The sequence below is a fragment of the Micropterus salmoides genome, unplaced genomic scaffold (assembly GCF_014851395.1).
Source record: "Micropterus salmoides isolate LMB-PRFRI ecotype aquatic unplaced genomic scaffold, ASM1485139v1 Ms_hic_scaffold_8, whole genome shotgun sequence".
Taxonomy (NCBI): domain Eukaryota; kingdom Metazoa; phylum Chordata; class Actinopteri; order Centrarchiformes; family Centrarchidae; genus Micropterus; species Micropterus salmoides.
In genome coordinates this window covers 23,716,529-23,860,707 of record NW_024044570.1, presented here as the reverse complement: position 1 = coordinate 23,860,707, position 144,179 = coordinate 23,716,529, and the positions used below count along the sequence as shown (strand labels likewise).

At 39.7% G+C, this 144,179-nt stretch overlaps 1 protein-coding gene across 1 annotated transcript; it reads left to right on the top strand.

Moving 5' to 3' along the window:
* The first annotated feature begins 47,725 nt into the window (after window positions 1–47,725).
* Window positions 47,726–102,798, top strand: lrrc4ca (leucine rich repeat containing 4C, genome duplicate a). The gene is made up of 3 exons (XM_038705021.1): window positions 47,726–49,314; window positions 81,103–81,176; window positions 98,969–102,798. The coding sequence occupies exon 3, from the start codon at window positions 99,020–99,022 to the stop codon at window positions 100,964–100,966; it is 1,947 nt and encodes a 648-aa protein (XP_038560949.1). The 5' UTR covers window positions 47,726–49,314; window positions 81,103–81,176; window positions 98,969–99,019; the 3' UTR covers window positions 100,967–102,798.
* The last annotated feature ends 41,381 nt before the right edge of the window (window positions 102,799–144,179 follow it).

Below are 144,179 nucleotides of genomic sequence, written 5' to 3'. Positions count from 1 at the left end.
TTTGTTTAGACATTCTCAGTTCAGTGCAATGAATAATACGAAGTTCAATAACACGTAACATTAACGTTAGCCTATAAAAGCGTTCTTATAGTCCGTGTGCAAGCTTCCTCTGCAAAAACCTCATTGATAAAACAATACTAAAACAATAGATGAAACAATCCTCGTGATATTGTTCATTTACTTTCGTGAAGTCGAAAGTCCTCCTTCACCATTTTCCCTAACAAAGTGTGTGTATTTGTTTTCATTGTTAGAAAAACTCATTGAAAAGGACCAATAACAACAATTTGAGTATTTTTTTTATCAGCTCGCCATGTTCTCTTCTCCAAAAATTAAAGTGAAAGCAAAAGGCTGTATAAAAACATGTTTGCATTAAAATATACTTTTAAAGAGTCAATCCTAACTCTTACATTAGGGGTCCAAGCCCGAGAAGGGCAAGGGAATCCATCAATATTAGGGGTCCAAGACGATAAGTGCTACAAATGTGAAACTCATAGAGTAGGTCCAGGTTACCGCAGTGACTGCAGGTGCAAAAATTCGCACACTTCTACCTCTAGGGGGCGCTACAACAAATGTTTTTGTCGCTTGGCATTGGAAATCGCATACGAGGGCGTTTATCAAAAACCTTATATACACCTTATATATATATGGTATAGGCCATCCCTATTTCCACTTTTTGTTCGCTACATCGTGATAACTGAAAAAACTATTTTGATTAACTCCTCTGAAGCTGCAAGTCAAATCGGCACCAAACTTGGCACAGACCATCTCTGGATGAACATGATACAGGCTTGTGCTCTCCAGATTGAAACATGAAAAACTGTTGGAATTATAAGCTAACAAATGTTTGCGCAAATCGCTAAAAAAAGGAAGAGATGTCATATCTTAGGTTTGGAATGGCCGATCAACACCAAACTTGGGGACCTTATGTGGCTCGACTTTCAGAAGGGCTGTATGGAAGTTTGTGTCAATCCGCCTCTAGATGGCGCTATTAATCAAAAAACACTCCCATAGAAATACATTAATTTTATATCTCCATAAACACAAGTCTGATTGATACCAATATTGGGTCAGTTGTTCCCGATTGGCCCCTGATCACACCTGCAAAATTTGGTGCACTTCAGCCAAAAGATGGCGCTATAATCCATGCCCAAATGCAGTGGGAAAATTCCATTCATTATAATGGGAATTGGAAACACACATTTTGCCTCGTAACTACACACCACTACATCGCACATTCATAATCCTTATATCTACGTGTTTGGGGAACGCTACCTTTATCGCCTCTGTGCGATAACGGTTTCATTTTGCAAAATTGCGACAACTGAAAAACCTATTTTAATTAACTCCTCCGAAGCGGCAAGTCTTATTGGCACCAAACTTGGCACGGACCACCTCTGGACCAAGCTGATACAGGTTTGTGCTCCCCAGAACGATACGTCAAAAACTGTTCTAATTATAAGCTAACAAATCCTTGCAAGAAATGGTAAAAACACAATGTGATCTTAGATTTACAATGGCCGATCAACACCAAACTTGACAACCTTATGTGGTATGCCCTCCTGATGAGCTGTGCAAAATTTGGTGTCAATTGGCCTCTAGATGGGGCTATTAATTGTATATATAATATAATGCTCCCATAGACATCCATTAATTTTATATCTCGGTAACTCTGGCTCCGGGGGGTCCGCGGCGGGGCGCCCGTTTCAACTCGCGTGGCCTCCACGGGGCAAGGGGGAACGGCTGTCGCCGGTGGGCTTGGACCCCGCTTACAACTGCTTCCAGTTCTAGTTCTGTTTTGTTTTTATTGTTTTGTAACAATCAAATCAAATTAATCCTGCACGTCCTCACCTAAAAAATAGCCAGATAGGTCCATTGTACAACAGCTTATTACAATTAAATATTAAAGTTGACTTGTGTTACATGACTTACGTATTGTATTTATTTTAACCCAAACCACAATGTTTTTTTCCGAAACCTATCCAAGTAGTTTTGTTGCCTATACTACAACCGTTTTCCAACATTAACTACAGTACATGTTTAACGTCATGTGATTTACACCACGTGACTTATATAACGTACAAAGGCCAGGTTTGCCTGTTGCTGGACTGGTACTTTCCAATGGACATAGATGTTGTTTTGGGGAACGGTCGTATATATAATTTGAGACAATTGTCAATTGACCTGTTCTATCGTTTAGGAATGAGTTCGTGTTGAAATAATTCTTTTAGCCCTTTTTTCAAGCCAGCCTCCATGGAGTTGGATGACTTCACAAGAACACAGTTTGAAGTCGTTTCTTTTTCCTTTAAAACAAATGGATATTATTAGTTTACAGAGATTTGGGAACATTCCATACTTGTGATAATTCCAACTTGTTGAGTTATTCCGATAATTTCCTCGGAGATGCTTCAAGATGTCCCTCTGTGAAAATCATAGTTCTGACTGAATGTTTTCTGCAGGGTTTTACTGAAAAAGCAATGAAAGCAATGAGATGGATTGCAGGCTTTCTGTGCTGTGTATTTAATTTTCTTTAAAGTGGGACACAAATGAAAAGATGAGATCCTCTTTTATTATGAGAGGTTTTAATGGGTTCAAACCACAAGTAGTTGTGTACAAGTGGGAGTCACTTGTATGACATAGAGCAGGTTTGTATATTTATAACAGTATATTGCTCATAGAGAGTCTATTAATTTAAAGCTGTTTAAGTACATAAACAGCCTTAAAAGCCATGACTTATTGAGCCATATTTGCCTTAGAAACTCCGGGGGTTGATTTGCTTTATGTAGGAAATAAGGAACAGTGAATGCTCTTTTAATATTACATTTCAGTCTAGACTTAAGTGTTAGAAGCAGTATTGCCATTACTATCATCACTCTCACATACTGAGGAGAGCTGGTGTTACATGGAGGTTTATAACTACTTTTATATGTAAATAAATATTTGTTTATAATCTTTTTAAACTTGCTTTTTTATTTCCAAGTTATATTGTGCAGCCAAATGTGCATAGAGAAATGTTCTTACTAACAATGACATATCAGAAATGTGAGAACTAAATTAAAGTAGGCAGCAAAATGTGTCATCTCTACCTGATTCAATTTGCACTTTGATTTGAATTGTTTTGCTTCAGATGTTGTTGTTTTTTTACCATTTAACCAACAATACCAAACACAGCTTCTTCTCCAATTTATGTCTACAGAAATCCAGTAAAATAATCCCATTTGTCATTTTTACTATTCATCCTTTTGTCTAAAGACCACAACGTTTGAAAACCTGCATAAATATATTGAGCATCATTGTGCTGCTGCTCCATCTTGTGTGATTTATACTCTCATGTCAGCTTTAGATCACCCAGGCCTTGGGGGAATCTGATTGAGGTCAGATTGGTTCTTATATGAGCATGAAAAGCTTAAATTCTTCTACATTCTTATCCTATGTCATATCCTAAGTCATTGCACAATGAAGCAGACATCAGTGTTAAACATGAGCCGTATACAATGCCATGCCATACATAACATGGTTTAGCTGGCTAATTTTGTCCTCCAGTGTATTAGTATATTTGTCACATTCAGAATCAGCTTTATTACCAAGTAGTGTTTTACACATACAAGGAATTTGCTTTGATGATAAGGTACTACACGCAGACAAACATACAATTGACATAAATAGATGCAGAAATATATAAATATGGAATAAACAAATGCAGGTTGTATAAGAATAATAGAAGAATAGAGAAAAATAATACAACTATTAGCAGAGAAAGAACAACATGGCAGATATTTACATGTGCATTACTCTAGTTTGTGTTGCGCAGACATATTGCAACAGAAGAGGATGTTGTGTGCATAAATATATAAACTGACAAAATATAAACATAAAAATAACAATAAAACAATTGACAATTAACAAAAAATATGTGCAATGTGCCAGGTTCGTGCATGATATGAAATGAAGTGATATTTACATGTGCAGAGATGATTGCATTATTTGAAAGGAGGGAGTGTCAGTAGGGGACCCGGGCCTTGTTAATGAGGCTAGCTGCAGCCTGGTAGAAGCTGTTTTTGTGGCGAGAGGTTTTGGTCCTGATGGGCCGCAGCCTCTTGCCAGAGGGGAGAGTCTGAAACAGTTTGTGACTGGGATGGGAGGGGTCAGCTACAATCTTTCCTGCTCGCCCCAGAGTCCTGGAGGCGTACAGGTCCTGAAGAAAAGGAATATTGCAGCCAATCTCCTTCTCTGCAGAGCAAATGATGCGCTGCAGCCTGCCCTTGTCCCTGGCAGTGTCAGCAGCGCACTAGATGGTGATGGAGGAAGTGAGGATGGACTCAATGATGGCAGTGTAGAAGTGCACCATCATTGTCGTTGGCAGGCTGAACTTGGTCAGCTGCCGCAGGAAGTACATCCTCTGCTGGGCCTTCTTGGTGACAGAGGTGATGTTCAGCTCCCACTTGAGGTCCTGGGAGATGATGGTGCCCAGGAAGTGGAAGGAGTCCACTGTGGCGAAGGGGGAGGGTGGGGCTGGGCTCTTCCTGAAGTCCACGACCATCTCCACTGTCTTCAGAGCGTTGAACTCCAGACTGTTCTGGCTGCACCAGTTTACCAGATGGTCGATGTTATCATCTTACAATTCTACTAATAAATAACTGTAAACAGAGTAAAAGCTTCTTTTACATACTAACATGGTAGTGTTGAGTTTTTCAGTGCGATACCATTTATCTGAATTTTGAGAGACCAGATTGTGCATATGAGAGCAGTGTTAGTGATGTTGGTGATGTCGAGGGAGGAATTGCTTTCCTTGGACCCCCGCTGTACTTCAAGGGTCTCGCTTAGGGCTTATGTGATATCTGTTTTGAGAGGATTGCCTTCTGTTTGCCTGGAATTCGAGGAAATCTTTCAGTTTTGTAAGAGAATTGTACTTTATGTTGTGTATTTACTAAAAACCAAAAATGTGCTGAGAGCCCTTACTATTGCCTAATGTAGGTCATATGATAAACGCAGCAATGCTGCTTTTGTGGTTATTGTAGTTTATTTTTCAGAGGTTAGCTAACAAGATCAATTTTATAAAATGACCCAAGTAAAGATATGGACCTTATCTTTGGCACCACTACTACACAAGTCTGAATCTCATTAATCCTTATGCAGCAGCTTTAACTTGTTAAGGATGATGATCATGTGGATAGCTCATGTGTTGTGTTTCTGCTGCCTCCAGGACTGAGGACAAATCATTGTGAGGAAAAGCCTGCCTTTCTATTGTGACCCACCACTTGAATGTAAATGGATAACTTGCCTTCTCTTCAAGTAGTCAACTGATTTTACAAAATGTGCCATGATAGCAATTCTGTAAACAGTTATTTAATTTTTTTTTTCTGTTAGCCTCTCTGTCTCTCTCTCCTACACTTTCCATTTAGAACGTGCAATACTTTGCCTGGTCATTTTGATGCAAATCCATAATTCTGATGAAAAAGAATGGCTCTCTGGAGCCTAGATCAAAGGCTCAGCTGTTCTCAGCAGAGCCCAGGCATTTAGAAGGCACTGCGAAGGCAGGTAGAAGACCCATCTCTTTTTCCCATTAAAAAAAGAGCAATTATAAAAGCCCATTCCTAGCTTATCATAGGATGAAACGGTGATCTTTGTTGTGGTTAAACAAATAAATAACGCAGTGCTGATGTTGAACAAGAAAGACCGTTTATCAGGATTCTTATAGGTAACTGTGTGCCTTGTTTCGTCAGCCAGCCTTCTATGAGTTGCCCTTTGCAGAACTGTTTGCATTTCAAAAAGCTGTCGGAATAGCTATTTCTGAGAGTACTCATTTTGGTGATGTACTTTAATGCATTACCTACACACATACATGCATGAGAAAATTGCTTCATGATGTATTCTTCATGTACTCCCATCTCCATGTCTGCGACCAGTTTTTTAATGCCAAATAAAAACACCCCCACCACCACCCCCCATTCATGTTGCTGTAATAGAATTCAAGGTTTATAGGGCCAACATGTCCCCAACTACTTAAGCTAACTCTGAAACTCCCCTGAGTATGAGCTGTAAATCCTAGAGATTTAAGATTTGGTGTTATAATACTACAGATCTCTACATAGTTATGGATTGGGCTGGTTTTGTGCCAGGGACATTTAAGCTATATTTAAGTTTCTTGTGACCAAGGTTAATTGTCTTTCTAAATCAGCAGATGAGGTATTGTTATGATATTAGATTTACTGAATGGAATATACTTAGTATAACTGATCTCCAATGTTATTTTAAAGTCAGAATCTCAGCAGTAGACACCTCAATGTGGGAAATGTACTAATCTCTAATGTCATCAGTTGCTGTCTGAAATATTCTTTTCTCAGAGGATATGGATTAAAATTCACACAGTGGTTATCCAGCTTAATTTTCTGAGCAGTACCAGGAGGGTTTAAATTGTTTTAAATCCATCTAATATGTGTATGATCCAAGCTCTTCTATCCTACGACTAATATCTAAAAATACAATTCAGTAAATACATCTCTTCAAATAATCCAGAAAATATGCATTTGGTTAAACAGTAACCACTGAATTAACATGGTTAAGTTACATCTTTGGTCAAATTGCTTGTTTGCTCAAATTACCTGCTGTAGTCTCATATGTCTGCTTATATCTACTGGAACTGCACACGATAACAGGTTTCAACTCCAGTTTACAGATTCAATACTAAACATGAAAAAAAAGGAATACACGAAAAAGGAAAACAGGCAGCACATTATAATCTTGTCTTTGATGTAAGTCATTGAAGGTTTTTTTTTGTTGTTGATTACACATTGTTTCTATTCACTGTGTGCACAATTATTAGGCAAGTGAGTGACCATCATTTCTATGCATACTTTCCAACTTCAAGCTATATAAAGCTTATTGGATTTAAGTATGCCAGGTGATGTGTATTTGTGTAATGAGGGAATCCGTGGCCTAAGGAGATTAACATCCTATTTTTAAGGTGTGCATAATTATTAGGCAGCTTCATTAGCTCAGGTAAAATGGGCTAATAAAGAGATTTAACTGTCACTGAAAATCCAGAAATTGTAAAATGCCTTTCAGACGGATGCAACACTCTTGCGATGGCTAAACTTTTTGTTGCTAATAGTCAGCTGGGCCACAAAATACGCATGTAGAAGAAGATCTTGTCACTAATCGGTGACATTCATCCACTTTCCTTGCTCATCTTGTATCTAGAACAATATATATTGGAATAATGTGTAGACGTCATTCGTTTACCTTCAATATAAAAGGTGAATGTCACCTTATTCTGTGTTTTGTACCATGTGAGACGTTGCTACTGTTAGCGTTCACTGTATTTGGGGCGTCACTGTAACTGGAAGGCAGCAACACAACATTCATGCCATGTTAATGCTTTGTCATATTGCATGAAATATCCTTACTGCAGGCGTTGCACTTTGCTGTGTCATCATCTTTTAGTGAAGCTAAGCCAAATCTGTGAGCATTTGCTGTGGTCTGCCATGGTCCCAGAATTTAAATAGGAGTACTCTCTTTTCGCATGCTTTGATGTCGTAATGTGTAAGTGCAACTTTTATGGACTGTAAAAACGCTCACTGCATTTCAATGGAGAGCGCGACTGAAATATGCAGTAAGTTAGAATAAGCGGAATCAAAATGCTTATCGAATCCACTGTTCTTGGAAATTTGGTACCAATTGCAATTTGGAACCGGTTTTCAATACCCAACCTTAGTATTAATATAGTCTGGGCTGTCTGTAAAATAAGACAAACTTGTACCAAGAGTAAGAGTCAAGATTTCCCATAGCTTTTATCATCTAAATCAGTTTCAATTTCATAACAGGCATACTCAAGCATTAACTTTTCAAAGCCCAGCTGAAATTAGACCTACACATAGGGGTCGGTGCTGTATATTAGATATCTTGCCTTTTTTGAAGAAGAAAATCACTGCCCATAAGGGATACATTTTTAGTTTTTTTTTTCTTATTATGGTGCCTTGTGTCTGTCCATATACCAGCGACATTCCATCTGTCATGCTTCTTCTTCTTTCCAAATAGCTTATCAAAACATCTCATTTTCAACTGCATTCGCTTAAAGCAGTTACTGTCAATGAAATGGCTTGTGTGTATGTTTTTTCATTACCATTAAATTAACCGTTGACAGTAGAATGCAATCCAATGCAACAGGAGGCTGTGGCTCAGGAGTTAGAGTGGGTTGCTGCACTAATCAGAAGATTGGCGGTTCAGGATCTATGTCGAAGTGTCCTTGGGACTGAACCCCGAAATGACCCGGATGGTTGTTACATTCGTGTATAAATTTGTGTGAATAGTAATTCAGTGTGTGAATGCGGTGTACAATGCTTTAAGTGGTCGGAAGACTAGAAAGGTGTTATACAGAGCATTTAACAGCCACGCAACATATCCTACATTTAGGAAGCTTAAAATACGGTTAATGGAGTATCAGCAATTTGCTGTTTCAACTGGTTATTTTTGAGGCAATAAACATAGACTGTGGTACTCTGGATTTCAGTACAGTGCAGTACAGCAGTACAAGGTGGTTATGTTATTGTGTCCACACCTTTTGTATCATAATATCTTTAACAAGCATATAAACAGCTGTTTTTGATTGGATAGGACAGAAAGGTTAAGCAACTGACTCTTCTTCAGAGAACAAATAAGAGGTTAAAACCTGGGCATAAATTCATTCATTACAAACTGTTGGAGCAAGAATCCTTAAGAAGTCAGTGTAAACTAAAGGTGGCTTAATTGTATATTTACACTGCACTATTTCTCAGATCAAAGGAGTAAGAAATTACAATGTCATAGTGCTGAGCTGTTTATATAGAAGAGATGGAAGCTTAGTGAAAAGTTCAAGATGTATTGTCAATTAACATATTTATAGTCTCTAGAACACACACAGAAACTTCACAGAAAAAAGCCATGGAGTATGATTTTGTGTAAAAGTAAAGCCTCATGGTGCTCTTTTACAAGGTGTCCACTTTATTTAACAGTTTTAAGGGACATAAAATCTGGTCTATAGCTTTTCAATTATCATTATTGAGTCTAATTTAATTTATCCAAATCTCCATCATCTTTCCCAAATTATACTTCACCTCATTCAAGCTTATTGCATTAATAGATCTGAGCGTAGCCTATTCAGGGGCTGAAATGGCTTTTGGTCTTGCTGAGATGAAGTGATGAAATGTAACAACATTCCCTTTACTTTTCCCTTCACTTACCAGTCTCTTGTGTCCTCATCCTTGAAGTCAAATATTAATAATTCTCCCCTCCTGTGACGCAAAGAGCTTGAATGCAGATCACATCTGGCACATTACAACAGGCCCTCACTTTTCCACTTATCATGGGACATTTGTTGTGATGACTAATCCTAATGCAATGAAAACAGTAATTGTTTCCTCTACAGCAGCTTAAATCAGTTATGTCAGGCTTTCATTAAGTCGCATTTCGGGGTTCTTGGGCTATTTTCCTCTTAGAAAACCCCTTTTGAAAGATACTTCATCGTCTTGCATCAAAAGCAGCAGAAGGGTAAACATTTTAATGAACCAAGAGAAAAGGCCTCAGTGGAGCTACAGTTTAGATTTTTGTAATTACTCATTTGACAATGATTAGAGTAAATGTTTGTATGGTTAACTTTGACATTGGTCATTTACGCAACTGATTACAGCTTTGTCATGAAAAACCAAAAGCAATGCAAAACAGACATCTAGCTTTTAAAACATAAATGTCTCTATAAATGTGCACGGTGGATTACCAATTCACTTGTATGACTTTCCAGTCTGAATCAATTCATATTCATTTACCATTCACTTGTATGACTTTCCAGTCTGAATCAATTCATATTCATTTACCACTTAAGACATGCAATTTTCTCAGTTTCACTGTTCATCTCAGGCCAGAATGATACTTTTCACCCCTTTTCTATGTTAGGTTCTTCAAAGGTACTTTGTATGGGCCCCTGCTCACTGAAACCCAAATCCAGACAGACAGAAGAAGAAATCAACACTCAATCTGCCAATCACACACAATTAAACCAAAATGTCTTCTGTTCCCGGGTGATCCCCCATCCATTGCTGAAAGATCAACAAGGCAAAGAGAAAAACAGAACGAGGAATTGTTTGGAATTCAAATATAGGCCTTGGATGGTGCTGGATAACAAGTTGGCTGTCCATTTTTTAGCTCTCATGCCATTCCTCTATTCTGCACCTCTGTGAACTTGTGTTGTTTCATGACAGGGCTTGAGGCCTAATAAATATTTATGCCCCAAAGTAGCTAATGTGATATGAAAAGATAAGGGCTTTCAGCAATTTTCTGTCTGAAAGCAATGAGCTAGACGCAGTTTTCTGCTCCACGATACATTTAACTGTTGAGAGAAGCAGAATAGAACAGTCCCACTCAAGTCTTAATTCTGTAGACTTTGTATGTATTCAGAATCATTATACAAGAATTGTGTTCACTTAATCTACTTCAGATGAACTTGGTGAAACGCTGTACTTGACTAGATTTAAAAATTCAAATTTGTACTGTATGTAAAGTGTATGTGCAAGTACATATTGTGAAAATGTTGAAAAATTTAAGAGCAACCTAAAAGAAGAGGGCCCTGGAAGATGTTTTACTGAAGGACATGGTTGAAATCTCATAAAGTTAAATAAATTGTAACAAGCATTTTCTGCTTATTTTTGGAGGCACATGTAGTTTACAAGTTTTATACTTGCAACTATCCAGTTTGAACTTCCTTGCAAAGTTCAGATTCCTTTCAATAGAAAGTAAATCATTAGCAATGTGGAGGAACATCTTCTTCTTCTTCTACTAACCCAAAATCATCGTTCACTTGCTGCATCAGTTCACCATATCACCATAATTCATCGAAACAGGTTGCTTTTATTACAAGGTATGAACAATAACACCATCAGCAATTTATTTATTTTTGTGTAGTTAAAAGTCGAAGCCAGCCTGTCTCTTTGTTCTGCCAAGTTACCACCTTGAGCAAGAACCAGGAAAGACCAGGAGTGCAAAATTAAAATGCTTTTAAGTGGAATCAACACTCATTAAGTGATTGTACTGATGGCAAAGTGCTCAGTAGGGACAATGAAGAATAATGCACACAGGCCATGGCTCTGCTGCCACTCACACAGGGAGTAATTATCCATGAAATGCTTCTGGTTACGTTATTCCTGGAAGAGGTTCACAGCATCATCATGCATCCTCCAGGTGTACATAACAAAACAATACACTTCAGCCAAATAAGCAGATTTTGTTTTTTTAAAAATGTGCTGAGAAATTGCTCTTTGTTCTAGCAGATGTAAATTATCCAACAAAAACAGCTCTAGCTCATATAGTTTAAATACCATGAGATTCTTGTGTTTGTCAGTCGCTGCCCTATTCAGGTTCTTATAGTCCTGCTTTTTGTTATGGTAAAGCCCCAAGGTTTTGGTGAAATCAGAGGAGCTTCACACAGGCCAGTATAAGCTTTTGGCCACAATGGGATTCAGAGAGGCCCCACTGTGGTGTGTAGATTCTTGCTGTGAGCAGCTGTACATGACTTTAACACAGGAGAAATGGAAGCTGAGGTAGGCCAGTTGTTCTGGCCATGGCAAGCACTTCTCCACAAATACTATCATTTTGTGAAATCTCAACTGCCACACAGTCACTTATATAGACTGATAATCGCATGCTGGATTTTACTGCTTGACAGGGAAAAAAAGTGCAGCACTGACATATTTGTATATGACGCTGGCACTGCCCGATTACATCTGTTCAGACACTGAAATTGGGACAGTTTTTTTTTTTGCATTCCTGTGCCATATTTAAATGAAACTTGTCATGCTCCAAATAAGGTGGCGTGGCTGTCAAAACACCAGAGTGAACCAGCAATGGCTTGTCAAGCAAATAAATAAATAATAACTTAGCAGGTTGTGGTCAGCAAAAGTCCCTGTTACCACTCATTCTACTCCTTCCTCCAGCCTCCAAAAAAATTTAATACTTGCATAGACTCAGCAGTGCCAGGCTTAAGTTTTAGGATTAGGTTGTCAGTGACATTTTTTCCTTCCAGGGATAGTCACGCAAGAAGGTAACCCATGGAGCCAGCATGTAGCTTTATACAGGTGTGAAAAGAGTGTTATGCGATTAGAGCTGTGATGAGCCACTGGTGAACATCCTCTGGCTCTGGACAGCTTCAAAGTTAGTGCAGTGCTAATTTCCCCTTGGGAGCAAGGATTGGTATCAGAACTGGCAGAGACTCAGGTCTGAAATAAGGGAACAGAAAGCACAGAAGACAACAAAGCATGTCTTCTCTCCCTTTAGTGAAGGCATTACATTAAAATCTATTAGTTGTGTTATCCATTTTAATATTTATTATAAAAGCTGCCTGGAATTATAATAATTATATTATTATAATAAAGCACTCATTTCTAAATAATAGTACTTGGGATCATTTCTACTTAATTCATTTTCAATGTCACATTTTAAATGTTTGAATATGAATTAAACATATTTTTCGACTTCCACCCTGGCTGGCACAATTCATCTTGCTGCCTGAGCTACCAGATGCACAGATTTAATGCAACTTAACAATTCATGGTACTTCTCCTGTCGTCTGACACAGGATGCACTGACTGACACATCATTTGAAGGGAAAAGCAAGAGGCACTTCCATAAAACAACTTAAAGATAAACTTTTCTAATTAACACAAACCCTTCTCCAAACATTTTATCGCGTGCCATCCATGGAGGGTAGAGATATAAAAGTCATGAACACAAAGTACACAAACCACCGAAGAGTAGATCAGAGCCATCAAAATTATGCAATTAGGGCGGAAGCGACATCTCTCAGCCTCCCTTGACGAATTTACTTTTTATCGTAGACAAGCTAAAAGGCTGGAGATTTTCAGACTTTCAAGAAAAGCAATGATAGGCGGATGGTATGCTACAGCTACATGCTATCAAAGGATCTCTCATGAATTCAGTTTCTGAATTTAGTCGTCTTGTTCTTCTTGATGGAAAACATTTGATGCATACAGTGATCTCCCATGCATTATTTTCTTTTCAGCTTCTTGCTTTTTCTTGAGTCTCAGACAATACTCCAGCTCCTACAGGATTAAAGGGTCTATTATAGCCCGCAGCCAGATACAATTGTGCCCATAAAAATAATCTCTAGAATATGTAAAATCACTTTCTGAGCTTAAAAAACACTGCAGCAGGGAGGTTGAAATGAAAAGGAGGTTATGTAATCACATCTCCAAGTTCTGGTAAAACTATTGTTGCAGCAGAAAATAGAAAAAGGCCAGCCCAAACAAGAGAGAGCAATCTAAAAAAGCTTAAGTAAAAGTATATTGTACATAGATTGGGTCCCCCATTTTCATATGGAAGTATGAAACAGCTTTTAGAGCTATAATTAGCTCCAGAAAGTATTAAAGAAAATATTATCTGCTGTCTGGTTTGTGTAGGCCAGGCATTTTTAAGTTGCAGATCCTTTTCTGATCTAGGTGTCTTTTCAACAGCAATAGAAAGGTGTAACTTGTGTAACAATAATATATACTGTAATGTGTTTTACTATAATCCGATTAAAGGGAAAGGCCACTGCAGTGCACTGCAAGGGATTAGATGATAATGGAGACTTTCACAGTATTATTTAGAAAGTTCTGCTGGTGAATTGGGACATAAACAATTTAAGTACTCTGTTGGTCCCTCCCATGTTTTGAGGCAAAATATTGTATTGATTGCCTCACAGGATTGAAATAATTAAATTATTGTCCAGCAGTTACTTATCTTTAGATAAGACACTGGGATCAGGGCTGCCTGCAGGACTGTCTTAGAAACTGTAGGTTTTCTCTAAAATATTGTGCGAGGTCATAAAGGGTGTTAGCGTTTTGAGACAACCTTTCTCTAAAACTGTGATAGGAAAGGGGATTAGGAGGCAGGCCTGTAGCTACTCATACAGATAAAGGATCTAGTAATAAATACTAGATTTATAGAAAGAAAAAGGGAATTGGGCCAGTGTCCAAAAAAGCTAATGATGAACATGATGTTGATGAAAGGCACTAATTAATTATGTTACATCATCATCATAGATACACACACACACACACACACACACACACACACACACACACACACACACACACACACACACACACACACACACACACACACACACACACACACACACACACACACACACACACACTAGTTGCTCTGATGCTGTTGAAAGTATTAGAGCTGTATTTGGGAATAAAAATTCCCAGATGTTTGGAACAATCTTTTTTTTTCAATCTTTTTTTATCTACACAGCAATTCATTGCTTTTTATTAAAGTGAATCCAATTTTGAGAATGCTGCAGTAAAACTAAAACAGAACAATCTTATTCATTGCATTCTGTCTAAACCCTTTGTATTTTACACTACCAGTGTTGAGATTAGTCAAAATCAAGGAAATGGAAATCTATATGTGTATATGTATAATAAATACAATATAATGTATTTACGCCGATAGGCCCATTTTGGACTAAATGCCCTTTCTTACCTTTGGTTGTTTATTTCCACAAGTTAGCTCTGCTACAGAGAGAAAAAAGCCACTCCTCTTTTCACCTTCATAGTTGGGGGCATAGATGGTTATGTGATTTGTTTTTTCTCCTGCAGTTAGCACTAGTGTTTATACTTTGGCCCGCTAGCACCAAAGCTTCTAACTATCTGACATTTACCTGAGAGAGCCTGAGGTTTGTGGCTGTTGTTGTGGCTGTGGTGAGACAGAATGATTCAGAATCAACTACAAGGGCTTTGCAAGGCCACTTTCCCACTGGCAGGTCCTGGGGCATAAAGTCACATCACTTCTCTCCGGAGGCCGTGGGGTCTGGAGAAGAAACAAAAAAAAAGGGAACAGTTGCTTTTTGGATCATGGATGTGTGTGTGATATGTTTAGGGTTGTGCTGTCTGCGTGATACTGCATGTCAGTCTTAGTTGCAAAATGCTGCTGAATTGAAAACTTGAACCCTGATGGCTTTATCATATCAGGATCTGGTTCATTTTACAGCTTCAGTTCAAGTTTGCAGAAATGTTTGTGGTGGCACAAATCATTCATCTTCATAGACTACAGCCTCTGGCCTGAGGGAATTCTCTCAAATATGGTGTAACTGAGGTAAGAATGATAGATCATAATCAGCTCTGATTTAGAGGCATGAGAAAACACTCTGCAGCCAATCACCTTCCCTGTGGACCAGGTAATCGTATGCGGTCCGCACTCAGTGGTAGCTGTGTATAACTGCACTATTATTTTCTGCAGCAGTTTCACTGACATAGGAAGTATCGATTGTTCTTAATTACGGAGCTGATGGGGAAACTATAACAGCACACAGACAAAGGATAGCTATGGAGCTAAAGAAACTGTTGATTGCTTTCAGTTACCAAGTGCACAATTCGGATGTGTTTATCCATCCATCCATTTTCAAACCATAAATCCTATAGCCACATACAGCTCCTCCTAATGGGGAATCCAGAGGCATAAGCCAGTCTGGCTCTGTTGGAATGCCTCCACTATGAGGTGCCTGGAAGGCATCCTAACCATTGCCTGATTCACCCCTACTGGCTCTTTTCAATGCAAATTCTCTGAGCTATTGCAGGGTGCTGATATCCTCACACTACTTCTAAGCATACACTTAGGAAGTAAACTAACTTCAGGAGCTATTGTCCATGTTCTTCACCTTTTGGTCTCTACAGGGACAAGCTTGTTTGGTAAGGGTAAGGACATATTGCAGATTATGTGGGAATCATGTGAGCTTTGTCTTTATGCTGAGCTCTTTCTTACTTCACTGATTTGCCTGTAGTTGTGCTATATCTTAACCTTAATTGTGATGCCTGGAGTTAATTGTACATCTTCACTATGGGCTACAATAAACTCCCCACTGGAAAGAAAGAATCCACCTTTACACAATGGGCAAATTTGGCCTTAAACTCAAAAGTTTCTTCCCCTTATAGCAGCTGCTTTTCACATAGCTACAAATTTCCCCATTGTGCACTCACAGCCAGCAGAACTATGTAATCTGTAAAAAGCAGCAATCCTGCAAATGCAGAACTGGAACTCTCTAATGATGCTTGCCTGTCACAAAGAGAACAGGTGACAAATCACAGCCTTAGCAGAGTCCAACTGCCACTGAGCATAGGCATGACCTACAGATGGGTGACAAATTAAAGGAAAAACCAACATGAAGTGTCTTAGTATGGAGTCAGGCAACCACAACCATTCAGAACAGTTTCAGTGCCCTTTGCCAAGTCTGTGGAACTCTATTAGCAATACAAGATATTAACTCATTTATATAAACAACCTTTATTTAATCAGGTAATCTCATTGAGATCACAGTCTCTTTTGAAAGAGAGACCTGTGTACAGCAGATAGAATGAAAAACAAACATAGTGAGCCCTGGTGTATGGAAGCATCTACGTTTAATTTGTTTCTCCACTCTTTTATTTAGGTTTTTCCTTTCATTTGTCCCCTGTCTATATGCCAGTCTCAGTCACAGCAAACACTCCACCATTGTAGCTACTTGTCACTGCAAGAAACACCAACTTAACCTGCTGTAAAGAATGCAATGAATTTGAAATAGGGACAGTGATTAGAGCAGACAGCTGTCTTCCCATTTTGACACATCAGTCAAGGCACATGCCGTGCCATTTAACTGCCAGGTAGACAAAATGGCACCACATCCTCCTAAAAAAAAATTAAAGAGCACGCTCAAACACACATACAAAAACAAAGGCCAAACGCAACATTTCAGGCACATACCATGCTGAGTTAAAGAAAAACTTTTTTTTTTCTATGTCTCATGTTAAGATTCTAAAAAAATTGTGATCTTTGGTACTATTATTGATGCTTTGTTTTTTTAAAGCTGTTGGATGCAAGCTAAAATGTGTTTTCTCTTTTTGATATTCTCTGATTTCACATTACTTACAGAATACTGTTATACAGTAGCAGTGCTTGTTTCCACCCACCCTCTTACACTGAAACACATACAGTACACAAACATGCTCCAGTCGTATGGCAATAGTGATTATTATGAATGTGGCTACAGTAGAGACTCAACCTTTATATTTGATGGAGAGTAATGCTACTTATTGATTTTCTCTTGTTACAAAAGCCCTGTAAAATGTGAAAGCAACATATCAGTGATTACTGATTAGGCAGACTCAGATATGGAGCTCTCTGATACTGAGAGGCTGTCAGTTTACCTTTCCCGCTCCATCCTTTTATTCCTGCCTGTCGGCCAGCAGACTGGACAGAAGGTCAGAGAGTTGATCTGTGCCAAAACTCTGAGGATTCCACCCCCACCCCCCCTTTCTCTCGTTTTCCCTTTCAGATATGCAGATTCTGGACCTCCTAATGAGAATATGTTACTCCCAGATACCATCTGTTCTGCTTGCACTCTGTATGAGAAAATAAAGAACATGTGACATCATTCCAGTGAGACTGATTAATCAAAGTCGGGGTAGTTGCCCTTTGGAGTAGTGTGTCACAGTTTGTCTTCAATACGTTTCCTGTGTTCAGCCAAAAACACATACGGCTATGGATCATGACTATTAAAAATGGAATTTGTGTTTAGTAATAAACAAGCTTGACATTGTCAAGCTAGGTTGTCCAGACTCTGACAAGCTGTCTTTAGACATGTCTAAAAACACACTGTAGAGGTGCTCAAGTGACCACAACATTCCACAGACTTAAAAGAGATGAGAAAAAGGAGAAATGCAAAATAATGCCTTTATCCTTAAATAGAAGATGAAAAGTGTTTGAATAATTAAAGACATTTCTCAAGGGATCAGACTAATAACATAGGCAAGGTTATGTTGCTGGCCTCTGTCTTTTAAACCTGGTCATGCTATAAATATGTAAAACACTTTCATTTGTTTTTTCTTTATCTACTGATCTCACACATACTCCATCCCCCACCCCCATCCCATGATCCATAATATTATTTATGGGCATATTCTCTTCTACAAATTTAAGAAAAAATCAGTGGAAGCTGATTTCTCCATGTGGCTGGCTTCTGTTTCAGCTGCATCTTGGTAAGCATTCTGCAGTCACCATCAGGATGGACATTTCTTCCTACTCCGTGCAGACCAGTGTTATTCCAATCAAATCTAGTCCTATCTGTGGGCATGAACATCCTCTCTTCCCTAAATAAGAAATGTTAGCTGAGAGTGCTGCTCTGGTAGGCCAATCAAAGAACAGCTCCAGGATGTTTTACAGTGATTACCACGACAGCCTATGCTGGACCAGAATCAGGCCAGGAGCAACAGAAAGAGAAAGGTAACTTAATAAAGAGCCAGCAGTCATACCTCTTAGTGCACAGCAGACACAATTGGGAAACCAATTACAGAGTTACAGTTAAGTTGCTACACCCATGGCTGGTAACTGAGAAACCTCTAAAAAATTGTTACATAGAAAATACATGAGGTAATGTTTATGCCAAGGGGTACAGCAGTGGTTAAATAAAGATTCTGAGAAATTGTCACTTTGCCCAGCGTCTGGTGAGAGGACAGATAAGAACTTAAAGTGATAGTAAGTCATTTTAATCCGATACAGTTTTTGTTAAATTCAGCTAATATTTCCTCACAGTTTGCTATGTCTCCACTTTATGTGCGCTCTGAAAAGAAATCAGGGTCTCTGTAATGAAAAACAAAGAAAGTGTTCCAGCCAATCAGCAGTTAGTTGGTGGGAGTGATGGGGGGAGGGGGCAGCGGGAGAGAGAGTTCTATACACTGGTACATGCTAGAATCCAGGCACTGTGATGAAGGAGAGATAGACAATAATAATAAACAGCCAACGAGGAAAAGGTCTAAAGAGTGTAAACGGAGAAGAAAGTTACATGTCAAGACAAGGGCAAAGGTGTTTCAATGCTGGAGAAACCTCAGAGATTTGAAATTTTTAGAGGCGGAGCTTCTGAGGGGGCACTGAAAGGAGGGATTTGTTTGGCAGTGAAGTTTAAATATCAACAATTCTACTGCAGAATCACATACTCTCCCTTTAAAGCCCCCCTCCAGCCAGTTTTAACTGCCGTTTTTGGTTAACGTTCTTTCTCAAACAGAGAATGGGGGTGTGGTTAATAGTTGGACGTAATACATTACCATGACAACCAAAAACTGACCGGCTGGAGTGTTCACTAACGATAAGCTGTGTTAACATCACTACACTGTAAAATTTAGTACACTTTACTGTCTGGCAGGAGTAGCTATTACTTACCTATGATAGAAACTAATGTGCGCGTATCAGCTGTTATCAATCATACAGTCGATGGTCCTGTCACGCACTGCACACGATAACTCCCACTGCGGTGGGTGCCTCCGCCAATGCATTGGTAAAACGCCCGTCAGTAAAATGCATGCTGCAGACTGTTTATAAGACGGTGGCAGGTGAAAGTGTGACGCGTTTTCTGTCATCTGTCTTCCAACACCGCACGCACAAATGCCATAATGAAAATGAACTGCAAACTAAACCAAGAGGAGGAAACTAAAAAACAAAATGAAGACCCTCTGTTAGCTAACTTTCTGCAATAACTATGCTAGCTAACTACACCTGGCTAACTATAACTAAGTTAACTTTAAGCTAACTAAAGTAGAAAGACAAACCAACAGTCAGACAGAGAGACATACCTACTGTAAGTTCAAAGTAAATTACATGATAAATTGGTTAGCTAGCTCACAACAATGTTTATCGGTTTGATGCTCTGACTTAACGAGGCGTGACAGCGTGACAGTTAACTAGGCATGACAGTGCGCCTGTGCAAGCTTGGAGAATGACGTATGACTTATGGAACTACTATAGTCATACTTCACCACCCTGTTTTAACAACTATGCAACTTTTGCAACTTTGAGCACAAAATTAAGCCGTTTGTCAAAAAATATTTGGCGAACTATGTGGGTAATCAACATTGTAAGGAAATATCATAGACATGTCAAAATACACTGGAAGGGGGCTTTAAAGGTGAAAAAAAAACCTTCTTTGAACTACAAAATTGAACAACGCTCGCTTGTTGCAGTAACTTCACAGCATTTCTGAAGCCCTGTCCTCACAGTAAAGCTTACATGCTTAAACAAAATAGCTGACTCGCTGACTTTCCAGCTTACAAGATGCAACATGTAATTAAAATACGTCTACTCATTTAAGCCAAGATCTGTCTACTGATTGAACAGAAAGTGAATTGATGTTGATCGTCTCATCTAAGCCAGCAATTAAGTGTATTTCACAAATTATGACAGTGTGTGCTTAAAAGACAAATTGAGAGCGACCAAAAAGATCTTCTTATGTGTGCACATACTTGGCCAAAAAGCTGATTCTCATAAGAGACAGTGGCACTTCATTTATTGTGATCTTTATAAATGTAAACAACCTTTTGTAACGTATACGTTTGCTTATACGTTTGACAGTTAAATGGTGGACCACTGAAACATCTGTGAGCTGCACTTTATTGGAGGTGGTGAAGTTAACAACAGCTCTATACCTGATCAGAAGTGTTTTCAGTTTTTGGTTCTCCACCTCAGATGAAGAGCAGCGCACTTGTCTCATCCAGTACAAATGGGTTTCTTTGTCTATCAGATGTTTCTGACAGCAGACCAACAACATAGCCTAATGCACTGTAGAGTATTGGCCAGGTAGATGTAACACAATTTGACATTACAACCCCCATACCCCCTGCTTAATGTGTTCCCTCCAATGTTGAAATGAAACCTACACCCCTGGGTGGGTCATTGCTTTCCTGTCCCTGTTGCTAACCAAAGGTACCTGAAGTACTGTCCACATCATTTAAAAAGGTTAAAGTGACTTTAATATGGTGTCAAATGTCAAGAGCAAGTGCTTTAAAGGCCCCTGAAACTCATGCCATTCATTTGTACGGTCTCATTTGAATTGCCATTTGGACCTGGACTCCATTCCACAGTGCAGTAAACATACAACAGTTCCAAACCAGCGAGCCAGTGTTGACACTTGGAAATGTGTGTAGTGTACTGGAGAAGAAAAAACTGTAGAAATATAGACATTCAAAAATGGGCCCCAACACAACATTGCTGCTTCACAACACTGACTGCTGACAATTTGTTTGCTTGACTAAGTCTTTGGATCTCCTGTTTGTGGTTTTGGCAACATGTCATGACGTTTCACAAATATGAATTGATCTTGAGTATAGTGACATAATGCTTGTCGTAAGATCCCTTCCCCATAACAAAGGCATTTTTATTCAGACAAAAATACACCCTCTGGCAAGTTTTGTTCAGTTATTGTTCATTTCAGTGTTCATGTCAGTCTTTCACAGTTGGTCTGCTTGAAAAACATTTCTGTTTTTATCTGATGGACATAAACACTTTGAAATTTAACTAGATCTTAGTTATTGATTCTAAGATGTCTCCAATTTTTCCAATTTTTCAACTTATTTTTTTCCGTTGGTGTAGGCCTGCGGTTACTATACTTCACCCTCATCAGACTTTCAAGCCTTTTCCCAATCCTCCCTTTAAGCACCATAGCAGTGAATACCAAGTACCACCATTATTCTTGAGGAATCAAATTAAAGAAAAAAAATTCTAATAAGTTGGTAACCTTTGAGAGTGGCTCAGTAAGAGGGTCTTGGGTTAGAAACCACCTGACCTAACCAGATGAGGTCTTGTACATGGGCAAATTGCCACTGTTTTTTGTTTTCTTTTTGTCTTTGCGCAAGTTTAACCATCTTCACTGCAGTGGTTGTGTATTTTCAAACTGTTTGTCAAAGCATTTGCTGTCCCAGTACAGGAGGAAATATAAGCATCAGTTTTAACGTGAAATATGTGTCAATCCTCTGCAGGAGTAAAGTGATTTGCTTTTTTTTTTCTACTGCAAAATGCAGGTGATGACAAGGAAAATCCTCCAAAATGTCCACGAATATTATGGAAGTTTTACATGATGGACATATTTTTGTTACAAGCTTGTGTCCTTCACAACTAAATTCACTTAAACAAGACTCACAGCTGTCGTTGTTCATCTACCATTTTATCTCAGTCACATTAGCAGTACTACCACAACACTGTCATTGGTATTTTTGAATGTGCAATGCATGAAACAAATAAAAAAGTGAATCCATAGTGGTGTTTGTGGCTTTGTTAAATGCTAAAAAAAGGCATTCCCATGTGTAGTCACAAAACAAAAGCAAACAGTGTGCCGGCCTATCTACTGCCAACTTTAGCATCACAGGAACAAAAGTGTCAACTAAATACTTACATTTATTCATTATTAGCTGACTCTTTTATCCAAAGCGACTTACAATTGCTATACATCAGAGGTCGCACACCTCTGAAACAATTACGGGTTAAGTTTCTTGCTCAGGGACACAATGGTGGATGGTCACAGTGGGGGATTAAACACGGGTCTCTCACACCAAAGGCATGTGTCTGATCCATTGCGCCATCACTACTTAAAATGTAATCAGCACTTCAAATCAGTCAATCAAATCAATTCTAAAAATAGTGGAACTTTCTTTTACCTTTCACTTATACAGTGAATATTGGCATTGCTCACCGTCATGTCATATTGTATATTATTTGTGTATATTACAGGTTTGGAAGGCAAAGGTGTGGAAGTGCCTTACAGTCAATAATGACACAAATTTGCCTCATATTCAAACACATGCAAAACTTTATTATTTATATATAATTAAGCTTCTAAACATTTTTCTCTTCCTCTGACTTCAGTGTCAAACTCTAAAGACACCTGATCATGTTGTACCAAGAGTCTGATTATGTCTTCGGGCTCTGAATTGTGTTGGTGTGTACTTGTGCTTATTCACCTAATGTACACAGGGTCGCTGCCAAGGGGCGGCCACAGCCCCCCTGACATAATTGCTGCCCCCCTTAGTCACATTTGCATAATATGCTTGTATATGCTGTTTTGCATTAGGTACTATTCATTTAAATTAATGTATTTTTCATCATAGTTAATGTGAAAGAAAATAACAAATGATTACCAGCCATTTTAGATGTAACCACGTCACACACCGACCACAAATTAGATGACGAGAATAAAATGCTTGCACTTCAAGAATAGTACATATTTTCACACATTATGTCGAAGTCTTGTGAAGAGTTGCAGCATCTGTTGAGGGGCTCAGACACTGATGTTCCTCCGTAAAATATTTATCTGATATCAATATCTTTTCTGTTGTCAACTTTGAAAACTATATAACAGAATACACTCCTTAAATTATTGAGATGTTGCGATCCAGAAGCAATTTTTAAAGTGAAAAATAAAAAAAGGAACTTACTCGTGCTTGTTTAAGAAGTAGTTACGCTGATCCATTAATCAGTCCATTGATATCTGCTATGTAGTTAAAAACTAGTAAAAAAGTAAAAAAAAGTAAAATTCAAGTGTTTAAATCTTAGTAGTTTTACCAGCATCAAGTATTTTTTTTAGGAATTAGCAGTAAAGTTAAAATGAAACATCATGTTGTTAAGAGTTTTATTATAAATATCCTATTCATGGCTCAGAGTCAAGTGCATCATATTAAAACATTGCTGTGCACTTGGGGTTTAGTTTCTTTCAGCTATTGTTAAAAGATATAAAGTGGATACAAGATACATATAAATACTGTGGGTGGGAAAGGGTGTTTTTCCACTGGATTATATTGTATGGTATTGTTACACTAGTAAGAACAGGTTCACTGTTACGACCCGTGAGGTCTGTGTGCTGTGGTTGTGTTGCTACGGGTGTGTCTGTCTCTCCCCTGCAGGTGTGTACCTGTACCCTGAGTGTGACGCTGGGTGGACCTTGCAGCTGTGGCTGATCAGCGGCAGTTAGTGGGCTGTATAAGCAGAGCCAGTGGAGTGTTCTCGGTGACACTCATTCACTCACTCACCCTTTCTTGGTTACTCGCATTAGACTGTTCGGCTTACTTTGTGACTTACTGTGTGGTTTACTGTGTGGACGTGACCGGCGGGGTGCCGTTCGCAACTTCTCCTCGCGCCGTGAGGTCGGTGACTTCGTGGAGGCGGTCGTCCGTTCGGCATTCCCGATCAGTGGAAGCCGGTGTGGTGAGCGGCGGGTGACCTCCATGTGTGCTTCCGCAGCGCGGTGGGAGCAGTGGAGACTGTGTGGCCTATTGTGTTGCATCCTATGTTATTTATTTACTTTGTATAATTCGCATCGGCTCTTGTGTGGACAGAGATCGTTTTTCGTTGATTAAACGCCTTTTTGTTAATTTGATTAAGAATAAATAGGCCTACATTAAGTTGACGCATGTTTTGAGTCCTCCTTGGTTTTTCCACCCGGTTATTTATCTTTTTGTTCGTCCTACACCCCTAGACCAGCCGGGGACGTAACATTCACTAAAAATAATCTATTGCCACTCTAACAAGAAAAGAGGAATCTAATCAGAATCCAGCCTACTTCAGAACAAAAAAATTGTGTATTTTTTAAGAGCTATTAAAGATAAAATTCATGATAATATTGGGGAATTATTTATGATAATAGCAGGATTAGGATTAGGATTTTTGGAGTCCTATAATATGCAGGAGGGCATTCTGGAAAGCTTTCTGTATCCCTTTGGATTAGGAACATATACATAGTTCCCATCAAGCTCAGTCTCTTTATTAGATGTCATGTTTAAGAAATATGTAGCCTTCTTTAATTTAACAAACCAGTGCTACACATGACCCAAAGATTGCAAATACAATCCTCACTGTCTTTAAAATATTTCCAGTTCAAAATTAAATCAGATACAATACTGTGTCCTAGATCTCTAGAAACTTGAAATTCTGCATTGGCCTCCACTGTCAACTATGACAGCTATTTGGTTTATACACAGACTCCTATTCTTTCAACCCACACTCATACGCGAGTTCATCTCACACACAACTTGAATTTTAAAGTCATCACTGAAACAGATGGCACTACTTGGATGGAAGGAGAATGGCAAGAAATAGCTACATACTGAGTTTTAACAGATGCAGACAGGGACCTGATCATTGAGCTGTGCTTTTTTTTGTTTGTTTGTTTATTGTAATGATTTGCATGGTCAAATCACACAGCCACAATCCATCCCATTACCTCAGCTAACACCTGGAAATAATATCCATCCCTAGGACATGTGCTGCATCAGATAGGTCAGGTTGAGCATGTGACCCACTACAGTTTGCAGTTGATCGTGTGCACTTCAGCATTTTCACACAATATGTTTGCGTTATCTTTTTTCAATTTCAAAACTCTATTGATGTAAGACATTTGTATTCTTTCCTTAATTGCTAGTATATTGTTCTTTTCCATGATGTTACATAATTAATTTCTAGCAGTAAATGAGTTTCTAATGAAATACATTTTTGTAATACCAACATCCTGTATGCAACCTGATTCATTCTCTTACTTATGTCTGCATCTCCTTGCACAATATAATTTCCCTTGACTTGTCATTTTTTGACGCTATATGGTTTATGATTAAAGGATAAAGGGGCATTTTTGTAGCATACTATTCTCCCTTTGTTTGCTTTTACTGTATTCTTGAGATATCAAGATGACTTGTGTTCTCTGCAAAAATCAGGGAGTGTCCTCTGTGAATGAGAATAGCGGTAATAATGAAAGAGAGAAATATCCATGCATTAGTTGGAAACCTGCTTGTCGCATTTGAAACATGAAGGTTATTTACTCGAAAGGGCAATATTGTAATAGGAGATGAAAGTGTTATGAATGCAAGCCCAGCTTTCTCCTGTTCTTGGTAAAGAGAGATTGATATCCTTCCTCTGAAGCTACCAAGAGAGTCATATTTGGCTTTCCAAGTATAAAAATATTTTTTATTCACATTGTGTGATGTCTGTCTGTCCATCCGTATACGTATGTACAGTCTATGATTCAAGAGATGCACAAATAGATTTTTCCAGCTAGTACACATTATGCCATCTAACAATTTTGCTAAGCTCTCTCAGCAAATAATGGAACGAAAAAATATAGCTTAATGCTGAGGTGATAAAGAGTGATAGTACCACCACAAAATGTACTGACGTAGCCATGGTGACCAAGACCACTAACCAACACTGCACTCTGCAGAGCTAATCAATAGACTGACTCATGCACCGTTTTACCTATTACAGGCCAAATCTGCAGCTTCTTTAGATGACTAATGCATTGCTTAAACCAGTGGTTCTCAAAATGGGATCTGGGGACCCCCAAGGGTCCTTTAGGGGGTACCAGGGGGTTCCCAGCGAAAAGGGGAATTATTTAGTTTCACTATAATATTATATTATAAGTAACACAATCCTTACATATGCTTTCTGTAATAAACCATCTAAAAGGGGGACCCTGGGGCAAAATCTTCTCAAATGGGGGTCAGTCTAATTTGTGTCAGTTTAAGGGTCCTTGATGTGAAACAGTTTATACCATCTAGAAAAAGGATTCTATACAATCTAATTTCTTATTAGAGCTTAGTGGTGGTACTTTTTTGTCCCATATAGCAAAGACATTTCAAATTCCACGATATACAGTAAACATTCATTATCACATTCTTTTTTTTTATTTGTTTGTTTTTGATTTATAAACTGTTACATTACTTTGGTTAGTTGTAGGGTTGCAAATTTCTCCTCACTGTGCTCAACTGTGAGGAGTCTTGGTGTTGTATTGGATAGTGTGTTTATTTGATAAACAGATATCCGCCACTGTTAGATCCTGCTTTTTCTAGTAGAGAACTATAGCCAAGGTCTATCTCCCTCCTAAAGATATAGAGAGGGTGATTAATGCCTTTATAACTTCCCGCCTTGACTATTGCAACTCCTTATACGTGGGCTTAGGCAAGTCATCCATTCAGTGCCTGCAGTTAGTCCAAAATGCTGCTGCAAGCCTCCTGACAGGAAAGAAGAAGAGGGACCATATTACACCTGTGTTGCGCTCCCTCCACTGGCTTTCTGTTCATTACAGGATTGATTTTAAAATCTTACTTTTAACTTTTAAATGCCTTAATGGATTGGCTCCATTGTACTTAACAGAGCCTCTTCATGTTCATTCTCCAGCTAGAGTGCTGAGATCCGCCAATCTCCTCCTCCTGGGTGTACCCAGAAGCAGGTAATCAAGCCTTTAGTGTAGCTGCCCCTAACCTGTGGAACAACCTGCCAGTCGATATCAGAACTGCCTCAACTCTCGAACATTTTAAATCACTGTTAAAAACACATCTCTTTTCTTTGGCATTTCCTTCAAGTTAAGTCTGTTATTATTCCTGGCAATTTTAATATCACTATATATCGTATACTGTATATTATAATGTTTTATTGCTCTTCTTTTACTGTGTAAGTAGTGTCTTGTTGTTGTATTTTAACCTGTGAAGCACCTTGGTCAAGCTTGGTTGTTTTAAGTGTGCTATATAAATAAAATTGATTGATATATTGATACTGATAAGCGCAAACAATTTAAACTCAACCAGCTAGCCTCCACAACCTGGTGAAAGTTTTCAGCAGTTTGTCTACTGTGTGTCTGACTGGTATGGCCTCGGATAGCAGGAAAGCTGGCGATGTTGATGTAGTAGCATGTAACTGTGATGTAATGTTAAATCTCTGCAGTTAACACAATCCAACAGTCCATTGTTACAGCCACCTTGTCGGCCTTTAGCTTGTCTTTCTTTTTTTTGTACCGCTTCTCAATGCTGCTAGCAATGCGGTAGCCTCGTTCAGTGTTGTTCAGAAGCTTGGGAAATCCCTCATTGTCCACCACGTTTACAGGCATCATATCCTTTTCCACCATAAAGCACATCTTTTGAGTTATTGCCTTTGCACATGCATCACTAAAGCCTCTTCTACCTAACACCGACATGATGTTCCACTTTCTATTTGCACTGCAAGCGTTGGATGCTGACTTTTCAGGCAGTTTAACATTGACGTGCACTGGATCTCTATCATAAAATGGTGTTGCAATATTTACATTGAGTATTGTTCTCTTTCACAGTATAATGCTTTTTCACTGAACTGTGTTTTGCTCCATTTTTCTTGCTTCACCATGTCCTGCTAACCACTTCTTCATTTGGTGCGGCAGAAGTTTTTCTGAACTGCAAAGGTGAAGTTTGGCCACTCGGTTAAATTCTTAATAGCAATTAATCGATAAATGATTAATCATTAACACCCCTTGTTTTTTTTTTTTTTTTTGATGTATGCCAAGTTGCACAAATTCTTTTCACCATTCACAAAAGGCTGGCAGAAACAGAACAACTCATTTTCATTATTTATCATATCATCATTATTTATTTGAAATAATGAAACCAGCAACAGATTGGTGAAAGCTGCTCTATTGTTTATGGCCTAAAAAATAATATATACAGTAATAACCTAGAAGAAAAATTTTGGCTGGAATGCAAATACAGCAAGTCCCTATGATGGTTGGATGAAGCACCACATAGATACAACATAAATAGTGTGGTAGAACAGCCTTGTTTCCAGATGAATGTGCCTTTGTTTCATTTTAGTCAAAGCTGTTTAGTGAATAGTTTTTCATTTTTATCTAGCGATGTGGGAATCTCACACATGACTTGCTCTGATCCAAAGGTGGCAGGAAATGTGCTTACAGTGTTGACAACTGTTTACCATGGAGAGTTGCTATTGAAAACCTGAAAAAACCAGATGACATTATAACATATAAATGTGAATTTACATACCAGAGCATTTTCTACAGTCTATGCTCTCAGTGGAGGGACTTCTACACAGTGTATGAAAAGCACTGTGATCATCAGAAGCCCAAGCCCAAATGCACATTCATCAGAGCTCTTCACATTTTTTTTTTTCAATCTGGAGTTATGAAGATGCCAGGGTCTGAACAGGTGCTAAATCTAGTGGCACATTTGAGAATTAGTAGCATCCAGAAGAAGTCATCAATTACTAATCAACGAGAATTAAAAGAGAGGGGATTATTAGAGAACATTGTCTAACAGCAACCCTCACTGAAGGGAAAAGTAAAATGAAGCAGCAGTAGAAGAGAGAGACAGAGCTGGTTCCTGCTGTCAAACACATGAATTACCCAGAACACCAGGTGTTCCATTTTGTTGCCATGTCAATATTTGAACAGATAGCGCTTCCCTGTAGTTTTTAAGGTCACATGCTGACATACATGGTGGCATTGGATGGATGGTTGGTTGGACAATCACATAATAGCAATGTACAGGTGAGACATCTGATCCCTCCATGACTCACCCTCCCTTCTTCCTCCATTGTTTCACTTTCACCAGTAATTCATCCGTCCTCCATTGCACTATGAAAATAAATGACCAAAGATGTCAAACTTTCTGCTATTGGGTCCTAAAAGATAACCGGAAAAACCTTTTAGTGGGGGAGATCATTTCACCTGTTTTCAAGAAAATCAACTTGTTTCGAGGATTTTCTATGGCATCAAGTATCATTTCCTTGATGGATGGATGGAGCAATCTGCATCATTTTCTTCATTCTCTTCATTTCCTTCTTCAGGGGTGGTGATGGTGCAATGGATAAGACTATGCTTTTGCTGTGAGAGACCTAGGTTCAAGCCCCCACTGTGACCCATTCACCAATGTGGATGAATAAATGTAATGTCCATCTTGTTTTGAAGATAAATTAGAGTAATGTCTACATGATACCTGAAAACAAAGGAAACTACAATGTGACTGGCCAGATTTGATCTCTTTGTTTTAAGAAATAATTGTGTCAAAGCCTAAATTTTAGACAGAGTGGTTTGTTCAAACCACAATTGTTAATACCACTCTGCATTTTTGGCAACGGGCTCATTTAGATATATGCTCTGTCAGCAGATTGGCACATTCTCACCACCACATCTTTTGTCAGATTAGACAGGCCTGCAGTGAGTGGAAAGAATAGAAGAGAAAGTGACATAAGAGGAACAGTTAGCAAGGGAGAGGGAGATACATTAATCATTGCAAAAGGTAAGGTCTTTGGTCCGTACCAGGTCATTAAAGGGCAGCAACTACATGGAAGGCTAAACATATCTGGAATTTTTTCACAGTTTCTGCTGCAGACAGAGAAGCAGGCAGACTGGCTATACATCAAAGCAAAACAATCTGAAAAACTGAATTCAAAATAGTGCTGCTTTGTATTTATCATAATACTGCCATACTTTCTAACCATAGACACAACTTTGCTTCCACCGCAAATGTACTTCAAATCAAACAAAGAACAGTGATTACATTTTTGGGGGGGGGTGTAACTTTGCCTCTACTTTTATTATTTTGTTTTTTTGTGTCTATTTTATGTGACAGTTTCCAGAGGTCAGTGGCAGGAAAAGCAGAAAAAACACAGATGTGTTGACATGCAGTCTGAGCCTCCATTATGCCCTGAGATTCTTAATCACTTTACGCAGATAAAAGCGGAGAGTGAAATAGATTAAAACATTCATTAGCATTCCTTGCTGCATCTCTGCTATTTGCCATCTTTTATCTGCTTTGTTTAGGTATACCTTGGATCTTCTCCAATTGCCAGTCAATCCACAGTAGCTTTGCCAGTCGATAGGAAGGGAGTGAGTGTTGGTGAAACATGGCAAGAGGCAGGATGAAAACACTTGTTTAATGTTCATCTATCTGGGCGAGTACTGCTCTCTCCTTCTCCCCGTGTCTCTGTCTAATTACATGAGATCTGCAAGCTGCCATTTGGTGGTATCGATTTGTACTACCTGTTACCCACAAGGCTCTGGCCCCTCAGGATGATATCGCTGGAGTGTTTGCCCACACCATGTAGTGATTAGCGGCTCGCCGACATTGTTGTTATGGATATGAATTGTCTTCACTACAGGTAAGCCATTATCATCCATGATGTGTCTCTCTTGAGGTTTGGTGTGTGAGCGAAAGAGCAGCAGAGAGAAAAAAAGAGAAGGTAAGGAGCAGTGAAGCACATTAATTCTACATCAGGATATTTTCAAAAGGTTTATGTGTTAGGGAGAGACAGAAGCACATGAAGAGGCAACGGGAGAAATTAAGAAGTAATGTAGCAAGTAATTCAGCCATATGTTGATGTTCACCTTGGGTGAGAGGCAATATCAAAGGAACATGTGTATTTAGATTCTGAAACTGTAGCTGATGTCTCAAAGGACTGTTTCTAGCTTCCTTGCTGTCACATGGGTCAGACTCTGTGTGATGTGACTGTGTAAACAGCTCTATAGAGATGTTTAATCTCTTATTTTTGTTTGTTTGTTTGTTGTTAAACCCAGTATTTTAATCAATCAAAAAATCAAGTTCAATCAGGAGAGACTTCATTTGAGCAAACAATAATAATTTATTGACATGTGTGCAATGAAAATGAGAAATGTGAAAGGTAGGAGGAGTTTAGACCCCATCATGATGTGGTAGCATGGTAACACTGTATAGAAGAAAGAGACAGAGAGAGAGTTGTGAATGAATGAAACATGAAGTCTTCCTGGTTGAATTTAGGCTGGGCTTAATTTCAGTCTCACTGGCCTCTCTGGGGTGCAATATCTGTGGATTCTGCGTTGCATGCCTCCCCCAATTCCACACCCCTCAACCTCCAAAAATATATTTTCAATTAAAAAGAGAAAAATTAGACTGATTAACAAATGCTGCAGCCACTGCAATGTGTGAAGAGTCTTTGCGAGTATTGAGGAAAATTTTCACTGACCACTGTTAAACTGATGTGCCATTGATTGCACGTAAAACACAGCTGGTCCTGAGCAGGTTCTGCACAGACATGTTGCCCAAAGACACACCCTCAGGAAGGAGATGTGGTTAGGGAGCTGCAGCAGCCCCCCAACCTCAGCTGGGCTGTATATTATGTGTATTGATCACTTCACACCTCACTTCTGCCGGTCTCGCGATATCTTTTGTGTGAATTATTGTGAACAATGCAATATTTTGCATGGTCACCCGTAGTAATTTGTCTGTAGGCCTGTTGATCTGATTGGGAGAAAGGTTTGGTACGGATTCAGCCTCTTTATCATGAACAAAGTAAGGTATAGATGCAGTTTGCTGTCAGTGAAGTTATGCTGATAACATAAGAAGACTACATTCCTTAACTCTGCTGTTTTCATACTGTCATGTTGTTTGCTGACTAAACATCATTATGATACTTCACACTGTTGCGAGTAGGGATGAAACGATTAACGGTTTAATGGTAAACCATGGCAAAATTCCCGATGGTTATTATCATCGTACACATTTTAATTACCATGATAACCGGGTACGGTTAACCGCGCTGTTATAATCTCACGGCAAATACATTTCCCAGAAGTAGGCGCGCATGCGCAGAATGCAATGTTGTTTTTTGGGTCAATGACAACACGGCGGAAGACAATAACTAAAGACTTATTTGTTTTCATGTAATTGTCCAGGGGATCATTGTATTACCTATATAATATAAAATATAAAATCTTGATAATGCAAGCTTAGATGATTTTCATTTGTTTATAAGACAGTATATTTGTTTACATAAGGTATTTGCTGTTATTTTATTTTTTATGCAAACAAAATGGCAATTATTTGTAGTTTTCAATATAAAACTTGTTGAAATGGTTTCAGTGTGTGTGTATCAGTACATTTTTACAATCCCGTGATAATACTGATAACCGTGATAATTTTGGTCATTATAATTGTGATATGAAATTTTCATAACGTTTCATCCCTAGTTGCGAGGATATTATGAAAGTCTTTTGCACAAAATTGTTATTAAGTCTAACTTTAATGCTGTGGTTTTTATTGGCCAAATTACAAATGTATTGCATTTATAAATTAAGAAAATCACATTGCATTGAAAAAATACTGTGAATCTCTCTGTGATTATGATGCAACAGTCTTGCACATATTACAGTATATATAAAATGAAATATATAAAATAAAATCAGAAATCAGATGCCCAACCTCTGGTAAGAGGACTGATCTCACTGCTCTCATTTTTAAGAGCTAGATAAAAAGCTCTGACAAACTTGCTGTACATTACCTGCTCAACACCAAGCAGCAGACAGACAATGTTAACAACTAGCTAGTGAACGTAGTGGAGCATTTGCAGCTAAAGAGACAGATATTTCTTTTATGAGTCGATGGAAACCAAAACAGAGCTAAAAAGAGAGTGAATATTTTATTGTATACTTCAAATGAATGCTAATGTTTCTCCCTGTCCAGTGGATGTGTAAATAGGAAACTGTTTGCTAACGTGTGTGCCTATTAGTAGATAATACGTCGGTGTTGTTTACAACTTGTTGTGTGGCAGCAAGGGAAGGCAGGCTATAGCATATGAATGCTAAGACAGGAATCAACTGAGCTGTCAGCGGCTGGCTTTAAGATGGCTGTGGTCAGCTGATGTGCTGGGATTGTCAGCTGATCTTGACTTTGTTGCTGGCCTGAACTGACGCTGTGCATAATTTGTAGTGTCTTGGAATTTAGTGCAGAGTAAGTTTGCGGGAAAACAACTTTAAGAAAACAATTGATCTCGTCCATCAGCCACCTCTTCCCCAAAGGTGTTCAATATTTAATTAACAATTATGAAATAAAAAATCATGCAGTAATGGCAAAAATTTTACAAGTCTGACTGGTTGGCCCAGAAGAATTTTCAGACCCACAAACCGGTGAAAACTGAGAAACCCCATGTGAAAATAAATGAACCCGCTCATTAAGTTATCTACTGTAATGGGGTGGCTGTGGCTCAGGAGTTACAGGTTGCCCACTAATCGGAAGATTGGCTGTTCAAACCTCCATGTCGAAGCGTCCTTGAGTAAGATACTGAACCCCGAATTGCCCCGATGGCTGTTCCATTGGTGCATGGATGTGTGTGAATAATTTCCGTTTGAGCACTTAGGCTCAGTGTATGAATGGTTGAATGCGATGGAGTGTAACAGCCTTTGAGTGGTCGGAAGACTAGAAAGCCGCTATACAAATACAGTGCATTTGTAATGTAAGAATCTAACTTTATTACATCAACTACAGCACACCCACTGAACTAAAAGCAGAACATTGCCCATGCACATTTGAAATGACTGAGGCTCTGTTGTTATTGCAGGCGGCTGGATTCTGGTAAGGGAAGGGCCACAGGGCTTCTGCTGCAAAGTGATTCAGCTTGTGACTTGGCAAATCTGAGTTTACCACTTTGCTTTATATAAAAGCCCTGCATGGCTGCTGCTGTGAATGTGCGATGACAGTTAGTATTAAACAAATCTGCTTTCTTAAGTATACAATGCTTATTGAAGCATGTGTGTGTGTGTGTGTGTGTGTGTGTGTGTGTGTGTGTGTGTGAGAGAGTCAGTGAGAGAGAGAGAGAGAGAGAGAGAGAAAGAGTAAGATAAAGCGAAAGGAAGAGGTTTGACTAACCTACTGTCGGACTACAAGACTGTCTATGTTTATTGATGTGCCCCTTTCATGCATTTCTGGTTTACCTTTGAGCCTGGGAATGATGGTGAAAACACCGTATGACTTTTGCTGTATGTTGGATATAGATGGTTGTTAGAAAATGCACTATGGCATAACACTGCGGGATTATTACTGTTGCACTATTGTAAATAGTGTTACTATTAGAATATTTATATTATAACCATTGTTAAATGTGTTTAAATGAGGAAATATGGTATTTTTCTTAATTAGTGCAAAACGCTCATTAGTAAAGTGTAGTGTTACAGTTCTACATTAAGTTGGTCAGCAATGTCAAGTGCAAAACACAATAGAAAAACAGTAGGTCATGTCTCCTACTTAGTCCTGTCCAGCCACATCAACATTATAGAGAGAGAGGAAGAGAATACATGATGCAGAAAATACAAAAATATATTGTTAGTTGATCCACTATACACTCCTCAAAGGACAACTATGTATGACTTTGAATTGTAACACTTATTTGGTTGATAAACTGTTACACCTAAAGTCCAATGAATCCACCAGCGGCGTGTTATGGCTGCGCCATATGCCTGTTGCCAGAGCTAATCACGTCCACCAGATGCAGCAATGGCGCGTCAAGCAGCACAGAGCAGATCGTACCGGGCAGGAAGTCGGCATAAAACAGACACAAAACGATATCATTTAACTACGTAGCCTACTTAATCATAGTAGAAGCGCAAAAAGCAAGCACTAATTATCAAATCAACAAAATCTGAACATGTTAGCAAAATCATGGCACAGCCATAACGTGCCATAGCCAGAAGACTGTACATTAAATGGCACCGGCAGTACTTTTAGTTTAGCAAAAAAACTGCTTATAACAATGACTTATATTGTTTTTACTTGGGTTTTGTTCGTCATAAATGCTATCCATGATGTTGATCCTAATGCCTGCCCCAGGGTAAACACAGGCACTCCCTTAGGAATATGCTAGTAATGTCAGCATATTCCCATGGGCAGATGACCACGCATCACCAATACCAATCACCATACTACCTAAGCAGCATCATCCTACCCACCTGTGTGTACCTTTACATAACCTCTGTGCTATCATTACAGACTGCTTAGTCTTGAAAAATCCCCCTCAAGAGACAATGCCAGTGTATTAAAGAGAGAGCCTTTCTTTGAATTTAAAGTGATTAAAGTGTATGAAGACTTTTTTTTAGTTCCTAGTTACCCTTGCTTTTTACTATTTCTCCTAATAAGTCTCCTGTGTTATATTCTAATTGATTATTTATCTGATTGTGTGTACATGTGTGTTCTATATCGCACGTGGTCAAATGTGTGTACACTCTTCCATTGGTGATTAATTAGAGTTATATACAGTAATTGTAATATTTTCGGCAGACTTCGGCATATTGTAGCTAGTTTATTCAAGCTGTGTGTGTCTATGATGTGTTCTCTGTCTCATGGGCCACAGAGATGAGTGGTGGGCCATACATCTAGGCTTGTACCAAAACATAAGAGATGAGTGCAAAGTATTACATTTATTATTTTCAGCCAACGCTCCACACAGACTGTCTAAGATTTCGGGTGGCACTTGGGCTAGGGACACTGACTCACTGTTTTCTTTTTTTTTGTTTGTTTGCAGATATTTTTTAGATTTTGAAAAACAACTAAACTTGAGTTTCTTCTATGGTTATTGGCTCTACATGGACAAAGTCTGAAATTGATGAAAGTGTAAGTCTTCGACAGAGACCAGCTGATATGAACTGGATAACAGCCTCTGCTCTAAAGTAGAGTGTGTGATGATGTCAGTATGGTTCCTAATCGGTTGGTCACTGGACACGGTTGTGGCTTTTTTAATGATTCATTTTATGCTTCAATCAGTGGTGTCACCAGGCTATCAATCTGCAAAATGGGGACAAAAAAAAGACATCACGCTGCACCACCATTTCACTGAAAAACAATATATTTAGCCATCTGGGCATTCCGCCACTTACCACTTCGCCTTGTTGTGTGAGGTATCTGTCTTAGCCAGAAATTTGCTGAACTGGAACGAAGAATATCCATAGAACCATTAATTCCATTATCCACCTCCTTTGGTGTTGCTTTATTAGCTTTATTATTATTCCGTTTGGTTGTGGGTGAGCCAGGCGGTGAAGAATTTTGGTTCCAAAGCAGTCTTTGATGTTCTGACTGTGCAGAGGAAATTATCGCTCCATCCTTAGCAGCTGGGCACTAACTGGCTTTGTTGTTCTTCGTACTTGCAGTTAGCTGACAGACTTTGTGCCATAGCTGCAGGTGCTAACTAAGCTTGGCTGTAGGATTCTCAGGCAGGCTTTCGGTGTTTCGCTTGTGAGCAGCCTACATGACAGAGAAGACCTCTGTCCCTAGGTCCAAGAGGTGAGCCAGAACAAAAAGTCAACTGCACTTTTGTTACTTGGTCGGTTATAGTCCAGGGGATACCCAGTTGCAGGAAGTGACTGGAGGAGAGGCGTAACTGTAAACGCAGTGGCTTACGTTTATATATAAAGGTTCAGTTTAAATCACACAATGCATGCTAGAAATGTGATTATAAGTTGCAAATGTCATGCAGCTGAAACTCTTAAGGGCTAGCCTATAGCTTATAAGCTATAACCTATTGCTAATTTACTTTGAATTGCAGTATTTAAGACACTCAGAGGCTCAACTACTTCCACTCAAACATCCTTCAGTGATATCTAAAAAAAGGTCAGAATCAAGCAAAGAAAGATGAAAACCGTGTCCCTCTGTTGTGTTTGGTAAAAGAAAATTAGGTTGCATTGTGGTTCAGAATATTTCTGTTAGCAAGACCCTGTTTGCTGATGATACTGATATTGACTGACTGAGAGATCTCCACCCATTACCATTACTGACAAGAGTAAAACCCATACTGCTTCATGTCAAAATATCACCCAGGGATCCTAGTCATAATGCTGTAAGCTCTAAATCAGAGAAACAATAACCACAACAACAACAGAGCTGAATTACGCACAAGTCTGTCATAGTAAACCGTGAGACGCATAAACCTTGATCTTAAACATCGATTCTTTTGGTGTTTTCAGTCTGTGTGTGCACCACCTCTATCTCCACTTCAGCTCTGGGGGTAAATGGTAAAGATGTGTTTCTATACACAAGTAGCAGCATATCTGTTTGTCTTTACTGAAAGTGGAAGAAAGTAAAGTCACTGATGTCAAAAGTCAATAAAAAGAAAACACTAATCCCCCTGACTTTCCTAAGTGTATTTTGTGGCCTTGGTAAGGTGTTGTTTCTGTGGGCATATTATTTGGAGTGTTAAATCAGTCATAATACAAGCCATGCATACTCAGATCAAGTGGAAAATGGGTTACTGCAAACCATGAAATGCTTGAAATTATTCAGATAATTGTATCTGGTTGATTACAGTAATCAGGATAATGTACAACAAACAACAAAGTAATTAATGCATGGGTGCAGATATAAAGTATGTAAATAAAATTCAAGTTATCAGTATGGCTGTGATGATTCTTTTAAAAAGTGGCATACAGATCAGAAACCTTGCATTTATAATGTCTGACCTTAAATAGGTGAAGTCCCACTCATACACTGCATGTTTTTTTCTTGTTGTGGAACGGGCCTCACTTGGGAGTGGGGAGAGTGGGGACCATATATTGTATGAAGGAAGTTGACGTAGGCACCGTGACATCACCCGTTGGTTTCTGGACTGCCGTTTTGAAGACTCAAGTTTGGCATTATGGCCACCACCATGTTGATTTTTTGCAACCAGGCAGCGGACGTTATGATATTTGGCGAGACGTGCGCTAGCAAGCTTAGTTAGCTAGGTGCATCTGTAATTCACGCTAACTGTGATTTCGACTGGGATGATCATTTTGCCTAGATAAAAACAGGCTTTAAACAAAACGTAGCACAGCGAATACAAGTCACTCTAACCTGATTGATAGATTGCCTTAGTAGTGACATGTCAGTCACAAGGTAGTCCCGACCTAAAGCATACACTGCTTTGTTGTCTATTTTCCCCTAAATAGGACCAAATATACATCATGTTGTATTGAAGAAGACTTGAAACAACGATTGAGACCATAAATTCATTAGGAAAGCTGAGAAGTAGGGTCATTTTACCATTATTTCCAAAGAAGTTGCCCCCCTGCTGGCCATTATACAGAATGCAGGTTTTAGTTACCTCCTCGTGGCTTCACTTTTCAGACCCCAAGGTTCCCGCTTGGTGGGGACACACACCTCATGTTATGTCTAGGTTGTCCCAAGTTGGGGACGTAACTATACTGTACATTGAAAGAGAAAATTAGTCATTGAAATAGTTCCTCCTTTCCCACATAAAGGAGAGGAAGGAGAAACCTCAAAAGGACAAATTAGTATGAGCACACAATCCTCACGTCAGGCAAAATGTTATAGCCTGGGTTTGTGTCCATGGTGCTACAGAGTAGATAAGCGATTTTGCTTGTTAGTGGTCTGTAGTATTTCAGTGATTTCCATGATGAGACTGTAAGGATTTATGTCAAAAGACAATTAAGATATATTATAGAACAGCAATATTACAGGACTTACATTTATTTGCTTGGTATTTGGCATCTAGAACATTATCAGCAGGGGACAGTTTGGGAACTTGAGTTAGGGTAGATACTCTTCTGCATGTCAGCCAGTAGTGAGTCTGGGAGGGATTATGGCAAAGGGCAAGGCTTAAATTGCTTGCAGAGAGTTTGGAGAAAAAGCTTATCACTGTTGTCTGTGGGCTTTTGCACAATGCTATCCACACAGGGTCAGTCTGAGCTCCTCCACTTAGATTAAATATAGAGCAGAAACTAACCTCCAGTATGTAGTTTTGTTGTTTATTATAGAATGCCAAGCCATAGTAGCCTTAAGCAAAACCCAAACCATAAAGAACAAGATCATTTGTTTGTCTGTGATTTTTATTGGTTGTTACTGTCTGTATCTGTATTTTCTTTTGTTGCTTTATATTCTCTTTCTTCTTTTTCTGTCTTTCTGTGCCTTGTTCAAACAGAAAGAACACCAAAATTCACTAACTTGACACAGCAATCCAATACACCAGCCCTGTAATATATTCTTTAGTAATGAAACTTGAGGAGCTGATCTGTTGAGGTACAGTTTGAGTACAATTGTTGAGCACTAAATAACAGTGATACCTTTGTGTAATTCAAATGCTTGTGATACTTTTTTAAATAGTTCTTAACTCATAGTGGCGGCAAACTTTGATGCAAAGACTGTAGGACAGTAGACTGCAATTTAGACTGATAGAAACTGTTGGTCTGTCCTTACTTCCCACTTGTGAATAATTTTTTTTTTTGGCACGGGAATCTGTTTACCCAACCCACTTTCTTCCTCTTCCAAACAGAAGTACAGTATTTTAATATTGTTTTTCATTTATCCTGCAAGTGGCAGAGATCAAGTGTTTTTTTGTTTTTTGCCAGCAGCTTTTTCTGGTGCAGTGGAGCGGCTGGTGAGCTGAAGCTAACAGAGAAATGCCTGAAAGCAATCTTTACATTTCATAAAGAACTCTAAAGAAAATGGCCACCACATTCCTCGCAGCCCTTAAGTATTGACTCCAGTTCATCATATTGATTGTCCATTTGCAGAAGTAATGTATACTCAAAATGAAAGGCACACTCCTCTGAAATACTGGATCGCAGGTGTGTTTAGATTAAGTGTGGACATCTATTGCAGGATGCTTTGAATATATTGGACTGTGGAAAGGATATCACTAAAATATATTTTCCTCGTAACCGTCTAGCCTGAGATGAAAAATAGTTTTGATGACAGAACAATAACGGATCAGTGCAATTTAATTTTATTGTAGTGTACGGAGAAGATTGATTGTACACAGGTTGTTGTTTTTATATGTGCACGTGTGTGTGTGTGTGTGTGTATGTGTGTGTGTGTGTGTGTGTGTGTGTGTGTGAATACCAGACACCAAGTAAAATGCTTTAAGTTTTGCTCAAAGTGAAAAGCTAATATTGCAACAAAACCCTTTTTCTTTGGATTGGATTCCTTGGAAGCATTAATGCTGGTTACACATTAACTGTCACTCATGCTGTAGCATATAAATAATACTAAAATGCAAATTAAAGGAGGTAATCAAGTATATTTAGTCAATATCATGGAGGGATAGTCATACTGTAGAAAAACAGAATTATTATTATTAACAGATTTTCTACATATCCTGTGCAATGACCATCAGAACCCTCCTATATCTTCACAGAAACTGAAGAACTTCTAATGAAATTGGCCCATTCTCTTGACTATCACATATTTTTCAGATAGTTGAACTGTGAAAGGGTTTCATTAAAGTACTGTGCACACAACCTACAATGCACCCCGTACCATGACAACATTAAACATTAAAACCACCAAAACTTGATGATTTTTGACATGATTCTTATGTGAAAAGTGCCATCTGTTGTGCTAGTTCCAAACCACATATATTACTGACGCAGATTGACTACAATTACTCAGTAGGCATCATCCGATATGTCAGATTTATTTGAATGGTTAAAAAGTAATCATGAAGTGACCATTTAGTAACTACGACAATAGGTGTTGAATCACTTTCCAGTCATCCACTGTGTTTAATGATCACAGTTTGTCATGCCATGTCACATCTGGCTCCATATTCTGTTCCTCATCTTGCTAATCTCTTTAAAATAGTGTTAGCCTGCCCATTAGACATTACCACAAGCAGCTCTTATGAATGTCATCATTTGCCAGTCATTGGTTCTTACTGTCCGTAGCTGACCACACTGTAAAATGACCTTTCTTGGGGAAAGATGATTAAGGTAATCAGGAGTGAACTTCATGGTGTTCAATTATTTCCAACCTTTCAAGGTGATACCTTTCAGTGGCCAAATAAAGCTCTGACTGGATTCTTTATCCTCCCTTAAAGTTGCATTTAGCTTCTCCAAAAATATTTCTGGGGTTTGGAATTTTAGCTGTTCTTCCTGATAGCCATTGAAATTTTGGCATCACTTTTAAAGTTCCCCTTTTTCACATTTATAGGTAGTGCATAAACAATTACAATTGGTTATGCAGATGTAAGTGTTTATTACTGTATTTGTCAACAACTATAACTCCTCCTGAGGGCGTTCATAAATGGAGGTTGGTGTGTAGACAGATAATGAATAACTGTAACAAACAACAAAAGTTGTAATGATTGATGATGAGAAGTTATAACTGTTCACAGATACATTAATAAGCACTTAAAATGTCTCTATATCTGAAGATAACTACATTATAATGTTAACCATTAAACCATTTAATGGACGTGTATACTGCTAATAAATGCTAAATAGGGGGAAATAATGTTGTGTGTTACTGATATTTTTCATAAAGACCTGATGTCATTTCAAGACAAACAGCATGATCAGGGGTGATTTGGTATCTCAAGGAGTGCATAAATGAACCGCATCCTGTGATGTGAAACGACTGCAAAAAATCACATGTTTGTTTCTATCCACAACTTAAGCTCCCACACATTTTACTGTTTTTGTCATCCCAGCTTGAAGAGACACTTCATTTAAGACCAAATGCAAACACAGCCAATGAAATGTGTAGCTCCTTATAATGTTTCTTATCGATTATGTGACCATTTACTTGGTTTTCCTCTGTCTATCTGCACTTTGGCAGGCAGGATGTGAATGGACGGCCCACTCGATCCCCTATGTGTCTGAGCAGAAAGACAACCACACGGAGGATTAGAGAGAGAGAGAGGGGGGATCGGCCTTCACATCCAGATGGTGCAAATCTGCTCCCTGCCTTATATGTGAAAAGGTATGCCATTGTCTGGAGCCCTGCTTGTTTTGCATGAACAGAGACACAGCCGTGGAGATAAACAAGATCAAACTGATGTTACACCAAGACTAAATCTGCTATGATACAGGATTACAAGGTTTATGTCATGCTTAAAGTTTTATCCTCTGATTGTCAGTCATGATTTTCTCAGAAGCAAACTTAGTAAGCCTTTAATGGTTGTGCATTGATAGACATTTCTAGCAGGAATATAGGAGTTGTTAAAAGATGTAAAGCATGTTGATGCTGAACACATCCTAAACTGTATGTGGCTGCGTGACTTTGGCTCAGAAAGGGCTCAATGTGGGAAATTTCATGTAAGCAGTGCATGTTGTATTTTGTGGCTTGCTCATATACTATCATAATTACAAATTTCATAATGCTTAGAAAACATAACAATAAATACTCACACATTTCAAAATCCTCACATCAAGATCAGCCCCTATGTATCCTTGGTGGTTTGTTATGCATAGTATAATTATATGTTTTTGTCTTTTGTTCACCTACAGAAGAAACAGTCAGTCATGCTTGACTTTTGACTTTATTGTGGCAAAGAATTTCTATAGAGAATACATTATTGAGGTTAGATTGTTTCTAATAGTCTATCACTATGATAAAAGGGAGATATTCATTAGTAAACTTGACGTGTTTAAGGCATTGACTTTCTTGTCCGTTATCCATTTCTACAACTATGTGGATGTGATATTTTACACTGTAATAGATCCTAACAGATAGGATGAACAGCAAATAAAAAAAACGATATATGAATGTGCAGAAAGGGATCTACATTTTGAGATGAGGGCATTAAAAATATTCATTGGGGATATAAAATGTGTAATGAATGATTGAGGAAACCGCTAATGACTAGTAAATTGAAGCTTAATTTTTGGAATAAAAGCGTTGGGGATATAGCTCCGGCTTCAGCATGATAATGTCTCAAGTGCTCAATACTTCATTACGTTTTTCATTTACAGTAAATAGCATGGGAGGATGTTTCTATGCAATATGCATTTCATCATGGTGAGGAATGTAGAGCTTCTGGCAGATGTTCACATCTTTCATCTTCAGGTTTGTGGCCAAAGGAATGAACTATTTTCTGTGTGATGACTGATCTTCCTCTTCCCTGAAATGATCTGTACTCCAGAGATCCAAAGTCCTACAATCAGATTTAGTGGATCGGCTTAATGTGTCTCCTACTAAGCCAACAAAGAATACACCAGATGTATGTTAAAATGAGGAAATCTTGGCAAATTCATTCTGAACTGTACCCTACTTTTAATTTCTGCTTTGATCATTTTCCCATTAACATTTTTTTCAACATATTTTAGGTCTTGCACACACCTTTCTGCAAATGGACATATATGACATGGGATTTTATTCTAGTTATTTGAATAAGAAACTCTTTGGACCACAGTGCACAAGTAAAGTGAGAAAAAACTACGAAGTTTGCTAAAGAAACCGACTTTTAGATAAATATTTTGGATGGACCCTTAATTGTACTAAACCAGATTTCATCATGCCCAGTAGCACCAATATTTTTCCCCCTATCGCCTCCCTCTCTATCAAATTTTACACAGCATATTTCAACTGCCTACATCATCTTTGCATCACAAAAATTTGATATTTGCACTTAGTCATGACCCACAAAAGAAGTTGAGCAGCCTGAAAGGAATACATAATTTCTTATTGCCCACACACTTCAGCAAACAAACCTCACTTAAATGTGTGCAAACGGCTGAAAGTTTGTCAGACCAACACGTTCTTGGGCTGCATTTTACCATATGGCCAAACAGTGGCAAACTTTCAAATGGCAGTTCGTCTGGCAACATTTCATCTGTAGTCACAGAGCTTCCACTGAAATGTTCTCTCTTTGAGAAATGGGGCTCTTTCAAAATCATTAATCAAACTTTGCTGTCATGGGCTTGGAGCCTTCTTAAGGTCAAATTGCTTTATGTCTTTCTTTCTTTGTTTTTGAGTATTTAGAGAACATGTGGAGCGACATAGTCAAAACAGCAAATTGTATCCATTGAAATGATTTATAATATCTAATATCCACCAGATCTATCATTACAATTGATTCTAGTGAAAATTAATGACTTAGAACAGTAAATTCCTTCAAATTAAAACAAGAGGAAGTTTCAATTTTCTTTTGCCAATATAAAATGTAATTTTACAAAGAGTTTGACTTTAATCATTTACAGCTTCACTCGCAAATCTCCTTCCAAAGATTTTTATATCCAGAGATATACAAGCCATTAGAATAACTTCAAATAGGGAAAGAGAGACATCCACTTGGATAGTATAATGTTTGTGTCCACAAATTAAGAATGCCCATGTGTGTCTAATGCTAATTTGAGTTTACATGTTCAAGGACACCACTGACAGATGATGATACTCCATGATGTGATAAGTAATATATTGATTATTTAATGATTATCAACTGATTCATCCTGCAGTGAGTGGAGGCCTTCTCATCTCTTGATACTGCTATGAGCTGCAGCCAATATCCAATATCTAAACCAGTCATCCAGTCTCCTTCACCAATATATTATGCAGTTGAAGTGGCTTAGAGAGTGTTATTAGGGTGAAGCATGCTTTGAATTATTTTAATTTAGCCCAGATACAGGGGTGCACCGAGAACCTGAGCCAATAGTGACCTAGAATGGAAACTAAGAATTAATTCTCCAATCATGAGCCCTATGGGCCACAGGAAGCCTTGGATAACAAGTACAGATAGAGCTTAGTGTGGATCAGAGTGCAGATTAAATAGGATGGTAAACACATTGATGCACCTAATTAACAAGTCCGTGAAATTTGATGGATTGCTTTGAATCTCAGAGACGTCGTCACTGAGGTGTTTATGGAATTTCTCTCACTGACTCTGTGTGCTAAACTAATTCTGTGGTTGAAATATGTGAATACAGCGAGTGCAGTGGAAACAGGGGAAAGCAAAGAGGGATATTCAGCATTAGACAGTGAAAGACAAGCTCCCTAAACTACTCAACCTGAGGTGGAACTAAGAGTAGAGTAGAATGGAAACGAGCGACGCGTGACACATTCGCAGGCCCACAGACTTTCCTCTCCATCTTACCTCTCACAAAACACCTGACTACATTATTTCATTGCCTCTGAGCCTTGCAGGATATCAGTAGTGATGTCTCATACCCTCCAAAACAACATCATGAATAATGAATGCCAGATCTCAAAATGAACAACACACATTATTAATGTATTCAGAGCCTCCTTTAAAAGGGGCAGCTGTAGGTGCCACAGTACGTCCTCTTCAGTCAGCTAGATTTAACTATTTTTGAGAAGAACATCAGACAGAGGGAGGGGTATAATAATGTGTTGTTTTAAAAAAAATAAAAATAACAATGAAATTCTATGAATAACAAACCCAACTGCTGAGATACAAATTTTAAAGTATGAGAAGTATTTCTCATCATGGACATTTGTAGCTTAGAGCGAGTGGCTGAGATTGTATATTTTGTACACATCCCATGTAACATGGCATCACTGTCATCACTATAATAAAACGTGCATCACATGGAGCTTTTGCGCTTATGTTCTTAACTCCTGATGTTTGGATAAACCTATGCTCTGTGTATATATGTTCCTTTTGATCACTGGATGAGACCTAAATGGCATACCCAACATGATTATTACATTATCTAATTGCATCCTAACACATGTATTATTCAGGCCCTGACAACATAATACTCTCAGGGAAAAGAAGAGATCTATGCTCCTTAAGCCGTCTCTGAATAGCACTTTGCTGCTTTTTTCTCTCTTCTGTTAGAACACCACCTTTTTCACGGAGGTCTCTGTAAAGTGATGATGAAGAACATGGCGTGGTAAAAATAATCACTTTGAAGCCTGCACCACCACTGCTTCTGTAATACACACTGTTAATGTCAAGAGATTTTTACAAGGATGCTGAAAGCATAACCAATAATCTATAGTGGAGTTTTCCCATAAGTAAGGTTTTTTACTCGCCCTTGCCTCTCCAGGAATAACTGGCACTGTGAGTCTTGTATGTGTCTTGCCCTTTCAGGGAACAAGGTCACATTGTTTACAATGGCAGCACAATGCCTCTTTAACGTTCTCCAAGGACAGAGTGATCTTTACTATGATGGTTCAGTGGTGTACAGGACCTGTGCACACATCTGTAAAACATAAATTATTGTGTCACGTTAGCTGAGAAGATGTTGAATAATGCATTGTACAATTAACATGTGAATATAGTGTTTATGGTGATGGATTCTGGCAACAATATCTGAATATCCCAAAGCTTCACTTTGAAGATACAAGTGTTTCTGCCAGCAAAGATGCAGTGGTCTCAAAAGCTACATAAATCAAGATAAAGGGTATAGCCTCCAGTGATGGTTCCCACACTGCAAATAAGACATAAAGTAGTAAAGGAGTGGTCACCAGAGATCCACAGAGTCCATGCTGGTGGAAAAGTAAAAGCTTTAAATCAAAACCATTAGGCAAGGCTGTCATACAGCAACGTGACACAAATTGTGGTAGACAGCACTCAAAAGTGACCTCGGCAGTAACATGCTGTAGATCCAAAGGGTATTACACAAAAACACTTCTCCGTTATCTTAAAGAGCAAAGTGGGTTTGCAAGTCAATAGCTTTCATTCACTCGCTTGGCCAGAGCCGAGGAAAATGTGAGGGGAGAAGAATGGAGTGAAAGAATGTAGTTATTTAATGATGTCTCCTTCGACTGGAAAGCAAGAGGGCGGTGCTCTTTACTGCCATATGCCAGACACACAGACAGGCAGGTCGACAGTTATGAAGACTGATGAATGATGCAACGCCTTCAGCACACAGGGAAATTAGATCAGATGTTGACAGCTAGATGGACAGATCCCTGGTCTGGCATTCAAATGCTTTCTCACATCTACTATCACATGGTCTGTGGATGTATATACTCTTCCCAGATGGAACATGTTCTCAGTTTACTATATGCAAATTCATCCTTTTTTTAAAGCTCCATTTATGCACATTGTATAATATGACTGAGTTTAGCACAATATATGCCATACAGCAGGTTGCCCAAGATAAGTGAAGTCTCCTGTGTCAGCCACCATGCTTAAAAAATATGCAACTTCCATAATTCATAACACAGAGCCAGCGTTCATAACTGGGGTCTAAAGTGCCGAAGCCTGAGAGAGATTATTACACATAGTAATCTGTTTCCTGGATTGCCAAACTTGTCACAGTATTCCCCTCATGTGCTTTAATTCCATTCTATGACTGCATGCATGTTGTTCTCTTCACCATAAACAATTATGTAGGTCTCATATTGTACCCTACAGCGTTTTAAAATAAATAGTTGTAGTATATACTGTGTAACCCTATACAAACAAAACGTAGTCTGTCATGGGAGAGTAACCCAATGCGACAACCAGCCTGAGGCCACTATCACGCCATCACAGTCAGGCGAGTGGAGTCGGTAGGTGGCAGTCCTGTCCCATTTGCAAAAGACACATGGGATGAATCTCTCTCTGTCTCTCTCTCTCTCCCTGGTGCACATACACACACGTGGGTCCGCGCACAATCAATAATTTGCATTTGCTTGCCCTTATTAAAACTGACCAATGAATGAGAAGGCCAAAGGTCAACAATCAGTTAATTACTGCCAGTCTTCTGGGTGAGATTCACCTCTCCTGCAGTGAAGATATTTTTAGAGCGCTAGACGTTCAAACAGAGAAATGTGAAAACTGAAAGTGGGGGGAAACAATATTTCCTGCCCTTACTGCTACAGTCCTGCGGCTGACGGCAGCCGATCCACCAGCAGTGACTGGCGGAACACTCTCACTTGGAGAGATCAGCCTGTTAGTGGGAGGTAACCTCAGTGTCTGTCCATGCTGCGCCGTGCGTTTTATTTGGACACGTAAATGCCGAGCGCACTGAGGTACTGTAAAGCGCACCGATGGATGCTGCCTGCTTGCGCGTATTGGAACGGGCTAATTTGTGATAGCAGCTTAAAACACTACAGTCGACAGGAGAGAAGAAGACAGAGCTTGGACGACCAGAACTCTGTGGATAATAACCCTTAACGAATTTCTTACCCCTCATGTGTCACATCAATGCATAGGCGAGATGCATACGGAACGAGGGCGCAGAAGTGATGACTGCTGCCTTTGGTGAAGTAAAACTCACGTTCAGATAGGGTGAATCAAGGCTCGGCGCGGAGAACATGTAAAAATTTTAGGTCGTTGGTTTTTTTTTTTTTTGTTTGTTTTTTTTACAACGAAGGCTAATCACACTTAAAGCCGCTGCCTGAATTCTGAATTTCTGATGGGGTTTTAAAGGCTTCTTGAGGATATCTGCTGTATGTTTTTTCTTTTCGATGTTGCATCCAAGATTAACGCATTTTTCCTCTCGAAAATGGAGAACGGATCAGCCTAAAGAGAAGAGGGAGATATCGTTTTATCTCGACAACTTTATAAATTCTCCAATGTATGGGATACCTTTTCAACCACTAAACTGCGGGACTTCTTTCGTCGATATAACCAGGAGGGGAAAAAAGAAATAAGCATCTTGAAATCCGCACTGGGTTGTGAGGTGAAATCTAATCAGATTCAGCAGGGTTGACGACTAAGAAGTAACAGGGACTTGAAGAAAAGTTACATTTGAGAAAGACAGCGAGCGGGACGTTAAAATAACCCTACCTCTGCCCCTCAATGAATGGATGATGGTCTGCCATACAGACTAATGAGGGGCTTTTCAGGATGTATCTACGTGGAAATTGACCACATGGTTTCCCGTGCTCTACATGTTGTGGAGAGGTTACATTTTGAAACATTTAATTGAGATCTGAGAGCAAGTAAAAACAGTGCTACTCCACATTAACCTGACATCTGGAGAAAATGTGGGACCACAATGGGTATTGCTTTGCAGCGGGAGAGTAGTTTCAACAATGGCACTTGTGGGTGCCTCCGTGTTGTGTGAGTCCTGAAAAAGAAGAGGAGATATCGGGTGCATTATTATCACAGTGAGAGTTAATAGCATGTCATCCAGACTGATATGTGGATTATATACCACGTTGTTTTGAATGTGGGAACACAATGTGTCTGAAAAGAAATATCACCACGGATTCTGCAAAAATCGCCTGAGAATTGCGGATGTTTTTTCGATGCAGTTTTTGGGGAGGGAGCGGAAGAGGGACCGTTCTCCGTCTAAAGCAGAGATCCTGCAGCCCCCGCTCTCTTCTGGAACAAGTAAGTTAGTGTTTGTGGTGTAAAAAAATGTGTTGATTGCCTCCTTCGTCCTATAACATAACTAGGCTACCTTTTCAGCCTGTTATTCTTGTTGGATGTCCAGTGTTGTAGTTTGTCTTCTTTTCATGACTGCAATACTATTAATTAAATCAGGGCAAAGCATTCCCAAGGCTTTACCTTCACTGATACTGCTGTCTCTAACTAAAAGATCGCTAATCATGCGCTGATTTGGAAGAAAAGGAAAAGAAATGCGCGCGTTCGCGTGGGTCTGCTTGCGTTTCACTGCGCGTCCTTGAGTTGAATACACGAGCATCAAGCTTTGATGTCATGAACACTAAAAAAAAGAAAGAGTATAGCTTTTATACAGAACAGAGCAAGGCAAATATTTGTGAAAGCAGGTGTAAATATATGCGGGTACTTTTACTTTTCTCATTGTAAGATGCTCACAAGGAAATTGCAGTCAAACCATCCACCCATTCTCCCATTCATCCATCCAATACCTGCATGCTCTCAGCCTACATCTGAAAATCTGCCATATTTAGCACGCTATCTGCTACAGTAACCCTTGAGAAAAAATTATTACATAAATGAAATATTTAGTATTGGAATTTAAAATTCAAGGATTGCATCTTTGCATCAGGCATATTTGACTTTTGTCTATATCATCAGACACTGGTCTGTTTTTTTTTTTCTTCTTGTTCTTCTTTACATGGTACACAGAAGGCGCTTGTTCACTGCCTGTGTGGGAGCTGTCCTTCTTACATGGTGCTGAAATTTCTCAACTGAAGAAGACATAGATGTTGTAGTCCATGGCTTGAAATATGAGGCATGTAGTCATTTCCTAGTATGCAACGAAGCAACAGATGACACATTTGAGGGTTTATGTCTAAAGAAGTTAAACAAATAAGTTGTAGTTTACAGAGTTGTACTGCAAAAACCTCATTTTATAAGTTCAATAAATACATACATACTGTATTGGCTGAATAATATATTATAATGCCCCATTAGATCCATGAATTTTATCTATCTATTTATATTTATCCCCTCATCTGCCTCTCTGAATAAAGTATCAAGAATATTTTAGGATTAGCTTTCCCCTGAACAATGGTTAGTATAAGCATTTGTGTTACATTTTTAATATCAGTACTTTTCAACTCAGCAGCAGGTGAGCTTTAAAATAGATGTCTGTCATGTTGGATAAACCAGTGTTGGTGGTAAAAGCATAAATAGATGTGGCTGTCACTTTTCAGAGAAAGAATGAATTGTATCTCTCACCAGTGAAAGTGAGAAACATGGCGCACATTATTCAACTACTGAAAGAAAAGCCCTCCATATGATGGAGTGACATCACCTTGGGGAGACAAATTAGACTGCTGATTTTATGTTTTTGCCCTGTCAGAGGCTTAAGCGTGATAAATCCTCCCTACATATTCCCAAGATTGCAGTTGTTTGTTGGCAACTGGTGCAGAGTGATTCATACTAACAAGTAGAGAGACTACTCCTACTCCCCATTTAATACTCTTCAAACCTTCTTATCCCTGTGGAGATTTTCTTGGAGATGCTTGTGAGCTGTAGGTTTGGGATGTCATAGGCTGTTTAAATATCCATCCAACATAAGGAGCAACATATTTTAAAACTGACTGTTTCGCTGGGAAACTCTAGATCAGTGTTTGTTTATTTCACTAATGCTAGAGTGACAACAGCTGTATCCCCAGTGTGTCCCTATTAGTCCTTCTAAACAGTGGGAAACAGCCTTAGAGCAGGTGCAGCAGAAGGACCAAGAGGGACTTCCTGCTGCTCACACAAAGTCTTTGGCTTATTATGTTGCTACCATAGACATCTGTTTTATGTTAAATTTTTCAAGCCATTGTTGTCTGACTTATCTATTGAAAATCATTCCATGCAGCCGTGTCAGAAAATTAATGAACTTGTCAGCTGGAAAAGGGCACCACTGCAATAAGGTGCCAGGATCTTGCAAAGTGACAGACTGTATACCCATGTTCCCTTCCCACACTCCCTTTGTCATTTTTTTCCTCCTCAGCCTGTGACTCAGTTCAGATCAGGGCCAGCACTTCGTGCCATATAATAAAATGTTCATTTCTCAAATCGGATTAATCTCTGTAAAGCCCAGCTTAGGACACCATTAGCATTCATTCCTTTCACTGCCAGGGACTTGTATCAATAATGAAGCTACTCCTACATTTTTCATCTTCTCTGGGTATAAAATCTCTCAGGGGGTTTCATTCAACAAGAAAGCGAACAGTTACAGTGATCTGTTATCTACTCCCTTGCCTTTTGCATTGGGGGCTAGCAGTGCGATGCAGGGGGTCTGAAGTGGTAAGCCGGAAGCCCTAATGCAGGAGGTGAACAAAGACTTTATGTGAAAATGCGGATGAGGGCATCTGCATTATGGATTACAGATATTGAATTCAGAGCGCAAACCATATATTGGCATAAATTATGCTAAATATTGTTTGTTCATGATTCCACATTCAAATTTCTGTTGCATTTGACTTCCTACAATAGACTGTAGAGCATTCTACTGGAATTGGTAAAGGTTAATGTACACATGGATGTGTCCTTAAATTTGCAATGACAGCCAAGTTTAAGCACTGTGGCATGTTGTAAATCTAGTTTACTGACAAAGTTCATATATATATTGCAAAACAAACAAACGACAAAACAATTCATGTGCTTTCAAATATTATCTATCTTGCACCCAGCTTGTGACAATCCACGTAATTACTGAAAGTTAGCCCTTGTCAGCTCTCAGTGGAGAACATTTGGAAGTGTGTGGATTTTGAGGGGAAGCAGCAGTGATGTAAGTTGAAGCCTTTGCAAAGAGCATCACGGCTGATGATTGCTGCTTTTAAACATGGGGTCGGTCTGGTCGTGATTAATGATGCATAGTTGCAGAGGTAGGCAAGACGAGAGTCACCTCAAAGGAATTGATGTTTGGAAGATGCTTTCGCAAGCCAGCAGTGAGTAAGCTGTGACCTGATGGTCACTGACAGTGTTGCAAGTCTGCATCACAGGCAGCTATTGTTAATGTGATAAAAACCCACCTCTGTTTCTTTTAAACTGTGCTGCTGGTAGATGACATGCACAATGCTTTGAAGACAGTGTTGTGGTCAGATTTGTTGGCTGTAAAAATTTAGCAATTTTTCACCATTGTGTCACCGCAAACTCACTCAATAGCATCCCACATTGTCTTTTTTTGTAAAAAAAAACAACACAAAAAAAGATGTTGCCACTGCAGATGATCATCTGAACCCGAGACTGTTTGTTGTGCATGCTTGTATAATTTAATCTACTCTATCAACCAGACACAAGCAAGCATCTTGGACACAGCACATATACACGAACAGACATGAACGGTATCTGCAGTAGCCTCGCTCATTAGTCATCCTCTCCAGCATGTCTGGCTGAGTGCTCTGTCCGGGGAAAGAACAGCTGAGCGGGGGGACAGCCGCAGCACATTCCGCCAGTCGATGGATTAATCAATTGGTGTTCCAACTCAGCCCATCCATCTCAGGGAATAATCTGGGAGACATCATAAAAGTGCCATTCTGTCATTCTAGAGGCCAGAGAGCATTGCTCCTTTTTTTCCTGACTGTCTCTACACCAGCACTCTAATCGTGGGAGCAGGAGTGGATAAACTGGAATATAGATAAGTGTTTTCAGCATGGCAGCATTGAGAGGTGTTTGCTTGTGTTTTTGCTATTTTGAAAGGATACAGAAATATTTTTGCTGCTGTGACTCAGGGCTAAAAAGGATTTCGTCCAACTCCATCACTATCTCCTGTTTCTTCACTCCTTTCGTAACATTCAGCTAAGAGCACTGACCTGAATTCAGGGTGCATCATTACTCACCACTTGCCTTACATCACCCACCTTGCCAGTCGTGATGAAGGTGTCTTTTTGACTTAGTAATCCTCACCTTCCTCTTCGCTGTCAGTCTCTCTTTTCTTGACCTCACTAATGTCACATGGTGCTAAAATGAGAGTGACAGCACCCGAGGTAGGACTGATGTGACGCCTCTGTTAATAACTGCTTGCATGTAAACAGACAAAACACAATCTTCCTCACACCCACATTAACAGGAATATATATATGCACCACAGAGGAGTCATTCTCCCTGCCTTCGGGGCACCTGGGCAGTGTCTGTTTAAAGTGATACTGGCTGTGGCCACTACATTAATTCCTGCTGCTAAATTAAAAGGTTAAATGGGGCTGGGAAAGGGTAGCGGGCTATCTCTAGCCTCCCTTTATTTGTCCAGACTGTGCCTTATGGAGGTAAGATAAGTCCTCTTTAGAAAAAAATCAAAGGACAATAAAAAGAAAATTGAAGTTAAGGTAGGGAAGGAGACCTTCCTCTCAAGCGCTGTCTTCTCAATCTTTTGTTGTTGACAGTGGAATTTAGAGTGAGCTGAGCGTGCTCGGTGCTCTAAACACTCAAAGTTAAAAACATTTGAACTGGAGAGATGCCCTTCAAACTGGTTTTTAGTGGTCGCATAGCAACAGAGCCATGCCTAGCGCATCCCCAAGCAGCTTATGAGCTGCTAGCTGAAGAAGAGCTTGTCACTGGACACCAGCCTTCAGTGACAAAACCAGTAAGAATTTGGATTTAATACTGTAGGCTATTTCAAAATGCATAAACCATTAGTCTGCTGGAAATGATGGTTATTACCTAGGTTCATTAATGTGAATGTTCTTCACATGCAGCCTGTATCCTGTCAACCAAATCGCTCAAATTGGTCAGTCTGAGAGGGATTATGGAAGACAAAGAAAAGCTGTGTTTTAGTAGACACAAGCGTGTGTGTGTGCGCGCAAGAGGATGTACTGCTTACCTTTTAACTTGTGTTGTTTTTGAGATGAAAAGAAATTGCCCTGTAGCTGTAATGGATACTTGACCTGTTAGAGCTGATGTGCTTCTCCCAGTGGAGAAGAAGCATTTCTTTCAGTGTTTTGTCCATAACAAATTGCAAGATTTATCTGCAGGGGTAGTTGCAAAGATTTTGTACTTTTCACTAGGGTCCACTTAATGTTCAGTACAATTTACGCATATGAAATCATACAGGAAACCTAGAAGTAGGTTGTACTGAAGGGCAAAAAATTAGGGCTGTACGATTAATTGCATTTGCGATATTAGTCGCTGTACCTTGACTTGTTGTTGTGCAATGGCCTTAAGCTTGACAGAAGCTGACACTACAGAAACTTTAGTGTCACACAGGGAATGATAGTAGAACTTTTAGTAGCGGGTAACTTTTAGTAGGTAACTTGGTGGTGGTGGAATCGTCAGGCCATCCGCCGCTTTGAGGGACAGGAAAAATGCACAACAGAAAGACACGTGTAGTAAGGTAAGCGTATTTTGGCGATCGGCCACGTGATCTGTCACACACACAGCAACCAGTCAGCTCAGAAAATATCTGTGACGGCCTTTCAAACAAACTCAGAAGTCCGAAAGAGGCCCAGTCTGTCCCAAATTACAGCCTGGTTACAGCCAGTGTGCTGCTTACTAACATCAGAGGCTGCAGGGGTGGGGGAACTCTGGTGTTGTCGGAGAATTTCTGGGCTTGTCTATTAAACACGAGAGGCGTCACTTGGTTTTATTTTCGTTGGCCAACTTTTGAATTGAACCTCAAACTGAGTATTTTTTGTTTTCTTGCTGGGATAGAGAAAGATGGACTCCTAAGAGATTTGAACTGAGATAAAGACTCATTCATTTGTGGTTGAACTTTGGGTTTTGTATTGACCGCTTATTGTATAATACACTGTGGTGAACTTAGTTTTTCTTGTGGTCTGTATGTAGGCCGACCTGATGATATTACATCATATTATTTAATGTCATGACTCAAATTATCTTTCTCATATTATTATAATTTGATACTTCTTCTCCACCATTGCTCGTGATAATAATTCATGCAATTCATGCATCACCCAATTTCATCATAACACAGGCCTGACCAACAAGAAAGAACATATAATATATTTAATCTATGTAATATTGGTTCTGTCCCAACTTTGCAGCTGTTGCAATGTGCATTAAAACAAATTAAGCTTCAGCCTCCCTTTGAGAACACCTAGAAGCTGTTATATTAAAAACCAATGCACTTCTGTAGCCTTCATCAGGGTTTGACCGATGAAGGCTGCTGAACTAGGCTGCACTAATACCTGCAACAGTAACCTACTCTTATCTTGCTTTGACTAATTGGCATAGACAGCTGTTAATTAATTGTTTAACTAATAAAATGAAATCTAATAACTTCTTCTTTGTGGAGAAAGACAGAAATGTAGAGACAGAGAAATGTGCATACATTTGTACAGAACGTCAAGTATAACATCAACATTGAAATGGCGTGTTTGTTTTTCATGATTGTGTGTGTGAATTCAGTTTTGATAATCATAGTTTGCACAGTGTGATAATGTGCTATCGAGTGTGAGTGTAGTGTTGTAGTCAAGACCACCCAAACCGAGACCAAGTCATGACCAAGACCAGAGTTTATCAAGACCGAGACAAGTCCGAGACTTTTAGGGGCTGAGACCAAGTTGAGACCAAGACCAGTTTCCCATATTACGTGACACACATTAAAAGGTGGAATGAGATCATAGGTACTTCTCAAATTGATCTGAAAGATCCACATTCCCATTAAAACACCCACATACAAACACTAAGAGCTGAAATCAACATAAGCATTGCTTTTCCATGCTTACCATTGCGGGTAGAAGTGACAGTCGTTTACGGGAACAACACATTTTTAATTAGGGTTATTGGCTGCATTTGAAGCAATATGTTTTACATCCAATCAAAGTTAAGATGTTAACAATTAAATTAGACAATGCAAAAGCAATAAGCAAGCAATTTATTGATATTCCCAAAGTTATGGTCTTTACTGGTCTTGAAATAAAATCCCGAGTCCTCAATGTCTGAGACCGAGACAAGACCAAGTACAAATGTGGTAGAGTCCGAGACGAGACCAAGACCATCAAAAAGTGGTATTAAGACCGGTCTTGAGACCAAGACCTATCTTGAGTACTACAACACTAATTTCCCATCATCGAAAGCTATGCAGTGTTATCTGGAGAGTCAGGAACGCAAGAGTCCAATTGTTTAGCACCTTAACAGAGAGCTGATAATGAACCCACTTTTTTCTATAGATTTTTGCTACTCTGTGTGTGCGTGCGTGCGTGCGTGTGCGCATGAGGGTGCAAAAGCGCATGAGTGTGCCCTCCTAAACCAGTGCCTTCTGCAGACCCAGGGGTGCAGAATAAGTGTCTGGGATCTGGGCATCGGGGTTGAGCTTTGCCTTCTGTCTCCCAGATCTGCTTTTTAAATCATAAACCCAATCAGGCTGGCAATCAGATGGTAGCTCAGCTCAGCTCCGCAGCATGAGTCCGATCATCAGTCAAAGCCCCACAATAGAACACAGCGTGGTCACACCCAAGCTAGCAGTCACACATCCTCTGACTGTTGAGCTATTACAGACATTGCATCTTTGATCATTCTGAGGGAAAAAAGCCCCCTGTGTTCATGACCACATATTCTCACACCTATAAAGACATGCCAATAAATCACAAGGAAACCTACCTACTGTTAAATATTTGACTCACACAAAAACCTTAAAGAAACACCAGTTTCAGGATAGACTTCATACTCTCTTCACACTGTTCTGTGCTTCCAATTATTGATCTGTTTTCACGCATGAGTGCATGTGCATGCATTTGTTCATGATGTGTGTGTTTACCGGAGTGTGCATCTGTGCGGCATCTTTGTGTGTCTTTCTCGCTACTCACTCACAGCGCTAGTCTCTGACCTTAATGTGTCACTCATCCTGGCACCTGCATGTAGGCAAGCCTGCCCTACTATGATAGTTTTGATCTGACAAGGATAGACTTACACTTGATTTAATCCAAGTCGTCTCTATCGAGTCTGCTGAGGTACCAGTCTGTTCAACTGCTTAGGTCAAGGCCTTGTGACAGGGGCTGTCTGTCCGCTCCTCTACTGCATGTTTGAGAGAGAGGAAAGAAACTCTTGAAGCTTTGAAACGCTAGCTGCTGAAAGGCCTGGATGAATTGAGAGAGCTCATGTATGCCTGGTTAATGGGTAATCTCCCTCACACACAACGAGAATTAATCCTGAACAGATGACACCTCATATATTGTTTCCAAACAGGCAGCTTGTCAGGACTCAAGATGAAAAAAAAAACAAGTTCATTTTAAAGTTTGAACGTCACAGCTTCTTGGTCTTTAAAACATACGCAGCTGCAATAAAGACCATTGTGAACAAAAATAAATACAGATAAGTAAAAGCAACAAATGTTCACACAACAACTTCTCAGTCCATGACAAATGTTAATCTGTATGTAAGCAGGTAGTATTTCTCATTAATGAAAACAACAAAATTAAATTGATGGCAATACATAGTAAAGAGAGGCAAGAAGATGAAGATGTAGCCAATCATGCTTGATATGAAGAGGGAAACGTTTATGTGTGTGTGCCTACAGCCCAATGGCTTGCCTCCTGCAGTCCGTGCCAGACTTCTCAGCATTTGGCTGCAGCCCGTCTGTCACTGAGGAGAGAAATAGTCACACAACATTCAAGGCCTTGTCATATTTCACTTCCTTTTAGTGAATAAATTATTATTTGTTTAACCACTGGCAGATGTGATTCAGTGGAACTGCAAGCGGCTATATTGTGTCAAATGCATGTACTATAAAACTGATCTTATCAAGTTAAGATAATGTTGCAGTATGTTATGATTTAAAATACAGCTGTTTTGTGTATAAAATGATTATCTAGTGCTGACAATGCAATACTATGTCGCTGAATTTAAATAAAGGCGTCTTCCTTGTCTTGATGACAATCTTTCATTTGGTTTGGCGTTTTGGAAGGGACACTTACTTTAAACTTTTCTGATTATTCTGTGTATTTCAGGTATCATATTCAATTTCTTAAATTTTTGTATTGCTTATTTTAAAGCTAAAAAGCTTGTAATCTTGACCTCTCTGCTTTTACTACTTTGGCTCCAAATCATGTATTGTTTAGTGGTGGCTAGATTTCTATATTTGTAGATTTTCCATAAAATATATGTAGTCATTTTGAAGAAGAGGACATACATCATTTATCCCTTTGGCAGAAATTCATGTTTTTCATTCTCTAACTAATTTGACAGATATACCCGAAATACACATGTGCACAACCAAGATGCATTGATGTATGGAGAGATGTCAGAGCGATGCCAAATAGCCAGGCACCCTGAGCAGTTAGGTGTTCTGTGCCTTGCTCAAGGGCACCTCGGCAGCGCCTAGGAGGTGAACTGGTCCCTCTCAAGCTACTAGCTACCAGTCCACACTCCATACTGACTGGTCTGTGCTGGACTTCAACCCCCCAGTCCGGTCAAGTCCCTATACACTGAGCTACTGTTGCCTCTAACTAGAGTTGACCTGCAGAGAAGTGACGACGTACTCCCTTGGGAGATTTGTTTTCTTGATGGCTTGCTGGCTGTGGGGACATCGCACAAATAAGACAGATTTCACAGCATTACCTAATATTTAGTTTTTTTATAATGGAGGATTCTATGCAGTGTAGAAGTCAGTCGATCAGGTGTAGTATTTCTAAATGTGGTTGAGTGAATATTCTCAAGCAGCCGTGACCTCCTCATCTAGTAAGGCTATCTGTCGAGGAGTCCTTGATTTTTCTTGTATATGATTGTTTTGTTTGATCCTTCCCTGGTCTGGAGTTTGTCAGAGTGATATAGTGATTATGTATTGTAACAGGGGAACATTCGAGGCTCTATGTTGACTGCTAATTGGGCTCCAGTGTAACGACGGTGTCATATTAATGACCCAGATCCATCTCATTTTAATATTCATAAGCTGTGAGGATTGCCTTTTCTCTATGGGACTGCATGAGCGTGTGGATATGTATGTGTGTGTGTATGTACGTGAGTGTGGGTGTTGAGAACAAAGGTTGATCACTGTGTACAGCTCTTCTTCAATTTATCCTTTTGTGCTCCTGAAAAGCGGTGAGAGCGCTTGCAGCCTCGTTCCTGTGATGTGGGTTCCCCCCTTTCCGAATGCCATTGATATGAAAAGGTGTGTGTTGATTTAAATCTGCATCTGATCTGTGTTGTAGGGTAATAGGCTCTCTTTGTGTCACATCTACGTTGAAAAAGAGACGTGGGAAAAACAGACTCGAAACCAGGTGGTCTATGTTAAATCATCCGTTTCAAAAGTAAATCCAGAATGAGCTGTTTTTGCAGAGGATGACAAAGCCCTTTGGGAGGCGTGTGTTTTTTCAGGGCAGAGTGAATAGGTTAAAGGGTCTTCTGTGCCTGATGAAACAGGTGGGACCCCTACAGTCACTGGCATGCAATCCTTCCTCTTCCTCCCCCCACCGGTGTGCTCCGCATTTGCATTACACTAATCGGAGCATAACAGAGAGTCAGATTCTTTCTGTATGCATTAGCTTAATCTCTAGGTGTTTCTTTATTCAATGAAGGCCCTATCATGTCCTGGCCATCATATTGCATATTTCTCTGCTCTAAGGCACAATTCTGCTGTGCTATTTTTTTTTTTTGCGATGGGGTTTTGTAGTTAAAAGAGGTCATATGAATATGAGGTGTCCCTTACGGCTAAAAAGGCTAAAGCACATCAGTATGGAAGCAGAACAGAAACAACTTCTTCCCATTGTAGTCTGGACAAGATCACAGTGGACGAGAGCGGTGGACTGATAGGACAGGCCAAGGTCCTTTGAAGGATAAATCGATGTCAGATCCTGATTGTGGATTGTGAGATTCGCCGTGTGAATTTAGAATAATCAACCACAAACTTCACCCTGCGCTGGACTTTCTGCGTGACTTTTCCTTAATTGGAATTTTTCTTTTTGTGTCATTCCAATGTTCAGTTCTGAAAGATGAACCTTAATGATAAATTGTGTTTCCTTGTACAGAGTAAAATGGTGCATAAAAAACAGGTTGGGTGGGGGGGGGGGGGGCTATTACACTGGCTTCTGTCTTCCAAAGACAAATTAGATTTTAATGAAGAATGAAAGTGGCTCCGTGGAGTCTCTGGTGTAACGTCAGATCCAGCGCAGTAACTTTTGTGCAGTGATGAGGCATTCATTATAGCCAGTTAAGAATGGCAGCTATCTATCTGTAAACGAGCTGTATAAGTCATATAAATTATACTGCAAGTGTAGGAAGCGCACCCATAAATGCCAAAAATGCAAATAGACTTCAATGGATGGCTGGGCAAACAGGGAAAGTATAGAGGAAGGGGTTTTTTTCACCCCAAAAAGCTAGGATCCTCCATCCTCTCATTTAATGTGACAATGGAGTATTTCATCATTGTAAGGGGAAAGAGATCCACTGACTTAGGGGAGATATAGTGTTCTCTGTGGTGAAATACGAGACAAATCTTCATAAGACTGTTCTGCCATTTTTGTACTCATTTGTTCCAACATCAAAGGATCAGCTGCATTGTGATTACAGCCTCTGTAAAGTGGACCCTAATCCAAATGAATTGATGGAGCAATGTTGGAACATGCTAACAAGAAGTGTATTGTTTTGTGTGCTTCTGTAAGAAAGTTCAGCATGGATTTTTGGGAATGGAGTGACAGTTTTATTTGTTTTATTGACTTATCATCTGTTTGTCAAAAGGATTTTAAAAATTGTTTTTGGCCCTTAAATGTCAAAAACACTGTTGAGAGAGTAAATTATCCACTTGGCACATAGTTCCTTTGGAATATTGACATACACGAATTAAAGAAGATACACATGCTAGAAAAAACCCAGCAGATGTTCGCCATGAGTGGTCTATATACATTTATATTACATTAGTATACCTACAGATGAGCAAATTATTGAATTAACAACATGTGTTTGAAATGAGTATGGTATTACAATCTGAATTTGAATAATAGCGCAATAATAAAACCCCTGAGAGAAGTGAATTAAGGAATGGTGTGTTTGATGTTTATTTAAATGGTGCTGAGGCATTCAACATAACTGATATACACGCTGACTAACAGAGCCACCCAAAATCCAGTCACTGGGCATAACATCATTCAGGCCAACTTGAAACGATCTTTGGAGCAGAATAAAGTATTGTGTGATATAAAGGTAATTTCAGTGTTAAATACCATTCCAAGTACATGAAATTAATCAAACAGAATTAAATCAAAAAACTTGAACTGTGCTCAGGCAATTACGAGCAAAGATGAGGGAAAACAGATTTAAGAATGAGGGTGCATTAATTTCATCTGAGGGAGCAATGCACCCCAATTCACCTTTGAGGAAACAGGTCAGCTTATTGTATTTTGGCACTGGATAGATGCATGAATAGAGAACTTCATTAGAGCATCTTTATTTATTTTATTTGATTGTGAAATGTATCATCCATTTTGTTTAATGCCTCCTTCACCTAGAAAATGGGTAACAGGCCAAGAAGACCGCTGCGTGCTCCAAACGTCATGTGTGCTGATCGTGGTTGCTGTGGCTTTTGGTGTGTCAGACCTGCTCGTGAACTTAGACAAGTTCCTGTCCACTTGCCAGATGCCTACTAACCTGCTGCCGTGTGTGACATTGCAGTCCCACTTTCTCTAACTGTGTCTTTGGCTGTCATTCAGTTTAGCGGGATTGGGAAACTTTCTCTCTTAATATCAAGGAAGTGTCCGGGATAATGGCTTACTTTGCAGTCAACTAGCATAATGAATGACAGTTGCCGTTTCTAGAATACTAGATAAAATTTGACCCTCCACATCTCAGACATCATCCACAGTTTATGTCTTTGAAAAACCTCAAGGTGCAGGAAGAGAAAAATACAGATGGACAAATAAAGAAAGCTTGAGGGAGTGTGTTAAATGGAGGATTACACTTTGACATACCGTGGGGAGAGCCTTCCCCCTTTTTAGTGCAGCTGAGGTCCAATGTAATTTGCCATGTTTTAAGCTCAATACCCAGGGGCTGTTACATGATTTAAAGACCTGATGAAATGTGCTACACCACATGTGCTTGTGAGTATGAAAGTAAATATATGGTGAAAGGGTGTAGGCCTGAGAAAAGGAGAGACTGATCCTGGCTAACATACATATAAAGTGGAGTAGCATTAATACAAATACATTTATTATCTCAATTAATGAAGGAAAATTAGAGCATATCAATCAATCAATCTTTATTTATATAGCACTTTTCATACAAATACATGTAACACAAACTGCTTCACACTACAGAGCCATTTCAAAACAATAGTTAAATAAAATAAATAAATACCCACCAATATGTATTGGATAACATGGTTCGAATTATGGGGGGGATTGGGGGGGTCTGACCACCCTAGTTAATGCTTGGACCCCCCCCAAAAGAGGCAAAACCAACAGTTCAGGGGGCTCTTTCTTACATATATTTGTAAATATTACAATATATTCAAGAATCTTGAAATACAATTTCAGACACCCTTAAAATGGACCATACCATTTCCTAACATTGACGTTAGTTGAACGTCTTGTCTGTCTGCATCACTCGCAGTGCAGCTGCTCCAGTTGGTGCATCACACGCTAATGGAGACGCAGCAGGTTAATGTCAGTAGTTAACTATCTAGCTGCTTTAATACACTTAACTTTCCTACCTTCAGAGATTCGTAATTAGCATTTCACTTTTACTTAAAATGAGCTATCTGATGTTAGCTAGCTGAGTGCCCACCCTATTCATTTCATTATAACTATGTAATTTCATATTTTATGTAATTGTCAGCTAACACTGGTGTTTAGGCATGAGCAGTGAAATTGGGGATTAGTTATTGTAGAGATACATTTTTACATCAATATAGAGTTTTTTATTTCATTTGAAGTCTTTTGTGAGTCCTTTCACAATAAACATGGCATTTGTTTTAACTCTGGAATTTCCAAAAATTCCCAATTCCCCAACAACAGTGTTTGTCAGACTACTGCTTTATTGGACGCAGATTACATCATTCACAGTCAAAATGAGCTAGAGGAAAGGAGATATTTGCTATAAAAATTAGGAATTAGAGATAATAATGCAGACTGTATGTGTCTTTAGTTCTGTATCAACACTGTGTGGGTTTGTTTTGAGCGGTCATGATGGTCTGCTGTTGTGGGTCTGACTTACTGGCAGTTTTCCTCTAGAATACTTGGTGACCTCTGACTACAAAAATTGTCATGTGGTATGGGGCACCCATGAACTGGTGTAATGAATTTGATTTATCATTATCCACAGACTGACGACATTAGTTAAATAAGCAAGGATATTGTAAGCATTGTAAGATTTTAGTTCACTGAAGCCCTAGTCTGTGCTGTATTGGGTTTTCTTTTGGACCTGGAAAAAAAGTTGACCCCCCTGGTTGTCACTGTATAATTCACACCCTGTTGGAAAAGTAGTGGGAAAACAAATTTCATCCAACACCAATGATCAATTAAATCTATAACTTATGTTTATGTTTGCATATTTACTTTGGAAATAAGCAGCATGCACCAGTAAATCTGGTTATTTATGAGTAATGAGACAGTGATATAAAATGACTGATATACATAATACTATATATAAACTAGGTAAACTAGGTTTTGTGGAGGCTTTTAGTTTCTGTAAAATGGTAAAATGTGGTGGGTTCAGTTTCCTCTGGTAGCAGGTAACACAACCCTACCTATCCTTCAGCAGCCATTGTCAGTTAGGGTTCCTTTTACAAAAGGTAGTATCTCTCATGGGCAAATAGTAGAGGACTTTTATACTGGGCATTAACGAGTGGAACTACTATAAATATAAAGCAGAGCATTGATGAAAAGGTATGCATGCAACCGTATATTGTTTTGTTTAAAATGTGTGTATGTGTGCTTTCTCAACACACACAACAACACAAAGTAGCACCTCTTGCATCGTATAATTCATAATTAAATCCAAAATATTCAAGTCTCTAGTGCTTTTCTGATGAGTTGCATTATTTTAAAGGGTGTTCCTGTTGTTTAGTCTATCACATGTAGTTTCCTCTCTCTCTCTCTCTCTCTCTCTCTCTCTCTCTCCAAACTCTCTTATTCTGTCCACTCTGTTAAGCACTAAGTACTGATCTTCCACTCCCATCCCCACTCTCCTGCTTCACATTTTTCTCTTTCACTAATCTCAGTGTGCTTTATGCAAAGTAATTGGTTTAGAGAACTGTTTATCCACATCCTCCACATTTCCCAGCTCATGTGATGCCGAATCCGGTAACCTGTGTGCTTTCAATCAGCCATTCCAGGGGAGCGACAATACTCCGACTGATTTCAGCTCTACTGTTCCCTCAGTAATGGGAAAGCTAAAGACGGCTGGCTGCTGGGGCATCGCACAAACAAGGCAGGCTTGGGAGGGAGCAAAGCTCCAGAAAGCAAGCACATCAGCGCTATTGTTAGCACATAGCGGGAGATTAGCGCTGATGGCTGTATGTGAGCTAGCAGTCTTGGCTGGTGTTCTGTTTCGGATGCTAACCCAGCCCACCCCTGCTGCCACTGCCACCATGTCACAATTAGCAAGAATAGTTGCAGACATGATTGCTCGCCCTTGTGGCAATGCAGTCAATTCATCTCCAATCATTGGGATATCACTGCACTGGAGGTTATTATCAGTATCATGAATACTGCACCCGTTTTCACCTAGTAGATCATATACTTTGATATCAGGAGAATAAAGACTAATTTCAGTATAAGGAGATTCTGTCTATTGTTCTTTGTTTGATTTCTGTGGCTATCAAGCTCACAATACACACAGTTATCCAGGAGTGAGTACTCAACACAAGATAGTTCATGGGTCTTGAAGTGAACATGCAGCATAAAGTGAACTCTGTACTGTATTTTCTGGAGCAGGAGAAGCAACAATATAGAAACTTAAACCTGCTAAATGTCAAAGCTTGATTGCATGAACATTGTGGCCACAGACAGCAGCAAATGACATGCAGTCTTTTATTCTCCATGCGTACCTGTTTCTGACAACACACGCTATTCCCACAGCCACAAACACACACACACACACACACACACACGCAATTTCAGTGCATCTGACTGATTACAGCGCATGATTAATTAGCAGACAGATTGCTAAACGGTGGTGAACATGGCTTGATGTGCAGAGGTAAAGAGTAGAGTCTCCATGGAATACAATTATGTCCTCTATGCCCTCTCCTCTCTCTCTTTCACTCTCATCCTTCTCTCCCATCTATTTCTTCCTCTCTTTCTATATTAAGCTCTTCTGGGTTAATCATTCCTAGAGGACGACAGTACCACAGTGCCGCAAAAAGCGGCACAGAGCTATGTGCAGTCGGGTTATTGTGCAGCCACTTCCAGTGATTACAGACCATGTAAAGCATAACCACAGATCTTACAGCCACACTGTGTTCCGCATTATACATTTCAATAAAGGTGAGGAGTTTTAACGCTCTATTTTGGCCTCCTCTCATTTTCATAGAACCAATTCACTTGACCTTGTTACTCATTTATCCTTATATTTGCCTGTCCTTTGACTTTGGCTCCACAAGAGGATTTTTTAATCTTCAGCTTATTATATGGCATTACTTCACCTCTCCTAACATTCTCGCACCCTACTTTGCTCTGCTGCGTCGTGGGCCCTGTGGGAGGCGAGTGTTCTAATTCATTTGTTTGCATATGGGGGAAATGTCCAGCTCTGATAGATGGCTTTGCTCTCGCAGTCCCTCAGTAGATCGGGGTTTACAATAGAATTTGCTTTGAATCTCTCAAAGGGCCGCATCCTCAAATAGAGAGAGATAAATAAAACACCCCCACACACATGTGCTACATACAACATACTGACATGCAATTCCCCTACCATAACCACACAGAGATACACACACACGCACACATACACAACAGCTCTGATTACACATGTCTACATACAAATAATCACATGTGCATACAGTATGTATTATTGACATGTAGGACATGAACGCAATTATTAAAAGAAAACAAAAAAACATTGACAATATGGTGGTGGATAAGTGTAATAACCATTAAATTCTTATAATGTCCTCATATGAAGTCAGCGGTTGCCAGTAATCGTTTAGTCTGCTCCATGTCCAAATTAGTCTGCATGGTGGCTCTCTTAATCAATGTGGTTGCAAACTGTGATGTGATGTGACTGCTAACATGGAGTCTCTCTCTCTGTCTCTCTCACTCTCTCTCTCTCATCCACATACACACACACACACACACACACTCCTGGGGTCTCCAGCTAAAGTTAAATGTCTGCCAGCTGAGCGTGTCCCTCAGTCAGGCTTTTGTTCGTCTCCAGCTGAAGCTCTGTAATTTGTCCGCCAGTAATTTGTCAAGAATGAAGGTTTAGGGTTCACAAATTTGTCAGAAGTCCTCCATAAAAATATGCGCTTTGAATTTTTAATCACCTAACATTTTACAGCACTTGTATTTTTGAAAATTTTGAAAAGGAAAATAAATGCAAATTTTTTTTGAATTTTTACACACAGCGTGAGCTGTGTAGAGATCTGAAAGCACACCAGAATCTATAATGCTTCTCTGTTCATTTCTAAACCAGTCACATAGTTATACTGCTCGTGTGAGTGTGTGTCTGTGTGGTGGTGTCTGTTGGGTCTCTTTACACATGCAGTGTGTAAGAATTCATTACTGGCTGAAGTCACACTCCCTGACAATGCTTTGTTACAGACACAGTTCTGAGTGCTGTGTACAGCCTGTAGTACTGAGTCCTCTGGCGTCATCTTTAATGGGATATGTGTTCAAGTTCAGTTCTGAAACGACACCCTGTCTCATGAGCAAATCTGAAACAAAGTTGTGTACTCCGTTGTTTTGATCCATGCTTTTTGATGCCAAATTAAATGCACAAGCCCTTGAGACATTTCTGCATTTGTAAAACCGCAGAGGCCAAGATGCCTGTGACTCGGCAGGGTGAACGGCAGGAATGCGGCAGGGGAAATGTACTTCTTCGGTTCATTTCATCTCTCTACCCTCTCTCTCTCTGTATCTCTATGGCTCTCTGCCTGAATCATTCTCAAAATAGAGCTACAAACCATTTCTTGGTCAGGGAGCACCTGTAGTATTGTGGGAGAGCATTTGCGCACTTGTTCTATTATTAAATCCCGGTTATGTAAACCACCAGGAGACGACACCAACGAATAATGATTCACCATAATTCAATTGTATAACAGGCCTATTTCGACAAGTAAATCTGAGGTGGTGTGTGTGTGTGTGTGTGATAATGTGTAAAGGGGGGGCTGCATTGGTTGATTAATTTCTTGCTCACTGAAATTGGTTCTTTAGTGACTAGTTTCAATAGTAACAGTTTCCTAAGGTTATCTAAATGGTTGGTAATTGTAAGGATCTACCTCTTCAGCTCAAAATTGAGTCATCAGCATTGAGTCATCTAGATATTTGTGACCAAAATGAATTTCAACTTCCTAATGTATACTCTACTTCTTACCTATCAGCATCTGCATTTCAACCACAACTTGTCAGAACCTATCTGGCACAAGCTAAAGCGTATCAGTTGACAGGATCACTTAACTTTGTTGCAATGATTAAGGGAAAATAGGGTAAAGCAAGACCATGTATGAATTAGCACATCCATTCTTTTACAACAATAAATATACATAAAATGAGTGTTTACCTCACTAGCTTATGGTTTGCTAATGTTAGCTAATATTAGAAAGCATGAGATAGAGTAATATCAGTTATGTAAAAATTATCATTCCCTCCAATATCTCAAATCATATCGCAATTGCAATATCAGTCAAAATAATTGCAATTAAATATTTTTTCTCAAAGTTGTTCACCCCTAGATAGAGATCTGTGTGTAACTGACATTAGAGAATCAGTTTGCTGACTGTATGACTCTTCTCTTTTTGTGCTACTGCTTCACTGCATTTTACCATTGTCGTCTACAAGCCAGTACGCTATTCAGAAAATATATGCTCATTTTAAGTATTTTTTAATAGTAACTGCTGATGTCTTAAAGGCAGAATGAGTATCATTTTCATACAAACTCATTCAAAAATAACCCCTCTAAATAATTTTTTTGACCTACCAAAAATGTGTGCGGCCATGTCTGTATCCGCAGAGAACCCGCCCTCTGCCTGTATGTTCTTATTTTGCTGTGTTTGGGACGTTTCTGGGCATCAACCTCTGCCCCTCACTCGGCCTCTGCCTCCAGCTCTCACTCCTCTGCCTCTTCTCCCTGGCGCTCTGTTCTGCCCAGGCTGACACTGTAATCGAAAATAGTTTTCCCACAGGTAGTCAGGTACACCGCTCTTGAGTCGCTGCCTTTTGTGATGCTGCAGGTGGTACACCAGGCTGTGTTTTGGCAACCGCGGTCAGGGTCATGCACTTCTGGTGTCGTCGAGCCTGGGAGGAGAGCTGATTGAATGTTGGTTTACCAACAAATCGTACTAATTCTGCCTTTAAGCCAAACCATTTTATTTTATGTGTTAGTTTGCTGCACACCATTTAAGAGAGAATACCAAGTTTCTTAGAACGGTCTGACTCATTCCTGTTTTTGTGATTAATGTATGGATGTAATCTGTTATTGGTTACCATCCACTAAAAAAGTAAAGTATAAATAAATGGACAAACAGAAAAAAACCTGTCCTTGTAATAAAAAATAGGTCTTGAGCATTGTTCTTGACTTTGGAATTAGTAGCATTTGTTTGACAATGTAATCTCAACTTAAGATCCACTTTCAAAGACTTTAAGTGCATCTTATATTGACATTAGTGATTGGAACTAACAAACATGTATCTAAAAATACATAGGTAAATTGTCAAGTCGCTTTAACATCAAATATGAAATCTAATGTGTTTTGCTTAGGCAACAACATGGTTAAGGTTAGGAAAGATAGTTGTCATGGTTAAAGGGAACCAATAACAACTATTTTGTACCAATACTGATATCTGGTACAAGATTGGACCTGCTCTGCTGTGTTGAATTGAAAGACTTTGTGGAACTACCATCCCCGACATCCACATTGTTAAATAATAAAAACATCACACTGGGCTCTGCTTCAGCACTGAATGCATGATTTGAATGTATTACAAGCTGTTTTAAAAGTATATTTGTGTAATGAGTCAAGTAACCTTGTCCTGACCTCTCTTGATGTCCTTGAAATAAAAAAAAAACAACATTTTACCATTCAGTCATACAATACCCCTGCTGTAAAACATATAATAGCTGCATGTGAAAGTAACATATAAACAAGGAAATCTCTGCAAGCTTATCTGCTGAACTGTAACACTAGACCTACTTTATCCCCTCATCGCACTCTCTCTTTAATTATTTTGCTCTTATTTTGCTTGATGTCCTTGATAACCTCAAGTGTTCCATATTGATGAAGCCATATAACTTAATATCATAGAGTATCTATATTAAATGTAGAATCCCACATCATTGCATGTACCTTGATAATCTGTGTACAATATTGTGATATCAGAAAACAAAATAAATGAAGCAAAATCAAAGATTTGCATGATAATCATTAAAGGCCCGTTATTTAGTGGAACTGGGCTGTTACAAAATATTATGCCTTGTAAAAGAAAGCATGAAAATGTAATAACCTTAGGTTTTTATTGGGACTTGTTAAGTAACACAGTGCCTTTTTTTAGTCATGAGTTGCCTTCAGCCATTTTATTTTCTCTGCTCTCTATTGACACTTAACTGTAGACCTTGCACATACTTTTCAGTACAGGTCAGAATTTACACTCCACACTTAAAATAGAAAGATAAAACAGTGGCAAATGGTAGTAACATTTTACACAGGTCGTGTCGTGCCATGCCATCTGACCTGGCAGCCCTCCCAAAAAAGAAATAGAGGGGAATCACAGCTGTTGTCTCACACACTCTCTCCCCTCTCTGTGTCTCGCTCACTCTCAGACACGTGTTGCCCCATCCATCCATTTCACATGGGGGGAAGCACAGTCTTAGTTATCATGTTTAATTTGTTTCCCACTGTGTCTCTATAGTGTTCTCAGCTGAATTATCAAAGCGGTTTGTTCTCTTCTGCTACATACAGTTAACCAAGTGAGAAAAAGAACATAGGAAGAGAATGAGAAAAGCAACAATAAAATGACTTTTAACAAGTGCGACTCGCTTTTTATTATCTCAAACATTGTTAAATAATTACTCAGTTAACTTTGAACGTGTTGGAATGTCACTTTATTAAATAGGTATGATTTCCTTCATGCATGGTATGAATAATTAGGGGCTGTTTGCAGCGATCTGGTGACTGTTCATCTGGATACATTGGTAGAATTTGTTGGACAATATGAAGGGGGACAAGGGATGTACTGTTGTGATACCTGGTCAGTTAGATTTGATCATTAGAAGTGAGACTAATTTTGTCAGCTGATGAAAAAAGTGGCCCCAAGCCAGCACATGTGCAGCGCGAGCGCACACAGTGAATCGGAGTGTAGTGAGCAATGACCCATGCTGAGGTTCTGCTTCGATAATTAAAGTTCATTGCTTTTCCATTGCGCTTTTTTTTATTTATAGCGTAATTTAATTTGGCATGGGGGGGACACAAAATAAAGTGCACTTTAGACTCTAATTGATGCTGGTTTCTCCTTAGTTCTGCATCCTCAGCATTCTTCCTCTCCAACCAATGAGGTTAACTAGGCAGGGGATGGAGTGCAGAGAATGGTCAGGGGGGTGGGGAGTGAACGGGGGGACAGGCAGAGGAGAGGAAGAAAACAAGGAGGTTATCGCATTGGGGTACAAATTTGATTTCTTTTACATCCATTGTTAGCATGTGTCTTTGAGAGGCACCGAAAGCAGAGTCCGTTTTCTCGTTACTGTTGTGAGGGAGATTAGCAGAGGCTGGGCTTGTTTCTATTTAAGGAATAATGAAAGTGTGTCCCCATATAAATCCTACTCCACTCTTTCAGCAGATCCTTGATTAGTCCCCCCCTTCTCACACACCCATTTTCTCTCCGTCAATAGAAATGAAAAAGCGTGTGATGGTTCCTCGTCCTGTTCTCTCCAGCTTATAAAATAAGATAGCAGAGGGGGTTTGTGTTGCAGCATGGCAGTCAGAATGTGGAAGAAAGTCATGTGGAAATGGCAAACTCTTGGGGTACCACACTCTCACCTGATGAGGATTCTGACAGAGGAGCTTTGCTGCTGAGGAGCACTTTGCTGTAGAAACAATGTCATCTTAATTATGTACTTGCTGAAAACCTGAAGGACTGGATCCCTCCCTAGATGGTAGAAAGGGGAAGGGATTACCTCACATTGGTCTGAAAGTATGAGCTCCCTTGCATACTTTCTGCAGCACTCTTATTTTTAGTAACTTGACTTTTTGTAGCTATGGGAAACCTCCCAAATGACCTGAAAGCAAGGATGCATTTGACACCTTTGTTCATTAAGAGAAATAGGGAGTAGAAAGGCAGCCTTTCATAGACTCCCATGACAACACAAGAATGCCTGGAACAGGCCACAGAGAGTCAGTCTTACAAAGCTTATGTAGCCCCACTTCTCTGCCTCCCAATAATTCACTCTTGTCCTGGTGGAATAAAGGTGTCAGCCAAGACATTTACACCACCGGTTCATCTGAACAGAGAAACAGAATGATGAAAGGAAAACACCAGAGGGGACGGGGGAGGACAAGTGGCTCTTTTAATGACTCTGGAGTGCAATGGGAATGCTGTTAATGAGGAGGGCTGGGATAAGAGGCTATGCTTCCCACGTAGAGATAGACAAGCCTGGGAGGAGCCAGAAGAACAACACAGCTCAGCTTGCTCAACGCAGTTACAGCCAAGGAAAGCGAAGCAGAGCTCTGCAGACCACAGGAGTGTGGGATGAATAGAGTTTGACTGTGAGGCAGGCAAAGATAGCATCGAGAATGAGCAGATCCTCTTCTTCTTCTCCTCTTCCTCCTTCTCCCTGAGAGACAGTGGCAGCTCTCTGGTGAAGATCAGAAAGGTGGGAGATGGAAAGTGAGCGGGAGTGGGAGAGAGGGAGAAGAGAGAGACAGTAGCCCCAGGAGGGTACATCTCCAGTCAGTAATTCCACAGGGGCTCTCCCCACCTCTCTTCAGTTTTCATCTCCAGATGAAAAATAAATAACGTCTTCAGACGGCCTCCCTCCCCTCTAAGAGAGAAAGAGAGCTTTCCAAAGAGCAGTATTCACTTTCCATGTAGTTATCTCTCTGTCTTCCCTCTTTAACTCAATCTTTTTTCAGACACTGTCACATATACGATCTATGCCTATGTAGTGCAGATGTAGATGACCACTGCATGTTCATGTTGCAAACATGGATGATGGAGGAAATGATATTTAAAATAGTAATTCACAACACATACATGGAGATGTGCCCATGTACCCATTGTACCCAAAGTGTCATGATCGTGGCCTAGACATGATTCTGATGTGTATATTAGAAATAATTTCCAAGTGTCTGCACTTGGAAATTATTCTATATATATATCCATATATTCTCCCATGTACAACTTTTCATCAGACCAAAATAGTTTTTGCCAACAAAGTAGCCAAAATACAGGACCAGACTTAACACTCTGCATCATCTTTTCTGTCTTTATTCCTCCCCAATTATGGACATTCAGCTTTATGATGACTCACATACTGAAATAATGGATGCATCATTCTACCTCCACCTTCCAAGTCATGTCTCTTTCAAGCCTGTGTTATCAGCCTGTGTATACATAGTACAATGCTGATTGTGTACATGGAATAAGAAACATTTACTTATCTCTTCCGCAATGGAGCATTTGCTCCCTGTGCAAGCACGACTGGCAGAGCATAGCAGCTGGTGCTGCCAGGCACTGAAGCTAAAGGCTAGTCTGGTGCAAGATTGTTCTGGAAAGCGCTGTAAGGCTGATGGCCTCGTCAAGAGAGAGACTCATGGCCGATTGTGCGTGACGAGTGCTCTCTGCTATCTGATGCTTCTCCCTGGGCTTTTATGCAGAACACTGTGTGGAGGAAAAGATGTCTCCCAAGTGAATGTCTGGTTTTGATTGTCTACTTTGTACTTGTCAACACAAACACTTGATGATACATTTGTTATTATTACTTTGTAATAGGAATGTGCTCACTATGGTTGCTAGCACAAAACAGCCAATGTCATACTCTGATAATCCACGCGTTAACATTCCAACCAGTAAATATCTATCAAAACTATTTATCAATAATAACAGTAATAATAATAACAATAATTTACAGATGCTCACTGCCTCTCTTTCCCTCTCTTTCTCTATCTTCCACTGCCTGCATTTAGCATGATAATGTTAAGCATTATAATCTGGCCTGTATATTACACCTTTTCTCTGGTAGCATGTCAGCATTTCCTTTCTTATCTCTATCAATCAACTTCAACTCCTGATACCTGTAATGAACGCTCTGCTAAGCACTTATATCGTACTGTAAATCCGCTTAGGATCCCTAGTGTTGAGCTCAACAGGGATTGGGATAGCTATACTCCTGTATGCATACTTGCATGGTTCATAGCTGTAGCCTGATGACAAGTCATATATGTGATTTTGCACATCACAGTGAAATGTGTCCGCATGGATTTTCAGCTGTGTGAAGAATTGTCTCAGTATGTAGAACAAGACATGCATGCACTGAGGTTGTTATACAGGCTTGTGTACTGTGTTATCCCAGAGTGAGGCTGAAAAATGTTTTATCAAAGACAAATTGTGGCATTTATTTGCAAAATACATGGCATTTTGTGCTACACTCAAGTATGCATAACATACTGTAGCGACAATGGTTTTGACACAAATGAACACACCCATACACACATAAAACAAACACTGAAGTCTCAAGTCCTGCTGTTGTATGTAATGTTCATTACACCACGCTATTTAAAAGTATTTAATGAATGAAAAATGAAATATAATGCAATGTTTTTCGTGAGGGTAGTGTGACAGGGAAGGCCATTGAGTGAAATCAAATGGGTTTACCCCTTGGAATCATGACTATATTAGCAGAATTTATTGCAATATGCCTCAGATTATGAGATTTCTAATTTGCAAAGTTAACACAAAAGGAAAGTTCATGAAGTAACTACAGTTAAAGGGGTTCATCCTTTGGCAAGCATGTATATGTTGTAAGAAAATGTTGTTGCAATCTGCCTATGAGTCTTTGATAAACACAGGTCTAAACACAAGTCAGTTAAGCGTGAGATTAGAATACAAGATAGACCTGAGAATAGGATTCATGCTCTGGGGATTGAGTATTATCCAAAGCAGAAAAAAATTGATCAAGTCAATTTGTTTTTTAATAAATAGAATCTATAGTTAAAAACTTAATTAGATTGTTGCACCAGATTAAAAATGGAACAGGTTCATCCTCTGGAGCACGTAAATGTGCTTAGTAGATTTCAATTTTTGTGGACTATATTTTAGCATTTGCTGTAAACAACTAGGCTCTTCAGTGTTTTGTAAGTGCTAGAAGAAAAGCCACGGGGTTAACCAAAAACAGTTTGACCTGACAGTAGTGGTACACGAAAGGTGAAGAGAGGTCACCAAAATCAACTTAAATCATTCTCTGGAGACCCTGAATATCCATAATAAATGTCACAGCAATCTAGCGGTGGTTGTCAAGATACAGTAATATTGGTCTTGATTGACCAACCGACATTACCGACATTACCAACTGAAGGCAATGTCGATAACAGAGAAAAAAATCTAACTCAAATGACTACGTTTTTGCTGATACAACAAACTATTTCATATTTAATGCAGTTTAATCTACATGTTCTTAATGCCTAAACACTTAATGATCCAGATTTACAGGGTTGGGTTTATAGCATAGTTAGATACAGGCATTACATCATTAAACAGCTGAATGTGACTGTACCAAGAAGTCAGTTCCTGCATCAGATGGGGCACCAATTGAAGCCTGCTATTTAATTCCTGAAAAAAAATTCTAATGAGTAAAATGGGAAGAAAGAACAGAAGGGGGAAATTGGAGAATGTCTCTCTAATTTGTCAGTTTGCCATGTTCCTTTGATGGTGCAGCATTCAAGACACTTACTAGACAGCTACTGCTACTGCTCTCATCTCTTCCTGGAGACAGACACACCCAGTGACTCACCATGATGTCCATCACACCAAAAAATGAAATTGATGATAATCAAAAAATCTTTTACTGCCCTCGTCACTTCTCTTCTTTTTTTGCCTTCATGTGTCTCTCACCTTCTCTGCTCACATCACACTCATTCACCAAAAGATTTCTATATACCACTTTTACTTTTCTTTTTAATTTGTATTCTCCTTTTCTCCCACTCCAGGGTTTCATTTCTCAACCTTACCTTACATTTGCCCTCTCCCTCGTACCGCACTCCATTTCTCTTTTTCTCTGTTTTTTAAGAGTGATGCTGTCTCTTTTTTCTTTTTTTTTAGTCTTAAACCACACAAGCAGTAGCTTCCTACTGTACAATCCCAGGTTGTTTTCTCATTGATTTGCAATACATATGCTTATTAGCTTAGTGTGGTATGCCTCCTGTGTCACCCTGTGGTAGCCAGGCATCCATTCTCATGCACTTTTACTCATGCAGACTTTTGCCAGCCTTTCATATGAGAGTCAGACATTTTGAGGCAGAGATTTCATATTGGTAATTTACTCCTCTCTCTCTCTGGGGCTAACCATGCAGTCTGGGTCTTTCATCTTCCCTGCTTCCCCTCAAACTACCTTTTGCCTGACTTTTCCCTCTGCCTTTTGAGTGTTGGTATTGTGTCCCTATTTGCCTCCCTTTGAATATCTCCCTGTTAATGTCATCCGTAATGTCTCCTGCTCCATGTAAGCATCTTCATGTAGTTCTCTCATCCCTAATGACAGGGTCTTCATAAAAAACAGATCACAATGTCTTTAAAGACGCTAAAATTTTTGATGGGGCCAAACCAATTACCTCCTCCATCATAAATGACTGACAGCTGGTGAGCATACCGCTGAAAACCTGAGACAGGAGGGTGGCTATGAATCCATTTCACAGGCAGAAGAGTAGAACGAACATTTCCTTGTCAAAAATAATTAATCAAAGAGACAAGACTGGCCTGAGTGAACCCAATAGCCAAAGGAAAGTTCTATGCGAAACACTTTATATCACAGTCATTCTACCATTTCTCCTCCCCTTCTTTTCTTTGTTACTCTGTTTTTCCCTTTAGCTGTAAGCCTTTATTCCTCTATACAGAACACATCTCGGCCCTCCCCTCCTGCTTGAACTCTCTTTGGACTCCAAATGCTAATTCAGTCAGACACTTAATCAGACATATTAATTCCATATCTCCCCTGATTGCACTAATAGCACTCTGCAATGAGTTTCTCCACGGCGTCCCTTTGGTGCATCAGAATTTTAAACTATGGTGCTAACCAAGGTCCGTAAAAGCATTTTTTTGAAAACAAGTAATGCCATATGTTGACAACAAATGTATGGCACAGAGAATATGTTGGGCACCCGCCACATGTGGCAGTTTGTGTTGTATCATGTTTTCCTTCAGCCATACAGCCAGTTCAGTTCTATTGACCATGTTTTGTGTCATATTAAAAAGCAGTACATGAAGCCATTCTATTAAAAATAAATAGACCTTGTCTAGTACCAGTTTGCAAATTACAAATATGAATAAAATCTGGCAACACTGTCCACTCTTTCTGAATCACTTTGGCTAAACAACACACTATGGCGGCTTATTTTTTTCTTTACTACCAAGAAAGTCAGTGGTAGTGATTAGACAGTAAATTCATTATACAGAAATGCAGAAACAAGCATTCCTGTACAAACACACACACATGCGCACACACACAAGCGAACAGAGATAAACAGAATATGCCTGAAAAGCCTGTAAGCTCTCATATTGTCTACTGACAAATGGTGTACATAGCTGAGACGTGTATTAATTAAAATCATATTAAAGTACTGATTTAGCCGCATACTAATTTAATTAAGTCACAGATCATGTAATTGAGAGAATTACAAAATTGCATTCTTTGTTCCAGATAATTGTATTCCTTCTTAATGCCTACTTTAAAGTCCATTAATTTGTTTTATCTCTTCAACATCATCTTCCTTGGACTTTTTCTAATAGAAAATATAGCTTGAAATCTCTGTGTGCATTTGCGCCATGTCAAAGCAAACAGTAGATATATCTTGGATCTTTTTAAACTTCTTGATGTGATCTATCTGCCTTTACAAGCAAAATCAGTTACACTACAGCCATGAACAAAAGTGTACATGTTAACGTAACTAATATTTTAACATCCTATCTATCTATCTATCTATCTATCTATATTTTCCTTATTGTCTGGTCACTGAGGAATTTGGACTGGCGAGGGTCCTCTACCAGACGCAGATGGATTTACCATTAGATAATGACAAATGGCAGGCGCAGCTGATTTCAGCACTTACTGCTCCCTTGGGAGCTGTACTCACCACACTGCAAACCACACTGACCACCCCCACCCAAGATCTTAATTGAACGAGTGGCTGTGCAGCCGATTGATTCAGCCTGACATGCATTTCTGGTCATTTCCAGTGGGTGATGTAGTGTGACCTGCGGGTCAAAATATGCTGCAATCTGGAGCAGAAGGCACTGACACTGGTCTTGATTTGTTGGACTACTACTCTTTCTGAGAGGGACTTCATCTCTGTGAGTTCATGGGCGATAAAAGAGAGAAGAAAAAATGGCCAGTCCGTTCATGTCCTAGAGACCCCTAAAGATATGACTAGAAATGCATTGGACTGGCTGAAGATGTTATGAGATAATAAATGGTTTAACTACAATGTTTCTGATGTTTAATGTTTGTGACAGAGTTCAAGAGGCAGCGAGTCCACCACGATCTGCTCCACACATAGGAAAGTGGGGATCAGTCCGCTGTCTCTCTGCATTAGGTGTGACTTTCCAAAATCAGTGACAGTGACATGCTTATGAATTTCATATGTTGGTTAAACTGATGCAGTCTATATCTATCTATAATCACTTTTTTCTCCCTCTATCTGGGTTAAATGGTGTGGCTGCACATGAGCAAATTGTATTCAGTTGTGTGGTGCGGCACATAATAATATAATAATATTGTGTATATACTTTTTTTGAACACTGGATATAATGCCATATAATGTTTAAGAATCAGAATCAGTTTTATGTGTTCACATAAGAGGAATTTGACTCAGGATTGTACATTGCTCACGATGCGCTTACTTATACAATAATACAATAAAACAATAAAATCAAACACATGCGACAGTATAGAGAACACCCATATGCACACTATAAACAAAAACAAAAACCATATAGACAGATTGACAGATACAGGAGTAAATTATTATCATAATTATTATTATTATTATGTACATGTCGGAGGTGGATGTGATAAACAGGTACACATACACATACATTCATACATGTACACATGTGGGGGGCAAAAACTGTTCCTGAGTCTGTTGGTTTGGGCGTACAGTGCTCTGAAGCACCTACCAGAGGGGAGAAGCTGGGACAGGTTGTGTCCGGGGTGAGATGGATCTGCAGTGAGAATGAGTGATGTTTAATTTAATAAATCCTATTAATTGCTCTAAAAAATATTACAGAACCTGATCAGAGCTGTGGGTGCTGAACTCTTACCCTGTAGTTAAATAACAACACTGCGTGTGGACTCACACAAGCAAATCACACATTTTCATCTCTTTCCTAAAAGACCTAAACACCATTGAAGCAGCAGCTGTCTCTGACAGATGAGACTGTCTGAAGTTTGAGTATGGTTCTTTCTTTTTAATTAGAAAGAACATACATCTTTTAGACACATTCTGAAAAACTGACTCGAGACATGCTTTGAAAAATGGAATGATGTAGTGTTTTGTCAAAGGAGGAAAGCCAGGGGGTGTTTTGTGTGTGTGTTGATGTTGTTGATAATAACAACAATGATAATGATTACGGTAAAGCTCATATCCATCATCGCTATCTGTGGGCATAATTTGTCATTCTTAGTTTCAGCCAGAGAGCATAGGATAGTTCTTCCGCAACTTACTGTGCTGCAATGTCAGTTACATTACCGGGTTATCTTGTTACCTGTGCAGCATTTGAACAATTTTGTCTTATTTATCACTGAGCACTGTAGTTTATTTTACTGGCAGGCATTTCCTGCAACAACTCGCCTCTCGCAAGATCTCAGAGCAAGAATTGTCCTTGTTAAAAACAAAGGGTGTCACTGGGAGTCACTCGTAGGAATCTTTTCCACGATAATGTCAGTATAATAGTCTGAGCCTGTCAGTGGCAAAAAGAAACACTTTTTTTGGACTTAATTTTGACGGGCGGAATTGCCCCAAATGAATACTTTGCAGCCACTGCAGCCGGTTTGCTGCTGGCAGCTAAAGCCATCTGCTGCACGGATTCTAAAGCTTTTTGGACCTACCAGTCATTTTGACCAGTCTTTTCGACACCAAAATGTGAAATAGGGTTTAAAAATACCAAAATTATGCTTTAAATACTCACTAGAACAGTGGTTCTCAACTTGGGAACTTGGGGGGGGGGGGGGGGGTGGTCGCCAATTGGTTGTGGAGAATAAAATGAATTAACATTTTGTGGCAAGCAGTCCCGAATGACAAACAGGAAGCAGGACTAGAGGACCAAACTTGTGTCCCAAAATAAATTCACTATTTACATTTGCAAAAACTGTTTCAAATGATTATTTTACCGTTTTTTAACCATTCATAACCACATCCCTTGATTTTTAAATTACTGGGCCTATTAACTGCATCCTGTGGCTTGATTTAATAACACATGGTTATCATAGTGAAACGGTCGCAGTTTGGTTAGATTTAGGCACCACAACTATTTGGTTATTCTTAGAAAAAGATCCTGGTTTGCATTAAAATAAGCACATTTTACATACATGAAATAGTTATGTAAGTTACGTAAGCTAAGTCACGCAACTATTGGTTCCACACGAAAAGCAAACAGTGTTCTCCTGATTTTCTCACTCTTTTTACCACACACCTGACTTTACAACATTATAGACCTACAGTGTCTAGTTTGAAGCATTGAGCAAGCATCTATATTTCAGGTGCTGGGAGTGAGAATGGGCTGGTTTGCAGTGTTTTTGACCATTAGCAGGTCATCTGGGTGTAATGCAACTGTAATGTACAAACAGTACTCATTGGCAATGCTGCGTAAATGAGGCCGAGACAGCAGAACCCCTATCTTAAAACACAGGTTGGGGTAATGTTAGGCCCACACAATAATGTTCCTGTGGATCAAACACACACTTGTTTGCACTCACATTTCCTGCACTGCACTAATGGATGGCGGGCGAGCTTTATCTCCATTTGCTTTTGTCCCCCATAATTTATTCAGCAAGGTCTGTCCTCTATGTTGTGTATACGTGCCTTTGTGTGTGCAAGCTACATATGTGTTGGTGTGTGTTTGTGAGGCTTTATGGCTTCGACTGCCCCCTTGTCCCTGGGGAATGAGCTCTTCCAAGTTACAGTACAGTAGCATACTGTACTTGTTAGACAGAGGTTCTCAAAGGCACTAAAATATCAGCATCAGCAGAGTATGCTGAGGAAGTGGTTAAAAGGAAAACTAACAAGATGACTCAATGATTATTTAGAAACAGTAAAGAGAATTTTGAATTAGATGTACTCTATCCTGGGGGTTTAAAAAATAGCATTTTTTGTAGTTGAGTAGATACATCATAATCTTTCAAAAATAGTGCATTATTCATGGGCTGTATTCCATGGAGCCAATGAAACAGAGTGGCCACAAACTGCACCGCTGTAAATGTGTTATCTGTTTTAAAGTGTTTTACAGTTTGCCTCTTGTATTTTCAGGGACAGCTTTACGGTGGATTGGAAGTTAACATGAGGATGACCAGAACCACTTGGAACTGTGATTGAATTGGCAGGTAAAAAAATTAAGTTGACCGAACCAGAAGCATAACCCTAATAAGCAGGACATGTGCAGATGGGATCTAATGCTTTAAGTGAAGAAGAAAAAACAGACAGAAAAAGAAATGCTTGCTTGTCATGTCAGCAATGTGCTCAGTCGAAACCCCGATTATGTGACATGATGTACAAATAACATACTATATTTCATACATTTGACCAAATCTTATTCAGCCATTTTAGAGGGAGATGCAGTAACTATTTCAATGTGGATTCACCTGGCTTTTTTCACACATGGACCTTTTCAGCCAAAATGAATCAACCTTATTATCTTAGCAAACTACTGCTGGAAAGCTTCTCTTTTTTTGTAATTCTCTTATTATACACATGTAAACATCCATGAGACATTCAATCTTCTTTGACATTCCTCTTAACCTCACAGCGGGAAGGCCATTTACAAAAGAAACAAGAAGGAGCATGAAAGAAACATACACATGTAGCTCAGATATTAATGATAGAGACCTTTATGGCAGTCATAAATAAACGGATAAATTTATTTTAAATATGAAAGAAAACAATATATAAATATAGATAAAATAGGAAAAAAGAAAAATAAAAAGTAAAAAAAAAAAGAGAAAATTTATAACAATAGTAAAAAGGCAAACTAAACAAAACTTTCCTTCCTTTTGTTATTTAAAAATCCACTCTGTCACCTCCCAAACATTGTCTTTTGAGGTTGTTTACTTTAAGAGTTGGTGTCTGGGAATGTTGTCAGTGTATCAGGTAAACAATAATATCAAAATGACAATTCAGAACAAGAAACCTTTCTACTTCTGTAGCAATTATCCAAGGAACTACACACTACACTCAGTCATCCTACGAAGTCTGGTCTAATAGGTGACACATATTTTATCGAGTTTTCCCAAAATCTTTCAAATTTGACTGATTCTAATCTAAGAGAGGTCAGTGTTTCGGACAGAACGGACCCAAACGCAACACTTGACAGTTTTCAAAAGAGGTTTATTGAGGAAAAAAGGGAAGATGAGGGGCTGGAGGTGAAAAGGGGGAAGTTGGACGCCAGCAGACGTGGAGCCGGCGGGGCTGGAAAGGTTCCGGCGAGGCGACCGAGAGGGAGCAGGAGGCAGAGGCGAGAGGTGCGAGGAGCGTGGAGGGAAGCCAGGGGAGCGCTGCGGAGGCGAGGGGAGAAGGCAGGTAGGCGAGCCCAGCTGACTGATCAGATGACGGAGGTGAGTGGACCTGGCGTGGAGAACAGAAAAAACAGACAGGGTTAGTTTCTGGAGACAAGAGGTCAGAGAACGAGGTATCAGAGAGCTAGAACGTAGAGGTGGCACCAGGACTGGAGCGACGACGATCAAGCGGAGATGGAGTGGAGAACCGGGGTAGAAATACTGGTGAAGATGAGGCTGATGGCTGGCAGGTATGGCGGGCGGAGGTGGAGGTTGACAAGACACAGGTGCGGATCATCAGCCAGGCTCCGGAGCGGAGAGAGGGAGAGCACACACAGAGGGAGAGGGGAGGATACGGAGCAAGTCGTCCTCCACTGCTGTTCATTAATCTCTTCCCAGTCTGCCTCTGATATCACAATATCCACCTCTTTTTCCGACCATCTTTTATATATGATGTATAAATGTTAACGCATTATTATTGCGTTAACGCATTAATTAATTAATGCCGACAAATATTTTTACACACGTTAGCGATGTTTTTATTATTATTATTATTATTTTGAAAGTTCGTTGCTCACTGGCTCTGAATACACATACAGTCAAACCATGGGTCACAGGAGGGGTGGGATGTTGATTAGCCTGCAAATTACCCACCCAAACAAGCAGTGGAGGGAGGCTTCAGCAGACTACGTTGAATGCAGCATGTGGGAGAAGTAGATAAACAATAGCAAGACAAGTGAACAAATGCCATAGCGAAGTGGATGGCTACACACTGCAGGCTGATTAGTATTGTGGAAGATGTCGGTCTTAGGAAAGTTCTAAAAATCACAACGTAGTCACTGGGCACCACGCTCCTCAGGTGATTTCAGACAGAGAGACAAGCTCTCCGCGAGTAAATGGCAGGCGCTCTAAGGATAGTAACCATGACAACGGCTTCTGTGCGCTACACAGCTGTAGCCTATTTAACTGAAGTTAAAATTATAGGCTAACGTTACATAACTTTACCAGATACATAGCCTTCATCTAGTTTTACGGGGATGCTCTGCCATGCGAATTCCCTCCTTTTGATGTCCAATTTAGTAAACAGTAATAGATTGTGGAAACTCACAAACAGTGAGGATCAGTCTCTCTTCCAATGATTTGTGCTGCGCATCACGTCCAAAAAGTTCAAGTATAATTCAACTTCGGCAGCAGGTGGGCGTGTGCGTGACGGGAACGCGCTCGCTTGTCGCTACGCCTTGTGCTCGACCACTTCACCTTCACTCTAAAAGGGACACTTGCTTCTGAAGAATGTGGGCAGAAACCCCGCAAAGCAGCTGGGCTGGACTCTGTCTCCCCATCCACCCTGAAGCAATGTGCTGATCAGCTGTCTCCAGTGTTCACAGATATTTTTAGCACCTCACTGGAGACATGCCATGTGCCAGCCTGCTTCAAAGCCTCCACTATCATCCCTGTTTCCAAGAAACCAAGGACCACTGGACTAAACGACTACAGACCTGTCGCCCTGACCTCTGTGGTTATGAAGTCCTTTGAACGCCTTGTGTTGTCCCACCTAAAATCCATTACAGACCCACTCCTGGACCCCCTGCAGTTGCCTACAGAGCCAACAGGTCTGTAGATGATGCAGTAAACATGGCCCTTCACTACATCCTCCAGCACCTGGACTCCCCAAGACCCTACGCCAGGATCCTGTTTGTGGATTTCAGTTCTGCTTTTAACACCATCATCCCGGCCCTGCTGCAGGACAAGCTCTCTCAGCTGAACGTGCCTGATTCCACCTGCAGGCACTGACTTCCTGACTGACAGGAAGCAGCTCATGAAGCTGGGAAAACATGTTTCTGATTCCAGGACCATCAGCATCGGCTCCCCTCAAGGCTGCGTTCTTTCCCCCCTTCTCTTCTCCCTGTACACCAACAGCTGCACCTCCAGTAAGCAGTCTGTCAAGCTCCTGAAGTTTGCGGATGACACAACCCTCATTGGGCTCATCTCAGGTGGAGATGTTCGTGGACTTCAGAAAGAGCACAGCCCCACCCTCCCCCATCATCCTGTGGGACTCCCCAGTCACCACTGTGGACTCCTTCCGCTTCCTGGGCAACATCATCTCCCAGGATGTACTTCCTGCAAATTTCTCTGCATATGTAAATATTGTTTCATCTCATGTCGTGCACCGACCTACACATATTTGTTGTTGATTGTTGATCTTTGTTGTTATATATTTTTATGTTGTCAGATTATATATATATATATATATATATATATATATATATATATATATATATATATATATATATATATATATATATTTATATGTACACAGTATTTTCTTCTGTTGCGTTACTTGTGCACGGCACAGACCCAGAATAATGCACATGTATACATCTGCAACGTTGTTCTTCCATTCCATATTTATATATTTCTACATTTATTTATGTTGACTGTATGTTTGTCTACATGTAGCACCTTATCACCACAGCAAATTCCTCGTATGTGTAAAACACTACTTGGCAATAAAGCTCCTTCTGATTCTGAATCTGAAGGTAGACTGTTTATGCTGCTCCCTGATAAAAGAAAAATGTTTCTGCTGATACTTGTTTAGAAAAAACAAAACAAGAAAACAGATTTATATATGTTAACCTGTTGCTCAAAATGTGCCTGTTATGATGTGATGATCGTGGCTCTGGACTCTGATGGTAACTTGTTTTAACAGATAAAAGGAAATGCCTTGGCAGTGTTAAATAGCTTTGGTTTTGTATTTGATTTGATTACATGTTAATTAATGTTTAAGTTGAGATTTACAAGAAATATTTTATTCCTACTATGTAAAGGGAATACTGCTGGTAAAAAGCACCTTATTTTTGGTTAACTGCAGTGGTCTGTATCTGGTCCTTAGTCTCTTGATTTTCCAAATAAATCTTGAGATAATTTTATCCCATTCCTTAAATCCTTTGTCTATAATCTCCACTGGCATAGTCTGAAACAGATACAGCAACCTTGGGAGAATATTCATTTTAATCACCTCCACACTAGAAGTGACACCCAAGAAGGGAATTACGCTCCATCTACAAATATCTGATTTTATTTTACTAATAGGTGGATTATAATTCACTGCTTTTAATTGATTTAAGTCTTGTAGTAGATCAACTCTCAGATACTTCATTGATCCCCAGTCTGTTCCATATCCTTTCTTAATAGCTTAGTCTGGCCTATAATGAAAAGCAAGAACCTGTGTCTTCTGTATATTCAGTTTATAACCAGATAGTGTTGCAAAATCCCTAAGAATTGACACGAGAGCAGGGAAGGACCTTATGGGTCTTGCTAAATATATCAGGACATCATCTGCAAAGAACGCCATCTTTTGCACTCCCCCCTCCATATATATACCTTTTGTATTGTCATTTTGTCATATCCATTGGCTCAGTGGTTCCAGAAAAATGGCAAGGAGAAGAGGACTCACAGAGCAGCCCTGTCGGGTTTATTACATAGAGCTAGTATGGTCTTGATAAACCTCCCATGGAAGTTTAGCCACTCTAACACATTATATAAAAAGTCCCACCTAACAGAGTCAAAGGCCTTTTCTGCATCTAATCCCACAACTATGGCTTCCACCTGTTTTTCAATGACATGGTTCATTACATGTAAAGTGTGCCTGATGTTGTCTTGTGTCTGTCTCTGTCTTATAAACCCTGTCTGAGCTAAGTGAATAATTTCTTCTCTATACGCCTGGCTAAAATAGCGGGGAACAAATGATAATTTTGATTAAGGACACTTAAACACAGGTCTATAGTTATCACATTCCAATTTTCCTCCTTCCATGAATATGGGATGTCTCCCCTCTCCATCACCCAATTAAAAGTATTCCTTAGCAAGGAGGTCAGTGATTGTCTCATTGACCTTGCTAATTTGGGGATTTGCTAGTTTTTAGGTTCGAGATTGCTGTATTTATTTCATCAGCTGTAATTTCTGCTGTCAGGGCCTTCTTCTGTTCCTCTGATACCCGAGGTAAATTTAATATATCTAAAAGTTTTATTATAATATAATAAATAATTTAATATAACTATATAATAATATAACCATTATTTTCCCTCTTAACACAGCTTTACACGCATTCCACAGTACAGGTGGGGACACCTCACCATTGTCGTTGTCCTCTACATATATCTGGATTTCCCTCACCCAATCCTCCTTCATTTGTCCTTTCAATAAGTTTGAGTTCAGTCTCCAGAGTGTTGCTTTCTTGTAATTTGTCAGGCATACACTGGGCTATGATCAGATATATCCATTGTTCCTACCTCACAGTCCTCTACCCTGTATCTCTTTTTGTATACATCAAGAAGTAGTCTAACCTTGAGTATATCGCGTGTGGCATAATGAATGGCATAGTGAATAATTTGTAGATCTGTTAAGAGTGTTTAGAAACTTGTCAAGGGGAATAACCATTTTGGAAAATGGGAAACAATATTTGCACCATAGAGTGCACTGGGTCCTTTAAAATTGCCTCACTTACTTTGGTTCTTTTAAGATCATGCAGAGCAGTTATTGAAGATGATGACCATACTATTACAAATTCATAAACATCAATAAGAGAAGGAAATGGTATTGTGGGTATATTTGGGGCATCCTTTGACTTTTTGCAGGTGTAAATCCATCTAGCTGAAGGAACACAATGAGCGTGCCTTGTAAACAAGTGTATTCATGACAAGGCTGCTGTACTGAAACTGTTTTTATCCAAGGCCAAAATAGAGTACTGTGTATAGTATAGTAACTATAGACAGTAGAGCACTAAGTTTGTGGTGTGTTTGTGTCACAACTGTGTTGATTAATCAGTGAGGCAATACATTAGCAGTTTTAGCTGTAATTATGAGTTATGTTAGTGTGTAGCAGATGCACACTATAGTCTGAAGGATTAAGTGTTAAGAAATGATTTGACAAGGACAGGGAGAGATTCATAGGTCTCACAGGCTTTACTCAATCACAGCATGGCACTAAATGAGAAATGACATGTGGCTGCTTTGATGCATGAGTAACTCTGTAGAGAAAATGAAAAAGAAGTACGATATAAAGTTACCGAAGTGGAAAAAGAAGAGGAACTTTACTCTCAGCAGTGTTTCTATGCTGGTACCTCTGCTCACACTGTAGGAAGACATATCACATTTGTGTTAGGCGTTTATTTTTCATTTTTTTCTCAAAGAGGGCTGCTGGACTGCACACAGAAATACACTTCTGATGTGAACAAAGCTGCAACTCATGCACGTAACGTCCACTACACGTCTGCTCTACTTTTACCTTTTACTTGCAACCACTGTTCCTCTAGGCTGATTATACTGTTTGTCTGTGTTGACCATATGTTGTCATAATTTTTGCGTCTATTATCCCTGCCACAGTAAATCATTCTGGAATTTTCATGGCCGATACAGCAGCAAATCAGGCCCTGACTGCCTGGCCTCTTTGAAATGCTGTTAGATCCCTCGTGTTGCTTTGGACACCCACATACATGTAAAAGTGGTAGTTGTCAGACCTCTTTTAAAGCTAAATGGAATATAAATTATTTAATTTAATTCACATGAATTGTTGTTTTTGTGATTCACTTAGTTCAAAGCTCCTTTTCATGTGTTGTTTCTCTCATTATATCCAACCTTTATATTCGTCCCAGGGGGGGCAGGAGATTTGGGTTTTCTTTATGGAAATTATATTGAATTTGCACAATGAAATCAATTCAATGTTTTTATTCCCTCTAGCCTTTTCCTGTGGAAACACATTTCTAAAAAAACAGCTGGCGACATACATATATTTTCCCCAATATTTACATGTGTTTTTTTAAAGAAAAACATCAATATCCTATGTTCCTTTACAGCTGCAGAAAGTGATAATGTTGTTATGTAAAATTAATAATAATTAAACAATACTTTCTCCCTCAAGCAGCCTCTTTTATTAATTCAGGTAAAGATGCATGATCACCTCTATTTCTTGTAAAGAACTCTTTATTGTAATGACGTGTTTCCAAACCACCAGAGGTCCCCCCACTCTCATTGTTACCATTATAAGATGCATCCAACACATTTTATTTGACATTTGGCTTTTTACTTATTGCTTTTCTTATTGTGAACAGCTACCCTTCTCTTAGCAGATTTTCTGTAGAGCTGACCTTCAGTCTAGCTGATGCTGTAAAGGTATTCTGACACATCAATCAAGGAGGTATTATAAGCATGTGTCCTTGAAGATCAACACTGAATGGTTGTTGAAACCAGTCATATGTTTAGAGAAGGAGAACAGAGGGGTAGAGTTTGTCCAGACATCCAGTTCTGCGCTTTTAATTCACTGATTCGTTGCAGTGGTATAATTCTGCTCTATGTGATACCGTAGAAACCACAACAGTTATTGATTTTGCTAATTAGGCATTAGGCTGCTGCTGGATTGTGTCAGTCCAAAATGTTTATAAGTGGTCATGAATTAAACTCCAAGCCCAATGAATCCATGTACACATTCAATCTTAACAGACTCAAAATGTTATTATTCCAGACATTTTAGCCTCTGGAGTTGTCTCTGGTTAGTAGATATCTCCCTGTCCCCCTCTTATCACACACATTCTCTCAAGCCCAAACACAGGGAAATTGTGCTGCCTTAACGTCTGGGTTCACATCCTCATAATGACCTCTGCACTGCTCGGTTAGTTAGAGTGATTCATGCTAACCCTGAACTCCACCAGACACCGGACTGGCAGCAGTATTACGGACAGACTTGTTCATCCTACATCCTTGAAGAGTAGTTAGCAGCCATTTTCTGCCCACAGCGTCTCCGAAATGTTCACAGGGTGAAGAATGATTTTATCGATACCTCTTGTCACCCACAAGCCCCCACCGCCAACACACTGCTCACTGTGAAACAAGAAGGCTTCACAGCTTGCGAAAATTTGCACATGCTAAAAACACACACCACAGTCACGCTCACATAGAAACACACCTTCTGTTGAAAATCTGTACAGTTGGTGCAAATAATGTTTGTGTTATCTTCTGGAATAATGGGATTCAAAATATTGTGCAGCAAAGACTGAAGAAGTTTAAAATGATTTAAATTAGAAATTATAGCAATCACACTATGGTTCTTCCTAGTGAGACATTGGCTATACAGTCTGGCCACTACTTGTGCATGTACACGTCTGTCCCATTGTGTGAGTGTACCAGCAGATGCACATGTGTACATACCCTTGCATGTATTTTCAAAGCCAGTGACCCTAAAGAAGTTCCTATTCGGGCACTTCTGTCCAAAGGGGCCAATTGAAATTACTGCGGCTCATTTATCAGGAAAATGTGTCCCTCCGGGTGTCATCCTCTGACGGAGGGGGAGGCCAATTGCTGTGTTTCTGTGTAGAAGTGGCCCACACCTGAATAGCAAGTATGGTGCCCTGCAGTAATGATACAGTGTCCTGATCATGCTCGGGTGACACACCACTCTCTCTAGGTAGATACTGGAACTTTGATTCATCCTTGTAAACAGCTAGAGACCGTATGTTTGCATAAAGAAGCGCCGACAGAACTTGTGAAGATAGAAACTGACAGGTAACCCTTTACTTATGAGGTGACAAACACCGTAACCTAAGTGCAAATAACAAAGCACTTTCAATTCAGTTGCAGTCTGAATTATTTCTGTGAATTATGCAGTTTATTCATGTTAGATCATCTCAACAAGATTATGCTTCATTCAGACAAAAACTACCCTCTCCAGTTTACAAAACTCATTTATAAAAGTAATTTTTCAGTACCACTAATTTTTCAGTAACAAAATGTTGTTGCAGAGTAATGTCCAAATGGATCCCTACCATTTGTATCCAAATGATTTATGGATTTGTGTCTTAACCCTGAAGAACCAAATAAGTTCAAGTTTTCTTTTGTTAACACAGTCCAATTAACAGTTGGATAAACACACCAGTCTGTAGAAAATTAGCTTATTGTCTTGAGTAATGTGATAATTAAATGTAAACCTGCTTGGTAGCGTGGATTAAATGCATGCCACATAACTACATTCCAGGTTCAGTTCTGACTTGAGACCCATTGCATGCTATAACCCCTCTCTCTCCCCCATATTTCCTGTCAATATCTATACCTAGGGTTGCTTTCAAAATGGGGACTGCTTTGTTTGTACAGTAACTTCCTAATACATTTTCATGCAGGGAATGCTGGTTAAATCTCTATTTGCAAGTTGAATCAAATTAATTTCACCATCGTGTTGTGGATGAGACAGACAAGCTGTGAGTGAAAGGACGTCAGGCTCTGGGCAGGGGAGCAGCTGTCAGTTTGTCTCACTTGGCTAGTTAGCATCAATTCAAAGAACTCTACTTGTCTATTTCAATTCACTGGTTAAAACAAAAGAAAAAGAGCTACAGTATGACCATCTTCAGTTTCTGAAGATGAAATTGAACTCTAAACAAGTTAGATATTTATGGAAAATTTATAAGAATATGACATTTTTGTAACTGTACAATCTGTATTCACCCTATACACAAATTTTAAAAATGCACTGTGGATTGTTCTGTGTGTATACGTGTATGTAGGCTATATATATCTATAAATGACTGTAGAATATTGTTTTATTTTATATGTTATCATATTTTAATTGATTATCTGTTAAGATATGTGTGGGTAGCATGAAGGGACTACAAACTTCTTTTCATTATATAGCCTTGTGTAGTATAATGATCAACTACCTTGTTTCTTGTATCTTAAAATCAACGAGATATGGAAAATACACAAAAAACATCTTATCTGTGACCATGAATGCCAGTATCAAATAAAAAAACTGTAGTGTAGCTTTATGGAGGCCACACTCAAAACTGACAAAATAAACAGTTGCAATAGGCTGGCTAATTAGTGCATATTTAGTGATCATTTACAGATAATATACAGCTTGCTAAGCAAGTTTGCTGATGTGTTTGTGCATGTAGGTGGTTGGTGCTATGTGAGGGAGATCAAGAGGTTATCTGCAGAAGAAACACATACTTAATTATTAATAGTTTGTGTGTATGTGAAAAGAGCTTTGTGCTTTTTGTGAGAAAGACTCATGTTAACCCCCAAAGCCTGGTGCTTTCCGCTGTGTATTAATTACATCTACCTAAAGAAATTATTATGTAATGTTGTTGATAGAGGGCTGCAGGAGGTAATTTGAAATAAATTACTTTAGTACAACGTCAGTATGCTGCAGGGTTTATTTATTAATAATTATAGAGAAAATAAATGAAAGTTCAATACACAAAAGAGATGGTGTATTTTAAATACAGACAAATAAATAAAAGAGAAATCTTCAACTTCTTTTCTAAGTCTCTACTATCCTCATAGAAATAATATGTTATATATATTATATATAATATTATATATATAATATATATATATAATAATATGTTACCATTTTATCCGTCAGGACAAGTAATAAGTGAGATTTATGCATAATTATGATGATATCTTCAATTAATGTAGAAGGGTGAGACAAAGAAATAAATTCAAAACACAGTGACAAAGTGTTTTCAGCTTCACAATATTAACACAACTGTCCCTGACAATGGCTCAAGGGGTGGATCTCGTATCCTGTCTTAACCCTAGTGAAATATTAATATACTGGTAAAGAAGCAGTAATAAAATAAGACTACATGGTAGAATTCACAATATAGGAGAGAAGGAAAAACAGGGGAAGGTTTGTGATGCATGTGGTGGGTCTCCATCCCACACTGGAATCCATAAAGGATTCTGGTTTATATTTGGAGCCGTTGCAAGATTGCTGGCATTATCAAGAAGTGACCTGATTTGATTTATATCTCATTAATCTCTTTCTCTCTCTCTCTCTCCCTCTCTCTCTCTCTGTAGCATACATGCTGACCTTCCTTTTTCACACATTTCTCTCTGTCAGTCTCATCTCATGCAATGTGAAAGACAACTTCTGTCAGTCAAATAAAAGTTCATAATCAGAGGGCACTCATGCATTAACTGAGTGAAGAAAGCCTCAGGCGAGTACACGCTCACTTTCCCCACCATTCCAATGAAGCCATGATTGTGTTGGTAAAGACTGAAGACAGGAAATGTTTTTTGACTTTGTAAAGAGAGCAGAAGAAAATCACTCAGTGCTTTTTGCCAAGCAGCGGCGTCACCAGACCTATTTTAGGGGGCTTTAGCCCCACTAGAATTTCCTGTAGTTGTGCTAAATAATTCATTCTGCCTTTTCTGACTAATTTATAATGCAAAAATGCGATACAGACTCCAGAATTACTGTACTCATGAAAAGGGCTAGGAGCAGGACACAGTGGAAACTGCTGTGCAGCACAATGTGAATCCAGAATCCAGAATTCCAGCCTTGCATTCAGCCACACACAAAAAAGAAAGGTATGATAAAACATGGGACTTCTACAAGTTATGTGTGTCTAAAATACATTTAAATATAAATAGCATAGAGAGACACATGATTATCTGAATAGATGTACACTGTTCGTAAAACCACGGTAGGTTATTAGGGTGTGTGCTTTAGGTGATTAACTCACAGGTTCTTCCTAATGTATAATCCAATAATCTAATTCCACTGTCTAACCATAAACATAAGACTGGCTGATTTTATACAAACAAGCATTTTGAAATAGCTTCAGCTGAATTTCACCCAGTTACCTGATGGGTAGGCTGACTCTTAAAAGTGTCAAAATCGTAGTTGAAAATAACCCCAATCTTTTGTTAAATTATTCATTCTCTAAACTAAAAGTTTATATGAATTTAACACAGCTGATTTACATAATATCACACAATATTATATGTTGTTAGATATGCAATATGTGGTCATTGATTTTCTACATTCTCTTAATGAGAAGGACAGCTGAGCAAAATCAGCACAATGGCTGTTGTATTCATGCAGTATGAGTATTGATTTGTTGTGTCATGCTAAAAGATAAGTTTCCTCTTTCTATGGCTGTCAATGCTAATTCCAATTAGATAACTTAAATAAGTCTGGTGGTAGATCCTCAGGGAGGGTTTGTGGGAAAAGGAGTAAAGAGCTTGTTGATGCAACTACACCCAGATGTAAGGAGTAATCTGGCACTGTTTCTACATTTTAAAAACTGTCAGCCATAGTGTTTTGCAACAGCCTTAGTCTATTGTAAGAGAGGTTGGGGTCAATTTAACTAAGAGTCTATGTGTGTGTTGTGGTGTCCGAACAATAACGATGCGATGATGTGTTGAGAGGAAACCCGCTTGACACTGTTCTTGATCATAAAAATTTATTAAATCAAAGAGTTCAGCATCAATTACAAGCTCTGCAGAAGCTTGGAGAGTGACCCAGCCCGATGGCCACTCTGTCTCTCTGTACATCAAACATAGCTTTTATAGGATATGTTTAGGTATCTGTTAGGTACCATAGAAGGGTTTGAGTCTGCAAAGTAAAAGGTCAAACCCATAGAAGGGTACAGTACTATCTTGAGGTCACAAAACAAGTGGTTAGAGGTCAAATTCTATAGAAGGGTTCAGTCCCTACATAACCACCAATCACTACTCTCCCCGTAGAACACCTCCCCAAAGGTCACTGACCCTCTGTCTTGCTGCTACAGTGCTTATTTTGAACTGTTATGAGTCAAATACATAAGTATTGGATACTACAGTGTCAATTTACATGCAAATTTTTACTAATTATTTCATACATAATGACTTTCTATTGATTTATATGCTGATGACACAATGTTATACGTTCTTGTGAAATCAAATGCAAATCCAAGCAATGTGTAGTTTTAAAGTTTTTTTGGGAAACTTAACTCAGAAATATCCTTACTATCAGATCACTATCTTAATATCATAATATGTATGATAGTTCTAACTAAAAGATTATCCTCTTTAATAGAATATATGTATTATATGAATTCACACTGAGGCAAATTTTGATGTGAGCTGTATAATGTTGTGCTTTTTTGTCATCTTTGCTGCTAAACAGCTGTGTAGCAACATACAGTTTATTTGAATGGTTGGCTTCAGTTTAGATTGTTTCAGTTTCATAAACCAGAAATTAGTTCAGAAATGTTGCAGATCTTGCTCTTCAATCGTCTGTAGCCCTGCTAATCTGGGTCATGCTTTAGTACTGTCTACCAGACAAAGAGAGCAGTTCATAATCTGTTAGGACAAAAGTTCAAAAAGAAAAGAAAATTCATTCATTTCTTAATCTCATTTTCCTTATCTCTTTCGATCTAATTCCTTCACCACACTATATAAATCCAATTTTGTTGCTTTCATTGTCAGTGTGAGGATTGTTTTGCTTTGTACATCAACATCATCTTTTTCTGCTGCCACAATTTGTATCTTGTTCCGCTGATTCATTGTTTATCTCTTTTCAAGGTTTGATCTCTTGAAAAGGAGGATGAGTAAATAGTAGAATAAGATACAGTTACTCACAAATCCAAAATGTGCAGCATATTTTCTAGTGGGTCATATTATTGATGCAATTTCACCTTGAATAAAAAGTTATTTGTGCCAAAAATATTCCTGGAAATCTTCACTTTTATTATAACTCACTGCAGGGTCTGTAGAACATGGAAGCAGCAGCCTCATATTGTATTATACCATAGTCAACTGTTTAGTGCAAAGCTTTAATTCTTAATAAATTAAAGCTGCCATAATGGAATGATTTTCAGCCTGGTGTGTGATCCCTTTAACAGTTGCCTGGTACCCTGCATGAAAACATTATTTTTCCACCCTCAGGCTTTTCCTGCTTGGAATTTGAATTTTGTAATTGAAGAATTAATGAAGTCCGTAATCAAGCAATTAATCAGTAGTTACTGTAATAGCCTGCTTGTTCTTAAGTGAAGAGCTTTCTGTTGCAGATTAGGCTGTGTATTGAACATACTATATAGAAACAGAACATACTGTAATCTCACAAAAGCATTTATGAAGATGATTTATTTGATTCTGTTCAGAAATCAGTTGTCATGCTAATGCTGTTACACTTGTGTGTTTGTTTGTGTGTGTGTGTGTGTGTGTGTGTGTGTGTGTATCAGCCTATTGTACAGTAAAGTCTTTATCTGTAGTATTTGCCAACACTGGGAAAAAAGGTGTTCTAGACTATTTACATCAACCATTCTCAATTTTTAAATGTCACACACCATTTTCACATTTTATAATTTTCTTAATTTGTTTTTTGTTTATCTTTGATTACCCTGTTAAAATATGACAGCCATTTCCCTTTATTATAACATCCGAACTAAATCCTCTTGTAGTCTCTTATAGGTTTAATGATTACTCTGTTTATAGATTAAAAGCTGTTTGTGTGACAGTCAGAGTTCTCTTCGTGAGAAATTTTGAGATTTTCTATAGCTATTTATAGCCTAAAAACACATACGCCAGTGCTTATCTCTGTCATTTCACTGCAGGTTGTAACTCTAGTTCTTTCTGTGTGAAGTTCAAATTTTTTCTTGAAGGTTCACATTGATTTTCTGAATGTGCTCCAGTTTCCTCCCACATTCAAAAACATTCAGGTCAGATGGATTAGAGACTCTGTAAATGTTTCTCTTTATCTGTGTTAGCTCTGTGACTCACTTCCGACCTGCCCAGAGTGTTTCCCTGTCTTTCATTTAGAGAGGGAAAACAGCTTTCTATGACAGTGATGAAAAAAATATTTAAGAATGAATTGTGACAACTATATGATAATAGAAATGATGTTGAAACTGTCATTGCACTACTCAAATAATGATGTTGTTATACCATCTCAACATTTGCATATGGCAATAATACTGTATATGAATTAGTTTGTGAACACTGCAGCTATAATCTAGTCTTTAACTGTAAATTAGTGAACATATACTTTAGTTCAGTCCCATTAACATTAGTAGGTACTGATAAGTTTGCAGGGGTGTCATACCTGAACACTGAAGATAATGTAATTAGCTATAGTATTTATTTTATGTTAGTAGTGTAATATTAAGAAATGTCTTAATGGATCTATATTTCTACTGGAGGTAGATATTGATATTTAATATTGGAACCCATCTATAAATTTGATCTCAAATCTAATTCTTCTCAGCTGTCTCTATATGACTCTCAGCCAAAGTTGTATCTGCTGGGATTTAAATTCAATCTGAAATGCCATCTAACTAAAATAGAGGTTTTGTCTGTATGTTTGATTGATTTTCTTCCCCCGATCAACTTAACATTTGGCGGGTGAATTGCTGAGGACCCAAGGAAATGTGGTGTCAAGTACAAGCTCTTGATCTATGGGACATACAGTATTTATTAGTTACTACCTGCAAAAGTACTAAGTCGTGCATTGAGGGGGGATCCTTATTAACTGTTTTACCACTGAACAGCATGTCTGGTTCAGCTTGCTGTCTGTCGCTCGCTACTGTACATTCATGAACAGATGAATAAAGAGAGCCTGAAGATGTTACATTGTAGTCTTACTATCTGTATGCACGGAGGTCTGACCATTTCCTCAACAACCGTTCCTCTGATTGACTTCACATTTGGCGGATGTATTGCTCATGACCCACAGAAGTGGAGTGTAATGTGTGAAGTTCTCAACTTGCAAACAGCAATACCAAAGGTCAAGCAATTGGGTCATTCCAAACGGGCACATTTTGAACAGGCACTGCAGAGGTCTCAATAATTTAGATGTACTATATGTTGATGTTCACTTGTAGTGATATATGACTGATTACTGCTTTGCTGTCTTTATGAATTCAATTATTGCTAAGGTCATTCTACATATGTGTATGTGTGTGTGCATATATATATATACATACATATATACACACATATATATATATATATATATATATATATATATATATATATATATATATATATATATAATGTATAGTGTTAGTGAGCACTACTCCTTTTCCGAGATAATCCATCCACCTCACAGGTGTGGCATATCAAGATGCTGATCAGACAACATGGGTATTGCACAGGTGTGGCTTAGGCTGGCCACAATAAAAGGCCACTGGAAAATGTGCAGTTTCACTGTATTGGGTGGGTCCGGGGGTTCTGGAAACCAGTCAATATCTGGTGTGACCACCATTTACCACGCAGTGCAACATATCTCCTTCACATAGAGTTTATCAGGTTGTTGATTGTGGCCTGTGTGTTTGTCCACTCCTCTTCAATGGCTGTGTGAAGTTGCAGTCAGGTCCAGACCCCAATGAGGACGACGAGCATGCAAATGAGCTTCCCTGAGACGGTTCCTGTCAGTCTGTGCAGAAATTCTTTGGTTATGCAAACCAATTGTTGAAGCAGCTGTCCAGGTGGCTGGTCTCGGACGATCTTGGAAGTGAAAATGCTGGATGTGGCTGTCCTTGGGTGGTGCAGTTACATGTGGTCTGTGGTTGTGAGGCTGGTTGGATGTCCCGCCAAATTCTCACTCACTCTCGCTTATGGTAGAGAAATGAACATTCAGTTCACAGTCAACAGCTCTGGTGGAAATTCCTGCAGTCAGCATGCCAATTGCACGCTCCCTCAAAACATCTGTGGCGTTGTGCTGTGTGATTCAACTGCACATTTTCGAGTGGCCTTTTATTGTGGCCAGCCATAGCCACAGCTGATGATGAATGGGGGCAAAAACAAAAGTGCTGCGTTTATAATTTTGTTCAGTATATATACATACATACAGTATCTCACAAAATTGAGTCCACCCCTCACATTTTTGTAAATATTTAATTATATCTTTTCATGTGACACACAGAAGAAATTACACTTTGCTACAATGTAAAGTAGTGAGTGTACAGCTTGAATAACAATGTACATTTGCTGTCCCTTCAAAATAACACATCACACAGCCATTAATGTCTAAACCGCTGGCCACCCACCACAAATTATATTTTAAGGCTTTTCAGGTTTCAGGTTTATTTCTAACTTCACTTCAAGAAGTTGCAGTTTTTCTCTACTGTATGAATGGTACCTTTTTAAACCATTTTTCACTGTACAACAATGAAAACATGAACAAATTTGAGGAATACTGCTATTCAGGTATGAATGAAATAGACATTTGGTCATCATTATTTCGAGTCTCTCTTGCACACAATAAATCTTAATCAAGGAATACATTGTTTGTATTCCCACAGTTTCCTCTGGCAGAGTTACACAAACAAATTCCCCGGCCTCATTTTGGCTTTCTTGTTCGACATCCCAGTCACATACGTGCCTTTGAGGAACTGTGACTTGTAATCAGACGTTTCCTGATATCTCGACTCGACTGAAGGACTTGTGGGTGGCAAGCATCCTTATTATTTATGTCCCCCCAGTCTCAAATATAAATCACATAACACAGCAGTCATAGCTGCTTTTGTTCCCTCCCCTCCTCCTCCTACAGAGATACAGTACAGAAGTCAGCAGCTTCATTGTGATTTTATTTTATGTGACTAAGATTGAGAGTGTGAGGAGGACAGAGCACCCAGAAACAGAAATGGATATAAGGCACAGCATCAAGGTTGCAAGCTTGAGTGTATGCATGTATATATGTGTGATTATTAGTTGCTGCAACAGATCCATAAACCTAAAGAATATCTTTTGGTGAAAATTTAAATTTTCTTTACTTATTATAAGTGACACATGAAAAACATGCATTACACCTGTGCATTCAATTATCTAATGCGTCTCTTCTCTTCTCTGTCTCTCATTTCATTCTAGTGAGCCCAAATCCTCTTTCCAAAGAGTGGAAGACCAGTCAATGAATTATGAATGTTAAACAAGATGACCTCCTCTCAGAAGCAGCAGATGATGCGAGGTCCTAGGTGGAACCGGGCCTTGTCCGACCCTTTGTTTGTGCTGCTTCTGGCCCTCCAGCTGCTGGTGGTGGCAGGGCTGGTACGCGCTCAGACGTGCCCCTCTGTCTGCTCCTGTAGTAACCAGTTCAGCAAAGTCATCTGCACCCGGCGAGGCCTGCGAGATGTCCCAGATGGCATCTCTACCAACACACGCTACCTGAATCTGCAAGAAAATCTCATTCAAGTCATAAAGGTGGACAGCTTCAAGCACCTAAGACATCTGGAGATCCTGCAGCTGAGCAAAAATCACATACGCAAAATTGAGCTGGGAGCCTTCAATGGACTAGCCAGCCTCAATACCTTGGAGCTTTTTGATAACCGCCTCACTACTATCCCAAACGGGGCATTTGAGTACCTGTCCAAACTAAAGGAGCTTTGGCTAAGGAATAACCCCATAGAGAGCATTCCCTCCTATGCTTTCAACAGAGTGCCCTCATTACGGCGGTTGGACCTTGGGGAGCTCAAACGGCTCTCCTACATATCTGAGGGGGCCTTTGAAGGGCTGAGCAATCTGCGCTACTTAAATCTTGGAATGTGCAATCTGAGGGAAATTCCCAACCTTATTCCCCTGGTTAAGCTGGATGAACTGGAGATGTCAGGGAACCAGCTCACTGTCATCCGACCTGGCTCTTTCAAAGGGCTCATTCATTTACAGAAGCTATGGATGATGCATGCCCAGATCCAGACCATAGAAAGGAACTCTTTTGATGACCTGCAGTCACTAGTGGAGCTCAATCTAGCCCATAACAACCTTACCCTATTGCCCCATGATCTCTTCACTCCATTACATCACCTCGAGAGGGTGCACTTGCACCACAACCCGTGGAATTGTAACTGTGACATCCTCTGGCTAAGCTGGTGGCTTAAGGAGATGGTACCAGCAAACACGAGCTGCTGTGCCCGCTGCAGCTCACCCTCCAACCATAAGGGGCGATACATTGGTGAGCTGGACCAGAACTACTTTCACTGTTATGCTCCTGTTATTGTGGAGCCTCCCGCAGACCTAAATGTGACAGAGGGAAGCGCTGCAGAGTTGAAATGCAGAGCCAGCTCCTTGACCTCAGTAAGCTGGATTACACCCAATGGTTCCATCATGACACACGGTGCATACAAGGTCAGAATCTCTGTGCTGAATGATGGCACTCTGAACTTTACCAATGTTACCATGCAGGACACAGGTACTTATACATGTATGGTGAGTAATTCTGCAGGTAACACAACAGCATCTGCCACACTCAATGTGTCCTCTACAGAGAATAGTAGCTTCAGCTACTTCACCACAGTGACAGTGGAGACCATAGAAACGCCACATAATGAAGGCTTCACCACTACTGTGCAACAGAAGGTGGGCCCCACCCCCTCTGCTGGTACGTGGGAGTCTGTTTCGCCCACCTCTACAACTACCACCACAGTCCGGATCCCACTCTCCACTCGCGCCACAGAGAAGACTTACACAATCCCTGTCACAGAGCTGGGTGGGGAGGGCTCACTGAATGGCTTGGATGAAGTAATGAAGACAACCAAGATCATAATTGGCTGCTTTGTTGCAATCACACTCATGGCAGCTGTCATGCTGATCATCTTCTACAAGATGCGCAAACAGCACCACCAGCAGAACCAGCATGCACCTACACGCACCATTGAGATCATCAATGTGGATGAGGACTGTGTAACAGGAGGCCCAGGCATGGAGGGCCACCTGACTCTGCCTCCTCTTGAGCACGAGCACCTAAACCATTATAACACCTATAAAACAGCATACAACCATGCCTCCACTATCAACTCCATACACAGCTCAGCGCACGAACCTTTGTTAATCCGGGCCAGCTCAAAAGACAATGTACAAGAGACCCAAATCTAATCCTTTTTTTTTTTCAAAACAAGACATTATAAAGCTGATGGAATTACATAAAGACATTACTGACTGGAAATTACTGACAACTGGTTGCAAGGACTGTGGCTCAAACGTGAGGTTTAGAAACGTGGTGTGGCAAATCAGTGACTGGTGATGTTTATTCAATGACTTTGGGAATTAGGGTATGTCTACTGTTTCAAAAAGTGTCTTTACAAAACAGAAGTTATTTATTTAAGAAAAAAAACTAGTGTGGTTAAATCAAGAAAAAACTGTATTCTGCAATTATTTTTTCAGCATTTAATTAATTTTTTTTCTTCTATTCATTTCACAGGATTGGTTTACTAATATGCTTTCAAACTCTGTTTGAAGACATATGTCAAAGACAAACTCCTGAAGCAAATTATTGTTCTGTTTTTGGTAAACTGCAGACTTTAGATCCGATGAGATAGTAACCTCATTTTCCCCATGTATCAAAGGAATCTAGAGCACATTAGTGATGTTCTCCAGCTGTGGATTAAGTGATGAAATCTTTTGTGACCATCTGTAACTGAGATGAATTAAACACTTGTTCATTATTTTACAGTGAATGACAGAACTGTCAGTGATGAAATTTGATCATAATTCACAGTTTAATTATATCTGTCACATACATAGTAGCCACTCTTTGCTCTGTCATCAATAGACTGAGGGGAATATGCCCTACCTTCTGATATTGTAAAAGTTGAGTCTCACTGTTAGAAGTGCATTTTAGCTAAATTAAATTCTATTGATTAACTATAAAAGAAACTTACATTTGTCTTTGTGTTGCTAATGTATATGGAAAATATAAATTTATCCCTAATCTCCACTTGTTTTCACTCAACTTCCCAGTTTCGCCGAGATATCTTCTGATTGTTATAGAGGACATTAATAACATTAAGACCTATTTAGATTCTGAAGTTCATGATATAGGACCAGCATTAATGGGTATTTTAGAATCGGCATAATTGTGATTGCAAAAATAGGGAAAGATGTAAAGATCAGAAATCTCGTGAAAAATATAGATGCTCTCAAATTCATGGCCTCACCTTTACCTTACGGTGCTTTGTACTGTTTCATATGAAAATGATTCCTTTGAAGCCACCTTTTTCATGCTGGTACCCCTTACCTCATCTGCAGTACTGCAGGAGTGTTGTCAGAAGCAGACTGATGAGCTAAAGAAAGAGTGTTAACCCTTTATACAGCTGTCTGAGCACATCGCCTGTCATCTGTGTGCCACATTTCCAAATGGGCAGTGCCTGGCAGCCCCAGATTCACACCCTGCCCCTGCCAACCACAGGACTTGGCCCTGAGCAGCAGGGCTTATGCTGCGGGAGGCTTTAGGGAGAATGTGTGGGATCGGGCATCAACCAGATGTTTGGGTTGCACCCGCCTCTTTCCATCTCCCTTAGCGACAACACAATTTCCATTTTAATTGATGTGCTCATGGGCGTTGGATGTGTCCCCACTGTGAAAAATGGTGCCAGGCACCACAAATGCAGTGCTTAGGCAGACATTTGTCAGTCACTTAGGGAGATGCCCCAGGTTTTTTCCTGCCCTAACAGTAAATTCTATAAGAAGGGTCAGGCCACTGTCATGCTTTATTCTGTTTTGTTTTCATTATATCATGGTTTTAACAATAAGGAAGTATATAAAGGACAATTACAGATAGTGGCGTGTACTTTTTATGGAGTCACAATGCACACCACTAACCTTAAAGCTAGAGTGGTACTCCACCCATAATTCACAGTATGTTCCAAGTTTCAAAAACTCATCTTCTATAGACTTGAAAGGTGATATATATGATTTGCCATTTTATATATATATATATATATATATATATATATATATATATATATATATATATATACATATATGAGATGCTGTTATCACTTGGAATCATGGTGGTTACGGTGGATTCCAATGGTGGCAATGGTGGAGAAATAAAGTATTAACACATCAACAGAAACTTTTCAAACAACCCATGCTGCAATGTCACTGCGGTCCATCTGTATCCTCCGTTGGTTTCAAATAATCACATTTAATTTTAGCAACACTATCAAGCTTACGAGCTGTAATGGTTCTAGGTTCATTCATGTTACGGCGATCATGTCCTGCCCATCCATTGGTCAAAACCACTCTAAACTATACTGGCTAGTTCCCACATTCAAGAATAAAGACAAGTTAACAAAATGTCATAAGGTGGACATAGCTATAAACCTTTTACAGCCACCTTTAAAGCCTTCATGGAGTGGGTGCTTTCTAATGTGCTGCACACAATAACATGAGGTCCCCAAATAATTTGAGTCCAGACTGAACGATTATATATTTTATATATATTATATAATTGATTACTCCATATCATGTTTGTTTTCTTTCATCACCCAGACACTATTTATCCCATAATTACTCTTCTGTGGAGTTCGGCACATTTGTAAACCATAGAATGACCTGGGTGCGTGTCATTTAGTCTGTGTTTGATTTCCTAGTTGTGGGATGTGGATCACAATTCTACTCAGTTTACGTAAGAGAGTATAACCATCCTCCCTTTTTGCCTTTAGTTGGAGGTAAACTGTCTGAAAATTTAAATCGTAAATTTGTTGCATTTTAGTCGAGCTGTCTCATGTATGTAAGATATCTAAATATTTTTGGGTTTGGGGTATTTTTTCACATTCTTTCCTTTTTTTCTGAGATTGAATGCTGTTCTAGTGTTAGATTTATATAAAATACATTTTGAGAATAAAACAAAAACAAAAATTTTTAAATTTTGATTTTACATGTGCCAACAACCTGTTCTAAAAGTGAAAAATAGAAACATGATGTAAACGAATAAGAGATTGATTTTCATGTAAGCATTCTTTCATGACCTTTAAAAGATATGGAGATCGATTATAGAGACCAGAGTTTGTAGTTCATACACAAAATATGGTTAAAATAAACTATTGTTGTTTTTCTGTATTGTCTGATTCTTGTTTTCATCCTGTGCCAGAGACAGACTGCTGATAGTTATACAGATATAGTATATATATAAGAGTATAACAATGGAAGGCTCACATTTTAGGAGACAAAGCTGTAGTAGAGTATGTTGTCTTTTTCCATCCATTGACCCGCTTATTTAACTTAATTTATTCATGCAAATTGATTATATTGTTAACTTTAATTATTATGATTCACGTATGACTGTTTCCATTTATCATCAAAATTAGGATGAAAAATAAGGCTCCTTGAGGATGTAATTCCATCTTTATGGCGTTCATGCTTTACAACAGCATTTTAGAAAATGTAGATTCATGGTAAAGATGAAATCATAATGCCTTCTTAACATGGATATAGCCATACAATGTAAAGTGTTCTTATATGGCATCAGTATAAAACCAGAATCAGTTCAGCAAGTACTATTAAAGTACAGGCATTCGTCTATGTACTCTTACAGCACGGTAGCAAGTACTGACATGCATTACCATGCAGGACATTGCATAGCTGAATACAAGACAATGTATGAATCAAATCAAATACATGCTGGTACATTCACTGTAGTATTCTGTCATTCTGTCATATTCTTAACTCATTAAGTGAAAATGATGTGTCTTTACATAAATCAGTGCTGCCTTATAACTTTCCAATGTAAATGATAATGATAGTACTTTGAGTATTGCTGTCCATAAAATGTTATTTTCATTATTTAACCCTTAAAATGGCTTGTAGAAAATGTAAGTGCTACTGAAAACAATTTGGCTTTCTGTGCTGTTACAATTAGATTATGCATTAATCTTAAGACAAACTGCAAATTTCAGTGGAGTAAGCATCAACAAAAATGTTCAATATCTACATTAATGTAAGGAATTCTCTAACAACACTTTGTGCAGATTGTTTAGTAGCTACCGTTGCACATGTTGTCCAGTCCATGTCTGTCGATTAACAGGACTATTATTGTAATATATTAACATTTCATTTACGTTGACAAGCAGAAATAATTCAGGAATAGGTAGTGATGTGACATAAATGACACTGATAATAAAGCACAACAGATGTTTACATGTAGTGAGGATGTATTCTTAATGTATTCTAAACATGTTACTTTTTTGGCAATTGTAATAGTCAGAATATGTTACTGATAACATTTAAGAAGAGTTATTCTTCTTTTTTAAGTTTACACTTCATAACAACTATTGAAATAAAATTTTGCTGACTTAGGTATTTTTCATACATAAGTCATTGCAACAGTAACAATATAGAGTACTACCATCTTGGTACCTGATTCCTTTAATTAATCTATATGTCTTACTCAAGCACTCAGAGTACACAGAAACATTATTGTTATCCTTATCCAAGTGACGCTATTTGCTCACATCTCTGCGTGATGCTAACTATCCATTAAAATCCAATCACTGTATTATTTTGTTAGCTTATAGAGAGCTGAAGTATATTAGTAAAACATCATGTGATTGGGATCTTATCCTGAGCAGATTCCAGCACAAGACAAACAAGATGATTGCACCTTTAATTCATTTCTCCATCATTATTATTCCAGTGCTGTTGTTCCACTTGGTAATTAGCCAAATGAAATAAGATTGTGATCATCATGTGAACATAGCAGTCATATCACAAAGTAGAGTAAACATTTTGTCCCAAGAGGGATGACATCCCCTTTGGACCAATCAGTAGCAAGTACACAATGGTTGACGTGGTGGATTGATCAGTGATTGTGAAATGTCTAACAATCAGAGAAATAATCAATTATAGTGCCCCTGTTTTTATTGAGAGACGATAAATCAAAATTGAAGTTTGAACCAATAGAATTCAAATGTATCCCAGACCAACATTATATGTGGCTATAATGTATCAGTCAAACTAAGTATAAATATAAAAAGGTCTATGTGATGTGGGAATACAAAGCTGTTAACATTAGTACAATACTTAAAGTGAGGAGAGTATACTGCATGACATTTTTTGTATACTGAACCTGCTTAGAAATACATCTGTAATCAGATAATTAACTAGTATCCACTATTTCAAAACACTGCAAAACATGCTGTCGCCACGCACTGAAACTAAATGTGTTTTTTGTATAATCCTGAGAATAAAACACAGCATATTTCGGCATTATAATTTATCTCTGATATGAGCCAGACTTTGTATACTCTAACATTGTGTAGACCCTACATAACATGGCAACAAGATGCTCAACAGCTCTACATGTTAAACTAATTTAAAAGTTTGCCTTTAAATAACTATCCATCCAACCTCTTCATTAGCCGATCACAAGCAAGCTAAAGCATTCATCTACTTCTTGAGGAAACATTGCATTATAATGTATAATGCCAAATGGTGTGCTCTTTCAAGTGTGTGACAGGTTGGTTTTCATAATAGTTGCCTATTCAAAACACAGCCCAGGGCCTGTTCCGCTGGCTCCTCACTAATGCACCATTAAACTCCTCATTTTCTTATTTATTCTGCTCCTGAGGCTCGGGAAAATTAATGGGTGCTTAATGCCAGTGTACTGTTTGGTATGCTAGTGTTTTTTTGCGTACACTATTTGAGTATGTCATGGAAGAAAGTCTGCAGTGACAGAAAGAGCTAAGGAGTAGTTAGTTTAGCTAGTTATTTCCTCTATTCACATCCTGTTTAGACTCTATATATACTGAGTATATATATCAGGTTTTCGGGACCTGCAAAATTTTACCCACATTTGTACTTAAACTGCTGCCCTGAAGTAAAAACGCATCTTTATAAAAACAAAGAACAAAAATTCTCTAGGAAATAAGGCAGCTTGTTTGGACAGAGAGCACAAAAACCCATAGGAGACCAGAATGTTTTCTGGTAAGGTTTTTATGCCAAGGAAAGCTCTACATTCATAAACATGTAAGCCAAAACCTAGAAAGAGAGAAAAAGAGCAATTTTTATGTTTAATTTATTTGATGATGTGCCCTTATTCACAGCCTCCTCTGCCCTGGGAGCTTGAGCAGCCAGATGCCATGAAATGACAGTCCCTCTTTCAAGGTCAGTAGCTGCCCTTTTCTGTCAAATACTGATAGACAAGCCCAAAATAAGCTCAAAGAAAAGTGTTTTCTACATCATCTGGGAAAAGTAATGCCATTAGCATGTACTGTACAGTATACCAAAGGTTACACATTGTAGTCCCATTGAGTGGAGTAGGGACCTAAGATGATGTGAACATATGTAGCCATGTGAACCAGGGGTACAGAGTTAAATAGTGTTATGTAGGTTATAATGTTATGTAGTTGCTGGTGGGATTACTGTAGCGATAACTGTCCTCTGTATTCAATGGCACTGTCGCTTTAAGAGTTCTACATGGGACGGCTCGCACGCAAGAGGGTAGAGTTCCGATGGGACACAGGGGAAAACTGAAGTGTTTGGTCCCGCGATGTAGAGAAACGGCAACGGATGTACTTTAGTTTATCAATATGGAGGATATCTCCATAACCCATGGTAAAGTACAGTAATAATATTAAAGATCTGCAGACGAAAGAGTTAACTAACTAACGTAGCGACCAAGGTAGATGCAGACCTGGGTGTCCCAGCTGATTCCTCACGATTGATATCCTACTGAATGTGTGTGTGTATCTTCGAGGGGAAGATACTCTGACCAGCGGCGGCAGCGGGAGTGACAATGATGTGTATTAACAAACAAAAATCACATTATATTAGTGTATACTGAAGCTGTAAATAAACAATGTTTGTTTCATATTTTTCCGCTGACTTAGAGGGAAGATACACGTGCGGAGTTACTGGTGTGTGTGTGTGTGTGTGTGTGTGTGTGTGTGTGTGTGTGGGCGCACACTGCACAGTAGAACGGTGAGTTACTGATTTCATTCATAAAATGTTAATTCTGAATTTCTGTACAAAGTGTAGGGCAAATTGTATTCTGTGAATGAATGTATTTTTTATTTTATGGTAAATTTAAATATTTCACCTTGAGTTTATGCACTCAATGCATTATGTGGCTAAGTGAATGTATTTATTTATATTTGTTTTTTATTTTTCTCTGTTTAGAAAGGCCACTACTGTTGTCTAGTCTAGAGTGGTGTTATCTAACCTAGATGTCTAGATTTTGATGTTGTCCAGATTTTGGCTGTTTTATAGGTTTGGTTGTTGAGAATTTAGGTTCCTGTTTAGAAAGAAGTACCTGAAGTCTACCAGAGTGAGTGTGAACTAGTTTATGGCAGCTGTTTACATATTGTGGTATGGTTAAAGGGGTACTATAGAGTACTGTTAAGTCACATAGTTGAGATCAGATGCAATAAGCAAAGGACGAGTAAGGAAGTTATTCCTGTGTTTTGTATAACCAACTGCCTTAACCCCTCGACTTTACATGATTAACGCTGTTCTCATTTGAGTCCAGTCGGGGAATAAAAACCCATAAAATTTATTGTGTGTTTGGCCTCATCATTCCTGGCCTGGCCACACATATAAGACAGATCAATTGATGGTACCTTAGAAGCACTGAGTCACTGATTCAGTGATTAACTACTGACTACTGAAAATACAAGAAAAACATGAGGATTTAAGCAAGTTGATGTGGTTTAGTTGAATGTTGAGTTTTTGATGATCTAATGTTAATCACACTCTGTACTGTAGGCCGTCACCTAATGACAACCTAATTTCCCCACAAGAGGAAGAGCCCCTTACTCCTTACTTATTTCTAGCCCTACATCATTCAAGGATTCAAAGTGTTATTATATATATTGTCAGTTTTGTTCAGTGTCCAAGTGAGGTCCTCGCTGATGTGGACGCCCAGATATCTAATGCTGCTCACCCTCTCTACCTCAGGCTCCCGGTGGCTGATGAGGTCTCCTCTCCTTCCTCACATCCATTTTTATCTCCTTCGTTTTGTCAGTATTAAGGGTGAGGTTGCTGTCCTCACACCTTAAGCAGAGGTAGTGTGGGTGTATGAGGGCGGTCAACCCAGGGGCCCGGCTCATTTGGGGCCCCCTACGTGGGTTGGGAAGTTTAGCTCAGCGGTATGAACATTAAAACTATCTCACAGCTGTGGTTTCCTCTGTTGCTGTTGCTTGGCTCATGTGCCTCTTTCAAGGTCAGTAGTGCCCTTTTCTGTCAGATACTGATAGACAAGCCCAAAATGAGCTCAAAGAAAAGTGTGTTCTACATCATCTGTGAAAGGTAACGCTATTAGCATGTACTGTACAGTATACCAAAGGTTACACATTGTAGGCCCATTGAGTAGAGTAGGGACCTAAGATAATGTTACTGTGTAACAGTGGGCTGTGTGGCAGTTGGGGCTCTGTGAGCTGACTGGCCTGCCTGCACTTGTGGAGCCTCTCAACTGTGAAAACGTTTGATCACATTTTCGATTGTCATCAATTTTAGTAAAAGTGCCAATATTCAATATCTAAACAGTTGATTTCTCACCTCAAAACTTCTCATAAGTGGATTTAGAGAAAATAACGTTAATAACGAAATTGTAAAAAAATGTGCTGTTGTTGGCCCCTCTCTCTGCCGCTTTCCGCCCCTCACTTGAACGCAGAAATTAATGCTGGGATATCTGTGCCGTAAAGTTTACACAAGTTAACAACCGAGTATGTCAAGAACACATTTTAACCGTTTTTGCCAAAATGCAAACTTGTGTATTGGGACAGGACTTGGGCCTTTTCTTGCTCTTTTCACAAGAACACAAGTATAGACAAGAACAAAGATTGAGAAAGGCCCAAAGTCTAGAGGACCAGCATCACGTCAAAAAAAGAAGAGTCATCATTGCAAGTAGGTAAACACCCAGTTTGCCACATTGGTTTTTAAATTAACATTCTCAAAGATTTAATTTTATTAAATGTCTGTGACTAGCTATCGCCAAATGACGTAACACAATGGTGATTTAACCTATGGCCCACTGATGAAAGTATTGCAATATTTATATATTTGCAGTATTACGAACTGGGTGTCAGTAGCGACACTCACAGAAAAAAAAATCTGTATTGTTTTGCTGCTACCAGAATTCTGTGACTTGTAGTATTTAAGCACATTTGCCGTTACCACCAGTAACTACAGGTGTCACCAAATCAACCAGAACTGAAATCTTAAGGATAACAACTTTAAGTCACTTGAAGAAAGTGGATGTTGGGTTATGGTATGATGGCTATTTATACAGCGTGTATTTTGTAATATTGGTGGGTTCATCCTGGCTAAACTAGTACATGCAAATGTCAGAACTCACTGTTCCACAGGGGTGAGTGAGCAAGTCTGCAGTGTCAGTTAGCACCTGAATCCTGTGATATAATACATATGTTTTTTTCTTCTTTTTGTGAACTGCACAAGAGAATTTTCAGTAATAAAAGTCATTGTGTGTTTTTAAGGAGTTTTTCAAAACCATATTAAAACATTCACTGATAAGCGGGCCACATGGTTGGTGCATACATGTATCTCTGTTTTAAGGTGAATAACTTGCTCCATGTCTGAACTTAACAGCATTGCAGCAAAGCAGCCAATCAGCTGTACAGTAGATGTTGGTAACCAGCCGTATAAACACAGACATTCACTTCCTTTGTTTCTTTCTGTTTCTCTTAAACTTACACATATGCACACATGTACCCAAAACTCTGTAATAATGGCCTGGGCTTTGTTCTGTGTGGGCGATCGCTGCCTTCGGCTGCTTCAGTTCTGTCTGTGTTCCCGTGGAAACTGTGATAGTGGGATGCACTGACTGACCCTGTTTAGCATGGCAAGAATTGGCCATGAAGAGATTCCCTTTCTCTAATATCTCACAACCTTTTACACCAGTACTAATTTTTAACTTAATTTAATTAAATCAACATTTATATTATAACATGCAGTATGTTTTATTGTTCATGTACAACAATAAATTACAGATAGAAAAAGTATATTTTATTTTAAATAAAAAAGGAAACAAATCAAAAGTAAGGTGTAGGAGAAACACTACTTTAATATTTACACTAGTCAAAGGGGCACCACCCTGTTTAATAACAGGAGAATCTTAATCAAATTAAGAAATCTTGACAATAAATTTGATTAGTCGCATTAGAAGGAATAGCATTCTTTTAATAGATTGACCTTGTCTTTTGCTTTAAATAAAACATGCAGACAACTTCTTACTGAGTAAATGATGGTGTTTAGTTTAGCTAAATACATAATACATGAAAGATTAATAAGGATCAATAGCAGAAATTGTGATGAAATAAACCTGACAGTAAGATGCTAACATAACCTTAGGGCATTTAACTTCTCCAAATAGGTATTAATATATTTTATTCAACATCAACTCTTTAGCACATCAAAACCAGTTCAGCCTACTGTTTTGAAGCACTGGCAGAGATGCCCCAGCTGGCTTTCCAGCTTCGTGTGCAGGGTTGAGACAGCCTTGCAGGTGACTCCTGGAGAACAGGTATGGTGGCCTTGTTTCAGTGCCAATGCCAGAGATCCGGGCCAAGACATTGCTGGCACAATTCTCTGGAGGATGCAGGACTCTTCTGATCTAACCTTTGTTACATTAGAACACAGAGCAAGCTTCTTTTTAGAAAGTTAGCTACTAAAAGATGGCTAGACTAGCTACTCAGGTACAGCTGCGGTTACAATGGGAGAACGAGCTGTTCTCCTGGATTGGCTTGTTGAAAATATCTGACTACACTAACTTCCTCAGCTAGGCTTCTAATTACGTTGGTCAGATTAAACTAAACACAAGAAATAGCAAGCTATAACTCGCGAGACTACATGGTACGAAAACAAAGTACCCAGCAAAAGAGGAGCAGTTTTAGGGTGTGAAGGAAGGTTTTGGCACTGAGAACTATATTCCTTTGTCTAAAGGGACGTGTACGCATTTTTAATTCATGGTCAATCAATCCTGATGTAAAACATGACAATAGCAGTGATTATAAGAACATTCAAGGAAAGTATGAACAGCAGAACATAGAAAAGATCTCCTGTAAGATTGACTTGCTCAGTTCACATGCCCACTATTCACTGACATCGGGACTCAAAAAAAAAATTTAAAAAAATCACTAGGTCTCTACAATTTCCGCAATGTGGAAAACAGACCGAATCGTGGAATTTGATAATAAAAATGGAATGAACTGTGAAATCGGAATATCGCAGAATCTGAATGTGGATGCAATTTGTAAAAATCATGGTTTTCTGTAGCTTTAAAATATTTTTTTCCACAGCACTTAAGCCAAATGAACAGAAAGAATTGTAGTGCTTTGTTTTGGTGTCATTTGCTGGCACACTGCCTCTGCTCTCTGTGTTTCACCAAGGGCGGGGCTCAGCGCCTTCTCCACACACACACGCTGTCATATCAAAGAGAGTCAGCACGCTAGGATGAGCTCATCACTTCAACAAACTCTCAAAAGTGCTACCACATTGGCAAGCTGCAAGCTCATTGAAGACTTTGTGGCTGTATGTGCGGAGTCAGATATTCCATTAGAAAAAATTAAAAAGCTAAATCCAGTTAAACTTTGTAAACAAGGCGTAGTACTAGTGTTTCCCATGTGAGAGTAGCCTCCGTCAGACCCACTTATTACCATGTGTTCAACTAGCGTATGGAGGCTGTCCTGCAGAAGATCCATGTGAAGAAATTGTCAAAAGTCAAGTAATAAAATATTTAGTAGGGGACAATTCACAACAATGGTATTCGAGGCTAATTATCAGCATCTTGATATGCCACACCTGTGAGGTGGATGGATTATCTTTGCAAAGGAGAAGTGCTAACTAACACAGATTTTGACAGATTTGTGAACAATATTTGAGAGAAATAGGTCTTTTGTGTACATAGAGAAAGTCTTAGATCTTTGAGTTCAGCTCACAATGAATGGGAGCCTAAACAAAAGTGTTTCTTCAGTATAAGTACATCTCTGTAAACGTGCTCCTACCACTCCTTTGATATGCCTTTCACAACAAAAGTTGATAAATCTGAGCTTTTGAAGCTTTTTAGCCCTTTTAGTCTGAGACAACACGATAAAGAGGCCTCCCTATCATGCTCTACCATACTATACTGTGTCAGAGGCTCTAGATATAAGAGAGACCAGGAGGAATCTGCAGAAGAAAAGGATTTATGAGAAGAAGAGCACAACTGTAAAGATGAGGAATATGTTTCAACAGATGTTTTCTGCCAGAGCAAATTGAAAAGATAGTGCTGGACATGGCAAACCAACAGGGGCATTATGTATACAGCAAAGATGGATCAAATACCTCTACAGGCATACTTGGGTCTGTTGATGCTCGCTTGTACTAATCCAGTAAAGAAGCCACGGCCAGTTTATGGCATGCCCAGGCATACTTTCATATAAATTAGATTTTTTGACCCTGATTTCCAAAAAAAAGTGTAAAACTAGTGGTAATGAGTTGGAAAGAGGTTGGCTAAGAAGGTGTAACACAGAATTGGGTGATAATTTATACATTATGCTTTATAAACAGACAAACCAGACCGGGTCAATTTTGACCCGGGAGGACAAAAAGTCTGATTATTTGCTGCCATTAAAAATAATGAAATGTTTTCAAACCAGTATCCAGACCAAACGTCTCGGGTTACATATGTAACCCTTGTTCCCCGAGAAGGGGAACGAGACGCTGCATCGGTGACGACACTATGGGAACGCCTCTGGGCGTGGCAGGGCTGAAATCATGAATGAAACTACTCCAATCCTATTGGCGTTGCTAGAACGGTAGCGTGTGACGGCGTAACTGGAGACGTATATAAGCACACCGGCACACCGGACACATCAGCTCTTTGCTATGAAGCAAGGCACTCCAGGTGGGGTGAGGTGTGGCGGACCGACGCAGTGTCTCGTTCCCCTTCTCGGGGAAGAAGGGTTACATACGTAACCCGAGACGTTCCCCTTTGAGGGAACTTGAACTGTGTCAGTGACGACACTATGGGAACGAGATACCCACTATGTGGTACCGAAACCCCCGCCTACCCCCAGCGTGCAATAACCCGTAGGCACGACTAAGAGGAGAGCGCACGGGTGCCGGGTGCAGAAGGAAGGTCCAGACTGTAAAACCGGATGAAAGTGTGAGGAGTGGCCCAGCTAGCTGCCTCACACAAATCCTGGAGCGAAGCCCCTGCGAGGAGGGCCCTAGAGGCCGCCATGCCTCGAGTAGAGTGCGCCCTTACGGCCATAGGTGAAGGTAACCCGCGCACCTGATAGACCAGGGAAATAGTCTGAATGATCCAGTTGCTGATCATGTGTTTGGAAGCGGGGAGCCCAGCCTTGGGGAACGCGAAACCGTGTAAATACTCAGCGCTCTGACAGGGCAGAGCAGATGAAGAGTCCCGTCCTCCGCCGTCACATGAGGTGGGGGATGAAACACCTGCAGCACCGTGGACCCTGCCAAACTGGACGGAACCTTAGGGACATAACCTGGACAGGGGTGCAGGATGGCTCTGACCCTCCCCGGGGCAAACACCAGGCATCGAGGAGAAACTGAAAGTGGCTGGAGATCCCACACCCTCATCATGGAGGTGATAGTGAGGAGAAAGGCCATCTTAAGGGTCAGGTGCTTGGCCTCAGCCGACTCCAGGGGTTCGAAGGGGGCCTCGGAGCAAACAAATCCGTAGCTCTGCGGAGCTCAGCGACATCCTCCTCAGAGGGGCCCCCTCCTGAGTCCATGTCCCTCAGCAGATTGGCCTGGTATGCCTGCAAAACCGCCATCCTGTGCAGGCTCGCACCAGCTCGGCCCGCCGCCAGGTAAGCCTTGCCCACCAGAGCAGATGTCACGCGACATGACATGGTGGGCAGCACCGGGCGTGAGATAACTGGCCAAAGCATCCTCAACCTGGGGCATCGTCCCATAGCCGACAATAATAATTAATAACGTTGCTGTAAACCCAGAGCGGGGGAGTAGTCAGACGTGCTGAGAAGAGCTTGACTGGCGCGGAGGCGGCGCTCTGCGCCCCAGGAAACGCTCATCCAGCTTACATCGCAGCATGTGTGTCTGGCACAGCCTGCAGCCAATCGAGCTGGAGCTTGGCCACTGCCCATGTCACCACCTCCAAGAGCTCGTCATAGCTGGGCGCTGACTGATGATGTTGGCCCGGCTCCCGGAAGTCTTCCTCCTCCATAATGCTGAGCACATCCAGTTCCTCAGAACCGGACAGCCGCAGCCTCTCCGGGCTCACACCTCGAGTGGGAGAAGTCGAGAAGCGGGCTCCCGAATGGGGAAGAGGGGAGTCAGAGCCAGCAGACGAGGAATGGGAAAAAGCCTCGGCAGTCCCTATGCCCGCGGAGATGTCGCGCGGGGAGCCCCATGACCGAAGCCGCTGCGCCGCCTCAGCGACCAGAGGGCCCGAGCCACGGGGAGTGCGCATCCGGCCGTCTTCGGAGAAAAGAGCCGCACGGGACCTCAGCACCCTCAGGGGCAGGGCCTCACAATGGCCTCAAGCAGCCCCCTCGAGAGCTGTCTGGGCATGCGGCATCCCCAGACAAGACACACACAGGTCATGAGTGTCCCCAGCCGTGATGTAGCGCGGGCATGGGAAAACACACTGCCTGAACTGCTCACCAGCCATCTCCTCTGCCAGACTTCCTTCCAGGTAAGAAAATTCCTCTCGTGGTTGTACTTTTATCTTCGTAGTCTCAAACATGCCAGAGTGCCTGCAGAATAGAAAAAAGCAGATGTGTCCGGTGTGCTGGCGTGCTTATATACGCCTCCAGTTATGCCGTCACACGCTACCGTTCTAGCAACGGCAATAGGATAGGAGTAGTTTCATTCATGATTTCAGCCCTGCCATGCCCAGAGGCGTTCCCATAGTGTCGTCACTGACGCAGTTCGAGTTCCCCCGAAGGGGAACTTTGACATATACTAGTCTGTGATAATCCATCAACATATAGTCCCCTGATCCTAACTATTAGTCAAAAGAATTCATAATTGCTGCTTTTTTTATCTTAAAAATTTGGTATAGTTTCATATGAATGAGACATATTGACCATGAATTCCACCAAGAAGAGCAAAAATACTGGGAATGACCGGGAGGACAAAAATTGCCCGGGAGGACAAAAAGTGCATGGTCGACGGGAAGACAACATAAGGGTTAAATTGTAAAACACAGAATGCAGGAAAATTTAAATGAAATGGAATCTGGAAAATTAACACTTTTCATAGGTCCCTATGTGTGTTACCAGCTGAAAGGACTTCTGTGACATTCACAAGTTGAAGTGATCAATATAGTGATCCACTTAAGGCTGACATCTTTGGGTGGTACGGAAATGCACAGCTGGATGTCATCTGTAGTGAAAATCAATGCTATGGTCCCAGTGAGGGAGCTATAGAACACCTCTAATCAGTGTTTAGAAGTGATTATAAGTTTGCAGGTGGTAGCTTTTTTCTGTCACGTATACATACATAATAAATGCTACTGTATGCTGTGATAACAAAAGTGACTCGCTTCTTTAACTTCTGAAAATTGTTTTTGTCTTGTCTTGCAATATAACTGGGAAAAAATATTTTGCATGCCTGACCATTTCCTGCACATATGTATGGCCAAGCATCCAGTAGTTTTTCACCCAAGAAGAGCATACTGTATGATGATGCGGAGAGTGATCATACATTTTGCACTGTTTTGAAGAAAAAAAAGAAGACTCCCCAAACTGGGGTTTAAGGTTACATAGCATTTATGACCGCAACTATTGCAACAATGTTTACAGTTTTATGACTATGCCTATAGAGGACTATATTAAAATGATAATGTAGACTTGAAAATATAATTCCACAACAGCATTATAATTTCAATCTCCTGTCCTTTGGAATCAGGTCCAGGTTTAGGTTCGGGAGGCAGACATCCTCTCCACATTTAAGGGTAGGTTAAGACTTTCTTATTTACGAAAAGCTTAAAATTAGGGCTTTCTCGGGTGAGTCCTAAACCATCGCTTGGTTATGCTGTTATGGGCCTCGACAGCTGGGGGACTTCCCATGATGAACTGAGCTCCTCTCTCATCCTCTCCTTCTCCATCTGACGTGACACCCATTGCCACAATTATTATTATTAGTTCTATTATTATCATTAATATTGCTATCATTATTAGTACTATTATTTATTTTATGTCTGTTCTTGTTTACCACTGTTTTTGTATTTCTGTGTGATGTTGTGATGGGCTTCTTATCTGTCTGACACATTTTACTTTTATTTTGACTTCCAGTTCACCCTCTGCCATCATTTCACTTACTTGTCTTCAACTCAAAAGGTAAAATTTTAAAACCAAAAATTTAAAAGTGTTAACGTTCATTTACATTGAACAAAATGGGAAATTAAATTTTGTTTTTCAGAAAAACAGAAGGAGGTGAAATCCTGCCTCCTATCTGTCTGGAGCACGTGGCCAGGAGTTACACCTTGTACCTTTAAGTCAAAATGAAAATGAAAAAGCAAATTTTCTAACAATTGAAAATTAAAATTTGGCATTTTTGGAGTGTTCTTTTTTTTCCTTCAAAGTGGTGCTAAATTTATTATCACTCTCTGCATCATCATACAGTATGCTCCTCTTGGTTGAATAACCAATACTGGATGCTGGAAATACATATCTGTAGGAAACAGCCAGTAACGGTTACGGCATAAGTTTTCCCAGTTATATTGCAAGAAAAGACAATGTTTACATTATCATTTTTAATATAGTCCCCTGTACTGTAGGCTTCCATACAGTTTTAGAAATATTTCAATTTACTAAATAGTCAGCAAGAGATTTTGCTAACCGAGAAGTTTAGCAAAATAAATTTGCAGCAAAAGCAATTAAAAAGTATACAGTACACAGTTTTGCTTACATAAACACATTTCTGATTCTGATAGACTGATGATGTCCTCACTGTGTAAAGAGCTTGCAAAAGCAGAATCAAAACTTAAAAACGGTGTGTTCTGGAGCTAAATGTAACAAGAAAGATATTTTCTTACCTGTCAGATTTTTTTATATATATATATCTGGAATGGCCACACTGAATTTAGAATTTACAATGGTCTCTTGAGGACATTTCCAGTGTTGTGGGTGTAAAGGGGAAACCTTGAGTAAATGATAGTCATGTAGTGTAAATGGGTCATTGCTGGAAAGGGATGATCAATAACTGATATAGAACCCATCTGTTTCTGTCAGGTTGGTATTAAACATATTGAAGTAAAACTAAATGAGATTACAAATTTTTCACATTTCTGACTGGACCGTGACCTTGAACACAGTTTTGGAACCACTGAATGCTGGAGAGCAGTGATCAAAGCCTAACTATGAGGAGGAACTGTAGTAAATTGTTGTTTAAATGCAACATTATTTAAGATGTTGTTTTGTGCAATTTGGTGCCCCTATCGTTTCATAGTGTATTTCCCTGCTGTCATAAATGAAGACAGCTTGTATTTGTTCTGATTACATTACAATCAAAAACTAGCAAGTCACCAACTTTGCTAACATAGCCAAATAAGTGTGAAAACACAAAATTAGCAATATTACTTACTAATCCAACTGTGTTCATAGAAATAATGCCAGCTCGTTGTCTGTCTTGCAGCCTTTTATTTCACAAAGCTCTTGCCAACATCTGGATTGACTATATGTCTAATCATAAATCTAAATAAATAAACTAAGATGTGTGTGTGTGTCTTTATTCTCTTGGTCCATAATAACCATGACAGAGCAGCATTTACCTTCATATTAACATTTCAGACCTTTTTCTAATACCTAAATCTAACAAACACAGTTAAAATGTAGGCTAAATCTATTCCAATACTGTTCTGAATTAAATGATAATCTTAAAAAAGTGTGATAAGTAGGCTATAAGTCGGAGGAATAAGTGTCAGTATAAACCTGTTTTACCAATGTTATTATTTTAAGGCACACTACGTTTTTTATAAAGTTACTGTAATAATCCTAGTTCAAGTGAAAGGTTTTTAGTCAGATTACATAAAAAATACCAGACCTCGCAACGCCCGTTAAACTTTTCTCCCTCAAACGGCAGAGAACGAAGTGAACAGAGCACCTTTGTTTATCTGTGTGTAGGAGTAACGTTGGCTGTTACTTCTACCAGCGACACACAGTAATGTACACAACAACTGTGCTGCGCTCTTTGCGTCTTTCTTGTAAAATACATCCAACAACTCCACAACAAGCGCATTGTGGCAAACCCCTCTTACCGGTGGAATCGAAGGTGTCTTTCAGGTGTCAGCAGATGAAAGGTCATCATGTGGCTAATTTTATTTGCTGCAAAATTATTATTCATTCATTTTACTAATAGTTGATTGGGCAGGCATTCACTTAACGGTCTTTACAAATTTAAAAATAAATAAATTAACAAAAAGGCACTTTGGGGATCAAAGGGAAAAAGCTTTTAAAAGGTGCTCAAGCACCCATTGCACCCACCTCTGCACATGTCTGGCGTGCTTGTCCGGCTGTGGCGCAACTCTCCACCTGTAGCAGCATAATGTTGCTTGAAACTCAGGTGGCAAGTTAACCCTAGTTTTACAGTAATGTTAAAGATGTCCGAGTGTGTTATATCAAGTTTCACAATTCTGACTTTAATCTCAGAACTCAAAATAAAATTTCACATGTGGACCTAATCCTCTTCCGTAGATGTTGGAGTGTGAAACATTAGGAAAAAAACAAAACAAAATAAATATAAATAAAACATATTGTTCTTTTGCTTTTATATTTATTTTCCCATGTTTGATGCAAATATAAATCAGCCCTATCTGGTCTGTATGATTGTAGTAATGCACATGAAGCTGTTTTTAAATTACCAAAACTGCCAGAGAAAAAATAATAAATGTTTTTTGTTTTTTGTTTCAGTATGTTCTTTTTTTCTTAAATAGTTATAAAGTTGTACATGAATAATGTACATGTAGGGTTGTTTTTAGCGATCTGTCCTCTTTCTATTGTGGTATCTAGTATCTAGTATATCCCACTTATGTGACTGAAAAACATAATAAAGATGGGACAGTCAAAAGAAAAAGTGGACAACCCATAGTACTGTATTTTATATCATGTCTTTACCTAACCCTTTATATATAACTTTCCTGGCATGTTGCCTTTATTAGATAGCTGATGTGATGAGTGAGAGACAATGTGGGGAACAACAGAAAGAGGCCAAAGAACATATTTCAATTAAACACATTACTCCTGTTTATTAAGAACAGTAACTATAGCCTATACACTATTACATAGTGAGTATCTATTTCTGCCATCTAGATAAATAAATAGTGCATTTTAGATATTACATTAAACCTCAATCTTGTAATACACTGGCCACTTGAACTGTTCAGTACAGTTCATCACTAAGGGGTGAAGATATAAATTACCTTTGTTTAGGTCTAAAACAAAGCTCTTGTAAAGTCTACATACTGTTGTATAAGAGTGAGCGTGATGCAACTGGTAAGCACACATTTGAAGGTCAGGTCTTAAGAGGCAAAATCCTCCTAACTGTGCCAATTCATTAATCTAAGGCTCAATGCAGGAACAAAATGTATTTAGAAGATGAATGTCCAAATCAAAGGCTGTTGCACCCCCAAAGGCATGAAATTAAACTGAAATAAACCTCTAACATTTCTTGTGAAGTAATGTATGCTATTGGAAGAGATTATTTTTTAAATATGTATCATTAACATTCAAAAAGTGCGTTTGTGTTTATATGAACTTTTAAAGACAACACAAACGTGAATGGGTTCTAAAATAAAATGAAATACTGCAACAGTAGAGCGTGTGGGACCTATGAGGACAGCACTTAATAATTAATGATAAACATTATACTTAGGTTGATTAACAATGATAAGTCAAAATTATCCTAATTAAAATATTTTGTTAATTTAGGAGTTATGCAATGTAAAACGGCAGTAACCTGACCAGACCTTGCCTGCAGCTGTGATAATGGACAGAGTGAATGCAAAGTATCCAGGAAGTGAATGGTTCTGTCAGATCTCCAATCTTAGTTAGCAATTAAATTCTACTTTTAGGCTGGTCAGATGACCTTTCACCCCTGCATCCATCGCCCACAATGTGTTCTATTCATAGAAGTTAATAATAATAATAACTACAACAACAGCAACAACATTATGTATATAGCAGTCATCAAACAAAAGAACAAGTGCTTTACAAAAGATAAACACGGGGTTAAAAAAAAGCACGTAACACCACTATATGGATAAAAATACATGAAGACAATACAAGATGAAAATGAATGATACAAATGAAAAAGAAATGGAAATCATAAGTAGGCGAAACAGAATGCCTATAAAAAAACAGACTAAAATAAATAGCAACTTTATAGGACTAAAATAAACACCGTAAGATAAAACAGGCAACTCAAACTCAAAAAACAGAATATGCTTTCCGATAAAAGTGTTTTAAAAGAGATTTAAAGCCCCCTATTTCTATGATATTTCATACAATGTTGATTACCCACATAGTTTGCCAAATATGTTTTGACAAATGGCTTAATTTTGTGCATAAAGTTTCAAAAATTGCTTAGTTGTTAAAACGGGGTGGTGACGTATGACTATCGTAATTCCATAAGTCATACGTCATTCTCCAAGCTTGTGCAGACGCACTGTCATGCCTCGTTAAAAAAAAACTTGCCGTCAAGCCTTGTTAAGTCAGAGCGTCAAGCGATAAACATTGTTGTGAGCTAGCTAACCAATTTATCATGTAATTTACTTAGAACTTACAGTAGGTATTTCTGTCTGTGTCTGATAGTCGGTTGGTCTTTCTAGTTTAGTTAATGTTAGCTAAGTTAACTAAGTTGTAGTTAGCCAGGTGTAGTTATCTAGCAAAGTTATTGCAGAAAGTTAGCTAACAGAGGGTCTTCATTTTATGTTTTAGTTTCCTCCTCTTGGTTTAGTGTGCTGTTCATTTTCATTAAGTGTTTGTAATCACTTTTTTTACACACAGTCTGCAACACGCATTTTACTGACGGCCATTTCACCAATGCATCAGCGGAGGAAATGGTATCAGAAGTGTGGAGCTGAGGAGCGTTAGTTGATGAAGTAAAAACGTTTATTAATTAATATGATGTTTTGTCTGTGTGTGAGTGAGTATTACATCCTAATAATTAAATAATTTCAATTCATGAGGCAGGTTTGAATCCAGCCATGGGTTACTCTGTGTGGAGTTTGCATGTTCTTCCTGTGTTCATGTGCGTTTCGCTGTGCACTGAGTTTTGTAGATGTGTAAGTTAATTAGTTTTATGAAGGGAGCACTCATGGCTTTGGACAAGCAAGAGGCACAGAAGTGACAAGAGCAGCTGCACAATCATAGGTCTACTCTGATGATGAAAACTTATATCTGTATCAAAACTTGTGGTAAATTTTCTATAATTATCATTGGCACCACAAGTGTGTGGCTTCTCTGCTTGTTTTGTCAACTAGCAGCTCATTAATATGGAGGTCTTGAACGCTCAGCGCACTGAAACTTAAGAAGACACATATACATATATATTATTTAACACATCTCAGACTGAACATCAGCAGAGACAGAACATTATAAGCTTCGTAAAGGTTGATCTTATGGCAGGGCTGATGGTTGTTACGTTTAATTTGGCTTTTGTTATAATTACATTTTCTTCTTTATAGAAAGGAAGGACCTGAATCTGTGGAGGCCAGCCGTTATTAAACATCTGTACTCGACTGAAGCTTCTTCCACTGTATTTGAGGTGTAAGGATGAACCACGTTCAGAACATCCATTAACACATTACGCTGGAAAAAGTTATGACATACCTTATACGGTTTGTGGTTAAAAATTATTAGTGATCAAGTCTTCAGTGGTGCTGGTTGGTGCCTGGTTTAATTTGATTTCAGTGCCTGTGTAGGTAAATTTCCCAGATTGTGCAAAGAATAATTTTATAAATGGAAATGCATCACACCAACATTTGTACTGAAGTAAATCACAGCTAATTCTGTAGAGTAAAGATTCTATTTTGAAAGATGAACAAGACATTTTACAAATTACAAAAAATATTACTAGTTTCATTAAGATATAATTTATTGCAGGGCTGTTTTACTGGACTGCAACAGTTTTAGCTTGGTGTACCTTATTAACAGAAACTAGTATACATGGATGTTCTGTGAAAACAAAAGCTAATGCCACTTTTTAGTCCCAAGGTGGCAGCGTTGGCTCACAATTCAAGAACAATTTGGTCTTAGAAATGTTCTATATGTTGTCTGTACTTCTGGGTTTTTTCACACATATACAACTTGTGAACTGCATGATCTGCCTTTTTCACAGGTTTCTCTCGGTAGTTCTGCATTTCAACCACAATGGAAGCTGAGAGGTTGCTGTGATGGCATGTTTTTCCTCTCCAAAGCATACGCATCAGCCCTGAAGTCCACTGCACCGGCCCCGCTTAACAGATCGGCCAAAGGATCCTCATGGATGGATAAGGCAGTCGGCCTTTGTCAGTTAACAGTTTAACACAGGACATAAATGTGAAACCAGCACAGAAGTCTTGGTTCACGGTTTTCAGGTTAAGATCTTTATTAATGAAGGCAAAGCCAGATCAGTCCTACAATTAATATTATCCTCGGCCAAAGACATACTCTGTCACATTTGTCTATTTGTAAGATTTCTAAAAACATCTCTAAAAGAGAGATTCAGATGAAATCTGGTAAACAAATCTATGTCTCATCCAACACTTGAGGTGTGACTTTTGTTCTCAGCATTGCATGAAAGTATTTTGTTTTGTCTGTGTACTCAGTTAAAAGAATGGTCTGTGGGTATTTTCATGTAGACCCAGTAAATGTTATTTAAAATATTTTCTATTAATAAAATCTTGAGAATTGTACAGCTTTGGTTTGCTCTTGAGTTATTTTAAAAAGTTTCAATCATGTATTTGTGTTATTGTTAATTGCAGTTTATAGATATTAGAATACATTAATAGTTTTACATAAAACATGGTTAACCATTAATGCACTATGTATCTGTTCAATATGATTGCAACCACATAAAATGTGATTAATTTTATTGTCAACCTAATGAGGCTGTATAAAATGATTCTTCAGGACACAACACATAGAGGTAAGAACTTTATGTGCCTGCCTTAGGCCCAGCAGACTGCCTGTAAGCTGTATGGTATGCTTAGTAATACAGGGACACAATATCTACAGCTAAAGCTGGTGAAAATATCTTATAGCCTACATCAACAGAAATAACTCAGATTCTGTTTTAATGTCTCCAGTTTACTATTTATCCTCTTAGTGAAGTTCATAACAAGTCAGCTTTACATGCAGAAGATCAAGTATACAGTTTTATTGTAACTGTAGACAAAATAGCACAGTTCTAACCAAGCCCCCCCTCAGTTTTTGGTTGTCATGGTAATTGATTACATCCGACTATTTACCACACCCCCATTCTCTGTTTGACAAAGAACGTCAACTAAGGGTGCTTTCACACCTGCCTCATTTAGTTCGGTTGAATCGCACTAGAGTTCATTTTCCCCCTTGGTGCGGTTCGTTTGGGCAGGTGTGAATGCAGCAATCGAGTCCTTCTCTTCAAGGTGGTCTCGGTACAGTTTCAAACGAACTCTGGTGCGGTTTGCTTGTGGTGTGAAAGCAAACGAACCAACCACAGGATTTTATGATTTTATGATGTGATCTGTGCATTATTTCCAAAGCTAAACCACTAATAAATCCATCTGCCGACCGCGAGATGTGTTCAGCGATCTTATAATTGAAGCCGCTATGTTTATGAAAATCATTTGGTAACGTAAACGTAGGTTAAAATATGTTTAACAAAAGGAGAGCAAATAGCACTCCGTTTACCCTGTCAGTTCATTAAGTCCATAAAACATTTGTGACAGCGATACCACAGTAGGCTATACTATAGGCTAATAAGCCCCGAATTATTACTGTACATGTCCTGTTTTTATGTTATTATTCATAGTGGTCGATCCGCGGTCTAACATTAGGCCTCCTAATCATGCTTATAAGAAATTACTAGTTGTAATGTGTAGTGAGCTCTTTGCGATACAGATCAGAGGCATTAGTGCTGCATAAACTTCTGTCGGCCACTGGAGTTTGATTTCCCCACGTGCCTCCTGATGATGCAGGATGACAATCATGTTGTGAACTCAACCAGACGCACTTCAAAGAAGGTCAGATGGTGTCAAAAGGGGGAGGGAAGTTTCCCTCCCCGAGAGTTGACCTTTTCACATGTAAAAACCAGAGACATCGCCTGATGTTTGGTAAGGACTGAAAGAGACTCAATCAGACAATGAATCGCTTAAGGATTGTGTATTCAAAGAGCCTTAGTGAACCTTTCTAGCCATAAGGTTTCACTAAAGACAGTCCACAGGACAGGAAAAGGGGCGATCTGACCCCTTCTCCCTCCCGCAGATCACCTCCGGCCTCAATCTGACTCTTTTCTCTCCACAGAACGGCTGAGCCATAAACCACCATTTCATTCTCTGATAGCCGATGCGATAAGCCAGGAATGCAAAGAAAAGAGACCATAAAAACCCCTGTTTCTCGAACCAAGCAAGGTTCCATTATAACTGTGTTTGTTCGGTTTAAATAATAACCTTGCTAAGTGAGCAGCGGTGTTTGCCTCTGAGTTTAGTAAGTAATGACCCTGTTGTTATCCTTTAGTGATGTTTGAAGACTAGCAGACCCATAAGAAAGTAATCTTGAACGAGTTCTCTAACCTCTTTCTGTTTTGTCTTAATTCATCCCTCTGACCCCCTAGTAATCACTGTCTGTTCAGTATTAACTAATGCTTTAGTTAAATGTTTCGTATACAATTTCCTACTAAAATATCCATTGATACACTCCTGTGTATCACCAGCCTCTCAGTTAAAGTGGAATGTCTACTGTTCTCTCGTGTGACCCGAGCGCCACCAAGGGGACATGAAAGGTACAACACGCAAGTGTTTAAAACTCGGCTTACACCAACAAGGATCGCTAAGTAGGCCTACCTATCACCATATAATTGCATAAATGAAATTTTGCTGTCACGCTTACATCTAAATTGTCTCTTGAGTTAAAACCAGTAACCAGCAAGTATACTGAGGACAGGTAATTAAGCTTTGTTACGTTTTATATAACCATTATAACCTTTTTCCATAGTGTTTAGCCTTGTTTTAATTGTCTTTATCCAAATGTTTAGAACTGAGTATTTTTCCAAATGTCGATATTGTGGAGAGAGAGATTAAAGGGAAATATGCGCAACGTATATTTCTTTATTCCAAAAAGTTAACACCTTAGGGACTTCCCTGGAGACCCCCCCAAAATTGACGTCACAGTACCTAGTACTTTTGCCCTCTCTCTTCTAAGAAAAAAGCTCGTGCCTCTCTTCTAAAAACTTTATTGAAACTAAACGTATACGCTCTCTTAACTTCCTTTACTTTTGAAATTCCGATTTTTTTTTTTTGTACTTAAATTTCCTTCGAACAAGCTGAGAAAGCTACGACCCTGAATTCCAATTTCCTTAGCGGGAGATTAGATTTTTCTGATTTTTGTTTGGAACTGCTTGTTTAATCTCAGCAACATTAAATAGCCTATATTCCCGAGGCCTCGCGAAGCTACGGCTAATGTGTGAGTTTATTTGATTTTGTTGTTGCAACCTCATCCGATCGTTTTGAACAACTTTGGACCAGAAACTCAGAAGCCTTCATTTATGGCCTTAAATAAATGAAACCACGGCTCTGACGACAGAACCCTGAGTGGGCTCCGCTATAGCGACACCAAACGAACTGAGATCAGAGTAAAAGCCTGGGCTGACGGCCCGTTGCTGCAAGCGCTTCCCACAAGAGGACTCCGGAACAAATCCACCGGTTTCGAACTCAACGCGAAAATGCCACTGGGGTCGGGCCAGAACCAACTCCACGAGCCAACCGGCAGTCGAGCCTTGCTACGGGACCTGCGGCAGCCGTAGGGCAAAACAAACCACACTCTGTGACTCGTTGGTGTTCTCTAGTTGGCTCCATCCACAGTTAATAAACCCTTAGATTAGTCAAACTAAATCTGCAACCTAATTTTGGTCATTCGTTCCCTCATACTCGTAGAATTCTCTCCCTCTACAAAAATAAACTGAAATTCAATCGAGCCTTACATAGGCTACCCTGTTCATTACCTCCTGGTTGTCATGTTGACTGTTGTCCCTGTAATATAACCACATTTACCCACTATTGTACTCTCTTTTTTTAGTTAATAAATTCACCTTGAGCACAATGATGTTGTGTGTGTGTTATTAAGAATCTAGAGTCCCTATACATAGAACTCACCCTCAGATTTGAGATTGACTGATTGACTAGAGTTTACGATTTCAGAATAACTGAACCAGTAACAACTAATGAATTACCAGAAATTCGTGTAATTCCCAGGCTATACTCAAGGACCTAAAGCCTTGGGGCGGACAAGCAAATCTTTAGGTGGTGCTCCTAATTTCGAGGCATAAATTAATATTCCTGGAAATATTAATTTTCACCACTGTATTAAAATTTTACTTTGCCTAGATCTGCAACAATCGTCAAAGCTGTCCAGTCAACAAGTTACCTGTAAGTTTGTGTAACGTCATGGTTACTTGTCTTGGTTCGTTTGTTAAACTGCAGTGTGAACATGCAGTGTTTCCCCTATATGCATTCAGCAGTGGCGCACCGCCAATGCAAATTTCCCACGATAATTAAACTATGCGCTACAAATGTTTTCACTCGGCAGTGGTAGGGGCCTGTTAGCGCTAAGTTAGCATCCCCCCTCCCCTTCAGACTGAGCTGAGCAGGAAAGCTTCAACAGCAGGCTGTGTCTTTTAGCTGCTATGTAACTTCACATTAGCTCAATAGAAAGTAACTGGTAGCTGTATTTTATTACTGCCTACTTGTCCAATGTTGAGAACATCAGTTACAATCTGAGAGTAAACTGGTGTAGCCTGCAGCTCTGTCCTGTACAGACTGGTTCTATTATTTTTCAGATGAAAGAGGGATTGTTAGGAAAAGAAAGGACGGTGGTGACTGGAGGAGCTGAGGTTAGTAAAGCAAATTAGTGATGCAAACTAGTCATTTTAAGCTAATGAGGAGACGTTTCTTTTTGGATTTTAATGTGCAAATAAAATGCACCTCAGAAGGGAGGAGGTTTCTCATGTTGCACACAAAAGGCAAACATGAACAACCGTATCTGTAACAATTCTGAGGTCATATTAACAGGGTTTTAGGGGGTGATGTCAAAAACATGCTGTACAATAAATGTTAAATCACTTTGGAGAGCATAATCAAATAACTTTCTCCAAATCTAAAGTTTGTAGTTCCTCCCCAGTAGACTGATCTTTTGCTGTTGGTTATTTATTATCTGCTCTAGCTTTTCCAACTCTTTGTTCAGACATATGGTGAAAATAATGGCCAAATGTGATGTGAAATTACATATTTGTCATCGGAAAACGTAATATTTTCTTGGGAGAGGACACCCAAACCCCCCACCACCCTGACTATGACCACCAACACCAAAACATTCAGCCAAAGCTCAAATTAAACTGGGAAAACACTGAAGTTTTAAACTATTATTATGTGCATCGCATGCTCATGGACACAAGAGCAATACTGCTGAGACATGTTATGTTGGGGTTTTATATTCAGACAAAAATTTTGCTACATCTCAGCTGCTATAACTCCATCACAGGGGAAACACGCAACAGTGTATCATTTTTTCACTTGGTCCGGACCAAATGAACCGAACTACAGGTGTGAAAGCACCCCAAAAACGTAAGTTAAAACTGGCTGGAGGAGGGAGAGCCTGACTTCCTTGGGCAGAACATTCCAGAGCCTTGGGGCCCTGACAGAAAAGGCTCTGTCCCCTTTAATTTTAAGCCTAGTCACAGGAAGACACAGAAGACCCCGGCCGGAAGATCTCATATTTCGCAGAGGTTCATAAGGAGTTAAAAGGTCTAATATATAAGCAGGATCCAAGCCATAAAGTAATCAATAAAAGTAATCAATAAAATCTTAAAATCAATCCTAAAACAAACAGGAAGCCAATGTAAAGAGGCTAATAATGGGAGTGATATGATTGTACCTTTTGGTTCTAGTTAAAAGCCGAGCAGCTGAGTGCTGTACAGTCTGTACACGTTTTAAGGTTTTGTGATTAAGACAAGACAAAAGGTCTTGCTCAAAACATAAGTTACTTTCAAATAAAAAAACAAGATTTCTAGTAACAGGTTTGATGTGTTGCGAAAGGTGACCAATAGATGGCAGTATTTGTTTAGCGAGGTGTTGGGGACCAATTACAATAATTTGTTGTTGGAGTTTAGTTGAAGAAAGTTCTTGTTTCTGTTTTGCATTTTTTGAGACCTGTCTTCAAGGGGTCTATAAGGTCCAATGTTGAGTAACACAGTGAATTTAATGAATTAATCAAATCATTTGTTGGAGCCCTAATAAAGAAGGCAGAAGACTCTCCTCAGTCATGTTACCTTCAGGAAACAAAGGCACTGCGAGAACTGTGACTCATAAAATTGTGCTTGTTGGCTCTCACCACACACTACTACTTCCAAAACGGGAAATTGGCCTAAACCTGATCTGCAATATCGATTAGCTTGGCTAACAATGTAATGTGGTGGCAAATGTATTTTTTCCCACAGTAAAAAGAGCATGAATCAGTAATGACGCATATACTGTTTGTGTGCCCAAACCCATTAACACAATGTCTTCCTCCCACATAAACTGGAAATAATCATACATTATCTTAATGTATTTTCAGCACTATACTACCATTAATATTCAACTTGAGACGAGGTTCTGCTTATCTGTATCCACTTTCACAGACAGAGTAGATTTAATATTTCATGAAATACATCACACTATGTACTTATTATCCGAATAAAATGTCTTTGTAAGCAGTAAACTCCTGGTCATAAACATATCGTGATATCTTGAAGTTCTGTACACAATTCACATTCTGACTATAATTTTCAGTTTCATTACTTAGATTTTTAGTGGTGGTGAGACTGTCAGGTAAGGCAAAAAGCTTGTTTTGGCTGGTTAGTCTGGACAGGATGGTTATTTCAAGGTAATGTGAATAATTATACATTCCACTGCAGTGATTTCAGTGATGGAATAAACTATTTCAGAAATACATCTATTAGCTGAGAAAGTGTTCCATTGTTCGAACAGATTGTCGTCATGGACACTGTGTGGTGAAGGGATGAATATTTTCCCACTAGTTTAAAAATTATTTCTCCCTGAAATTACAGTAAGTGGCCCATTTCTTTGGAATCCATGATTTGTGTACTGTAACTGTAGTTTGCATTTAAACACAGAACTGCAGATCTAAAGAAGGTAGGTTGCAGCAGGTTTTGCTCAACAAAAGAATCTTTACACACAGACGCAAATTCTAAAAATGCACTGTGGAATGTTTTGGGTGGTTATGTGTATGTATAAAGCCTTTGTAAATAAATAACTGTCTGTAGCCTATTCATAGGCTGTTTCTCAATCTGCATTCTTGTCTTTACTTGTGTTCTTGAGGACTTGTGAAACGTCATAACTCCCAGCGAAAGTACTGTTCCAATTCAAAAGTCCGCATCTAGCCAAGTACAGTCAAATATCCGGATGAGATCTCGCTCCGCCTGTTTTACCGATCCTGCATCGGTGGTAACTTCCATGGACTTCGGATCGCCAGATATCCCAGAAAACATTTTGCCGCCAAAAAGCGGAAATGTCGGACGAGAAAACTCACAACTGTAACTTATAATACTGCTGTTCTCGTGTGACATATAGTATTTTTATTTTTATTAAGAGTTTTTTATGCGGGAATATAGTTGTTTAAACTACAAATATGTGGTTGATTTCTGAAGACAGAGCTGATTTAAAAAATTGCTATGACGTTTTCGGAGCTGTGAGGTCCCGCTAACGTGTCCGGCTGACATCAAGTCCGCTGCTGTTCCAATTGCTGAATAACTGACTGCGTGCTCCCATTCCTGGGAGTTTGTACTCCCGAGCCGAGCTTTAAAGTACAGAAGTCCGAACTTGGCGAACTTGGTATTGAGAAACAGGGTCCCATGTGCTGCTTGAGTAGTTTGAGCCATAAAATCTACCACCTCTGGTGAAGTTGAGATGACAGACTCTATGCCTGAATGTTAAAATTACAACATTACACAGAGACTAACCTCAACCTGAGCCAGGCTGTGAGGACCACACAGGGTAGCCATGGCAACCATGCCCCCTTTGCTAATTATTCCAAACATCAAAGATCTCCTCTTCAGTTTTGACTCTCTACCCCACCAAAGAGCTATTAACATGGACTCTTAACATGTCATCTCCCTCTTCACACCCAGTTGCTAAGAAACTCCAGAAGCCAGAGAAGGACACTGCCCCGAATTCCTTTGTGTGGACAAATGAATATTGTCTCCTTATAACTTGCCTATTACCTTGTTTATAGGCAAGTTAACGACATGTTAAGAGTTAACATGGAGTCTTAACATGTCGTCTCCCTCTTCACACCCAGTTGCTGAGAAACTCCAGAAGCCAGAGAAGGACACTGCCCCGAATTCCTTTGTGTGGACAAATGAATATTGTCTCCTTATAACTTGCTTATTACCTTGTTTAATTAAATAATCTTTGTTAAGTTACATAGCAGGTCTCTCCACTACATTTGAGTAGTTATATTACCATGTTGTGTCACGAACCCCCGGTCATGAGCCGGACCTTGTTGTTGGTATGTGTGTGATTGTAGTTTTTGAGTTCTTTTTCCCCTTGGGGCGTTTGTGGTGTGCTTTGTGTGTTTTGGTTTTTGTCTGTCTCTGTGTTCTGCTTCCTCCCTCATGCTCTGGGGCTGCTGGTGGGCATGGTTGCCTGAGCTCCAGTTACTCACCTGAAGCACATCCAGTTAATTAGCACACCAGTGCCTCTGCCTACAATCAACTCACCTTTAAACAACCAGCCCAACCTTCCAGTCCCTGCCGGATCGTTGTACCTCATAGTACGAACATGCCAGCCTGTTGTTCTATCCTGAACTAATCAGCATCTTGTCTAAACCCTTGTGTTAGTGTTAACTTGTTTTCTCTGTCTTGACCACAGAATACCTTCCCATGCACGACTCGGATTCCCTCCTGTACCACGTAAACCCCTGAGCTCTGGAACCAGGACCACATGCCCCTTGGAACAACCACCCATCCCCAAGCCACACCTGTCTCTCACTTGTGTACAATAAATCCTGTCATTGGTCATTTCTGGCCCCGGTCCTGACATGTTCTTGTTGAAAAGAAGAATCCATAAATAAGTTAATTTTGCAGTGCTTTAATTTTCAGCAAGGATCCCTGACTTTTCTTCAATTTATGTTTTAACCAATGCTTTGTTCCCAACACTTTCTGACACTTCCTTTAGAAATGATATGATACAGAAATGTTATCCTGTGCTACTTAATTTCCAGCTCGAATTTAATGATTAAATAACCATTTCTTCACTAGTCAGATGAAATCCTCTTATGGAACCAGTGTCCCCCAAGAGGACAAACTAAGTATTACATGCCATCATTCTGAAATGCCGCTCCTGCTGTTTAATGTATCTCTGTACTTATTTGCTCCTAATCTGATGCCATGTCAGTGTAACTTGCTTATATTCTATAAGTAAGAATGTGTAACAGCCAATATTATCCAGGAAAAAATTAAGTAAAGTCTCTTTCATTCTGAAATCCTGAAAATGTGTTTAACTGGTAACCTGTCACACTGTGGGTGTGTCTGCTCTGCTTTGGTCTTTTAGTTTTCAATTAGTCATGTTATTTGTAGTCTTTCCAGTATCTGTTATATATTTGGTCTGTGTTTTAGGGTTTCAGTCATGTCTTGTGTCTAGTGTACTCTGTGTTCTGTTCTGTGTTCTTGTTTGGGTTTTGTCTATTATGATCCCTGTGTTTTAGTTGGACAGTGTTTGTCTGTTTACATGGGTTTCTGTTATTGTCTGAGTTAGATTCTTGTCTGGTATGTGTTCTGTCTGTGTTGTTTGGTCCCATGTCTGCCTGTCAAGTGTTCCGTCTGTTCCCCCCCAGTTGTCACTCTATCTGCCTGCCTCTCTCTCTGTTTTCCCTGCTGTCTCTCTGCCTGCCTCGTTAGCCTCATGTTCCTCACCTGTGTTCCCGCCCTGCTCGTTAGTCCCTGTGTATATATACCTGGTGTTTCTGTTTAGTCTTTGTCCGGTCATTACAGTGTGTTGCTCCGTCTCATCTCGGGCCCGGCCCGGCCCGGCCCGGCCCGGCCCTACCAGTTTCATGGTTAGTTGGAGTTTGCCTTTTGAGTTCTTTTTGGATCACCGGTTTCATTTGCATTGTTTATTTATTTTGGATATGGACTCAGTTACTCAGTTGTAAGTGTGCTCGCTTTTTGTTTGCTTAATAAATCACTGAACTGCACCAGTCGGCCTTTGTGTTTCTGCATCTGGGTCCACCAACCTGCTCACCACACAGACCCTGACATAACCATTCTAATTAGTACGATTAAGTAACCGTTTCCTTTCCTTTTTATCAAATGCTTAAAACTAAGAACGGTATAACTGTTTGACATTTAAGGTTTGATTGTGGGAAGGTATTTGATTAAAATATGCGCAAATAGATTTAATAGACCTTAAAGTTAAGGGACAGCCTCTCTCAGGGGAACAAAGCCCTGAGCATGCTCCGTCTCCCAGCAATGCCCTAAGAAGTTTGGCCTGGCCTTGCTGTGAAGATTTTGTTGTTCTTTTCAAGTCACACACGCGAAGCGCCGCGACCTCGGCTTTTCCCTCATTTCCAGCAACTTACTTGCTTTATATTTTCTTTTGTTTGTTACAAGTTATCAGACAGTTTCAGTCGCGCAACTTTGAATTCAAGAGCGACCAAGTTCTTTTAAGCTTTATTGTAGTCAAGTGAACTTATACTGCTCCCACCGAAGTTCGGACCCAGCCACGTGTATGGAGGGATTATTTGGTCAGAACTAAAACTAAAAGTCGAAATCAAAAACTAGAAGTCGAAAATGAATTTGGTATTTAGGATTGGGGTTTTGAGGATTGAGTCGTGTATGCACATGAGGAGGTGTTGCCCAAAGGCTGCAGGGAGGGTTTGGAAGGTCTGAGGCGCAGAGGCACTTTATGGACTGCAGGGGGAGCTCTGACTGCCAGCACACTGCCAAGAAAGCGCCAGAGGAAGTGAGCAGGTACTGGACAGAGGACTATCATTTATAATACCATAACTAAAAGTGTACAGCATTTCTGTCCTTGTGACCTCACACACAAAGTCAAAAGTGAAAGGAATGCTATCCATCTGACGAGAAAGCAGCGGACAGTACAGCAGGTAAGATATGACAACATTACCAAGTTAGCTATATTAGGCTAACTGTTGCTGACATGCATGAGTTACGTTACTGTCGGTACATGCAGGTTTTAAATGCAGCTATTAAACTCGCTGAGGGCTGTGTGTATAAACTGTAAAGATAAGGTGTAGAAGCTGTGTTTCTGGGTAATAGCACCATGCTGGGTAGGTGACAGGTGTGTGTTTACAGTGTTTGTGTGCTCTGGAAAAACAGCAGCGCAGCTATAAAGTCTCAGCTGGCAGACCTAGTATGGTATTATTACTATACATGTATGGATGTAACGTTGAGGCCTGATAGACATCTGCTAATCAGAAACAGAGGACACTACCTGCATCACTGCTGATGTCATTTGATCAGGAAGTGAATGGTAAATGGTGATTAATGCGATTGTCATCACTGTTTTCCTAGTGTTTGTTTTTTCCCCATGCTCAGCTACATCTACACACCTGCACTGGGTTGCACTAGCTCTGTATTATGTGAGGTTAATGGGTTCTTAGGTTAATAACACAGACATCCCCTTACATATTGTTTAGAGTGTCAGTGTGTTTCTTCATGTATTGTTTTGTGATACTTTTTCTTTTTGGTATCGTTTAATTATGTATTGTGTCCTGTACACAAGCAGGGCATAAGTGTTAGATCCCACTTTTACCACAAGAGGGACTATACTGTTAGTGAGTTATGTTAGGAGCAGCCTCAACAAGGCAGTGCAGACCATGCTCATAACAATGTACCAATCTGTTTGTGTATGTTGCAAGCAGACATAATATATGAACGGAACGTACACAAGTAAGTAGACGTAAATAGTCTACTTCATTCTATCTCACACAGGCTCCGCCCTCTACTGGACTCTAGTCGGACTCTCAGTGGGTGGAGTCCAAAGTCCACCACACCAACCCGGTCGGCCACAGGCCGGCCAAAGCCCCGACCACCACATCACCTAGTGACAGAATGGTGGGACAGCCCTGAGAAGGTAGCTGGACCAATAGGGGCTTGGCCTGACGATTAACACCTGGACTGCACTGACTTCTCACTGGAATGTCAGGCACTGCCAGTGTATGTTCCCCCTCTACATCCAGTAGTCACCAGATCCTCACTTTTCAGATCCTAGGTCGCACTTGCGAGCTGAGAGAAGGAGTCCGACATATCCAAGAGATAAAAACGGGCACAGTAAGGGCCAAGATGCCGTTGGGCAGATCTCTTCAACACACACCCCACTGAAAAAGGGTTGTAGACACTTTCACACTTCTGAGTGGAATGTGCACACCGCTAAGGGTGGGTCTGTTCCCGCCTGTGTACAGGCTTGGGAGATTCACTCACAAAGCCAGCTGTCCAAGCTCTTCTTGGACAGGGTTTTACTGACTGCACTATCACTGAAACAGACGAACAGCTGACCAGTGCATCGAATGGGGGCTGTGTGCTCTACATAGTGTAGTGAACAACGGTGTGGATTTGTGCATTTTACATTGAATAAATTTGGAGCTACCCTAAATTCCTTTCTCCTCCCCAGAGAAGATGGGGAGGGGTCAAAGTTGCTTTCTCTAAGTGCTAGCCCGACCATAAAACTGGCACCTCTTTGATTCCGAAGCTGATAACGCGGGGCCTGACTGTTAAACTGACAAAGGGACACGAGCCAGCCATTGGCATCTCCCTGAACAGCCTATCAAAACTGGCCCCACACACGTTTCCGTGGCAACTGACCTTATTCTTTGTTTTATTACCACATCAAAAAGGGAAACCCCTGTCTCAAGTGTGACATTGTCCAGACACTGAACTTTGGATGACAGAGGACTGCAGTCTCCAAATACTCAAAGCATTTAATTAAGTTAATTAAATCTTTAGTTGCCTGAATATGTTTGCCTCTATTTGAGTAGTTATGTTAACTGTTGTTGCTATCTGTTGTTGTTATTAGTGCTGAAAGAAGTTACTTGTGCAATGTTTTATTTTCAGCAAGACACTCCTTCATCTAATGTAATCAATGCTTGTTCATAATACTTTCTTACAAAATCCCTTTAGAAATGATGACAAAGAAATGTTTTACTATACTCTTAATCGCCAGCTTGAATTTAAGGATGAATCAACAATATTCCCCGGTTCCTAAGGAGAGACGATCTTTGATTTAATCCAAGCTTTCTTCATGTAACCTGAGCTCCCCCAAGTGGGCGAAATAAGTATTACATGCCCTCGTCGGAAATGCCGTTAAATGTATAAATATCCTGACCAATAATGTGACAATTGTTTCCTGTTACCAAATGCCTAGAACAGTACAACCGTTCAACCATTGAGGTTCGATTGTGGAAAATATTTGATTATAATACGTGCAAATACATTTCTTTTCTTTAGACATTAAGTTTAGAAAGGCAGTCCCTTGGGAAACCTGAGACGCCCCCTGGGGAACCACGCCCCAGGCAACAAAAGAGCGACACGCGACCTCGCTCTTTCTCTCTCTCGCTCCCCTCTTCGCTGTTGGCTTCCACTCTGTTCTGCTCTCTGGATGCTTCGGCACGCGCCAGCGTGCCTCGCCAGGCAACGCCCAGACTCGGCCAGCGAAACAAACAGGCCCTTTGTTCGCCTGAAGCTACACACCTGAAGTGCCGCAACATCGATCTGCCTTCAGTTTGTTTATTTTCTTTATTTCTTTTATTTGTTAAAGTTATGAGTCCGTTAAGCTACACTGGACTAATTCAGGAACGACCAAGTTCCATTTTAAGCCTTTTTCGTCGAGCCAGCTTCACCGAGGTCAGACCAAGCCACGTGGTCTCGCCAGCTACAACGAAGGAAACCTGAAAACAGCCGAATTGCCAGACGGAGGAGGCGTTTTCAATCAGACACGGAGAACCCCGGAGAATCCCTAGCAAAAAGCCAGGATCGGCAGCTAGCGTGGGACCCGTGCAACAGGCCAAAAACAGGCTGTCGACAAGCAGTAAGACTCAACACATGTTCTGTGATCAGATGTCCATTTTAACTCCTAAATTATGACATTAGTTTACTCTCATTAGTTCTTCTATGCCGTATGAGTCAAATGCTTCCCACAATCGAACCTCCAGGCTCATTGTTCAGCAAATGTTTATGTTCCCTGTATCCAACTGTCTTTTTATCACCTTAGTTAGAGAATAAATTCACTGTAATATAATCAAGAGCTGTGTGTGTTGCCTATTTATAGTTCCTGCCAAGAGAATTGACCCTTTAGATATGAGACGGACTGACTGATTTAAGATAATTGAGCGATTATTAACTAACTGATCACTAGTAATAATTGTATAATTATTCAAAACTACCTAGAGGTCCGGAGACTCTAGGATTATAACAACTCCGGTGGTGCCCTTAACGAGGAAAAATGATTTTATGAATCTTAAAAATTCATAATTGGGTATAAATTCTCATAAATTTATTAAAATGCATAACTAATAAATTTAGGTCTACTACAATAGGACGTTAGCATAGCACACATGGACGCAGATTCACTCTCACCTCCCTGCACCCTAAGTGGGGTAGGGGGGTAGAAGCATCCAGATTTATTGTCCTGGACCTGAACATGCTCCTTATGTTCTTAAGAACAAAGTAGGTGTGTTGTCTCAATCTGGCTGCACTGCGGACACCAAGAACCAGCATGCAGCTGGGGTGAACCGACAGCCACACAGCTCACTCACTCAATCATCTTCTTAGCAGAGGTGAGAGCAAGGCGCTGTTCAAGAGAGCATTTTAAATAAGGACTGCTCCAGGGGCTCATAAGGTGCAGATATTAGAGCCACCAACACAAGCAGCAAGTCCTACTGAGGGGCCGAGAGACACGACACCAGTCGCTGTCTTCTCACACCCTGCAGAATGCGTATCACGAGGGAGTGGGCTGTTCTGTCACCAGAACCCCCTGTGACAGGAGAGATAGCTGCAGTGCGACAGCCCCTTCTCCATCAGACCTTGCAGGAAAGAAAAAACAGATCCGCAGATCCGTCTCTCTCTCAATGCATCAACGCTGAAAGCCCAACCACTTAGCTTTACAGCAAGATGCGGTAGAGACTGCTTGGATGGTCTGTGCAATGGCGCGTGTGTAACGCGTCCATCCCCAAGGGTGGGCTGTCCTGTGGCTGAATTGAGAACCACAGCGGGCAGTGGATGTCGGCAGATCCACCTCTGCTCTCCTGAAGCGAGCTCAGATCTGCTGAACCACATTGTTGTGCAATCTCCACCCGCTCGGTTGGGGGCCAGCCCCCCAGCTCCAAGCCTGGGACGTGAAGGGCTTTCAGAGACAGCAGGTGTTCGGATGCCCATGTTGATGTATGCGCTGGAGGAAATGCACCACCAAACTAGAAACACAGCTTGGAGTGGATTGCAGATGTGTGGTGTGGCCCCCACGGCTCTCATCAGGGAGCCACAACACTCACTGCACTCCCCTGGCAGGTCCCTCCCTATCCAGTGAGAGACTCATCTATGAAGACTGACATGGATGAAGACACCCTGCTGAGCAGCACCCATGCTGCCAGACAGTGAGAGACCCCCAGTATCGCAGGTCCTCCTTCACTAGAGTTCAAAGGGGGGGGGGGGGGGGGCACCATGCATCAGTTTTGTCTCTTGAGTTCCAGTTGCAGGCTGGCAAACCAACATTGTAGCCGTCGCATGTGCAGCAAGCCCAGAGGGACTACTGCCCTAAGGCCCAACAGCAGCATCACTGACAGCGCTGCCGCAGCTGTCCCCTGCTGTCCCCTGCTGTCCCCTGCTGCAGCCTGTGGACCACCAAGCAATGTGCACAGATACGCTCTTGGAGGGTTGTACTGTAGTTGAGCACAATCCCCAGATACTCCGCTCGCTGCAGCGGCTGGGGGGAGCTCTCTTCCCAATTGATCGCAACCCCAGGCTGTTGAGGTGCAAAATCAACTGGGCTGTGTGGAGATCACTCAAGGCTTCAATCTCTCCATGACCATAAGGTCATGAGTAGAAAGGAACCTTCATGCCCTTCTCACACAACGATTGCAGTGCGATGCATCTGCTGAGTGTGTGGGGGGCTAGCGAGTACTTGATGGGGAGCCTAATGTATTTGTAGGCTACCCCCTGAGAGGAGAAGCCTAGAAATTCCCTGTTACTGTGTCACCTCAACATGAAATAGGTGTCTTTCAGGTCGATGGCGGTGAACCAGTTGCCGGGCTGCACTGGCTCCAGCATTTTCTTGATCATCAGCATGTGGAAACGCCCTCTTGTCCATTATGCTGGTTCAGGTGGCTGAGATCCAGAATGGCTCAGAAGCCTCTCGTCTTTTTGGGGACCAAAAGTACATGGTGCAAGACCTCTGTGCATGTCATGTGCAGAGATGCCCTAAGTCAGTGAGTAGTTCGCCGTTTGCTGAAGAAAAAGGGATGCTGAGGCAGTAGGGACACTGTTATTTATATGTCACGCACGTATCGCTAACGACATCCTATTGGTCGGCTACGTGCAAGATTGGAGGAGGTAGTACCCATAGAGTCCAGTAGAGGGCAGAGCCTGTGTGAGAGAACAATGTTTCGATCTGTTTATGTATGTTGCGGATTTTAGTAAAGATATTCAAAGCCACACTGAGTTTTTATTCAGATGTGCAACAATTATTTCTCTCCTAAGTTAGGGTATAAACTCGACACTAGAGGCTTAGTAACTGCTAGTTACATTTTAACAAAACAGTAACCAAAATTGGATGCACCATGGTTAACGTTGGGTGTGGACTAAATGGAGTTCCAAAGTCTTTGAACATCTACAGATAGTCTTCAAAATGCATGTAAAATAGAGTCAATTTGAACCTAGACGAATTTTCAACTGCAAATCACCACAATCTTTATTAATGGGTTGGTGACTTTACATTCACAGGTATTTGAGTAAACTGTCTGTTTGATTCATAATTTCATCTTCAGTTATTTCCACCTGCATTTTGTCCCCATCAGCTAAATAAATCCAATGCAACATACAGATCAGCATATCAGCAATTTATTAAACAATGGGTGTGCTTCACTGAATCAAATGTAATAGTGATGAATCATTAATCCTTCCTCCACTACAGTTTTTTAAGATAAATGAAATGGTCCGTGTTAGTATGAAGACATATTTCTAGCGCCACTAGATTAAAATCGAGACTTTGCTTTTTATTTACTCATTGCCATGGTGAATTGTAGTTTTCTTTTCATTCCCCACATACTAACTGAGTGAACACACTCAGGGTTGATTGAACTAGTTTTGATCAGCTGTTTAAGAACTGAAAACTCAGTTTTGCATCTCAATCAACTCAGAGCTCCTGCTCATCATCTCTCCTTTGCTTCCTAGTGTTTTCTTTGTGACTGACGTTTTGTTTCTTGTACCTCAGGATCACCGCCTGCTCCTCTGTCTCACATTTGCCTTCTGCTGGACAGCCAGCCATGTGTTCCCATTCGCCACTGCCCACGCCATCTCATCTGACATTATTCTCAAACTTCCTTCAGATGCCTTCAGACCTCCAACCCTAGTCATCTTTTGTTCATCTAATGCCCCTACACCATCACAATACTGTGGGCACAATGCATAATTTTTCACCTACTACCTCTATGATCCAAAAGAGGGGATAAAGCAGCTAAACTCCTCCACCTGCACCTCCACAATTGAGAACCCCTCAGACCCATCTGTGATAAGCAACTACAGACCAATCTTCAATATCCCTTTTCCTAGTAAAATATTTGAAAAGGATGTCTACAAAAAACTGCATAATTACCTGTCCCTCCACAATCTATACGATGTGTATCAATCTGGCTTCAGGACCAACCGCAGCACTGATCAAGTACTGGATGATCAAAAACTTTATGCAGTTAAAAAAAAAAAAAAGGCTGAGATCCTGTTGGAGAAAACCATATTACCATTAGGACCTTACTGCTGTTTACATTCTCCCTGACACAAATTTAAAATATGCACTGGACAATTACTTCCTGGGTGTATATGTGTATGTATATTTGTAAAGTAATAACTGTATAGGCCATATTGTATGTTACCATATTCAAATGTATATCTAATTATCTGTTATGTTCTGTGTGTGTAGCATAAGGAGACTACAAATTTTCCTGCCCTATGGAATAAAGTTCCTGAGTTTTGTCTCCATGTGATGAGTCCAGGTTTTGTCAACAGTGCCAGTTCAGATCAATGTAAATGGGGGAAGAACAGGGCTGTGTTAAATATATAATGTTGCTTCTTAAACTGCCAAACTTGTAAATTGGAGTGTCATGGCTCAGAAGGTAAATATTTATATCTTACAAATAGTTTTTAAAAGACTTGTTTTCAGGATGAAACAAATGACATCAAATAAACATGTGCAGGTCAGGCCTTGTGAGGTGATGTCTCTGTCATTACCTGGTGTAGGAAACTTCTATACATAATTGAAGAACACTGATTTTAACATTTAATTATCGTAAAATTGGAAGTATAATGAAATGTTATGCCTATTTCCACTTTTATTTCGCTGCCTCTACAAATTAGCAAATTCTTCCAAAGACAGCAGAAAATGACAAACTACATAACCATAACTAAAAGCCAGATTAGCCCTAATACCTTTTAATTTCAGCGGCACCCACCACTAGAAGCAAATAAGGTATAGCCATAGACTGGGTATAGCACAACACTTGATCATAGAAACTGTGCAAGTCCATATGCTGTATGATCATGTATACTAGTTAAGATAAGACTGCACTAAAGGAAATTCAGGTGCAACAGCAGCAATTATATACGGTGAAAATAAGACAACCAGCTTCTCCCGTCAGACTGCACCTCTGTGCTATTTAATGCATAATACAATGAGCAAAATAAAACATGGTAATTATAGATCACATAGAAACTCTAAGATAAAATACAAGCCTTCAATGAAGAGTAAATTATGTCTAAGTGAGAGAAAAAGTCCTGAGTGGATCCAGAGGTTACGGAATCAGCTGTAGCTGTAATTTCCAACTTGTGGTGTGACCCAGTGGACTGTGACTCTGCTGCAGATGGCTGATCCAAAGCTGTGACACCAAGTGGTGCTTCATGTCCAGGTGAAACATCTTTGTCTGCAGGGGGGAGGACAAGTCAGTGGGGAAAAACAGTGGAGCTTGCGTTAACCTCAAAAATCTCTAGTGTAGACTTTAGGCCCTAATAGGCAGCTGAGCGGGAGCCAGGAGAGCATGGGGCAATAAACACAGGGACAGATGGGAACACTCGAAACACAGTTAAGTGAAAGAACAAAAGGAGACACTATAGGAAAACACTGATGACAATCGCATTAATCACCATTTACCAATCACTCCCTGGTCAAATGCCATCAGCAGTGATGCAGGTAGTGTCCTCTGTTTCTGATTAGCAGATGTCTATCAGGCCTCAACGTTACATCCATATGTGTGTAGTAATAATACCATACTATGTCTGAGACTTTATAGCTGCGCTGTTATGTTTTTCAGAGCACACAAACACTGTAAACACACACCTGTCACCTACCCAGCATGGTGCTATTACCCAGAAACACAGCTTCTACACCTTATCTTTACAGTTTATACACACAGCCCTCAGCGGGGTTAATAGCCGCATTTAAAACCTGCATGTACTGACAGTAACGTAACTCATGCATGTCAGCAACAGTTAGCCTAATATAGCTAACTTGGTAATGTTGTCATATCTTACCTGCTGTACTGTCCGCTGCTTTCTCATCAGATGGATAGCATTCCTTTCACTTTTGACTTTGTGTGTGAGGTCACAAGGACAGAAATGCTGAACACTTTTAGTTATGGTATTATAAATGATAGTCCTCTCTCCAGCCCTGCTCACTTTCTCTGCTTGCTTTTATGGCAGTGTGCTGGCAGTCAGAGCTCCCCCTGCAATCCATAAAGTGCCTCTGCACCTCAGCCGTTCCAAAACCTCCCTGCAGCCTTTGGGTCACGCAATCCTCAATCCCCAAATCCCCAAATTCTCAATCCTAAATCCCGAAAATTACCAATCCTAAATCCCCAAATCCTAAATGGCTAAATGCCCAATCCTAAATACAAAATGCCCTCTCCTAAATACCAAATCCCCAATCCTAAATGGCTAAATGACTAAATGCCCAATCCTAAATACCAAATTCATTTTCGACTTTTAGTTTTTGATTTTGACTTTTAGTTTCGGATTTCGACTTTTAGTTTTTGATTTCAACTTTTAGTTTTAGACTTTTAGTTTCAGTTCTGACCAAATAATCCCTCCATACACATGGGCTGTTACGCCAGCAGTAACCCAAAGGACATCAAAACCCACAACTAAACCCAGCTAACAGCCTACCACTGTAGTTTGAAGTTTTCTTCAAAGCAAGCCAATTGAGGACGGATCTCCGGAGCAATTCCCTGGCAGAGAAAGCGACCGGCAGATGCCGTGTTAAACCGTCTCAACCGAGAACGCACGAAACTCAGCCAGCGTGAGGCCAGCCGAACATCAACCGGCTGGAGAAACAACAAGCAGTAAGGAACCAACGGCATTCTGTGGTTGAGTTGATGTCCAATAGTCTTTTAATCCGTTAGTTTAACCCTAGCCAAATTTAACCTAGTTATTATCATAACGTATGCTTATTAGTTATCTTGCTCCTTATGAATCAAATTCTTCCCCACAATAGAACAACTCAATTTACCTTGAACCCATCATTCTCATTGTTTACATTCTGTCTGTTTAGTCATTGTTTTCTTTGATGTATATTTAAACTCACTATACCCACCTTTAGTTAGTTAATACATTTCACCGTAATCACAGGAACTGTGTGTGTGTATTGTGTAGCATATCTACATTGATGTAATAAATTTATGAGAATTAATACCCAATTATGAATTTTGATATTCAGAAAATATTAATCCATAAATTTCTCATTTCGGAGCACCACCCGATATACCGTTCGCCCAGGGTCTCTTGACTCCCTGAGTATGGCTAATAATTAGACAATTCACTAGTTAACAATCTTAAATCAGTCAGTCTCATATAGAAGGGTAAATTCTCTTGGCAGGGACTCGGAGACAGGCAATACACACAATTCCTTGGTTACAGTGAAGTTTATTAACTA

Bases quoted from the DNA above. Each gene is read 5' to 3' on its own strand.
- lrrc4ca (XM_038705021.1), top strand. From the start codon at position 99,020: ATGTTAAACAAGATGACCTCCTCTCAGAAGCAGCAGATGATGCGAGGT.